General features: G+C 40.0%; 4 protein-coding genes and 1 pseudogene across 4 annotated transcripts in view; 2 read left to right on the top strand and 3 right to left on the bottom strand.

The window, feature by feature from the left end:
- Positions 1-33,394: 33,394 nt before the first annotated feature.
- On the bottom strand, positions 33,395-34,738 carry LOC110287096 (transcriptional adapter 2-beta pseudogene; annotated as a pseudogene).
- Positions 34,739-38,696: 3,958 nt separating this feature from the next.
- Positions 38,697-88,972, bottom strand: Znf182 (zinc finger protein 182). The gene is made up of 4 exons (XM_029473454.2): positions 88,354-88,972; positions 62,463-62,607; positions 62,172-62,306; positions 38,697-44,039 (listed from the first exon to the last, which is right to left on the bottom strand). Exons 1-4 carry the CDS (start codon positions 88,468-88,470, stop codon positions 42,466-42,468), a joined length of 1,971 nt encoding a protein of 656 aa, XP_029329314.2. The 5' UTR covers positions 88,471-88,972; the 3' UTR covers positions 38,697-42,465.
- Positions 88,973-96,154: 7,182 nt separating this feature from the next.
- Spaca5 (sperm acrosome associated 5) lies at positions 96,155-100,422 on the top strand. Its single transcript, XM_021153910.3, has 4 exons — positions 96,155-96,431; positions 98,857-99,015; positions 99,933-100,011; positions 100,115-100,422. Exons 1-4 carry the CDS (start codon positions 96,221-96,223, stop codon positions 100,212-100,214), a joined length of 549 nt encoding a protein of 182 aa, XP_021009569.2. The 5' UTR covers positions 96,155-96,220; the 3' UTR covers positions 100,215-100,422.
- Positions 100,423-103,595: 3,173 nt separating this feature from the next.
- Positions 103,596-111,976, bottom strand: LOC110287252 (uncharacterized). The gene is made up of 5 exons (XM_029473458.2): positions 111,450-111,976; positions 110,925-110,983; positions 106,555-106,681; positions 106,247-106,339; positions 103,596-105,631 (listed from the first exon to the last, which is right to left on the bottom strand). The coding sequence occupies exons 2-5, from the start codon at positions 110,937-110,939 to the stop codon at positions 103,926-103,928; spliced, it is 1,941 nt and encodes a 646-aa protein (XP_029329318.1). The 5' UTR covers positions 110,940-110,983; positions 111,450-111,976; the 3' UTR covers positions 103,596-103,925.
- A 12,209-nt stretch (positions 111,977-124,185) lies between these two features.
- LOC110286153 (protein SSXA1) overlaps positions 124,186-125,643 on the top strand; it is a 4,636-nt gene continuing 3,178 nt past the window's right edge. The window contains exons 1-3 of the mRNA XM_021152628.1: positions 124,186-124,251; positions 124,701-124,815; positions 125,117-125,215. Coding sequence (XP_021008287.1) covers positions 124,186-124,251; positions 124,701-124,815; positions 125,117-125,215 — 280 coding nt within the window. The remainder of the gene's footprint in view (positions 124,252-124,700; positions 124,816-125,116; positions 125,216-125,643) is intronic.

The raw sequence follows: 125,643 nt of genomic DNA, 5'->3' as shown, positions 1-125,643 counted from the left end.
GTTGACTACTGTTGGAAAATCTGGCATTCAGCAGCAACAAACGTCATTCTCTATAGCTGGTTCCATTCCCTGTTAGCAGCTTTCCTCGGCAGATATCCTATGGCTCTGACATCTCTAATATCTTGGGGTATCCAAGGCAACTTCAATGTTACAGCATCTTATTCCAATGTCTGGGATCCACACATAATCTTCTGGATTCCTCCAAAGGGTTTGCATCACTTCTTCAGCTCTGCCCTCTGTAGCACTCTAGCTTCTGGTTGACTCCACTCCACTGCTGTTGCTGTTCTTGTTGATCATCCCAAGGTACTGGCATCTCTAATTTGCTTCAATCTTCCAGCAAATTAGGCTTTACCAATAGCATCTCATAGGCTTCTTTCATGGTGCCAAGCCTCAGCTCCTTTGCATGACCCCTGCAGTCCTGGGCTGTCAACTGCAACTGAGGCTGCACCATCACCAATGGCCTTCCTTTGCCTCTCACAGTGTCAAACCTCAGCTGCTCTTCATGACCCCTTAATTCCTTCAAAACCAGTACCAGCTGGGTGATTCTTACACATTACCAAGTTCAACTGCAGCATGAGATACAACCTTGGCTTATCTTTGTAACACAACCAGTCTCTTAATCACAGGTAATGTCTTAGCTCCAGCTAACCAGCATTAATTGTCCTAGTAGTCCCTTCTATTCTATTCAGACTCTAAAGCCAGAGTCACATGGGTGAAGCTTCTAAGTTTTGCTGCTTGCTGGAGCTGGAACACGGCCTCCTTGTTCTACTATATTATCAATAGCTTTCTTGTTTTCCAACTCCTTTACTGATTGGCTGTCCTGGAACTTGCTCTTTAGATTGACCTTGAAATCAGACATCTTCATGGCTATGTCTCTGGAATGTTGGGATTAAAGATGTGTACCACCATGCCTGGACCTAAGTTTTTTTCTGCGTGGAACTTGTTCTATACCAGGCTGGCCTTGATCTACATGTATAAAGTTGTCTCAAAATTGAGCTCACATAGGAAAAGTAGAGAGAACAAATTGGAAATGGTACCAGTCTTTAGAAAACCTCAAAGCGCACTTCCAGTGATATACTTCTTCCAGCAAGGCCACACCACCCAACTCTACCCAAATAGGGCCACCAAATAGGGACCAAGTCTTCAAATACTCAAGAATATGGAGAACATCTCATTGAACCCATCACAGGCCATTAATATCAACTTAAGGCAAGTAGCCTTTCCCTTGAGTTTAGCAATTGAGTGTCTTCTACAGCCTGTGGTATGGGTGTAACAGAAAGTATTGGCTGTGGGTAAATACTTTCCTTTAGAGTTATTCTCTGATTTGCATGCCACTGTTAAAGATGTTTCAGACCTCTGCAAGAATCAAGAAGAATGAAATAACTAATTCCAGCTACTCCGTGGGGCAGTGAAACAATACAGTCACTGAGACTTGAGTTGAAAAAGTAAACAAAAACAAGGAAGGTCTAAATAATAGAGAATTGTAAGTATCTTCGGTTTCTATTGCTGTGCAGAGACACCGTGACAATGGAAACTCTTATAAAGGAACATATTTAATTGGGGTTGGATTACAGTTTCAGAGGTTTAGTTCATTACAATCATGGGAGGCAACATGGTGGTATATAGGCAGACTTGGTGCTGAAGAAGGATCTGATTGGCAGATAGATAGAAGGAAGACTGTGGCATTGGGTGTGTCTAGAGCATACATGAGACCTCAGAGCCTGCCTCCAGTGATACACCACCAAGGTCACACCTACTACAAGGCCATATCTCCTAATAATGACAGTCCCTGTGGGCAAGCATTCAAACACATGAGTCTATAGAGGTCCCAGTCAAATCACCACAGTAAGCATGAAAAATGCTAACAAAATGTCAAAATTTCCTCCATGGAAAGTAACAGGAAAGCTTAACATGTATGGAAACAGTAAATACAGTAGAAATGGTAGAATGTTTCCCAGATCAACTTCAGTTTTTGTGTGTGCATATATTTGATGTGCATTTGTGTATATGCTCATGCATGTGAGCACAGGTATATGTACCATGGTGCATGTGTGGAGATCAGGGGACAACTTAGAGTGCTGGTCCTTGATTTAGAAACAGTCTCTTTATTATTCATTACTATGTACCCCAGGCTAACTGGACTACAAGCTCCTGGAGATTTCCCTGTCTCTGTCTCCCATCTTACCATAGGAACACTAGGATTACGATGCCCATTCAGCTTTTATATGGGGTTTGGGGATTTAAACTCAAGTCCTAAAACTTGCTTAATTAAACACTTAGCCCACTAAGCCATCTCCTTAGCCCCACTGAACATATTTTATAAATAATTTAATCAGTGTAGAATCTCTTTTATGATTAAGTACAAGCAAAAGATGATTAGAGCATACTGTTGTAAAGCTTAAAATGATTTATTTTTAAGTGTTTTTAAGTGTGTGTGTGTGTGTGTGTGTGTGTGTGTGTGTGTGTATACAAGAAAAGGTCAGATTCCCTGGAATTGGAGTTACAGGTCGTTGTGAGTCACCCAATGTGGTTGCTGTGCTCTTAACTGCTAAGCCATATCTCTATCCACCTAATTTTATTTCAGCTTTTCCAATAGAGAATATTACAATAGAGATATGATAGAGTAAGGTTTTGATTTATCCTTTTATAGGGAGACATTTATAAGTTAGAAGTGGAAACATTTACAGGAGAGATTCTTTTTGTAAATTAGTGGAAATCTCATTCCATCAGATAATCAGAGTCTGTCTACTTTTGTGTCTGTGTAGTTTTAGGCGGACAAAAGTTTGGTTAATCATTCATGAGACAAAGAACACGGACTTGAAGGTCTGGTAGGTGTTGTCTGCACATATAGACAAAGCAGGGGAAGATAGGAGTCTTAGTTATATGGGGAGACTTGTGTGTAGTTCTTGGTATTTGAGCAAGGAGAGTAATTTCCAATGGTCCTGTATCCATGCCTGTATTAGTTAGGGTTTTATTGCTGTGAACAGACACTATGACCAAGGCAAGTCTTATAAAAAAATAACATTTAATTGGGGCTGGCTTACAGGTTCAGAGGTTCAGTCCATTATCATCAAGGTGGGAGCATGGCAGTATCCAGGCAGGCATGGTGCAGGAGGAGCTGAGAGTTCTATGTCTTCATCCAAAGGCTGCTAGTGGAAGACTGACTTCCAGGCAACTAGGGTGAGGATCTTATACCCACACCCACAGTGACACACCCATTCCAACCAGGTCACACCTATTCCAACAAGGCCACACCTTCAGATGGTGCCACTCCCTGGTCCAAGGATATACAAACCATCACATTCCACTCCCTGGTCCCCATAGACTTGTTCAAAAACATGAGTCTATTGGGGCCATACTTAAACATAGCGTAATGCAAAATGCATTTAGTGCAACTTTCAAAGTCCTCATGGTCTATAGCAGTTGCAACAATGTTAAAAGCCAAAGTTCAAGGTCTCTTCTGAGATTCATTCAACTTAATTAACTGTAATCCCCAAAGCAAGGCAGAAAACCAGCTGGGCAAACTCCAAACTCTGCATCTCCATGGCTGATGTATGTCAAAGTGGTCTTCAGATCTCCACTCCTTTTTCATCTTTTTTGACTGCAACAAACTGCTTCCTCCTGGGCTGGTTCCACTCCCTGTTAGCAGCTTTCCTCAGCATGTATCCCATGGCTCTGGCATCTTTAACATCTTTGAGTCTCCAAGGCAATTTCAATGTTACAGCTTCTTCTTTCAGTGTCTGGGATTCCACTTGATCTTTTGGACTCCTCCTAAGGGCTAGCATCACTTCTCCATCTCTGTCCTCTGTAGCACTCTATGCTCAGGTTGATCCACTCCATTATGGCTGCTGTTCTTGGTGATCATCCCATGGTACTGACATCTCCAATACACTGGGGTGTTCCACTCCAACTAGGCTTCACCAATAGCCTCTCATAGGCTCTCTTCAGGGTGCCAAGCCTCAAATCCGTTGCATGACCCCTTCAATCCTGGGCCATCAACTACAGCTGAGGCTTCACCTTCTCCAATGGGCTTCCCTGGCCTCTCACAGTGCTAAGCCTCAGCTTCTCTCCATGATCCCTTCATTCCTTCACAAGCAGTACCACCTGAGTGACTCTTACACATTACCAAGTACAGCCGCAGCATGAGGTACAACCTTGGGTATCTCTGGAACACAGCTTCTTTGTGCTCCCAGAAAACAATTTCCAGAAGATTTCACCTCAACGATGCTGGTCTCTTCTTAATTACCGCTAATTCCTTAGCTCCAGCTAACCAGCATCAATTTTCCCAGTAGTTCCTTCCATTCTTAACTCTAGAGCCAGAGGCACATGGCTGAAGCTGCCGAGTTCTGCTGCTTACAGGAACTAGAACATGATCCCCTTGTATTATTACATTATCACTAGCTTTATGTTTTCTAAATCCTTCAGTGCCTAAGCTTGGCTATCCTGGTTCTTGCTCTGTAGATTGACCTTGAATGCAGAGATCAGTATGCTTTTCTCATGGGATTAAAGGTGTGTACCACCATGCCTGGATCTAATTTAGCTGAGTAGGATCTTGCCCCAAGGTCCCACTCCCTTAATCTTTATCTCCTAGAACACAAGATTTTGCTCCATTTCACTTCCTGGTACCCCTTTAATCCTCGAACAATATATTTTATATTTTTCCTTTCTAAGCTTGCTATGCTTGTTCAAACTTCTCTTCATAAGACTTAACCAGAGAACAAAGTCTCTGCTTGGCTGTTTTGAAACTTCTTTTGTCAATGCAATTAATCCAAGTCTCTTCACCTTAGCCTCAGGCAAACTTTTCAGACAAGGGCAAAAAGTAGCCACATTCTTCACCAAAATACCACAAAACCAGTCTTATGCCACATTCTGAAATTCTTCTCCTTTGAAATCTCTTGGGCCAGGTCAACACAGTTCAAATTACTCCCAGCAACAAAGTCTTCCATATTCCTACTAGGATGACCCATTAAGCCCCATTTAAAGCATTCCACTGCTTTCCAAATCCAAAGTCCCAAAATCCACATTCTTTCAAATAAAAGCATGGTCAGGCCTATCACAGCAATACCCCACTCCTGGTACCAACTTCTGTATTAGTTAGGGTTTTACTGCTGTGAACAGACACTATGACCAAGGCAAGTCTTATAAAAAAATAACATTTAATTGGGGCTGGCTTACAGGTTCAGAGGTTCAGTCCATTATCATCAAGGTGGGAGCATGGCAGTATCCAGGCAGGCATGGTGCAGGAGGAGCTGAGAGTTCTATGTCTTCATCCAAAGGCTGCTAGTGGAAGACTGACTTCCAGGCAACTAGGGTGAGGATCTTATACCCACACCCACAGTGACACACCCATTCCAACCAGGTCACACCTATTCCAACAAGGCCACACCTTCAGATGGTGCCACTCCCTGGTCCAAGGATATACAAACCATCACAATGCCACTAGCCACATAATATTCTGTCCCATAGAATGACTAATTTATGACTGAAAGAGGAGGGGGTGTGGTACAGGCCAATTTTATTCTTGACTGGGAGGTCTTCCATCTTTTCTCTTGCCAGATTTTTTTATATACTTTTTATTAGGTATTTTCCTCATTTACATTTCCAATGCTATCCCAAAAGTCCCCCATACCCTCCCACCCACTCCCCTACCCACCCACTCCCACTTTTTGGCCCTGGCGTTCCCCTGTACTGGGGCATATAAAGTTTTCTTGTCAGATCTTTTGAAGTGATAATTTTGTATGGAGCAATGACATCACCCTCTCTTCTGCCTCAGCTGGGCTGCCACCTAGAGGATTACTTAGTTGGTTTTTTTTTTTATTTTTTTATTTCCAGTTTTCTTTGTTGGATATTTTCTTCATTTACATTTCAAATGATATCCCCTTTCCTGGTTTCCCCTCTGAAAATCCTCTATCCTCTCCTCCCTCCCACTGCTCCCCAACCCACCCACTCCTGCTTCCTGGCCCTGGCATTCCCCTATACTGGGTCATAGAACCTTCACAGGACTAAAGGCCTCTCCTCCCATTGATGACTGACTAGGCCATCCTCTGCTGCATATGTAGCTGGAGCCACGAGTCCCACCATGTGTTTTCTTTGATTGGTGGCTTAGTTCCAGAGAGGTCTCGGGGGTACTGGTTAGTTCAAATTATTGTTCATCCTATGGGGCTGCAATCCCCTTCAGCTCCTTGGGTACTTTCTCTAGCTCCTTCATTGGGGACCCTGTGCTCCATCTAGTAGATGACAATGAGCTTCTACTTCTGTATTTGTCAGGCAGTGGCAGGGCCTCTCAAGAGACAGCTATATCAGGCTCCTGTCAGCAAGCTCTTGTTGACATCTGTAAGAGTGTCTGGGTTTGGTGGTGGTTTATGGGATGGATCTCCAGGTGGGGCAGTTTCTGGATGGTCATTCCTTTAGTCTCTGCTCCGAACATTGTTTGTTTGTTTGGTTTTGGTTTGTCGAGACAGGGTTTCTCTGTATAGCACTGGCTGTACTGGAACTCACTTTGTAGACCAGGTTGGCCTCGAACTCAGAAATCCACCTGCCTCTGCCTCCCAAGTGCTGGGATTAAAGGCGTGCGCCACCATGCCTGGCTCGAACATTGTTTTTGTAACTCCTTCAATGGGTATTTTGTTCCTTCTTCTAAGAAGGATTGAAGTATCCACACTTTGGTCTGTCTTCCTTCTTCTTGAGTTTCATGCGTTTTGCAAATTATATCTTGGGTATTCTGAGCTTCTGGGCTAAAATCCACTTATCAGTGAGTGCCTATCATGTGTGTTCTTTTGTGAATGGGTTACCTCACTTAGGATGATATCCTCCAGATCCATCTATTTTTCTAAGAATTTCATAAATTCATTGCTTTTAATAGCAGAGTAGTATTCCATTGTGTAAATGTACCACATTTTCTGTATCCATTCCTCTGTTGAGGGACATCTGGGTTCTTTCCACCTTCTGGCTATTATAAATAAGGCTGCTATGAACATAGTGGAGCACGTGTCCTTATTATATGTTGGAACATCTTCTAGGTATATGTCCAAGAGTGGTATTGCTGGATCTTCCAGTAGTACCATATCCACTTTTCGGAGGAGCCACCAAACTGATTTCCAGAGGGGTTGTACCAGCTTGAGTTCCCAGCAGCAATGGAGGAGTGTTCCTTATTCTTCACATCCTTGCCAGCATCTGTTGTCACCTGAGTTTTTGATTTTAGCCATTCTGACTGGTGCGAGGTGGAGTGTCAGGGTTGTTTTGATTTACATTTCCCTGATGACTAAGGATGTTGAATATTTCTTCAGGTTCATCTTGGACATTTGATATTCCTCAGTTGAAAATTCTTTGTTTAGTTCTTTACCCCATTTTAAAAATAGGGTTATTTGGTTCTCTGGAGTCTAACTTCTAGGGTTCTTTGTATATATTGGATATTAGCCCTCTATCGGATGTAGGATTGGTAAAGATCTTTTCCAAATCTGTTGGTTGCCGTTTTGTCTTATTATTAATGTCCTTTGCCTTACAGAAGCTTTGCAATTTTATGAGGTTTCATTTGTCAATGCTTGATCTTACAGTACAAGCCATTGGTGTTCTTTTCAGGAATTCTTCCCCTGTGTCCATATCTTAGAGGCTTTCCCCCTCTTTCTCCTCTTTAAGTTTCAGTGTATCTGGTTTTATGTGGAGGTCCTTGATCCACTTGAACTTGAGCTTTGTTAAAGGAGATAAGAATGGGTCAATTTTCATTCTTCTACATGCTGAGTGCCAGTTGAACCAGCACCATTTGTTAAAAATGCTGTCTTCTTTCCACTGAATGGTTTTAGTTCCTTTGTCTAAGATCAAGTGACCATATGTGTGTGGGTTCATTTGTATTCCATTGTTCTACCTGCCTGTCACTATACCAATACCATGCAGTTTTTATCACTACTGCTCTGTAGTACAGCTTGAGGTCAGGGATGGTGATTCCTCCAGAAGTTCTTTTATTGTTGAGAATAGTTTTTGATATCCTGTTTTTTTTTTAATTCCAAATGAATTTGCAAATTGTTTTTTTCTAACTCTATGAAGAATTGAGTTGGCAGCCACGGCTATACAGAGAAACTCTGTCTCAAAAAACCAAAATAAAATAAAATAAAATAAAGTGCTGAAAAGAGATGAATTCAAGAAATAGCTGTTACAACTGACAAGCAGAATCAAAAGGAATACTAAAAAGACTTAAATATTTGAGAAATAACTGTTTTACATAGGTAATCACCCAGTCATAAAAATATCCTCAAGGTATAAACTGTCCTGTGGTAAAGGTCAGTCATGGATGTGTCTGTATAAGTCTTTTTTTTTTTTTTTTTTTTTTTTTGGTTTTTCGAGACAGGGTTTCTCTGTAGCCCTGGCTGTCCTGTCACTTTGTAGACCAGGCCACTTTGTAGACCAGGCTGGCCTTGAACTCAGAGATCTACCTGCCTCTGCCTCCCAAGTGCTGGGATTAAAGGCGTGTGCCACCACACCCGGCTGTATAAATCTTTATTACAATGTATAGAGTATTTCATTGGTGCTAAATTAGTGAGCACTTCTATGTAATATCCCATGGTACTTTGAGAAACTGCTCTAAATAAAGAGAAGCTTATCATAAAGATTCACTGAGGTGGCATTTGGGACATGAGCTAGCTCAAACCAGATCCATAGAAAACTAAAGGGAGTTTTAACTTTTACCTTTAAAGTTACTTCAAGATTGCTTTTAAAAGTGACTGAAATAGTTAAAAATTCAAAGTGGTCTGGACTGCCTTACCTAAACTAACATCTACAAGAAGGATATGAGCTGAGAAATTTACTAATCTAGTTGTAAACATGGATACTTTCTTATGGTAAATGAAGAAGGTTTTAGATGGAAGACCCAAGTATAATTTATAACATTCCAACACCCATGTCTCCTCACAACTGCCTGTAACTCCAGTTCCAAGGGGATGGCCTTTGGCACTCATGGTACCCGTAGTTGTGTTCATATATAACTATGAAGACACTCATACTCATTAAAATATTAAATAATTAATATACAGTTGTCTAACTACAGGTTATGTTCTCCAAACTCTTTAGTGGAGCAGGGAAGATGACAGAACTCTGAATTTCACACAATAATGGTAATGAACTGAAGCTGAGTTTTTGGTGCTTGGCCAGAAAGTATATTTGTGTGTAGGAAACTTTGAAAGAGTAAAAATCTCTATATGACAGAAAGAATGAAAGTCAGCTTAGGATAAGAGAAAAAAAGCCTTGCAGTTAACTGGACAGACAAAATTTCAATACATAAAAGGTAAGAAACCTTACTTCTAGTCTTGCAGTAGTGATAAAATGCCATAAAGCATAATTACATCCCTTCCCTTTTCTGTTACTACAGCTTTATCAATGATGTCAACCAAATGTCTTCCATTTATTTTTAGGAATTTCTCATTACTGAGCTTATTTGACATTCTATAGGTAGGGTTGCATCTGTGTAGTTGCCCTACAACCCTTGAGGCTTAGCTCCTGCCTTACATTCTACTTGTGAGTTTGAGTTCTGTGTCCTTGTTGATAGCCACTGAGGTCTGCTTCTTCGAATGGCATGTGTGTACTGGCTAGTTTTGTGTCAACTTGACACAGGCTGGAGTTATCACAGAGAAAGGAGCTTCAGTTGGGGAAATGCCTCGACAAGATCCAGCTGCAAGGCATTTTCTCAATTAGTGATCAAGCGGGGAGGTCCCCTTGTGGGTGGTGCCATCTCTGGGTTGGTAGTCTTGGTTCTATAAGAGAGCAGGCTGAGCAAGCCAGGGGAAACAAGCCAGTAAGTAACATCCCTCCATGGCCTCTGCATCAGCTCCTGCTTCCTGACCTGCTTGAGTTCCAGTCCTGACTTCCTTTGTGATGAACAGCAATGTGGAAATGTAAGCTGAATAAACCCTTTTCTCCCCAACTTGCTTCTTGGTCATGATATTTTGTCCAGGAATAGAAACCCTGACTAAGACAAATTGGTACCAGCATAGTGGGGTATTCCTGTGACAACCTGACACAAAACTAGCTGCTGATTAGGTGATAGTAGCTTAGAAGACTGTGACAGGCAGGGCTCTCTAGAAGGTGGTATATTGCTTTGAATCAGTTTCTCCTATAACAAGGATCCACAGGTTCAGGAATCAAGGGGTGGAAAAGCAAATAGTTCCAATCACTGTCACCCCTAGTGACTCACTAGGAAAATTTTTGCTTTCTGTTCCTACAACTTTGTGTTTTGCTGGTCTAGAAATTTTGGCTCCAGATGAGGAAGCATTCCTGCGAGGAACCACAACAAACATTAAATTAAACTGGAAGCTCAGATTTGCCCTGGCTACTTTGGGCTTCTACTGCCCTTAAACCAACAGGTTAAGAAAGGAATAATGATATTAGGAGGGGTGGTTGACCTCAACTACCACAGGGAAATTGGATTGTTTCTCCACAATGGAGGTAAGATGAATTATATTTGGAGTGCAGGAGATCCTTTAGAGTGTCTCTTGGTGCTACCATGTCTTGTGATTAAAATCAGTGGGAAACTACAACAGTCTAATCCAATCAGGATGGCAAAGGGCACAAACCCATGAGGAATGAAGGGATGGGTCACTCCTCCAGGAAAAGAGCTGTTGAGGTGCTTACACAGGGTAGAGGAAATACAAAATGGGTAGTGGAGGAAGGTAGTTATAAATACCAGCTAAGGTCAGAAATGAGGATTATAGTTGACATGAATGTTTCTGTTATGTATTAAGAGTGTATTTGTAAAGATATTTGTGTTTTCTTTCCTCAGTTTCTTTATCATGTGATGTAACATGAATTAAGAGAATGTCAAGAACTATAATATTTATTTTGAGATACTAAAAAGACTATTCCTTGACTAAGCCAGCTCAGTCAGTCAACAGGGTATCAAGGGAGGGAGTGAGGATTGAAAAGAAAAAGACAATTAGACAACATTATAACATGACTACAGCCAGTGCTGAGGCTGAAGCAGGTTTATTTTTTCCAGTCTGCTATTATACCATTCTAAGTACATGCAAAGAATATAGTCAGTCCTAAGGCATAAACAGAGAGTTAAGGAATAAGCATAAACAAAGGTTTCATGATTACTGTATTCAGAGTCTTAACAAAACCCATCAAGATACAAAGAACATATTCTTCAGCTCTATTCATGAGCCTACTTCCTAGTCCTAGACCAATGTCAAATTCTTGGCTGAGCTTACTTCTGTATCCTAGACCAATGTCAAATTCCTAGAAGTGGCCCCCAAAACTCTCCACAATTCCCCAAGGGACATTTCCATCCATTCTACATTTATAGTGCATTTGCCTCATACAAATGTATGATGGATAGAAGGTTAGGGCAGTGTATTCCAGTCAGGATGACAAAGAGCACAGTCCCATGAGGAATGAAGGCATAACATTGGGTGTAGTTATGGCCTGGTTAAATATATAATGCAATTACAATTGTATGTGGGATAGTTAAGTTTAGGCATATTTATGAACTGGTTACTGTTTTCATTTGGAAATTAAACATGACATAAAGAGACACGATTGTGTGTCATGGTGTCCATGCATGAAGGCTCAGGCAGAGTGTCTTTCTACCAAGTTGTGAAGGTGAGCCTGGATTGTATTAGAGACTTCAATATATTGGAGATTACAGAGTCATGGGAAAGCTACCAACAGGGTATAGACTCAGCTTGGGAGGGAGAGGGGGGAGAGGGAGAGGAAAAGGGATAGGGGAGAGAGAGAGAGAGAGAGAGAGAGAGAGAGAGAGAGAGAGAGAGAGAGAGAGAGAGAGAGAGAGAGAGAGGGAGGGAGGGAAAGAAGGAGGGGGAGAGAGAGAGGTGTGATGCAATCAACAAAGCTGGAAGGAGTTGGAAATCTGAAAAGTATGTTGATATAAGGCAGAGAGATACAGCAGGAGTTTGTCTTGCTGATTTTTAGACTTTCTTGGTCCAGTGTTTCCTTATTATGCTCCCCCATTCCCCCTTTTGGAATGGTAATGTATAGTCTGTGCCTTTGTATGTTAGAAGTATGTGATATCTTTTTTATTTTGATTTTACAGGGAGTTGCAATTAAGCGATTACCATAAGACTCAGAAGAGACTTTGAACTTTTAAACAGTATTGAGAATGTGATAGACTATGGGGACTTTTGAAGTTGGACTAAACACATTTTTGCATATGGTTTGGCTATAAGTCTATGGGGGGCCATGCAGTAGAATATGGTGGTATAAATAAGAATGCCCCCCCCCAATAGGCTTTCTTAGTCACCAGGGAATGGCACTATTTGAAAAGATTAGAAAGACTAGGAGGTATGGCCTTGTTAGAGTAAGTGTGTTACTAGGGTGGGCTTTGAGGTTACAAAAGCCCATGCCATTCCTAGATATTTTCTCTCTGGCTCTGTCCCCCTCCCCCTCAGTTTTTCTCTCTCTCTGACTATGGATCAGGCTGTAGAACTCTCAGCTACCTCTCCACTATTATGTTTGCCTGGATACTGTCATGCTCCCAACCATGATGATAATGGATCAAATCTCTGAACCACTAAACCAACCCAAATTAAATGTTTTCCTTTATAAGAGCTGACATATTCATGGTTTCTCTTCACAGTGTTCAACTGAACACTCACTAAAACAGCCATCATTAAGAATAGAGAAGCTTGTGGTGAAAGAAATAGCAGTTAACATTTGGCCACTTAGATGTGCTATTATGTTTATTTTATTAACCCATTTCTTTAACTCAACAAGCAAGGTAGCAGGTAAATAAGGTATAAGGTAGGAGGTAAATACTGTCACCCTCATTTCCTCAGGCCCAGCAGAAGAGGGTGATGCAAAAAAAAAAAAAAAAAAAAAAAAAAAAAAAAAAAAAAAAACAAAAAACCAAAAACCAAAAAACAACAACAAAAAAACCAAAAACAAGAAAAAAACCCCAAAACAAAACCAAAACCCTTTGAGGTGCTGGGCCTTTCTGTGAACTCTTCCTTCTTGTAGTCTCACCCCTTGCTTGTAGTTGTCTGCCCACCAGTACACCTCCTCTACTGTGGACTTATCTTTCTGTTTTAGCAGTTTCTGCTGTGACTATGGACAGGGTGTGCTAGATTTGAAGGTTGCTCTTACTCATATTTATGTCAGTTTATAATTTTCTTGACTTAAGAATTTAGGCAAAAGCCTAGGACTATATTAATAAGTTTCTTCTTCATCCCAATCCCCATGCTTAAAGACTATTCTGGGTCCCCCATATTAGCTCTGTAATTTTATAGAAGAGTACTGTGTAATAAGCATTTTTATCAGTTATGTCAGTTGATTATATCTTTAGCCCAAATCTTAGAAGGAATAGCTCTGATTTTGACCTGCTACAGTTTCTTCTGATACTCTTCCAGGTAAATCCTAAAACATTTCCAACAAATCTGTTCTGAGGTGACCAAATACATCTGCTCCATGGCAATGGGAAAGAATGATTTAAGTGTGGGCAGAGACATTTCTGCTGGGAAATGTTCAGAAGAAACAGAATGAAAGGACTGCACTGGAGAGAAGTGGGGAGAGATGGTGACTCTTGCAGCAGTGACACCTCTGAAGGAATGGTAGCCAACCTGGGCAACCTGGTGGCAAGGAAGCCTGGGCTGCTTCTGCAAGTTAGGAAGACAGTAGTCAGGGGGCGAGTGTGAGGGACATGATTCCAGATGTACTGTGTAAAGAATCACATTTCAGGGAAGAATAGGGTGAGTCTGCCTTGCTTCTCTCCTGTGAATCAGAGGAGGGAGTGGACCATGGAAGTCACCTGAGATGTGTAGGCTATAAAGAATGAATGAAGTGAGGAATGTTCTGGTACTGGATGAGGAGGAAATAGAAGGAATGATGTTAAGGGTACATGGAAGAAGATAGGAGTGCAAACATGGGTAGAGTGGAGGCACCTATGAGTCTATTATGAGAGAAAGGTGAAAAGGAGGTAGAACATTATTGACAAGAAAGACAGAAATATTGCATACCTGGGAATAAAGGTAAAAAGAAGTAAATAGGACTCCTATAGAGATGATAATGCACAATGGTAGTATAGGCAGGAATCATACATTTCAAAAGCCTTAAGAAGCTGAGCGGTGGTGGCGCATGCCTTTAATCCCAGCACTTGGGAGGCAGAGGCAGGTGGATTTCTGAGTTCGAGGCTAGCTTGGTCTACAAAGTGAGTTCCAGGACAGCCAGGACTACACAGAGAAACCCTGTCTCAAAAAAAAATATATATATATATCAAAAGCCTTAAGAAAAGATTTTGAACAAATTTTACCCTAAAGAAATTATAAATGTGGTCTGTGGATATTGTTCAGTTGGTAGGGTGATTGACTAGCAAGCCTTGGATTCCATTCCTAGCAACCCATAAACTAGGTGTTTCTGACATGCAGGATGTACAGGCAAAAAGGTCAGGAATTCTAGGGCATCATCCAGGAGTTCAAGGGCACTCTGAGCTATTGAGATCCTTTCTTAAAAAAGGGGTATGGGGAGAGGGAAGAAAAAAGAATAAGTGTTTTAAGAAATAGGTATGTGGTATGTTTCACCAGATTTAAGTGTACTGTATACATGTACCAAACATTACATGGTGACTTATAAATATTCATAATGTTATGTTTTATTTATCAGATAGCAATAAATTTTATGATAAATGTAATACTTAAAATGCTATAGAGGAAAGGACAAGTTGAATGTGCAGTTTTTAATACGTACCTAACTTATGCTGTGTGTTCAGCTATCACCAAATGTGGTGGGGCATACTTTAATAAAACTCTTTGAGTTTGATGCCAGGCTAGCTAATGTAGCAAGTTCAATGACAGCCAAGTCTATATAGTGAGACCCTGTCCCAAAACAAATATGTCTTCACCAACTATTTAAGACACAGAGGCCCAGTAAACAAAAATTTATCAAATGCACTAAATGATTTTCTGGTTTTCCAAAGGAATAAAAAACTAAAGGATGGAGCCTTTGTGTGGAAGAAACCCAAACCCAGAGTCATGTTTACCTGGAAAATGATAATGACTCAAGATACTTTCTTTAATTCCCTCCTCAATCCACTTTGACAAAAGCAATAAGCTCTGACTCCAGCCCCAATTCTTTCTGGTGGGAGGTGGGGTCCAAAGTTTCTAAGACCTTGGTGTCATTGGCCTTCTTGGCAAGTCTCTTATATAGCCTTTAACACTGGGGTCTCTCTCAATTCTCAAAATATCTCCCTCTCCCTCTCCTTTTATCTCTTTCTACTATGTCTGTTGGGGTCCAGGAGTCACTCTAAAAACCACAAATAATCGATCTCAGCCAGACAGAGATGGTTTATTGAATGCACACTCTAAAACTGATCAATCAGGGCCATAGCTCAGAATTTGGGTGCTGTGCTTTTCTTGTTTTCAGACAAACACTGTAACAACAAAATAATCCACTTGATATTGATTTTAGAAACACTGGATTGTTTAAACTGTTAAAATTGTCTTTGCCTTCTAAAAGTTATGCTACATTGTTAGAACTTGATTTTGTCTTCCAAAAATTATGGTTATCATCTATGATTTCACTTTTTAAAAAGATTATTTATTTTGATACTGCAAAAGTATCAAAAAATAGTATTAAAAAATAGATATATAAAGCCATGACAATTTATCCTAATCTTCTGGCACATCTTATTCTCTAGTTTCAACTGCTTCTGCTGACCTACACTGAATGAACTCACAAATAAACTCAACTCAGCTGCACTGTACTCGTTGCACTTACTCCCAATTGTCCCCAACTCACTTAACTGAACTTAAGTTCACAATGCTAAACTGAAATGATTGTATTGCCTGAACTAAACTCAACTGCCCTGCACTCCTCTTAAATAGCTTTTCTCCTGAGAATTTGGCACATCCTATCTCTGACTCATTATGTCAAATCTTTCTCTGATTCATCACTTTGTCTGGCCCTCACTTAGATGTAATTGTTTATGATTAACTAAAGGATTCCAGCCAGAGTGATTAAAGGGGTGTGATGGTTTGTATATTCTTGGACCAGGGAGTGGCACCTTTTGGAGGTGTGGCCTTGTTGGAATAGGTGTGACCTGGTTGGAGTAGGTGTGTCACTGTGGGCTTAAGACTCTCACCCCAGTTGCCTGGAAGTCAGTCTTCTACTAGCAACCTTTGGATGAAGATGTAGAACTCTCAGCTCTGCCTGTGCCACGCCTGCCTGGATGCTGCCATGCTTCTGCCTTGATGATAATGGACTGAACCTCTGAACCTGAAGCCAGACCCAACTAAATGTTGTTTTTTTTATAATATTTCCCTTGGTCATGGTGTCTGTTCACAGCAGTAAAACCCGAACTAAGACAAGCAGTATGGCGTTTCTGCATTCCAGCTGGATCATACAGACCTTGAAGATCTTTGGATATGATCAGAACAGCTATTTTGCTGTATTAAAATCTCTCTATATCTGATATTATTGTCACAGCCTTTTGTTCCCTCAACTCAGAGGATCCTTTGATGTTATTACCTGAGGTCTCATCTAGTCTTCCAGCCCTTCCACCATGGCCCCAATCCTTCCTGCAAAAGTGACTGCAGCCAGACCCAGGCATACCTTGACCTTTTCTGTTTGCTCTACCACCATTTCCATTCACCTGTAGTGACATTCATTTCCCAAAACTATGGTGTGATTCCCACTCCAGGGTCATTGCCTTGCACCCCCACTCCCTTTTTAGTTGCCTTAGGACCCAACCCTGAGTGGTATCTAAGCCAAAGACACATATTGCTTTGGGGAATGGATTATGCATTTGTGGAATCACTCATCTGACACATGCTGGATCTTGAGTTGGGCACCAGCTGAGGCCTTACACTGGGAGAGTATTCTAGATGGCACAGCTCCCTGGGATATGAGGACCCAGTTCTAGCCAGCTCTGGGTCAGGTGGGTCTCTTCACTCCTCTTGGCCATCTAGAACATAGATGGGCTACAGTTTAGTTTAATTTTCCCCATTATCCTCCATCCAGTCGACCATTTATTCTAGCTCTTACAGAAATGAGAAGGGACCTCAACCTCTTCTGTGGTAAATTCCATTATGGCATTTTGCTTCTCTTGTTTTTCTACATTTATCAGATCTGAGGCCTGTGTCCTCATCTCCCACAGCCCTGACCAATGGTTTGCCTATTGTTCTTAAACAATAATAAAGACAGCCAATGGTTCCTATTGGACAATTAGAAAATGCCTCCTCTCCTGGGCATATACCCAGAAGATGCTCCAACTTGTAATAAGGACACACGCTCCACTATGTTCATAGCAGCCTTATTTATAATAGCCAGAAGCTGGAAAGAACCCAGATGTTCCTCAACAGAGGAATGGATACAGACAATGTGGTACATTTACACAATGGATCAGCAATTAAAAACAATGAATTCATGAAATTCTTAGGCAAATGGATGCATCTGGAGGATGTCATCCTGAGTGAGGTAACCCAATCAGAAAAGAACACACATGGTATGCACTCACTGATAAGCGGTTATTAGCCCAGAAACTTAGAATACCCAAGATACAATTTGCAAAACACATGAAACTCAAGAAGGAGGAAGACCAAAGTGTGGATACTTTGCTCCTTCTTAGAATGGGGAACAAAATACCCATGGAAGGAGTTACAGAGACAAAGTTCAGAGCTGAGCCTGAAGGAAGGACCATCCATAGACTGTCCCACCTGGGGATCCATCCCATAAACAACCACCAAACTCAGACACTATTGCATATACCAACAACATTTTGCTGACAGGACCCTGATATATCTGTCTCTTGTGAGACTATGCCAGCGTCTGGCAAATACAGAAGTGGATGCTCACAGTCATATTGGATGGAACACAGGGTCCCCAATGAAGGAGCTAGAGAAAGTATCCAAGGAGCTGAAGGTGTCTGCAGCCCCATAGGAGGAACAATATGAACTAACCAATAACCCCCAGAGCTCGTGTCTCTAGCTGCATATGTAGCAGAGGATGGCCTAGTCGGCCATCAATGGGAAGAGAGGCCCCTTGGTCTTGCAAACTTTATATGCCCCAGTACAGGGGAACACCAGGGCCAAGAAGTGGGAGTGGGTGGGTAGGGGAGCAGGGTGGGGGAGGGTATAGGGGACTTTCGGGATAGCATTTGAAATGTAAATGAAGAAAATATCTAATAAAAAATAGAAAAAAAAAAAGAAAAGAAAATGCCTTAAAGCCAGGCAGTGGTGGCACATGCCTTTAATCCCATCAATTGGGGCACTTGGGAGGCAGTGGCAGGAGGATTTCTGCATTCAAGGCCAGCCTTATCTACAGGGTGAGTTCTAGGACAGCCAGGGCTACCCGGAAAAACCCTGTCTCGGAAAAAAAAAAAAAAAAGAGGAAGGAGGGGGAGGGGGAGGGGGAGAAGAAGAAGAAGAAGAAGAAGAAGAAGAAGAAGAAGAAGAAGAAGAAGAGGAGGAGGAGGAGGAGGAGGAGGAGGAGGAGGGGGAGGGGGAGGAGGAGGAGGAATAGAAAAGATAGTGGGGAAGGGCCTTGAGCACATGGGCACAGGGGAAAATTTCCTGAAGAGAACAACAATAGCTTATGCTGTAAGATCAAGAATTGACAAATGGGACCTCATAAAATTGCAAAGCTTTGTAAGGCAAAGGACACTGTCAATAGGACAAAACAGCAACCAACAGATTGGGAAAAGATCTTTACCAATCCTATATCCGATAGAGGGCTAATATCCAATATATACAAGAAACTCAAGATGTTAGACTCCAGAGAATCAAATAACTTTATATAAAAATGGAGAACAGAGCTAAACAGAGAATTCTCAACTGAGGAATACTGAATGTCTGAGAAGCACCTAAATAAATGTTCAGCATCCTTAGTCATCAGGGAAATGCAAATCAATACAGCCCTGAGATTCTACCTCACACCAGTCAGAATGGTTAAGATCAAAAACTCAGGTGACAGCAGATGCTGGTGAGGATGTGCAGAAAGAGGAACACTTCTCCATTCCTGGTGAGATCCCAAGCTTGTGCATGCACTCTGGAAATCAGTTTGTCGGTTCCTCAGAAAATACCTGAGGACCTAGCAATACCATTCCTGGGCATATATCCAGAAGATGCTCGAATATGTAATAAGGGCACATGCTCCACTATATTCATAGCACCTTTATTTATAATAGCCATAAGCTAGAAAGAACCCAGTTGTCCCTCAAGAGAGGAATGGATACAGAAAACGTGGTACATTTACAGAATGGAGTACTACTCAGCTATTAAAAACAACGAATTCATAAAATTCTTAGGCAAATGGATGGATCTGGTGGATATCATCCTGAGTGAGGTAACCCAGTCACAAAAGAACACAGTTGATATGCACTTACTGATAATTGGATATTAGCCCAGAAGCTTGGAATACCCGAGATACAATTCACAAGCTACATGAAACTCAAGAAGCAGAAGGAAGACCAAAGTGTGGATACTTCCATCCTTCTTAGAAGGGGGCTCCAAATACCCATGGGACCAGGTACAGAGACAAAGTGTGGAGCAGAGACTGAAGGAATGATCATCCAGAGACTGCCCCACCTGGGGATCCATCACATATACAATTACCAAACCCAGAACCTCTTGTGGATACTAACAAGTGCTTGCTGATATGACCCTGATATAGCTTTCTCCTGAGATGTTCTGCCAGTGCCTGACAAATACAGAAGTGGATGTTCACAGTCATCCATTGGACAGAGCACAGGGTCCCCAATGGAGGAGCTAGAGAATGTACCCAAGGTGCTGAAGGACCTTGCAGCCCCATAGGAGGAACAACAATATGAACCAACCAGTACCCTCAGAGCTCCCAACGACTAAACCACCAACCAAAGAGTACACATGGTGGGATTCATGGCTCCAGCTGCATATGTAGCAAAGGATGGCCTAGTTGCTCATCAATGGGATGAGAGGCCCTTAGTCCTGTGAAGGCCCTATGCCCCATTGTAGGGGAAGGCCAGGGCCAGGAACTGGGAGTGAGTGGGTTGGTGAGCAGCGGAGGGGAGATGGGATAAGAGGTTTTCAGAGTGGAAACGAGGAAAAGTGATACATTTAAATGTAAATAAAGAAAATATCTAATAAAAAAGATAAATTTACTGCAAGAGTAAAAAAATTATTCATTATAATATATATAATATATATGAATAAATCGATATATACTATTTTAAATCAATATATAATATTATATATGACTATATATAATAACAAACAAGCATAACAAAACAAAAAAAATAGCAAACTCTAACCAAAGAAAAGTACACACACAAACATACACACATACTCACAGAAACTGTGGAGTCCATTATTTATTGATCAACTATACCTGAACATGAGTTCTGCCCTGGAGCGGCTGATATATTCCCAGGATCATTCAATTGGAGAAAACTGATTTTGTTTCTCCCTTGAGGTATAAATTACAGTTCCATTGATAATCTTTACCCTAATTGCTAGATATCCAGTCATTCGTTCATTTTAAGACTATTAAGATATAAAATAGAATAAGATAAACTATCACATCAAAGTCAGAAAAGACAGATCAACAGAAGGAAAAGACACCAAGAGGGGGCACAAGAGTCACAGACCCACTCATTCACATACTCAGGAATCCCATAAGAACATTAAACTGGAAGTTGTAAGTGTAAGTTGTAAGATCTTTGCAGGCCCTCTGCTTGTGGCTTCAGTCTCTTGTGACTTTATATGACCTTTACTCGTGTTGTCTTTAGAGGTCCTGTTTTCTTGGTGTCCTCCATCTTTTTTGACTTTTTTCCCATGCATTACATGAGCTCTGAGTGGAGGGAATTGATGGAGACATCCCACTTAGGGCTAAGTGTTCCAATGTCTCTCACTCTCTGTGTAATGTATGGCTTAGGGTCCTTGTATTTGTTCCTTTTCTGATAGTGGTTGAACAAGACATTAATGTTTGAGATCTGTGAGTATAGCAGATTATCATTAGGAGCCACTTTATCATTATATACATACATAAGTTTTTTAGACCAGTGTTATTTGGGTTTGTCCTAGGTCCCTGGGCTATCTAGTTACAGGAGCTTAGTCACACAAGCGGTGCTAGGTATAAGTTGCATCTCGTGGAGTAGATTTTAAGTCAGAGCAGTTATTGGTTGGTTATTCTCACAAGCTTTGTGACATCATTGCCTTTGCATCTCTCTTTTGTTTTTGTTTTTTTTTTTTTCAAGACAGCAAGCCATGGCTGTCCTGGAACTCACAGAAATCTACCTGCCTCTGCCTCCCAAGTCCTGGGATTGAAGGCTTGCACCACCACCACCTGCCCAGTCCTAGCATATCTTGCATGTAGTGCACCTTTATGATAAAGGTTTTGTGACTGGCTTGGTGTTAAAGTTTCTTTTTCGGTAGTGTGCAGAGTATCTTTATGTAACAAAGACACTGGATACAGAAGTAAAGGGTTTATGTGGCACCACCTTGCCTTCTTAATGTTCAATGAGTTGTATAGGTGTTATTGTCAGCAATGGGGCCTTGTGGTAAGATTGTGGAGGACATCCTATAGTCTTGGCAACATTCTGGGTTGTTTGGGAATTCCCATTTCTTTGGATTCAATTAGATGTAACTCAAACTTGGTGACAGGAAATGGCCAAGTCTCTGTCACCACCATTATTTGGTGATTTCATTCAGATCACTTTCATATATGTATGTTTTAGGGGGTTTCTACTCTATGAGGTTTCCATACTACCCCTCAAATGGCACTTGATTTTTAGCTGTCTCTCCTCATATTCCCTTCTGTTACCCCTTCTCCCCTTCCCATTCCCATTTGATACTTCCTTTCCACATCCCCTCACCCATCCACAAATATCCATTCTATTTCCATTTTTAATGAGTCTACCTGTTCACTCTAGTTCCTTACTTTATACCTATCCTCTGTAGTTCTATGGATTGTAGCTTCGTTATTATTGAATTAACAGCTATCACCAACATATAAGTAAATCCACACAATATTTGTCTTTCACAGTCTGAGTTAACTTACTCAGGATGATTGTTTTCTATTTCCATTTGCCTGCAAAGTTCATGATGTCATTTTTTTTAACAATGACTGAATAATACTCCATTGTATAAATGTATCAATTTCTTTATCCATTCTTCTGTTAAAGGACATCTAGGATTTTTCCATGGTTCTGGTTATTGTGAATAGAGCAGTAATAAACATGTATGAACAAGTGTCCTTATGGTAGTATGAAGCATTCTTTGGGTATATGCTCAAGAGTGGAATAGCTGGATCTTGAGGTGGATTGATTCCCAACTTTCTGAGGAACTGCTATATTGGTTTCCATAGTGGCTGTACAAATTTGCACTCTCACTAGCAATGAGTAAGTGCTCTCCTTACTCCACATTCTTTTTTTTTCTTCAAAGATTTATTAGTATAAGTTCACTGTAGCTGTCTTCAAACGCACCAGAAGAGGGTATCAGATCTCATTATGGGTGGTTGTGAGCCACCATGTGATTGCTGGGATTTGAACTCAGTACCTTTGGAAGAGCAGTCATTGCTCTTACCCACTGAACCATCTCACCAGCCCCTTACTCCACATTCTTGAAAGCACGAGCATCCACTTGTTTTGTTCATCTTAGCCATTCTGACAAGTATAAGATAGAATCTCAAACAGTTTTGATTTGTATTTCACTAATGGCTAAGGATGTTTAACATTTTCTCAGCCATTTGAATTTTCTTTATTGCGAATTATCTGTTTCCATCTGTACCCCCTTTAATTGGGTTATTTGCTTTCTTTATGTTTAGTTTCTTCAGTTCTTATATATTTTAGATATCAACCCTCTATTGGAATTATAGTTGGTAAAATATTTTTCAATTCCATAGGCTTTCACTTTGTTGTACAGAAACTTCTCAGTTTCATGAGGTCTCATTTATTAATTGTTGATCTTATTGTTCTGTTGAACAGAATGCCTAATGATGTTCTATTCAGGAAATTGTCTCAAGGCACTAATAATTTCAAGGCTATTTCTCAATTTCTCTTATATCTGGTCCAGTGTAACTGGTTTTACGTTAAGGTTTTTGATCTCTTTGGAGTTTGAGATAAGTATGAATATGTTTAGATTCTTCTACATTTAGCCATTCACTTTCACTAGCACCATTTGTTGAAGATGCTATATTTTTCTCTAGTGTGTATTTCCAGGCACTTTATTTTAAAAATCAGGTGTCCATAGGTATGCAGACTTATGTCTGGGTTTTAAATTCTATTTCATTGATCAACATGTCTGTTTTTGTGCTAGTACCTTGCTGTTTTTAAAATCGGGAATAATGATACCTCCAGTAGTTCTTTTATTATTTAGTAGTGTTTTTGTTTTTAGCTATTCTGGGCTTTCTGTGTTTACATATGAAGTTGAAAAGTGTCCTTTCAAGATCTATGAAGAATTGAGTTGCAATTTTGGTAGGGATTGCATTGAATATGTAGATTCTTTTTGGAAGAATGGTCATTTTTTACTATGTTAGTCATAATGATCCATGAGCATAAGAGATTTCTCAATCTTATGATCTCTTTAGTTTCTTTCTTTAAAGACTTGAAATTTTTATCATACAAGTTGTTCATTTGCATGGTAAGAGATACTCCATCCAAGGTAGTTCATATTATTTGAGGCTATTGTGAATGGTATTATTTCCATGATTTCTTTCTCAGACCATTTATCATTTGCATATAGGAGGGCTGCTGATTTTTGTTAGTTCGTTTTGAATCCAGCTACTTTGCTGAAAGTGTTTATAGCAGGTGTAGGAGTTCTCCAGTGGAATTTTAGGGCCACTTATGTATACTATCATATCATCTGCAAATAAAGATACTTTGATTTCTTCCTTTTCAATTTGTAGCCCTTTAATCTCCTTCAGTTGTGTTACTGATCTAGCTAAAACTTAAAGTAATACATTGAATAGGTATGGAGAGAATAGAAAACCTTGTCTTGTTACTGATTTTAGTGGAATTGCTTTGAGTTTCTCTCCATTAATTTGATATTGGCTATGGCTTAGCTATGTGTTGCATGATATTTGATCACACTCTGAACCCTGAGGTTGTGATATTTACTGAAAAAAAATCTGCTTCTAGTTGTGGTGTGGCTCAGCCTTAGCACGCACTTTTAATCCCTTTGGTTGGAATTCAGATACACACCTTTAATTCCAAACATTGAAGGTAAAGTTTAGTTTGTAGAAGGAAGCACCCATGTTTGAAAGTGATGTCTAATTGAGTGGCAAAGTAATGAATCAGAGAAAGTTTTGTCAGAATAGGATATGTCCAACTCTCATGAGAGGATTGAGGAAAGTGCAGAGAGAGAAGGAGGCAGTTTAATCAGGAGCATTTTAGAGCCAGGTTAAAGTTAGAGAACAAGCAAGACACAGGTGAAGAAGACATAATGGGCCAGGGAATGGGAAAGCCAGAAGATTAGAACAGATTGCCAAATGCAATCTGGAAAGTCAGAGGCTGAGAGAGAAGCCAGATTGAATCAGTTGGAGAGGAGTTTTGAGCCAGAACAGCTAAGTTGACTAGAGCTCAGATTCAGAGCTCAGAAAGAATAGGAAGGGGTGAGATTATTCAGTAGCAAGTCTCAGAGGCTAAAAACATTCTAGGTCTAGATTAGATTATATAGAGACTATATGTTTCCAGGACTAGGCCTAGGTTAACAGAAAGAGACAGTAAGCATCGGAGATGACATTTACTTCAGGCAAATAAAAGATACTTTTACAGCTGTGAATTGCCTTTATTATGTTTAGACTTGTCCTTTGAACCCCCAATCTCTCCAGGACTTTTTTATCATGCAGGGGTGTTGCATTTTGTCATAGACCTTTTTTATATCTAATGGGATGATCATGTGTTTTTTCCTTTTAGTTTGTTTATATGGTAGATTATATTTATCAATTTATGTATATTGAACCCTGCCTCTGTCTTTGGTTAGTGGGCTTTTAATGATTTACTTCTATTACACTAAGGGTTATAGGTCTTTAAAATTGCTTATCTGATCTTGATTTAACTTCAAAAATTTGTACTTATCGAGAAAATTATCCTTTTCTTTTACATCTCCTTATTTGGTGGAGTATAGGTTTTCAAAGTATGTTCTTGTGATTCCTTGGATTTCCTCAGTGTCTATTTTTGTTCACAATTTCACTTATGATTTTGTTAATTTGGATAATCTGTATCCACCTTTTAGTTATTTTAGATAAGGTTTTTATTTTTATCTCATTGATTTTCCTAAGTAACCAACTCTTTGTTTCATTAATTCTTTACATTGTTTTCTTTGTTTTTATTTTATTGATTTATGTGGTTCTTAGGACTGTAGAGGCTATAGGAAAAATCTTCTGGTGTCTTTATGGGGATTGGAGGTTCCAGGGAAAGTGTGCTTTTGGGTATTAAAACATGAAACTTCGGGATTGGGATGTGGTGGTGGTACTTTGCAATAGGGAGGAAAGATGGGTGTTACATGGTGATGTGCTTAGTTAGTTCCATGAGAATAGGGTCAGGTAGCAAGAAGAAAGCAGAGCAGGTCTGCTAGAAAGCTGGGGATGATATTGCAGTATTGCACGTGGAAGAGCAGAAGGCAACATGAGAAGCTGCAGTTAGCCTACCTGCTTCCTTGGCAGGAGTAGCCTCTGGATTCCCAGGAGTTGGTGGCTTGGAAAAGGCAAGTAGTGGAGGAAGGAGACTAACAGAGGAAGGTCTGTGAAATCAGCTAGAGGTGGGTGCAGGAAAGTGGGGGTGCTGCAGCAGATACTCTGTTGCAGAGCTCGGGATGAAACTGGGGGATTTGATTTGGAGAAGCAGGAGAAGTGAAGGTATGCAATTGGTCTACTGCTTCCCTGGCCAGAGTGGACTGTTTTTCTTTTTTCTTTTTTTTCAGGGAGTGCCTGCTAGAGTTGGAGGTGGGTGGAGTAAAGGAAAGATTTGAGAGAAGTAGATTAGGAAGTGAAAATCTGTGGCATTCACTAGAGATGAGGTATGGAGCAGCCGTGGGTGCTCTGCCTATCTATTTCTTGACAATTAAAAAAAATTTATTAGATAATTTCTTCATTTACATTTCAAATGCTATCCCTAAAGTCCCCTATACCCTCCCCCCACCTTGCTCCCCTACCCACTCACTCCCACTTCTTGGCCCTGGCGCTCCCCTGTATTGGGGCATATAAAGTTTGTTAGACCAAGGGGCCTCTCTTTCCAATGATGGCCGACTAGGCAATCTTCTGCAAGATATGCAGCTAGAGACAGGAGTTCTGGGGGTACTGATTAGTTCATATTGTTGTTCCACCTATAGGATTGCAGACCCCTTCAGCTCCTTGGGTACTTTCTCTAGCTCCTCCATTGGGGGCACTGTGATCCATCCTATAGATGACTGTGAGCATCCACTTCTGTATTTGCCAGGCACTGGCAAAGTCTCACAGGAGGACAGCTACATCAGGGTCCTTTCAGCAAAATCTTGCTGGCGTATGCAATAGTGTCTGTGTATGGTGGCTGATTATGGGATGGACCCCCGGGTAGGGCAGGCTCTGTCTGGATGATCCATCCTTTCGTCTTAGCTCCAAACTTTGTCTCTGCAACTCCTTCCATGGATAATTTATTCCCTATCCTGGGGAGGAATGAAGTATCCACACATTGGTCTTCCTTCAGGATTTTCTTGTGTTTTGGAAGTTGTATCTTGGGTATTCTAGGTTTCTGGGCTAATATCGACTTATCAGTGAGTGCATATCAAGTGACTTCTTTTGTGATTGGGTTACCTCACTCAGGATGATACCCTCCAGATCCATCCATTTGCTCAAGAATTTCATAAATTCTTTGTTTTTAATAGCTGAGTAGTACTCCATTGTGTAAATGTACCAAATTTTCTGTATCCATTCCTCTGTTGAGTGAGCTGGGTTCTTTCCAGCCTCTGGCTATTATAAATTGGGCTGCTATGAACATAGTGGAACATGTGTCCTTATTACGAGTTGGAAAATCTTCTGGGTATATGCCCAGGAGAGGTATTGCTGGATCTGCCAGTAGTACAATGTCCAGCTTTCTGAGAAACCACCAGACTGATATCCAGAGTGGTTGTATAAGCTTGCAATCCCACCAGCAATGGAGGAGTGTCCCTCTTTCTCCACATTCTCGCCAGGATCTGCTGTCACCTGAATTTTTGATCCTAGCTATTCTGTCTGGTGTGAGGTGGAATCTCAGGGTTGTTTTGATTTGCATTTCCCTGATGATTAAGGATGTTGAACATTTTTTCAGGTGCTTCTCAGCCCTTCAGTATTCCTCAGTTGAGAATTCTTTGTTTAGCTCTGCAACCCATTTTTTAATGGGGTTATTTGAATTTCTAGAGTTCAGCTTCTTGAGCTCTTTGTATATATTGGATATTATTCCCCTATCAGATTTAGGATTGGTAAAAATTCTTTCTCAATGTGTTGGTGGCTGTTTGGTCTTATTGACAATATCTTTTGCCCTACAGCTTTGCAATTTTATGAGGTCCCATTTGTCGATTCTTGATCTTACAGCACAGGCCATTGATGTTCTGTTTAGGAATTTTCCCCCTGTGCCCATATCTTTGAGGCGTTTCTCCACTTTCTCCTCTATAAATTTCAGTGTCTCTGGTTTTATGTGGAGGTCTTTGATACACTTGACTTGAGCTTAGTACAAGAAGATAAGAATGATCAGTTCACATTCTTCTACATGATAACCATCAGCACCATTTGTTGAAAATGTTGTCTTTTTTCCAATGGATGGTTTTAGCTCCCTCGTCAAAGATCAAGTAACCATAGGTGTGTGGGTTCATTTCTGGGTCTTCAATTATATTCCATTGATTTACCTGTCTGTCACTATACCAGTACCATGCAGTTTTTACCACAATTGTTCTGTAGTACAGCTTAATGTCAGGCATGGTGATTCCCCCAGAGGTTCTTTTATTGTTGAGAATAGTTTTTGCTATCCTAGGTTTCTTGTTATTCCAGATGAATTTGCAAATTGCCCTTTCTAATTCAGTGAAGAATTGAGTTGGAATTTTGATGGGGATTGCATTGAATCTGTAGATTGCTTTCGGCAGGATAGCCATTTTTACTATATTAATCCTGTCAATCCATGAGCATGGGAGATCTTTCCATTTCTGAGATCTTCTTCAATTTCTTTCTTCAGAGACTTGAAGTTCTTGTCATACAGATCTTTCACTTCCTTAGAGTCACACCAAGGTATTTTATATTTTTTGTGACTATTGTGAAGGGCGTTGTTTCCCTAATTTCTTTCTCATCCTGTTCATCCTTTGTGCAGAGGAAGGGCACTGATTTGTTTGAGTTAATTTTATATCCAGCTATTGAGCTAATCCTGTTTATCAGGATTAGGAGTTTTCTGGTGGAATTTTTAGGATCACTTATATATACTATCATATCATCTGCAAATAGTGATATTTTGACTTCTTCCTTTCCAATTTGTATCCCCTTGATCTCCTTTTGTTGTCAATTGCTCTGGCTAGGACTTCAAGTACTATATTGAATAGATAGGAAGAGAGAGGGCAGCCTTGTCTAGTCCCTGATTTTAGTGGGATTGCTTCCAGCTTCTCTCCATGTACTTTGATGTTGGCTACTGGTTTGCTGTATATTGCTTTGATTATGTTTAGGTATGGGCCTTGACTTCCTGATCTTTCCATGACTTTTATCATGAAGGGCTGTTGGATTTGGTCAAATGCTTTCTCAGCATCTATGGAGATGATCATGTGATTTTTGTCTTTGAGTTTGTTTATATAGTGGATTATGTTGATGGATTTCCATATATTAAACCATCCCTGCATTCCTGGAATGAATCGTACTTTGTCATGATGGATGATCATTTTGATTTGTTCTTGGATTTGGTTTGTGAGGATTTTATTGAGTATTTGTGCATCGATATTCATAAGGGAAATTGGTCTGAAGTTCTCTTTCTTTGTTGGATTTTTGTGTGGTTTACGTATTAGAGTAATTGTGGCTTCATTGAATGAATTGGGTAGAGTACCTTCTGTTTCTATTTTGGGGAACAGTTTGAGAAGAGTTGGAATTAGGTCTTCTTTGAAGGTCTCAGAACTCTGCACTAAATCCATCTGGTCCTGGGCTTTTTTTGGTTGGGAGACTATTAATAACCACTTCTATTTCTTTAGGGGAAATGGGACTGTTAAAATTGTTAATTTGATCCTGATTTAACTTTGGTACCTGGTATCTGTCTAGGAAGTTGTCCATTTCTTCCAGGTTTTCCAGTTTTGTTGAGTATAGCCTTTTGTAGTAGGATCTGATGATGTTTTGGATTTCCTCAGGATCTGTTGTTATGTCTTCATTTTCATTCCTGATTTTGTTAATTAGGATACTGTCCCTGTGACCTCTAGTTAGTCTGGCTAAGGGTTTATCTATCTTGTTGATTTTCTCAAAGAACCAGCTCCTGGTTTGGTTGATTCTTTGGATAGTTCTTTTTGTTTCCACTTGGTTGATTTCAACCCTAAATTTGATTATTTCCTGCTGTCTACTCTTCTTGGGTGAATTTGCTTCCTTTTGTTCTAGAGCTTCTAGGTGTGCTCTCTGACTGCTAGTGTGTGCTCTCTCTAGTTTCTTTTTGGAGGCACTCCCAGAGCTATGAGTTTTCCTCTTAGGACTGCTTTCACTGTGTTCCATAAGTTTGGGTATGTTGTGGCTTCATTTTCATTAAACTTGAAAAAGTCTTTAATTTCTTTATTTCTTCCTTGACCAAGGAATCTTTGAATAGAGTGTTGTTCAGTTTCCACATGAATGTTGGCTTTCTATTATTTATGCTGTTATTGAAGATCAGCCTTAGTCCGTGGTGATCTGATAGGATACATTGGATAATTTCAATATTTTTGTATCTGTTGAGGCCTGTTTTGTGACCAATTATATGGTCAATTTTGGAGGAGGTACCATGAGGTGCTGAGAAGAAGGTATATCCTTTTGTTTTAGGATAAAATATTCTGTAGATATCTGTTAAGTCCATTAGTTTCATAACTTCTGTTAGTGCCCACGTGTCTCTGTTTAGTTTCTGTTTCCAGGATCTGTCCATTGGCAAGAGTGGGGTGTGGAAGTCTCCCACTATTATTGTGTGAGGTGCAATGTGTGCTTTGAGCTTTACTAAAGTTTAATGAATGTGGTTGCCCTTGCATTTGGAGCATAGATATTTAAATTAAGAGTTCATGTTGGTAGATTTTACCTTTGATGAGTATGAAGTGTCCCTCCTTGTCTTTTTTGATAACTTTGGGTCGGAAGTCAATTTTATTGTATATTAGAATGGCTACTCCAGCTTGTTTCTTCGGACCATTTGCTTGGAAAATTGTTTTCCAGCCATTTACTCTGAGGTAGTGTCTGTCTTTATCCCTGAGTTGGGTTTCCTGTAAGCAGCAAAATGTTGGGTCCTGTTTGTGTAGCCAGACTGTTAATCTATGTCTTTTTATTGGGGGAATTGTGTCCATTGATATTAAGAGAAATCAAAGAAAAGTAATTGTTGCTTCCTGTCATGTTTGTTGTTAAAGTTGGGAATCTGTTCTTGTGGTTGTCTTCTTTTAGTTTTGTTAAAGGATTACTTTCTTGCTTTTTCTAGGGTGTAGTATCCATCTTTGTGTTGGTGATTTCTCTTTATTATCCTTTTAAGGACTGGATTCATGGAAAGATATTGTGTGAATTTTGTTTTGTCATGGAATACTTTTGTTTCTCCATCTATGGTACTTGAGAGTTTGGCTGGGTATAGTAGCCTGGGCTGGCATTTGTGTTCTCTTACACTCTGTATAACATCTGTCCAGGATCTTCTGCCTTTCATAGTCTCTGGTGAGATGTCTGGTGTAATTTTAATAGGCCTGCCTTTATATGTTACTTGACTTTTTCCCTTACTGCTTTTAATATTCTGTCTTTATTTAGTGCATTTGTTGTTCTGATTATCATGTGTCCGGAGGAATTTCTTTTTTGGTCCAGTCTATTTGTAGTTCTGTAGGCTACTTGTATGTTCATGGGCATCTCTTTCTTTAGGTATGGAGGTTTTCTTCTATAATTTTGTTGAAGATATTTGCTAGCCCTTTAAGTTGAAAATTTTCGTTCTTGTCTACTCCTATTATCTGTAGGTTAGGTCTTGTCATTGTGTCCTGGATTTCCTGGATGTTTTGAGTTAGGATCTTTTTGCATTTTGCATTTTCTTTGATTTTTGTGTCCATGTTTTCTATGGAATCTTCTGCACCTGAAATTCTCTCTTCCATCTCTTGTATTCTTTTTTTTTCTGTTCTCAACAATTTAATGCAAAAGAAGAATAAAAATGGTAGGGTTTCAGTTCTTAATACATTCTTGGAATGTTGGCCTCCCAGAGAGCATTATTTCAAACAGTTGAAGAGTTATCTAACTTTTCTGACTCAAAGACAGTTTGTTGAAATTTGAAAAGACTTGGTTCCATGGGGTTGTAGTAGCTAATTTATCAAGAGAATTAAATACAAACATGTCAATGTCTCAGCTAACAAAAAATTACATGCCAGAAGCAGCTGGGGCAGACAGGAGAGCAAACAATCCTAATATTACTTTTCCCTTGTAACAATATTAATACTTGAACATAAATTAATTATACATTCATTATGGTGTTTTAAAACAGTCACGCCCAAATAAATTTATATCATCGAAAGATGTACACACACTATATGCCTGCTTAAGCACAGCTTTTTGTCCAACAGCCCTTGGCCACATGTTGACAGAATCCTCTGCTTCTCAAGCTAATGTAGATCTGGCTGTCATTTTGTAGAAGACACACTGAAACTTCAAACCTCACCAAGCTGGGATTCTGGTGCTGGAAACACCAGGACAAAACCAGTGGTTCTCAAACTTGAGCTTGCATCCCAGCCACCGGGATGGTTTGAAAAACACCCTGCTAGTCCCTGTTAATGAAGCCCCCAAATCTCTGCTTCGAGATTTAGCCTGGGGTATGACTATTTCTGACAGTGCCTGGGGAACCCTACTTTGAGAACCACTGGCTCACCTAGGCACTGAGCACCAGCTACCCCATTGCTGTTCAGTCACACCAGCTACTGTCCACTATTCAACTGCAGGGGGCAGTGTGGAGCTGGTCCTTTGACACCATTGCTCAGCATCTTCTGGTGTCAAGAGAAATCTGGGCCTGCTGGCCCACAATGCACTTTACAACTAAAGCCATTTACAGTATATTTGAAATGTTTTATTTAATGCTGAAAAACTTACCCTAGGGGACAGAGGATGTAAAATGAAAAGGCACGTCGTCATGTCGTCCTTGGAAATGAGTTTTCTTCAAAATAACTTCACTTTTACTTCTGAGCCCAAACACTCTATGAGGTAAACAGGCTCTTGTACCTCTCAGGGACAGGGGGCAGGGGCTGTGGTCACTCCAGGACTCTAAAGCAGGGTCTGGGCGTGAGAGCCCTGAGCAGCCGGAAGACAAATGCCTTCCTCAAGTTTAGAAGGAAGGTGCCATATGAATCCGTGAAGGAGGCCCCAGAAACAAGCTTTTCAGTAGGGCTGGGAAGGAGCCATTTCTGAGTTTGTTGCAAGATCACATACAAAAGCAGTGCGCAGGCTCCAAGGCACAGGCAGGATGCTCTGTACTTCCTAGGCCCCCTGCCATATGCTAATCAGCTCACTGAGCCAGGCTAGCTAGCATGTCTTATATTTAGTGAAAGGGGATCTGCAATGGTAGTGGAAGTCCTTAGCACCTACTGCTCCATTTCAACATTGCACACTCTGCCTTGAACTCAAAAGGGTCTTCCAAGTCAGGTGTACTGTATGTATTCACAACAGCGAAAGGCAGCCCTCATCTGACCCTGTGGCCCTTCCGTTAACTGCTTTCCCATTCAAAGGGGACAGGAATGTGCCAGGAGAGCCTGTCCAGGCAGCCCAGGCTGGGCCAGGCTAAGATGAAGCAAGCACTATTGAGGGCCTGAAATGGCTGTTGTCAGGTAAGTGGAAGCTCATGTGGTCACTGTGTGCAAATGAGGGGCTCATCTTAAGTGGCTCAGTGGGGAGCGGGCCTGGTGGTGGTCTCTGGCCTCCACAGCAGAGGGTTCTGTGCACAGCCTGCCTCCCGGTAAAGTGCGGTGTGCCGGGGCTGTGCTTGGGGTGTCAGCTGGGGGTGGGGTGGGGCAGCAGTGGGCTCAGCAAAGGGGTGCCAACAACAGCCCTCCTGAGTAAAGCTTGTGTCACCAGAGAAAAGCTGATGGCAGGAACACACGGCTCCTGGCTCCCACAGCATAACAGCTTCTTAACCCAAATGGGGAAAGGCTCATGAAATAAAGGGGACGCGTCCAAGGTTGGGGACAGTCTTCATAGGAACACAAAGGCAAGCTGTCTTCTGAAAGGATTACCTTAGGACTAAGTTAAAAAGACACACGCTTATCTCCCCCATGAGTCAAATTTAAGATTGCTACTATTGCTTCTTCCAGAAGGTCATGAAAAAAAAAAATTTAAGCCTTGAAAAAAAGAATTCAATTTGTTTAAAAGAGCAACAATGTTGGGGGAGACCCCAGATCATTTGGCTCACAAGCTGCTTTAGCATCCTCTGGCCTCAGGGAGCATCCCTGGATATCCACCCACTTTCTGTGAGGAAATTTAAAATCCTTTTCTTTAGGACCTTGTCCAGATAACTGGGAAGGCGACTTTTAGAGGGGATCCCTTGCCGCTTCTGGAGGTGATCTTTAATTATAATAGTCTTCACAGTCACATAGCGTGCAGGACTCAAGTTCAATGAACTACAGAGAACCTTCTCCCTATCTGACAGCAGCTCAAACCCAGGAAGGTTCTCAATGGCTGCAAACTCACTGTCTTTGCCATCCTCCTTCCCCCTTTTGGAGCTGGCCAGGTTTTTGTTCTCCTTCCTCCTCTCCCGTTTGTGTCTGGCGGCCTCATATTCGGCCGACTCCTCCATCTTTGTAATGCCATTGCGTCGGTAGCGCTGCAGCTCTCGAATCTTGGCACGAAGCATCTTTTCTTTGTGCATGTTTTCAAATAAATCATCAAATTCTTTGCAGAACATGAACTGGTAGAGTGACCGTAGTTTCAGCCGCAGCTCTTTCTCCTCCTTGGTGATCTTTCTCTTCAATGTCTTCTTCTCCTTCTTGTCCTTGCCCAGGAAGGCTGGTACCAGGTTATAGTCTCTGGCAATGTTCTTCCGGCGCTGCCTCTCCTTCAACTTCCGCACATACATGTCTACATGGGCACGCTTGAGCTCTATCTCCACATCATCATCATCATAGTTCACAGACAGCCCACTGATGAGCGTCTCAGCATCCTGGTCATACTCTATCTCATAATCATCTCGCAGTGGCATGTAGCCCAGCTGCTGCTGCTCAGCCACAGAGATGTCCAATGGGGGTAAAGGTGTGGTAAGGCTAGGCGAGAGAGGGCCTCCACTGGGGCAGGTATGATCTGTCACCCGGTTGGGGATGGTGTCAGGGATGCAGGCTTTGCCCAAGTTCCCATGGATATACATGCTAACGTAGTGCTCCATCACTTCCTGGGGAGTCCGTGAAGCACCAACATGTGCAGCCATGTCTTCCCAGTTGCCAAAGCCGAACTGCTCGATGGCGTCCAGCAGCAGCTGCTCCTCGCGGCTGGTCCAGCCGCCCTCCGCCTCAGGACCCCAGAGTGTGAATCTTCCGCCGTCCACCAGCTGGTAGCCGTGGTAGCGGCGGTGGTGGCCGATCTCTGCTCAGGCCGAGAAGCACTCGGGGCACAGCTCGATGTCCTGGCACTCTGTGCAGCGGAAGCGCAGCGGGCTCACCTCGGCCAAGCAGTACACGCAGTACTACTTACCCAGCTCCGCCATCTTCCCCCACGCACTGCCCGCCGCTGCCATGGCCGCCCCCGCCCAGGTGCCGCCGGAGCCGGCCAGGCGGGCCGCCCCATCTCTTGTATTCTTTTGCTGATGCTTGCATCTATGGTTCCTGATTTCTTTCCCAGGGTTTCTATCTCCAGAGTTTTCTCCCTTTAGGTTTTCTTCAGTTTCTACTTCCATTTTTAGATCTTGGATGGTTTTCTTCGATTCCATCCCGTTTGGTTGTGTTTTCCTGTAATTCTTTAAGGGATTTTTGTGTTTCTTCTACCTGTTTAGCAGTGTTTGTTTGTAGTTCTTTAAGTACTTCTACCTGCTTAGCAGTGTTCTCCTGTAATTCCTTGAGGGATTTTTGTGTTTCCTCTTTAAGGGCTTCTACCTGTTTAGCAGTGTTCTCCTGTATTTTTTAAAGTGAGTTATTATTGCCCTTCTGAAAATCTTCTACCACCATCATGAGATATGACTTTAAGTCCGCATCTTGCTTTTCAGGTGTGTTGGGGTATCCAGGACTAGTTGTGGTGGGCATAATGGGTTCTGATGATGCCCAATGTTCTTGGTTTCTGTTAGTAAGATTCTTATGTTTGCCTTTCGCCATCTGGAAATCTCTGGTGTTAATGTTCAAGCTGTCTCTGTCTGGAGCTTGATCCTCCTGTGATTCTGTTAGCCTCTGTCAGCACTCCTGGGAGTCCATCTTTCACCTGAGTTCCAGTGGTCAGAGCACTTTCTGCAGGCAAGCTCTCCTCTTGCAGGGCAGGTGTCCAGCAGTCTGGAGTTCTGATCCACCTCCTGAGTCCTGGGGTCAAAGCCCTCCCTGTAGGCTGACTCTCCTCTGGCAAGGAAGGTGCCCAGGGGTCTGGGTCTCAGCTCTGCCTCCTGGTTGAGGATGAAAGCGAGATGGGACCCTGACCAAGAATCTCTGTTGCTTCTATCGCCCATGTGCTCTCAGGTGATTACGAGGTCCTGGGTGTGCTATGGGTTCTGTAGAGAGTCCTCTGGTGCCTTAGATGCCCTCTGCTGGGTTCATACAGAAGATGGCGGGGCTGGCCCTGACCTGAATGGATCCCAACCTCTGGTCAGGCTGGGTTCCTCTGTCCCTGTTCCTCCTGGCACAAGACCCTCCGAGATTCTTTGGAGCTGATGTTGCGTTACACTCACCTGTGATCCCGAGGTGATCCCAAGCTCCTGCGGTGTGGAGAGCACTCTGGAGCTCTTAGTGGCCTCTGCTGGGCTCAGAAGGGTGGCTCTGACCGGAAAGCATTTCTTGACAATTTGATATGCAATTGTATTTATTAGGGATTTTGTTCATAATCAATTGTGCATGGGTGCATGCATGCTAGGGTGCACCCGTGTGGAGGTTAAAGGGCACTTGCAGGAGTCTGTTCTCTCCTTCCACCATTTGAGTTCCAGGGATTAATTTAGATTTTTAGGCTTGCTAGCAAGAGCTTTTACCCAGTGAACTGTTTTGCTGGCCCCTACTGAAACATTTTACTTACATGCCATTAATTATACATGATAACAGAGTTCATTAAATATTTATATTCATGAACATAGAATTCACTCATCAAATTCACATTCTTTTCAAACTCATCCTTATTCTATTTAACTTATTTTCAAACTTAAGGTTTTTAATTTGATTGTACCAGTCACGAGCATTCTGGCTATAATGATTGCTTCCATGTGCTATAACTAAGTGTGATTTAAATGGGCCTCAATTGGTGTGGTCCATTGCCTTATGTGATGACACTGATGGTATTTCCCACCATGGACAGTAACCAAGACCAGCACTAATCCAGAGCTCCCTGAAACAGAACTTGGTGGACTCTGAACTAAGTCATCATGGTGCATGCCACCAGAGTATGTCATTTTGTATGCTTACTCTGACATCCTACAAGTGGCTGAACTCTTTGGTCAGCTAATGTTTTCTGTTGAAATTACACAGGAACTTATGAGGCCTTATAACCACTTACTCATGTCATAGAAATCCTCACTAAGTAGGCAGAGTGGACTATGGTCCAAATCTTCATGCAGGTTTTCTTTTACCCTTCTATAGATTGGCCAGAATGCTATAGTATGGATGCTATTGTCCTCATCCATGTTGTGGCAGCTATGTCTGGTCTTTGAAGGTGGCTGGGCACCAAACTCCTCTCTGAGTGGCCTTCTGGTAAGAAGCAGTCCTAAGGCTCAGTATGAATTTAATAGGATACCCATCTCCCTGGAGTCCTTGAGTGGGCTTGAATCTAGTCTAATTCATTAGCTGTAGAATCCAAATGTGTGATCTTGATATCCTACAGGGAGGGCCTCAAAACATGACATCTGCAAGAAATAACTGTGCTGCAATAACTGTGGCAAGGTATGTAGGGGTCAGGCCTTAGCCTAACAACCCTGCCTTACTGGTTCAGCTATCTTTCATTATGGTTCTTAGGGATAGATATTCTTTCTTCTCCCAGTCCTCCATATCTGTAACCCCACACATGGTGCTCTTCCCATTATAGTCTGTTTTATAGTCAGGGTAGCTCATCGTCCAGGATGGCATGTTGTTCCTCTTATGTTCATCCCACATATTTCACAAAGTCTAGAACTAATATAATTGAAACTGAGTGGCTAACCTTTCTCAGGTAGTTGGATACCTCATACATCTAGCTGTCAATCTTCATTGAGTGTGGGATGGTAAAACCATGCCAGGAAGCTCGGTGGGTAGAGCAGGAGACTTGGTGGGCACATCCCTGAGACTTAGGAAACTCCCTGCTCCCTGCTAGATACCTGGCTGTAACATGTGCCATGCTCCCCATGTTGGTCATGTAGCCCTAAACAGAGTTCTCCATACTAATAAGGTACCTAGAGGTCCTGAGGGCTTAGCTAATAAGCTTCCTGTTCCAGACATTCCTCCCTGCAAAAGGTATTTAATCTCATTTTATGCCATGAACAGTTAATAAACAGTTTAGAACCATGGACTGTCTCTTTCAACTACTATTGCCATGGGGAACATGTAGGCCTTTGCCTACAAAGCCACAGCTTAAATCTCCCATAGGTCTAGATGCCAGTCTTCAGCCTGTGGCCCTGACTCCGTTCTCAGCTTTTCTCTGACTCCCAGTAGCGCCTGGATGTCCAAGAGTTGGAGAACCCAACAGCCCTGGCCTTATTGCAGGCCCAGGTACCCCGAATCAGCCCTGCTTTGCCCCTCACTTCAGACTGTATTTCCCACCTCCAGAGCAGTATCCTGGTGCTCCCCTGAAGCCCAGCATTGGGAGACACAGTCAAACACTTCTCAAATTCTGACTCCCCAAGAGGCAGTGCCTAGTAGCCAGGCATATGCAGACCTACAACTGAGTGCTTTCACCCATATTCTGGTGCTACTGCTTGACCATTCTAGTGATACACAGAGGGAGTCCATAAAAAATGAAGTGTAGCATGGTACAGAAAAATGCCATGCCAGACAGACTGCTACAGTAGTATTCTTGATTCACTTACCCTTTGAGGCTGTTTATGATCAACTTGCCAATTATTTAATAAACTGTGTAGACCCTGCACCACCAAAAATGTGGTCTTACACTGGAGAATAATCCAGGGGCTACACTCTTAAAAGAAAATAGACTTTCACCCTTTTGGTAGCTAAAATGGTGGTACTTTATGCTCACTTCCTCTATCCTTATTGGAATTTAGTCTTAAAAATTACTATAAGTTCATATGTGCAACTGCCCTGCTGTGCCCAGAAGACACTCTTTTCTTGTTATCCATGGCTCATGCTGCAGTGGAAACCCACACACCCAAGACTATATGAGTAAATATTGTACAAAATTCTCATAGAACTAGTGAAAAATTCAAAAGAAAACATCTGTACTGCAGTGTCTAGTGAGTTTGAGGATTTCTAGCTGGTCAACCAAGAGATATGATCTTGAGATATCAGTATTACACAGGAAGTGTTTATTCCAGTTTCAATCAGATGCCACTGATTTGTATATCATCCATTTCTAATATGTTCATAATTTAATTAAAATATTTTAACACACGAGTGATTTAGGATAACAGGAATTACCTGAATTTATTGCATTGAGCCTAGAAAAACATGCCCCTGTGATTGGCTGAGCCTTTTTAAATTTTGAGACAGGTATTGCTATATAGCCGTTCTGGAATTCACCAGGCTGGCCCCGAATTCACAGAGATCCATCTGCTTCTCCCTCCTGAGTGCTGTAATTAAAGACATGTGATATCACATGTGGCCGGCTGCTGAGCTTATATTTATGATCTTCTACTTACTAAGTGACTAACTGGTAGAAGCCAGTAACATGGAAATGCCTGATACCGAGACGGTTTATAGGATGGTATAAAGTCTGGTGCAACTCAGAATGGCACTCAATTTAAAAGTGTTTCTGGAATTTTCCATTTAATGTTTTCAGAACAGAGTTGACAACTGAAAGAAAACTTAGGTTCGTAAAAGGAACCTACTGTATCCTGGTATAGCACAGGCACACTTACTTTCTTGGATTCTTCTTTGAATGTTTATCTGTTCTCATAGTTAAGACATCTACTTATCTTGGACACTGAGAACAAGGCTTAAACTAATAAAAACATTAGTAGAGGAGCCGATACATTGGCCTGAGCTACTTTTTTTTTTTTTTTTAAATATATGATATCTTGAGGCATGCTAAGTATAACCCACAAAGACATGGAGAACAGAGCTGACCTTAATTGAACACTGAGTCCAGAGTCCAGGTTGTTTCCATCTCATATACTTATGTTCATGGTGGGGTTCTCTACTTGGCTTTTACCAAGGTCCTGTGATTGTAACTCTTGATACCATAGCTCCTTGTTACCTATGAATATTCATCATTCTTTCACTCTAGCACTCTAGCAGTCTGCCTACTTTGTTGTCCCATCCCTTTTCCTCTTTTCATTCACCTGCATGGTTCTCTAATCAACTTCATCGAGCAGGAACATTGGCTATACCTCACCATCCCTCACTTCCAATACAATTTTCTTTGCCCATTCACCCTCAAATCCACATGTTTGCTTATGTTAATCTAGTCTCAAGTACTGTACTCCACTGGAGATTTCATATTTCTCTTCCTTTCCCCTATTCGCTCCCCAACTCTGCCTTTTACTACTCCATTGACCCACACTTGGTGCTTCATTAGCCTTCTTTCTTTCCCTCTAACTTTAGCACATTTGCATCCTACAGTTCATCCTTATCCCATCCTTTTCAGTCTATGTCTCTGTCACTTCAGTTTGCCACATGCAGCTGGAACAAATTGCCATCTGGTGCACAGGAAGGTGTTCCAAGATTCACAGCATAAGGCACAACCTGAGCTCTCACCTGACTGCAGATTAACCTTAAATGGAGATGATTTTCTATTCGTAAAAAGATCACATAGCTATTTCTGGTTCCCTTGAGTATCTTTAATGTAGACTGCACCAGGAACAAACTAGTGGGCCCTACATTTTTTTTCTCCCTGGAAATGGATATATATATCTTATGGAGTTCAAAAATAAAGGGAAGACGCAGCAGAATGTGGGAGCACTTCACATCTGCAAAGCCCCTTGTTTGATCTACAGCATTAAAACATTGCCCCCTCAAACCTGAGCCTATTGCTTACTTGTTCACCCAAAATTAAACCATAAAAAAAGAGGCTTGAAAGATGGCTCAGCCATTAAGGAAGCTTTTTACAGAGGACCCAACTTCAGTAAGTATTTATACATTAAATATTGTTTGACTGGGGCTATGGCATTTGAGAGAGAATTATTGAGAGCAGATATATTAAACTTTCTAAGTACAATTTAGAAATCTATATAAAAGCAATTTAGCATCTAGGCTTTGACCCTGGAGAACAAATATGAACATACACAGACAAAAAAAGTTGGATCGTGACTCTCTGGTCCTCAACATACATGTATACATGCATGAGTGCATGAATGCAAACACAACTCACACACTTAAAAATAGGTAGTCTAGAAAGGCACAAACAGACTCAAGTCTAATTCATCTGTTTTGGTAAGTACAAACCCAGCTGACCACCAGGTTTTACATAGCTTGTGTTGCTTATTAATGCTAGATAAGTATCAATGAATAGCCACATTAATAAGAGGGCTTACAAATACGGTAATCTACAAACAAGACCTCTTGTTCTCCAGAAAATGTTATATTGTTCTCATGGGTCTCAATTTCATCTCTGACCTTAGAAAATACATGCCACCAGCACTAGTATGATATTTGGAGGATGTTACTCTACCTCCTGTTGAATTGGTATTTTATGTTTTTTTGTAAAAAATGGAGTAATTTAAAATCACTTTAAGATTTAAAAAGATATAAATGGATTTTAATAAAGTAACTTCCCACATGTGTCACTATGCACCTAAATTGGAAATGTGTTCCAGCTTTTGTTATTTTAGGCTTATGTAATATGGTCCCCAGGTGACCACACATACAGATTCATTTGAGGTTTGGGGAAAATGTCTACATATCTTAGGAATTGAATGAATATTTTCGTTTCTCTGTTTGCCTGGTTATCCAATTTGCTCACTGAAAATAAATTAAACTCTATCGAGCTTATATACATTATGAATTCTGTATGTAGAGTGACCATTAAAGGAATACAACATGGTTTTAAAGATAGTTTTTTTTTTCAAACAGGTAGTATATTCACACTGTACAACTTTCCAAAGCTATGAAAGAATACAAAATGTGTCTCCAAGTTTCATTTCCCTAGTAATCTACTGACCTTTTTCCTTTTGTAAGGTAGTAATTGTAATTACATTTTTATATTCCTTTCCAGGAACAGTTTATATATACAATTCATTCTGTACTTACAATTTCCTCCCTTTTATATACAAAGAGTAGCACAGAATACTCACTTTATTGTGTGTTGCTTTTTGTAGCTAATGATGTAACTTGGAGATTATCTCAAATCACTAGAGAAATGATATCCACGTTCTTTCTGTTCATTTTTGTCTCTGAGGAGTCTACTGTAAGAATATATCAGTTCCAGGAAGCAGAATCCACATAATACAATTTCAACAGCTTCTAATCTTTTGTTTTCAAACAATGCATCAACAAATACCTCTGCATTTGATTATTTTTAAAAATAATCAATGAGTATATGTATTCCCAGAAGTCAAAATTTATTTGTGGTTTTAATTACCCTTAAATGCTTTTCTTTGAATGAGAAAAGTCATTCCTGGACTTGCTATTTGCCAAAAGTTTTTGTGGCGAACACGCCGGGATCTCAGTTTTTTAAACAACTGAGACACATATTAGTTCCTTCAGACTTTACTTTGTCCAAATCATTAAACAGGACCAACTATATCCCTTTATTCATCCCATCTTACCCACCTCTAGCTGTTCCTCAAATCTGTCATATTCTGTAAATGCAAGGTTTTTCTGCTTGTTTCTCCCCAGACCTCATATGGTCTTTGTCACAGCTATCTGTGGTCATGCACCTTAGTGTGCTACCAAACCCTCTCCAGAGTCCTTAGCTATGCTGCCTCACTTCGGGAAGCCCTTAAATCTCCTGCACTGGTGCCTGATCTGGTCTCTTCAGAGAAATTACACATACACTACTTTTTCAACTTGCATTAGGGTGAAAAAGATGAAAGGAAATGCTGTTTATCCCAATGATTAGGCTAGAATCCAGGTCATACTTTTAAAATATTAAATGAATAGATATTTCCTTTGGAATATATAAAAGACACTATAGCGTAGTAGGCTTTGACTTGTGAGTGTGGTCTTTTCAATGGGCTTTCTTTACTGTGTGCGTCCTCTGATGTACAATAAGGTTGGATTTCTGGGTAAAGGCTTTCCCACATTCTGTACACTTATAGGGCTTCTCTCCAGTGTGAGTTCTTTGATGTACAGTGAACGTCGATTTTTCCCTGAATGCTTTGCCACATTCTGTGCATTCATAGGGCTTTTCTCCTGTGTGTGTTCTCTGATGGATAATGAGCTGTGACTTCTGGCTGAAAGCTTTCCAGCACACAAGGCATTCATAGGGTTTCTCTCCTGTGTGGATCCTCTGATGGATAATGAGCTTTGACTTTTCTCGAAAGGCCTTTCCACACTCATTACATTTGTAGGGTTTTTCTTCTGTATGAGTTCTTTGATGTATAATGAGATAGGACTTCTGGGAAAATGCCTTCTCACATTCACTGCATTCATAGGGCTTCTCGCCAGTGTGGCCTCGTTGATGTAGCATGAGGTAGGATTTCTGAGAGAAGGCTTTCTCACATTCATTACACTCAAATGGTTTCTCTCCTGAATGAGTTCTTTGATGCACACCCAGATTTGATTTTTGGGTGAAAGTTTTCCCACAGACATCACATTCATAGGGCTTCTCACCAGTGTGAATTCTTTGGTGCACAATGAGGGTTGACTTTTCATTGAAAGATTTCCCACATTCAGTACACTTATGAGGTTTCTCTCCAGTGTGAGTTCTCTGATGTATAACGAGGGTTGACTTATCACTGAATGTTTTCTTACACTCATTACATTCATGAGGCTTCTTTCCTGTATGAGTACTATGGTGTATAATTAGGTCAAGTTTCTGTATGAAGGATTCCCCACACTTGGTACACTCATAGGTTTTTTCTCCCGTGTGGGTTTTTTGATGAACAATGAGGTTTGATTTCTGAGTAAAGGCTTTCCCACATTCATTACATTCATAAGGCTTCTCTCCTGTATGAGTTCTATAATGTATGATGACAGTTGACTTTTCTCTGAAGGCTTTGCCACATTCTGGACATGCAAAGGGTCTTTCTCCTGTATGAGTTCTGAGGTGTATAATGAGCTGAGACTTTTGGCTAAAGGCTTTCCCACACTCAGAACATTCAAATGGTTTCTCTCCTGTGTGAGTTCTCCAATGGACAATGAGATGTGACTTTTTGCTGAAGGTTTTCTGACATGCAGTACATTCAAAAGGCCTCTCTCCATTTTTAATTCTCTGATGAAGGCTAAGACCTTTCTTTTGCCTGAGGGTTTTCTCATATTCTTTATATCCACAGGGTTTCACTATGAAATTAGGGTTTTCATATTCTGTATGGAAGAAAAATTTTGCACACCCAGTGTCATGTTTATTTTCTGTAGAGCTTCCAGTAAGCAAGTTTAAATTGTCTACCATAGTATTTCCAAATGATTCAAATTTATGGGATCTCTGCATTGGAACAAGATGAAATGCATTTCTAAAATCAGTATAGTTCTGGCCACTCTTGGTAATTATGTTGTCATTAGGGAGTCTAACTTGCATCAACAGATACTTATCTTGTTTATCTTGATGTTGCCTCTCAAATTGTTCATTAATTTGGCAGACTTCTAAAAAAAAAAGCACAATAAGTTATGTTTATACTTTTTCAGTATGGGGAATAGGCCTTTTTCTAGAACTGCTATGACCTCAACTATTACTGCCATACTGCTATTAAACACCTGAGATGCAGATTTAGCAGATCCTAGGTTGTGCTTGGCTCACTCAAAGAGCATCTTATAAGAGCTTATCCTGGAAATCAGTTTGGCTGTTGCTCAGAAAATCGGACATAGGACACTGAGGACCCAGCTCTACAACACCTGGGCATATACCCAGAAGATGCTCCAACATGTAATAAGGACATATGCTCTACTATGTTCATAGCAGCCTTATTTATAATAGCCAGAAGCTGGAAAGAAATCAGATGCCCCTCAACAGAGGAATGGACATAGAAAATGTGGTACATTTACACAATGGAGTACTACTCAGCTATTAAAAACAATGAATTCATGAAATTCATAAACAAATGGATAAAACTAGAAAGTATCATCCTGCCCTTCCGGTCCACTCGAGCACTGGGGTGCCTTGCCAGCGGAGTCTCCGGACACCCGCAAGGACCCACACAGGATTCCCCACAGGATCCTAAGACTTCTGGTTAGTGGAACACAACTTCTGCAAGGAGGCAGGTTCGAACACCAGATATCTGAGCACCTTCCCTGCAAGAATAGAGCTTGCCTGGAGAGAATACTCTGACCACTGAAACTAAGGAGAGATCTAGCCTCCCAGGTCTGCTGATAGAGGCTAACAGAGTCACCTGAGGAACAAGCTCTAACCAGAGACAACTATAACAGCTAGCTTCAGAGATTACCAGATGGTGACAGGCAAACATAAGAATCCTACTAACAGAAATCAAGACCACTCACCATCATCAGAATGCAGCACTCCCACCCCACCTAGTCCTGGGCACCCCAACACAACCGAAAATCTAGACCCAGATTTAAAAGCATATCTCATGATGATGGTAGAGGACATCAAGAAGGACTTTCATAACTCACTTAAAGAAATACAGGAGAGTACTGCTAAAGAGTTACAGATCCTTAAAGAAAAACAGGAAAACACAACCAAACAAGTAGAAGTCCTTAAAGAAAAACAGGAAAACACAACCAAACAGGTGATGGAAAAGAACAAAACCATACTAGACCTAAAAAGGGAAGTAGACACAATAAAGAAAACCCAAAGTGAGGCAACGCTGGAGAAAAGAAAAAGAAATCTGGAAACATAGATTCGAGGATCAGCAAAAGAATACAAGAGATGGAAGAGAGAATCTTCAGGTGCAGAAGATTCCATAGAGAACATCGGCACAACAATCAAAGAAAATACAAAATGCAAAAGGATCCTAACTCAAAACATCCAGGAAATACAGGACACAATGAGAAGACCAAACCTACGGAAAATAGGAGTTGATGAGAATGAAGATTTTCAACTTAAAGGGCCAGCAAATATTTTCAACAAAATAATAGAAGAAAACTTCCCAATCCTAAAGAAAGAGATGCCCATGATCATATAAGAAGCCTACAGAACTCCAAATAGACTGGACCAGAAAAGAAATTCCTCCGGACACATAATAATCAGAACAACAAATGCACTAGATAAAGATAGAATATTAAAAGCAGTAAGGGAGAAAGGTCAAGTAACATATAAAGGCAGGCCTATCAGAATTACACCAGACTTTTCACCAGAGACTATGAAAGCCAGAAGAGCCTGGACAGATGTTATACAGACACTAAGAGAACACAAATGCCAGCCCAGGTTACTATACCCAGCCAAACTCTCAATTACCATAGATGAAGAAACCAAAGTATTCCATGACAAAACCAAATTCACACATTATCTTTCCACGAATCCAGCCCTTCAATGGATAATAACAGAAAAAAAACAATACAAGGACGGAAATCACGCCCTAGAAAAAGCAAGAAAGTAATCCCTCAACGAACCTAAAAGAAGACTGCCACAAGAACAGAATGCCAACTCTAACAACAAAAATAAAAGGAAGCAACAATTACTTTTCCTTAATATCTCTTAATATCAATGGACTCAATTCCCCAATAAAATGACATAGACTAACAGACTGGCTACCCAAACAGGACCCAACATTCTGCTGCTTACTGGAAACCCATCTCAGGGAAAAAGACAGACACTACCTCAGAGTGAAAGGCTGAAAAACAATTTTCCAAGCAAATGGTCTGAAGAAACAAGCTGGAGTAGCCATTCTGATATCGATTAAAATCGACTTCCAACCCAAAGTTAACAAAAAAGACAAGGAGGGAAACTTCATACTCATCAAAGGTAAAATCCTCCAAGAGGAACTCTCAATTCTGAATATCTATGCCCCAAATGCAAGGGCAGCCACATTCATTAAAGTCACGTTAGTAAAGCTCAAAGCACACATTGCACCTCACACAATAATAGTGGGAGACTTCAACACACCACTTTCATCAATGGACAGATCCTGGAAACAGAAACTAAACAGGGACACAGTGAAACTAACAGAAGTTATGAAACAAATGGACTTAACAGATATCTACAGAACATTTTATCCTAAAACAAAAGCATATACCTTCTTCTCAGCACCTCACGGGACCTTCTCCAAAATTGACCATATAATTGGTCACAAAACAGGCCTCAACAGATACAAAACTTGAAATTGTCCCATGCATCCTATCAGACCACCATGGACTAAGGCTGATCTTCAATAACAACATAAATAATGGAAAGCCAACATTCACGTGGAAACTGAATAACACTCTTCTCAATGATACCTTGGTCAAGGATGGAATAAAGAAAGAAATTAAAGACTTTTTAAAGTTTAATGAAAATGAAGCCACAGCATACCCAAACCTATGGGACACAATGAAAGCATTTCTAAGAGGGAAACTCATAGCTCTGAGTGCCTCCAAAAAGAAACTAGAGAGAGCACACACTAGCATCTTGACAACACATCTAAAACTCTAGAAAAAAAGGAAGAAAATTCACCCAAGAGGAGTAGACGGCAGGAAATAATCAAACTTAGGGGTGAAATCAACCAAGTGGAAACAAGAAGAACTATTCAAAGAATTAACCAAATGAGGAGTTGGTTCTTTGAGAAAATCAACAAGATAGATAAACCCTTAGCTAGACTCACTAGAGGGCATAGGGACAACATCCTAATTAATAAAATCAGAAATGATAAGGGAGATATAACAACAGATCCTGAAGAAATCCAAAACACCATCAGATCCTTCTACAAAAGGCTATACTCAACAAAACTTGTAAATCTGGACGAAATGGACAAATTTCTGGACAGATACCAGGTACCAAAGTTAAATCAGGATCAAGTTAACCAGCTAAACAGTCCCATATCCCCTAAAGAAATAGAAGCAGTCATTAATAGTCTCCCAACCAAAAAAAGCCTAGGACCAGATGGGTTTAGTGCAGAGTTCTACCAGACCTTCAAAGAAGATCTAATTCCAGTTCTGCACAAAGTATTTCACAAAATAGAAGTAGAAGGAACTCTACCCAACTCATTCTATGAAGTCACAATTACTCTGATACCTAAACCACAGAAAGATCCAACAAAGATAGAGAACTTCAGACCAATTTCCCTTATGAATATTGATGCAAAAATACTCAATAAAATTCTCGCTAACCGAATCCAAAAACACATTAAAGCAATCATCCATCCTGACCAAGTAGGTTTTAATCCAGGGATGCAAGGATGGTTTAATATACGGAAATCCATCAACGTAATCCAGTATATAAACAAACTCAAAGACAAAAACCACATGATCATCTCGTTAGATGCAGAAAAAGCATTCGACAATATCCAACACCCATTCATGATAAAAGTCTTGGAAAGATCAGGAACTCAAGGCCCATACCTAAACATTATAAAAGAAATCTACAGCAAACCAGTAGCCAACATCAAAATAAATGGTGAGAAGCTTGAAGCAATCCCACTAAAATCAGGGACTAAACAAGGCTGTCCACTCTCCCCATACCTATTCAACATTGTACTTGAAGTCCTAGCCAGAGCAATTCGACAACAAAAGGAGATCAAGGGGATGCAATTTGGAAAAGATGAATTCAAATATCACTTTTTGCAGATGATATGATAGTATATATAAGTGACCCTAAAAATTCCACCAGAGAACTCCTAAACCTGATAAACAGCTTCCGTGAAGTAGCTAGATATAAAATTAACTCAAACAAGTCAATGGCCTTCTCTACACAAAGAATAAACAGGCTGAGAAAGAAATTAGGGAAACAACACCCTTCTCAATAGTCACAAATAATATAAAATATCTTGGCGAGACTCTAACTAAGGAAGTGAAAGATCTGTATAATAAAAAACTTCAAGTCTCTGAAGAAAGAAATTAAAGAAGATCTCAGAAGATGGAAAGATCTCCCATGCTCATGGATTGGCAGGATCAACATTGTAAAAATGGCTATCTTGCCAAAAGCAATCTACAGATTTAATGCAATCCCCATCAAAATTCCAACTCAATTCTTCAACGAATTAGAAAGAGCAATTTGCAAATTCATCTGGAATAACATAAAACCTAGCATAGCAAAAACTCTTCTCAAGGATAAAAGAACCTCTGGTGGAATCACCATGCCCGACCTAAAGCTGTACTACAGAGCAATTGTGATAAAAACTGCATGGTACTGGTATAGCGACAGACAAGTAGACCAATGGAATAGAATTGAAGACCCAGAAATGAACCCACACACCTACGGTCACTTGATCTTCGACAAGGGAGCTAAAACCATCCAGTGGAAGAAAGACAGTATTTTCAACAAGTGGTGCTGTCACAACTGGTTGTTATCATGTAGAAGAATGCGAATCGATCCATTCCTATCTCCTTGTACTAAGGTCAAATCTAAGTGGATCAAGAAACTTCACATAAAACCAGAGACATTGAAACTTACAGAGGAGAAAGTGGGGAAAAGCCTTGAAGATATGGGCACAGGGGAAAGATTCCTGAATAGAACAGCAATGGCTTGTGCTGTAAGATCGAGAATTGACAAATGGAACCTCATGAAACTGCAAAGGTTCTGCAAGGTAAAAGACACTGTCAATAAGACAAAAAGACCACCAACAGATTGGGAAAAGGATCTTTACCTATCCTAAATCAGATAGGGGACTAATATCCAATATATATAAAGAACTCAAGAAGGTGGACTCCAGAATATCAAATAACCCCATTAAAAAATGGGGCTCAGAACTGAACAAAGAATTCTCACCTGAGGAATACCGAATGGCAGAGAAGCACCTGAAAAAAATGTTCAACATCCTTAATCATCAGGGAAATGCAAATCAAAACAACCCTGAGATTCCACCTCACACCAGTCAGAATGGCTAAGATCAAAAATTCAGGTGACAGCAGATGCTGGCGAGGATGTGGAGAAAGAGGAACACACCTTCATTGTTGGTGGGATTGCAAGCTGGTACAACCACTCTGGAAATCAGTTTGGCGGTTCCTCAGAAAATTGGACATAATACTACCAGAGGATCCAGCAATACCTCTCCTGGGCATATATCCAGAAGATGTTCCAACCGGTAAGAAGGACACATGCTCCACTATGTTCATAGCAGCCTTATTTATAATAGCCAGAAGCTGGAAAGAACCCAGATGCCCCTCAACAGAGGAATGGATACAGAAAATGTGGTACATTTACACAATGGAGTACTACTCAGCTATTAAAAGGAATGAATTTATGAAATTCCTAGGCAAATGGATGGATCTGGAGGGCATCATTCTGAGTGAGGTAACATATTCACAAAGGAACTCACACAATATGTACTCACTGATAAGTGGATATTAGCCCAAAAACTTAGGATACCCAAGATATAAGATACAATTTGTTAAACGCATGAAACTCAAGAAGAACGAAGACCAAAGTGTGGACACTGTGCCCTTTCTTGGAATTGGGAACAAAACACCCATGGAAAGAGTTACAGAGATAAAGTTTGGAGCTGTGAAGAAAGGATGGACCATCTAAAGACTGCCATATCCAGGGATCCATCCCATGATCAGCTTCCAAACGCTGACACCATTGCATACACTAGCAAGATTTTGCTGAAAGGACCCAGATATAGCTGTCTCTTGTGAGACAATGCCGGGGCCTAGCAAACACAGAAGTGGATGCTCACAGTCAGCTATTGGATGGATCACAGGGCCCCCAATGGAGGAGCTAGAGAAAGTACCCAAGGAGCTAAAGGGAACTGCAACCCCATAGGTGGATCATTATTATGAACTAACCAGTACCCCAGAGCTCTTGACTCTAGCTGCATTTGTATCAAAAGATGGCCTAGTCGGCCATCACTGGAAAGAGAGGCCCACTGGGCTTGCCAACTTTATATGCCCCAGTACAGGGGAATGCCAGGGCCAAGGGTTGGGGGTGGGTGGGTGGGGGACTGGGGGGGGGGTGAGTGTATTGGGGACTTTTTGGATAGCATTGGAAATGTAATTGAGGAAAATACCTAATTAAAAAAAAAAGAGGAACACTCCTCCATTGTTGGTGGGATTGCACACTTGTACAACCACTCTGGAAATCAGTCTGGCGGTTCCTTAGAAAATTGGACATAGTACTACTGGAGGATCCAGCAATACCTCTCCTGGGCATATATCCAGAGGATGTCCCAACCGGTAAGAAGGACACATGCTCCACTATGTTCATAGCAGCCTTATTTATAATAGCCAGAAGCTGGAAAGAACCCAGATGCCCCTTAACAGAGGAATGGATATAGAAAATGTGGTACATTTACACAATTGAGTACTACTCAGCTATTAAAAAGAATGAATTTATGAAATTCCTAGCCAAATGGATGGACCTGGAGGGCATCATCCTGAGTGAGGTAACCCAATCACAAAGGAACTCACACAATATGTACTCACTGATAAGTGGATATTAGCCCAAAATTTAGGATACCCAAGATATAAGATATAGTTTGCTAAACACATGAATCTCAAGAAGAATGAAGACCAAAATGTGGACACTATGCCCCTCCTTAGAATTGTGAACAAAACACCCATGGAAGGAGTTATAGAGACAAAGTTTGGAGCTGTGACGAAAGGATGGACCATCTAGAGACTGCCATATCCAGGGATCCACCCCATAATCAGCTTCCAAATGCTGACACTATTGCATACACTAGCAAGATTTTGCTGAAAGGACCCAGACATAGCTGTCTGTTGTGAGACTATGCCGGGGCCTGGCAAACACAGAAGTGGATGCTCACAGTCAGCTAGTGAATGGATCACAGGGCCCGCAATGGAGGAGCTGGAGAAAGTACCCAAGGAGCTGAAGGGATCTGCAACCCTATGGGTGGAACAACATTATGAACTAACCAGTACCCCGGAGCTCTTTTCTCTAGCTGCATATGTATCAAAAGATGGCCTAGTCGGCCATCACTGGAAAGAGAGGCCCATTGGACATGCAAACTTTATATGCCCCAGTACAGGGGAACGCCTGGGCCAAAAAAATGGGAATGGGTGTGTAGAGAAGTGGGGGGGGGAGGGTATGGGGGACTTTTGGGATAGCATTGGAAATGCAATTGAGGAAAAGATGTAATAAAATATATATATATATATATATATATATATATATATATATATATATATATATAAAGTATCATCCTGAGTGAGGTAACCCAATCACAAAAGAACTCACATGATATGCACTCACTGATAGTGGATATTAGCCCAGAAGCTCAGAATATCCAAGATACAATTCACAGACCAAATGAAGCTCAAGAAGATGGAAGACCAAAGTGTGGATACTTCGATCCTTCTTAGAAGGGGGAATAAAATAGCCATGGGAGGAGATATAGAGACAAAGTGTGGAGCAGAGACTGAGGGAAAGACCATCCAGAGACTGCCCCACCTGGGGATCTATCCCATATATAGCTACCAAACCCAGACACTATTGTAGATGCTAACAAGTGCTTGCTGAGAGGAGCCTGATATAGCTGTCTCTTAAGCGGCTCTGCTAGAGCCTGACAAATGCAGAGTGGATACTCTTAGCCAACCATTGGACTGAGCACAGGGTCCCTAATGGAGGAGCTAGAGAAAGGACCCAAGGAGCTGAAAGGGTTTGCAGCCGCATAGGAGGAACAACAATATGAACTAACCAGTACCCCCAGAGCTCCCAGGGACTAAACCACCAACCAAAGAGTACACATGGAAGGACCCATGGCTCCAGCTGCATATGTAGCCTTGTTGGTCATCAATGGGAGTTGAGGCCGTTGGGCCTGTGAAGGCTTGAAGCCCCAGTGTAGGGGAATGCCAGGACAGAGAATCGGGAGTGGGTGGGTGGGTGAGCAGGGGGAGGGAGGATGGGATAGGGGGTTTTTACAGGGGAAATGAGTAACAGGGATAACATTTGAAATGTAAATAAAGAAAATATCTAATTAAAAAAAAGAGCTGATTCTGTGAGTCAGATTAGGCTGTCACATCATTTTTATCAGAGTGTCCTGGGAGAGAGAGGATCTTTTAGTATATAGACTGGGCTAACTGATAGAGATCCATCTGCCTTAGCCTCCTGAGTGCATGTGCAGGAGTGCTGACTCCTGGCTTACTTATATCAACTTCTGACTACACATGACTTATATATTATAGTCATCTAGGAGAAAATTTAGTACTGTGCTTCCTAAACCCAATATTAATAATCCTGGATCCACCTGACAGGAAGTCTATAATAATGAGCTCAACAAAATCAAAATTTACTTAATCACCATTCACAAGTCATTTAACATATATACAGTTCTTCAAAACCATTGTTTCTGCTGTCTACTTTATTTCACTTACAAACTGTGCATATTTAACTGTGACTTTTAAGATGTTTCATTATCTATATTACCTTTCCTTCTTTTATATTTTGCTATATTTAAAATCTGTAGAGCTTTTTATTTTTTTTATTTTTTTTTTATTTTTTTTTTTTTTGGTTTTTCGAGACAGGGTTTCTCTGTGTAGCCCTGGCTGTCCTGGCACTCACTTTGTAGACCAGGCTGGCCTCGAACTCAGAAATCCGCCTGCCTCTGCCTCCCGAGTGCTGGGATTAAAGGTGTGCGCCACCACGCCCGGCTGTAGAGCTTTTAAGAGGCAGTTGTATCACTTTACAAAAAGCTTAATCTGACCTTCCTATATACTTTTATCATTTGTAAAATATTTCACATTTTAACACCTCTAAATCCAAATGTAGCTTAAAATCAATGCTATCATCTCGCCATAAATTAATTAGTAGCAATATTTGGTGGCACATCTTAAAATCAATGGTGTCTTGAATCTAACCCCCATATATATATCACATAAATATGAATTATGTTTTTTAGTTTACTTAAATATTTTTGATTTAATAATTATATGTATATAAGATATAAGTGTTTTGCTTGCATGTATGTGCCTGGTGCCAACAGAGGTCAGAACAGTAGGTCAGACCCTTGGAACTGGGATGGTTGTGAAGTAGCATTTCAGTGTTGGGAACCGAACCTAGGACTTTTACAAGAGCAATACAAGCACGCTTAACCACTGAGCTACCTCTTTGGTCTCTGTAATTTCTAAGACTGTATTATGAGACAAGTTGAAACAAGTGGAGTACAACTACTACTCAAGTTTCTAGCTGGATTTCATAGTAGTAGGATTTAATTTTTTTTTTTTTCGAGATAGGGTTTCTCTGTGTAGCTCTGGCTGTCCTGGGACTCACTTTGTAGACCAGGCTGGCCTCGAATTCAGAAATCCACCTGCCTCTGCCTCCCGAGTGCTGGGATTAAAGGCATGCACCACCACGCCCGGCTTAATAAATTTTAAAATAGGTCTCATGGTTGTGATTTCCCTTCCTATGACCTCCTTTCTCTAGATAGAAAAGCACAAGTTTTTAGTGAGCGATGAACACTGAATCACAGGAAGAGGCCTCATAAGTTGCATTTAGGAGTCAGACCGCATGTAGGATCTGCTAAACCTGAACCTTGTTAGGCGGTCAGAAGTAGTATAACCTCTGTGTTCTAGGTCATATGGATTATCTGGAGTAATTATGGTCATATAGAGTAAATCCTGACTCAGATTTTTACTTGATCTAATCTACTTGTATAATTTTCCCACCTATAAGACACTGCTCACCAAAAGGGATATTCAGGGGATTCAAATACTTACAACAGAACTTACATGGTATCAACGAAATACTTAAAATATTTACTAAACCAAATGTTACTGTCATTGTGAGTTATGTAAAGCCATACAATATATTACTATAAAAGAAATAATGAGTTTATGTACACACACACACACACACACACACACACACACACACATATATATATATAATTTGTTCTCAGATACTAAGTGAAAAGAGACACCCCCCCAAAAAACAAACAAACAAAAAAACCAAAAAACAAAACAACAACAAAAAAAACCCCAAACCCTGTGCATAGGAGCCAGGTATGGTGGTTCATATCTTTAATCTCAGCATTTGGGAGGCATATGCAGATATCTGTGACTTAGAGGCTGGCTTTGTCCATATAGTGAGTCCCAGGCTAGTCAGGGTTAAACAATGGGACTCTGTCTCAAAAACCAAACCAAATAATTGTACATAGCAGTGTATAATTTTAATGAAACAGATCAATGTTTGATTGTTTGTTTGGTTTTTTTTTTTTTGGTTTTTCGAGACAGGTTTTTTCTGTGTAGCCCTGGCTGACCTGGCACTCACTTTGTAGACCAGGCTGGCCTCGAACTCAGGAATCCGCCTGCCTCTGCCTCCCGAGTGCTGGGATTAAAGGTGTGCGCCACCACGCCCGGCGTTCAGATCAATGTTTGAATGTTAATATAGGGTTATGATGTAAGAAACCAATGAGAAGACAAACCCTTAAATTCTACTAATGGTTACCTCTGAGGAAAAGACGAGAGCAGACATGGAAAGGGAATGATGCTAGACTGCTCTTTTTACATTTGACATTTATTCATTTATTTTGTATGTTAGGTGAGCACACATACCATAGCACATATGTGGTGACCAGAGAACAACTTGTAGGAGTCAGTTCTCACCCTCTACCCTGTGGGTTTCAGGAACTGAATTCAGACTTGGGAACAAACATTTTACCCATGGAGCTGTCTTCTCAGGCTTGAGCTGTTTTTAGTAACCTGATTTTCTAGATTTCATTTCAGAAGCATGTAAATATTTTTGTAACATTTTATAAAATTATCAGCAAAACTGAATAAAAATTTTTCTCTAATATTAGTAGATACCTTGCCATTTCTATTTCCCAGTGAGAAGTTTCGATTCTCAGATTAACCAACATCATTACTTCATTTGACTCCATATACTCTATTTGCATAACAGACTCAGAACAATACTCAAATGAAAAATGAATCAAAAAAATTTAGGGGTAGTGAGATGGCTCAGCAGGCAAAGATATTTGTGACCTTAGTTTAATTCTAGAGATTCACAAGGTGAAATGAGGGGACCCACTCTTGTAAAATTTCTTCTGTCAAACAAATGCCATGGCACACATGCACATGCATCTAAGAATGCACGTGTGTATACTGCATGTACATATACACACATATACACTAAAATCTAATAAAAATAAAAAACACTAGAATTTGATGTAGACATATCAATTTGAAGACATAAGGATTTTTCTTTAAAGAATTTTATACATAGTCTCTAACTCCTATAAATGAAAATATCTAAAAGTGAATTAATAAGAATCAATTTGTGGCACCTTTTACAATGGCCTGAAATAATATAAAAATTCTTAGGATAACTAACCAAGCAGATAAAAGCCTTGTATGATAAAAACTTTGAGAAATTATAGAAGATATCACAAGACAGGCATATCTTTGATGTTTGTGGACCATTAGGATTAACATAGCAAAAATGGCCATCCTACCAAAAGCAATCTATGTATTTAATGCAATCCCCATCAGAATTCCAACATAATTCTTCACATATCTTGAAAAGACAATCTTCAGCTTCACATGTAAACACAACAAACTCAGGATAGCTAAAACAGACCTGAATAATAAAAGAACTGCTAGAGGTCTTACCATTTTCAATTTTAAATTGTACTACAGAGCTATAGAAATATAAACAGCATGGTATTGGCACAAAAAAACAGATACATTAACCAATGAAATTTAATTGAAGACCCAGGGATAAATCCACACATCTATGGACACCTGATTTTTGATACAGAAGTCAGAAATGCCCACTGGAAAAAAGACAGTATCTTTGACAAATGGTGCTGGTGAAACTGGATGTCAGCATATAAAAGAAACCAAATATATTCATACTTATCATGCTGCACAAAACTTAAGTTGAAATGGATCAAAGATCTGAACATAAAAATAGATACTGAGCCGGGCATGGTGGCGCACGCCTTTAATCCTAGCACTGGGAGGCAGAGGCAGGCGGATTTCTGAGTTCGAGGCCAGCCTGGTCTACAGAGTGAGTACCAGGATAGCCAGAGCTACACAGAGAAACCCTGTCTCGAAAAAACAAACAAACAAACAAACAAACAAACCAAAAACCAAAAAATAGATACTGAGAGGAGCAAGTAAATGGTGAAGAAATGAAAGAGAAAGAGAAATAAGGATGTAGGCAGAATGAAGAGAGGCAAAACTGGAAGCTCAAGGGTAGTGAGAAGCAGCCTGATGGGAGTAGATGGCACCTGGGACCATGATGGGGTCCTGGCCTGTGTTGACATCTGAGCTATGGCTCAGGGACACTTTAATGTCTGTGGGCTGTGAAAAATGGGTAATGGCCCCACCCATTACCTGAGAGATGGCCCTAGAGGTATGAAAGCAGGAGAGCTGACCCCCATCCTTAGGCAGCTGCAGTACTCAGAACAGTGGCCTACACACTGTGGGAGTTGCAGGTGAGCCAGCCTGAGGATGGGAGTGTGGAAGAGCTGGACCTACCCCTTGTCTCCCTATAGTAGTATAGACAAGGGAGAGATAAACCCTCTTGCCTTCACCATCTATGGCAGGCAGGAAACCTGGACCTGGGGTCATGAGAACAGGGGAGCTGGCCATACCATTCATCAGCTGCAGGACTTGGAAACAACACAGTAGAGCTGATCATTGATGTGTGATGAGCCATCCCAGAGGGTGTAAGTATGGGAGAGCTAGCCCTGCCTCTTGTCTGCTAAGTGATGGCTTTGGTAAGGGATAGATCCCCTCCCTTCCCTTTTGCCCTTGCCACTGGAGGCAGATGGAAGAATTGGTCTGATGGGGTCATGAGAGCAGGAAAGTTAGTCTTTCCCCTCACGTGCTGCAGAAATTGGGAGAGCAGGTGCTGTATCTCACCTGGGTAGCACAGTAGAACTGACCAAGATGATAGGGGTGCAGGTGAACTGGCCCCAAGGGTGTGAGTGCAGGAGAGCTAGCCCTGCCTCTTGGTGGTGATATTGATGAGGGAAAAATACCCTTATCCCCTCCTTCATCCCTGATCATCTATGGCAGTTCTACGGAGAATGGGACCTGAGATTATGAGAGTAGGAAAACTTGCTTTGTCCCTTACTGGCCACAGTACTTGGGAGAGCAGGCCCTGGACCCTACCTGGGCAGCAGTATAAAGCTGGCTGTGGTTGTGGGGGTTGTAGGTGAGCAGTCTTCCAGGGGGTGAGAGTTTGAGAGCCTGTGGCCTGATCATCTCTGGGCTTTGGATTGGCCCACCCCAACATTTACCCCATTGATAGACTTCTGGAATATATGAAGGGGCATGCTCTCCAGGATCTCCATGACATAGGATAAAAACAGGATATCTAAGAGGAGTCCCAGTTTGTTTCCAATACTGATAGAGTAGTAGAAGACAGAGGCCTATACCAGACCTACTAGTCATTGCAATGAACATTTGCAAGCAAAAAGGTATGGACAAAGGGAATACTGTGGGACACACTGTGACATACAACAGCTTCCACAACAATATTTTTTCTCTGTGTGGGGGGAGGGGTTTACAAGGGTAGAGGGTGGATCTGAGGGTAGGGAGAGATGAGTGGGATTGGGGTGCATGATGTAAAATTCACAAAGAATCAATAAAAAGTTAAAAAAACAGGTATACTGAACCTTATAGATGAAAAACTGGGGAGCATACTTGAACTCATTAACACAGGAAAGATTTTCTGAATAGAACTCTGATTGTACAGATCCAAGATTAACAATTAATAAATGGCACCACATGGAACTGAGAAGTTTCGGTACAACAATGGATTTGGACAACAACTGTCATTTGGACAAAGAGGCAGCCTACAGAATAGGAAAAGATTTTTACCAACCACACATCTGTCAGAGTGCTAATTCCAAAATATATAAAGCATTCATGAAAGAGATATCAAGAAAACAAATAACCCAATTAAAATGGGGTACAAATCTAAACAGAGAATTCTCAATAGAGAAAACTTAAACGCTTGAGAAAACTTTTAAGAAACATTCAGTATCCTTAGCTACCAGGGAAATAGAAGTCAAAACTATTTTGAGATTTCATCTTACACCTGTCAGAATGGCTCAGGTCCAAAAAAACAAACCAACCAACCAAACAAACAAAAAACACAAATAAAAAACCCAAAACCATAAGTGACAGCTCATGCTGGCAAGGATGTAAAGCAAGTGGAACATTCCTCCATTGTTGGTGGGAATGCAAACTTGTACTACTCTATAGAAATCAGCGTGTCAGTTCCATGGGAAGATGGGAATTGATCTATGTCAAAATCTAGCTGTATCACTCTTGGGCATATACCCAAAGGATGCTTCATCCTACCACAGTGACACTAGCTCAACCATATTCATTTCTGTCTTATTAATAATAGTCAGAAACTAGAAACAACCAAGATGTCCCTCAATGGAAGAATAGATAAAAGAGACGTTCAATGTGTGCTTAGTAAAGTTTCTTTTATGAATGTGGGTGCCCTTGCATTTGGGGTATCAATGTTCAGATTGAGACTTTCTCTTGGTGGATTTTCCCTTTGATAAATATGAACTGTCCTTCCTCATAACATTTGATAACTTTTGGTTGAAAGTCCTTAGTGATCAGAGAAACACGAATCAAAATGACCCCGAGAGCCCATCTTACACCAGTCAGAATAGCTAAGATCAAAACCTCAGGTGACAGCACATGTTGTCGAGGATGTGGAGAAAGAGGAACACTCCTCCATTGCTAGTGGGATTGCATACTGGTACAACCACTCTGGAGGTTCCTCAGAAAATTGGAAATAGATCTACCTGAAGACCCAGCAATACCACTCTTGGGCATATACCCAAAAGGTGCCCCACCATACCACAGGGGCACGTGTCCCACTATGTTCATAGAGGCCATGTTTGTGATAGCCAGAAGTTGGAAACAACCCAGGTGTCCCACGACAGAAAAATGGATATAGAAAATGTGGGCCATTTGCACAATGGAATACTACTCAGCTATTAAGAACGAGGACGTCCTGAGTCTTGCAGTCAAATTGATGGAACTAGAATATATTATCCAGAGTGAGGTAACTCAGACCCAAAGGGACATGCATGGTATGTACTCACTAATAAGTGGATATTAGCCAAAAAAGGGTACAGAATACTCAAGGTACAGAACTCAAAATGGTCAACAAGCTGAAGGGCCCAAGTGAGGATGCCTCAGTCCCACTTGGGAGGGAGAAGAAGGCAATCATGAGTGGGAAGGGAGGCAGGGACCTGGGATGGAAAGGGGATGGTGTGGGGACGAGGAGAACCTGATCTGGTATTGGGTGAGGGAAAAGGACTAAAGCCCTGAGGGCTAGCAGGAAGAATGGAAAGAGGTAACCTCAGGAGTTGGTGGGGGGGACCCTCCAGAATGTACTAGAGACCTGGTAGGTGAGAGACTCTCAGGACTCAAAGGGAGGCATCTTAAATGAAATGCCCTACAGTAGAGAGAGGGAACGTGTAGAGCCCACCTCCAGCAGGAAGACAGGGCATCAAGTGAGGGATGGGGTTGCCATCCCACAGTCACATCTCTGACCCAAAACTCTTGTTCTTGTCTAAAAGAATTGCAGGGATAAAAATGGAGGAAAAGAAGGTCCAGTGACAGGCCCAAAGTGGGATCCAGCTCAAAGGGAGGTCCCAAGGCCTGACACTATTACTGAGGCTATGGAGCATCACAAAAAGGGATCTATCATGACTGCCCTCTGAAAGACCCAACAAGTAATGGAAAGAGTCAGATGCAGATATTTGCACCCAACCAATGGACAGAAGCTTCTGACTCCAGTGGTTGAATTAGGGAAAAGCTGGAAGAAGCTGAGGAGGAGGGCGACCCTGTAGGAGGACCAGCTGTCTCAATTAACCTGAAACCCTGAGACCTCTCAAACACTGGACCACCAACCAGGCAGCATACACCATCTGATATGAGGCCCCCAACACATATACAGCAGAGCACACTGCTGGGTCTGTGTTCATTCAGAGATGATGCAATTTGGGCTGGCTTAGTCTTGTGCATGTAACAACTGCTTTGAGTTACTCACATTCATGAACATATGGACAGCACCAACTGGACTTGGTTGTAGGAAAAAGAAAAGTCATGAAATTGGAAGAAAGATATGTTGAGGGGATGATGGGAGAAATAGGAGGTAGGAAATGGTTAGGTAAGTATGATCATATTTCATTGTATGAAATTCTCAAGAATAAAACATTTAAAATTTTTGGTTGTGAACCTAGCCTTTGATGGCTCAGTCAAGTACAGGATAAGCATGTCATAATCCATAGAAGCTAAGTAACAAGGAGGGCCCAAGGGAGGATCCTTGAATCTCACTCAGAAGGGGATATAAAATTGACATTGGAGGTGGATGGTGGGAGGAAACTGAGTGGGAGAAGGGGTAGAGAGGTAATAGAGATGGGGAACAGGTGTAGGGAAGAGTAGGGGTTGGTGTGTGTGTAAGGGGACAGAGAGAATGGAAATCAGAAGGGGAAACATCTCTGGGACAAGCTGGAGACCAGAGATGGGGGAGGCTCCTGAGAGACTATGGGAGTGACCCTAGCTGAGATTCCTAGCAGGGTAGATATGGAGCCTGAAGTGGCCACTTCCTGTAGTCAGGCAGGACTCCCAGTAGAGGGATAAGGACAGCAACCCACACACAAACATGTCCTGCCTACAAAATGTACAGGGGCAAGATGGAGCAGAAACTGAGGGAATGACCAACCAACGGCTGCCCCAACTTGAAATCCATACCGTGGGAGAGAATCAACCTGACACTATTAATGATACTTTGCCTGCATTCAGGGGCCTAGCATAACAGTCTTCTGAGAGGGTTCATCCAACAGCTGATGGAAACAGATGCAGAGACCCACAGCCAAACATTAGGTGGAGCTCAGGGAGTCTTATGGAAGAGTGGAGAAAAGGACGGAGGGAGCCAGAGGGGTGAAGGACACCACAAGAAGATCTGAGGAGTCAAATAACCTGGGCCCATGGAGGCTCACAGAGACTGAACCACCAACCAGAGAGCATGCAAGGAATGGACCTAGAAGCCCTACACATTTGTAGCAGATGTAAAGCTCGGTCTTCCTGTGGGTTCCTGAACAGTTGTAGTGGGGGCTGTGTCTGATTCTGTTATCTGTCTTTGGATCTCCTTCCCCTAACTAGCCTGTCTTGTCTGGCCTCAGTTGAAAAGGATACAATTAGTCCTGCTGTGACTCTATGAGCCAGGGTGGGTTGGTACCCATGAGGAGAAGAGGAGAGGAAATTGGGGGGGGGGTTGTGAGGGTGGGACTGGAAGGAAAGGAGGGAGGGGGATGCAATGTAAAATGACTAAGTGAATAAATTAATTAATGAAAAAGTCGCCGGGTGGTGGTGGGGCACGCCTTTAATCCCAGCACTTGGGAGGCAGAGGCAGGCGAATTTCTGAGTTCAAGGCCAGCCTGGTCTACCAAGTGAGTTCCAGGACAGCCAGGGCTATACAGAGAAACCCTGTCTCGAAAACAAACAAACAAACAAACAAACAACCAAAAAAAAAAAGAAAAATGAAAAAGTCTCAATTTTGCATTTATTAGTGAATTAGCCTAAGCAACAATTACCAGTAACTAATAGCATAAAACAGACAATTGTGCCTGACAAACCTGATGGGAATAATTAGGCAGTTTGGAAAAAAAAAAGAAAAAGAAAGCCCTGAATTTAATCTAGCTTAAAAGAAAACAAAGACAGAGGGCTACAGTAAGATACTACCTGGAAAGCTCCAAACTGGAATTTCCCCATCTTCTGGGTCTGGTTCTTCTACCTCCAGCTTGATAATGAGATCTGGCTTAGTAACCTGCTGTTCTAAGGATGATAAAGGAGAGATACCTCCTTGGTCTTCAGAGCCTGAAACAGCACAAGTTGCAGTTTGGGGTCAGCAGAAGGGACCTGTCACTTAACAGAAACCATTTAACCAAAATTTTGAGTTTCCTTTAAGAAAAGAAAAATGTGAAGGGAAGCAAGCAAAGCTCCCCTACTGAAAAAATAACCACCAAAAGTTACCTATGGAAGCCACCTCACACACAGAAACGAGGTTGCTGTAGGTCTCAAGCATCACATCTCGGTACAGGGTCCTCTGTGGAGAGTTCAGGTATTGCCACTCCTCCTGAGTGAAATCCACAGCTACATCCTCAAATGTCACTGGTTCCTGTAATGGCAAACTTCTTTTACTCTAAAATGCTGACCACTGAATGATAAGTATATAATGTGAGAAAACTACTAATTGAGCTCCCAGTTCAGTCCCTGGTCTACAGGCATATCTGTCAAGCATTTTCTTAATTGCTAATTGATAGAGGAAGCCCAGCTCACTGTGGCAGTACCATCCCTTTGTAGGTGGGTCTGGGTCTTTGGGAAAAGTAGCTGAGGAAGGCAGAAATAGCAAGCCCATAAGTAGCATTCCTCCATAGTCTCTGCCTCAGTTCCTGTCTAGTTTCTTGAAAATTTGTATTCCAACAAGTGATTCTGCAGCAGAAAAAATACCCCTTAAAATGCATCAGCGACCTAAATGTAGTATCTAAACCCATAGTATTTGTAGGGGAAAAATATTGGATAAAGTCCCTTAAATCTTGATGAGCCAATTATTTTTCTGTAACCAAAAAATTCCAAAGATATTTACTCTTTTTTTATTTTGTTTTTGATATTCACTCTTAAAGATAATGAAAAGGTAAGTCACAGAACAGAAGTAAATATTACAGCTTACATATCTGATAATATAAAAAGTACTATTAAACTATTGGAGAGTATGAAAACTGTGCCCTCTGGTTAGTCTGGCTAAGGGTTTATCTATCTTGTTGATTTTTCTCAAAGAACCAGCTCCTGGTTTTGTTGATTCTTTGTATAGTTCTTTTTGTTTCTACTTGGTTGATTTCAGCCCTGAGTTTGATTATGTTTTGCCATCTACTCCTCTTGGGTGTATTTCCTTCATTTTGCTCTACAGCTTTCAGGCTTACTATCAAGCTGCTAGTGTAAGTTCTCTCCAGTTTCTTTTTGGAGGCACTTAGAGCTATGAGTTTTCCTCTTACCACTGCTTTCATTGTGTCCCATAAGTTTTGGTATAATATGCCTTCATTTTCATTAAATTCTAAAAAGCCTTTAATTTCATTCTTTATTTCTTCCTTGACCAACTTATCATTGAGTAGAGAGTTGTTCAGCTTCCATGCGTATGTGTACTTTCCATTGATTTTGTTGGTATTTAAGACCAGGCTTAGTTTGTGGTCTTTTTAAAAAAAGATTTATTTATTTATTTCATGTATGTGGGTACACTGGCACTATCTTTATAGACATACCAGAAGAAGGCATCAGAGCCCCATTACAGATGGTTGTAAGTTACCATGTGGTTGCTGGGAATTGAACTCAGGACCTCTCGAAGAGCAGCCAGTGCTCTTAACTGCTGAACCATCTCTCCAGCCCTTCAGGAAATTTCTGACTTAAGTCAACACTGAGCTACTGAGAGGACAGCATACTCAACAGCTATGGAAGGAAGCTTTTCACCTCTATGTGCTTTGTTCTGTATCTCTACCATGTGGTTGTTCCTGAGTTGTACCCTTCTTCTAGTTTGGTTCTTTTGTTTGTTGCTGTGATATTCACTATGACAAAAAAACAGCTTAGGGAGGAAAGGGTCTATTTGCCTTCCACATACTGATCACAGTCCATCATTGAGGAAGGGCAGGGCAGGAAACCAACCAGGAGCAGAACTCATAGCCTAGGAGTAGCATATCCACATGAGCAGGGTCTTCTCACATTAATCAATAATCAAGAAAACTGTCCCATAGATATGCCCACAACCATTACCTTCCTAAGTTCTCTGAGTAATTCAAGTATATTATTGAACTTGGGGGGGGGGTTCTCTTTACAGCCCCATGTTAATTACTTTGGCTTGTCTACTTGAAATGCCGAGTTCATTAGTGAAGCACACTTGGATATGTCCATGAAAGCATTCCAGATTTGATTAACTAAGGAGGAACAGCATCACTCTAAATGTAGACAGCACCATCCAAGGGCTGGGATGTCAGAATGGATAGAAAGGGAACAAAGGAGAAAGCCTAGGTGAAGTGAGCACCAGTGAACCCTTTTCTGTTTTCTGATCTGCAGGGAAGCAGTCGTCATGCTCTATGATTTTCTCTGTAGGATGGACTATACCATAAAACCATTGAGTTTCTCTGTTTATTAAGTATTTGGTTACAAAAATGAGAAAACTCCATAGTATACTCTCAAATTTGCAAGTGGGTAAGCAGAGGTATAAGTAACTCAGGAACTCCCATTTTTGGCTGGTATCTGAAGTCAAGAAACTTTGTGGGACTACTGTGTGGTCTCCACTAACAATTGGTACAAAAAGTTCCTAACTCAAAACATCCACAAAATTTGGGACACAATGAAAAGACCACACCTAAGAATAACGGGCATAGAAGAAAGCAGAGATTCCCAACTCAAAGAGCCAGAAAATATCTTCAACAAAATCGTAGAAGAAAACTTCCCTAACCTAAAGAAATAGATGCCCATAAATGTACAAGAAGCCTACATAACATCAAATAGATTGGGCCAGAAAAGAAAATCCTTCCATTACATAATAATGCATAAAACACTGAATGCACAGAACAAAGAAAGAATATTAAAAGCAGTAAGGAAAAAAGGCCAAGTAACATATAAAGGCTGACCTATCAAAATTACACCAGACTTCTCAACAGACTCTAAAAGCCAGAAGATCCTGGATAGATTTCATCCAGACCCTAAGAGAACATAAATGCCTGCCCAGACTACTATACCCAGCAAAATTCTTAATCATCATAGATGAAAAATACAAGATATTCCATGACAAACCCAAATTTAAACAATATCTTTCCACCAATCCCATAGATATGCCCACAACCATTACCTTCCTGAGTTCTCTGAGTAATTCAAGTATATTATTGAACCTGGGGGAACTACAGAGGATTATAGGGGGAAAACTCCAACACAAGGAGGGTAACTATACCCAAGAAGACAAAAGAAATTAGTGATTTCACAACAAACCCCCCAAAAGAGAAACATACACACACACACACACACACACACACACACACACACACACACACACACCTCCAACAACAAAAATAACAGGAACTAACAATAATGGGTCTTTAAAAATCTCTCAGCATCAATGGATTCAATTCCCCAATAGACACAGGCTAGCAGACTAGATATGTAAACAGGATCCATCATTCTGCTACATATAAAAACAGCTGGGCAACAAATACAGATACTACCTCAGAGTAAAGGTCTAGAAAAAAGCTTTCCAAGCAAAGGGTCTGAAGAAACAAGCTGGAGTAGCCACTCTAATATCCAATAAAATAGATCTTTAACCAAAAGTAATCAAAAGAGATAGGGAAGACACTTCACACTTACCAAAGGGAAAATATCTACTAAGAAGTCTAAATTCTGAATATCTATACTCCAAAGGCAAGAGCACCCACATTCATGAAAGAAATTCCCCAATAAAAAGACATAGGCTAACAGAGTGGATGTGTAAACAGTATCCATCATTCTGCTACATACAAGAAACCGACCTTGGCAACAATGATAGACATTACCTCAGAGTAAAGGCCTGGAAAAAGGTTTTCCAAGCAAATAGACCCAAGAAAAAATTTGGAGTAGCCATTCTAATATCTAATAAAACAGACTTTCAACCAAAACTAATCAAAAAAGATGGAAAAAGATACTTCATACTCATCAAAGTAAAAATCCACCAAAATATCATCTCAATTATGAACAACTACAACTCCAAATGCAAGGGCACCCACATTTGTAAAAGAAACATTACTAAAGCTTACATCACACATCAAACCCCACACACTAATAGTGGGAAACCTCAACACCCCACTTTCACTAATAGACATGTCATCCAGACAAAAACTAATCAGATATGAGAATAACTGACATTACAAATAAAATGGACTGAACAGGCATCTACAGAATATTTCATTCAAACACAAAAGAATATACCCTTTTCTCAGCACCTCATGGAATGAACCTTACCCAAAATTGGTAACATATCCAAGATTCAAAAAACTCCTTGTAATCTATCAGCCTACCATGGATTAAAGCTGGACTTCAGCAATAACAGAAACAACAGAAAGCCTATAAACTCATGGAAACTGAACAACTCTCTACTCAATGATTAATGGGTCAGGGAAGAAATAAAGAAATTAAAGACTTTCTAGAATTCAATGAAAATGAAGGCACAACATACTTATGGAACACAGTGAAAGCGGTGCTAAGAGGAAAGTTCAGAGCACTAAGTGCTTCCATAAAGAAATTAAATAGTTCCCATACCAGGAATTTAAGAGTACAACTGAAAGCTCTAGAAAAAAAAAAAAAGCAAACACACTCAAGGGATTCATGGCACATACTTAAACACAATAAAAGCAACATACAGCAAGACAATAGCCAACATTAAATTAAATGGAGGTAAACTTGAAGTAATGCCACTAAAATCAGGGAAAAGATATGACTGCCCACTCTTTTGCTATCTATTCAATGTAGTGCTTGAAGTTCTAGTTAGAGCAATAAGACAAAAAAGGATATCAAAGGAATATAAATCAGAAAGGAAGAAGTCAAGGTATCACTATTCATGAATGATATGATAGTATACAGGAGTGATCCCCAAAATTCTACTAGAGAACTTCTACAGCTGATAAAAATCTTTAGTAAAATGTGTTGTTTGTTACAAAATTAACTCAATTTTAATTAATCAGTATCCCTCCTTTATATAAATGATACATGGCCTGAGAAAGAAGTTATGGAGACAACACCCTTCTCACTACCCATAAATAAAATATACTGATGTAACTCTAACCTAGCAAGTAAAAGACATGAATGACAAGAACTTTTAAGTCTCTGAAGAAAGAAATTGACAAGGCTTTATATTCAAATAACACCAGGAGAGAACTAACCTCCCCAAGAGTGCAGACAGTCTTGTGAGCACAGATAAGACCACCACTGCTATGTGGAGGAACCCACCTGGAACCCTCAGGACACAGGAACCAAGGGGCAGCCTGGGACAGGAGTCTTCCGTTTTCCATTTGTGCCTGGAGCCGATCCTCTGCCACAGAGCTACACACACAAATACCACCAGGAGAGAGCTGGTCTCCCAGGAGTGGCTACACTCCTGCAAGCACAGGTAAGACCACCACTTCTCTCCAAATTCCTGCCCAAGAGGGACCCTCCCATAGCCATCAGGACACAGGAACCAAGGATCGGCTGGGGACAGGATCCTTCTGGTTTCTGTCTGCACCCCAGAGCTGACCCTGTGCCACAGCTCTCCATACCTAAATTCCTCCGAGAGAACTGGTCTCCCAGGAGTACTGACACACAGGCTTGCAGGATGGGCAAGTCACAGTCAGAAATAGCAAGACCAGCTAATACCAGAGATAACCAGAGGGAGAAAGGTAAGCACAAGAACATAAGCAACAGAAAAAAAGGCTACTTGGCATCATCAGAACTTAGTTCTCCCACCACAGCGAACCCTGGTTACCCCAATATACCAGAAAAGCAAAACTCTGATTTAAAATCACATCTCATGATGATGAAACAGGACTTTAAGAAGAACATAAGTAACTCCCTTAAAGAAATAAAAGAGAACACAGGTAAACAGGTAGTAGACCAAAAATCCCTTAAAGAATTACAGGAAAACATAACCAAACAGGTGAAGGAACTTAACAAAACCATCCAGGATCTAAAAATGGAAATACACACAATAAAGAAAACACAAAGGTAGACAACCCTGGAGTTAGAAATCCTAGGAAAGAGATCAGGAATCATAGGTGCAAGTATCACCAACAGAATACAAAAGATAGAAGAGAGAATCTCAGATGCAGAAGATACCATAGAAAACATTGACACAACAGTCAAAGAAAATGCAAAATGCAAAAAGCTCATAACCCAAAACATCCAGGAATTCCAGGACACAATGAGAAGACCAAACCTAAGGATAATAGGTATAGACGAAAGAAAAGATTCCCAATTTAAAGGGCCAGTAAATATCTTCAACAAAACTATAGAAGAAAAGTTACCTAACCTAAAGAAAGAGATGCCCATGAACATACAAGATACCAAACACCAAAGTTAAATCAGGATCAGATAAACAATCTAATAGTCCCATAATCCTTAAAGAAATAGAAGCAGTCATTAAAAGTCTCCAAAAAAAAAAAAAAAAAAAAAAAAAGCCCAGGACCAGATGGTTTTGGTGTAGAATTCTTTCAGACCTTCATAGAAGACCTAATACCAATACTATTTAAAGTATTGCACAAAATTGAAACAGAAGGAACACTACTCAATTCATTCTATGAAGCCACAATTATGCTGACCAAAACCACACAAAGACCCAACAAAGAAGAGAACTTCAGACCAATATCCCTTATGAACATCTATGCAAAAATACTCAATTAAATTCTCCCAAACTGAATCTAAGAACACATGAAAACCATCATCCATCATGATCAAGTAGGCTTCATCCCAGGGATGCAGGGGTGGTTCAATATATGGAAATCCACCAATGTAATCCACTGTATAATAAAACTCAAAGAAAAAAAAAACACACTATCATTTCATTATATACTGAAAGTGCATTTGACAAAATTCAACATCTCTTCCTGTTAAAAGTCTTGGAAAGATCAGGAATTCAAGGCCCATACCTAAACATAGTAAAAACAATATACAGCAAACCAGTAGCCAACATCACACTAAATGAAGAAAAACTTGAAGCAATCCCACTAAAATCAGGAACTAGACAAGCTGCCTACTCTCTCTCTCTCTCTATTCAATGTAGTACTTGAAGTTCTAGCTAGAGCAATTAGACAACAGAAAGAGATCAAAGGGACACAAATTGGAAAGGAAGAAGTCAAACTACCACTATTTGCAGATGATATGATAGTATACTTAAGTGACCACAAAAACTCCACCAGAGAACTCCTATAGCAAAGTGGCCAGATATAAAATTAACTCAAACAAATCAGTAGCCTCCCTCTACTCAAAGGATAAACAGGCTGAGAAAGAAATTAGAGAAATGACACCCTTCACAATAGTCACAAGCAATATAAAGTATCTAGGTGTGACTCTAACCAAACAAGTGAAAATTCTATAGGACAAGAACTTCAAGTCTCTGAAGAAAGAAATCGAAGACCTCAGAATATGGAAAGATCTCCCATGCTTGTGGATTGACAGGATTACCATAGTAAAAATGGCCATCTACAGATTCAGTGCAATCCCCATCAAAATTACAACATAATTTTTCACATAGATAAAAAGAGTAATTCTCAAATTCATTTGTAACAACAACAACAACAACAACAACAACAACAACAAAAACCCAGGATAGCGAAAAATATTCTCAACAATAAGAGAACTTCTGGGGAATCACCATTTCTGACCTCAAGCTCTACTCCAAAGCAGTAGTGATAAAAACCTCATGGTATTGGTACAGAGACAGGCATGTAGATCAAAGGAATAGAATTGAGGACCCAGAAATGAACCCACATACCTACGGTCACTTGATCTTTGATAAAGGAGCTAAAACCATCCAGTGGAAAAAAAGAGCATTTTCATCCAATGGTGCTGGCTCAACTGGCGGTTAGCATGCAGAAGAATGCAAATTGATCCATTCTTATTGCCTTGTACAAAGTTCATGTCCAAGTGGATCAAGCACCTCCACATAAGACCAGATACACTGAAACTAATAGAAAAGAAAATGGGGAAGAGCCTCAAGCACATGGGCACAGGGGAAAATTTCCTGAAGAAAACACCAATAGCCTATGCTCTAAGAACAAGAATTGACCAATGGGACCTCATAAAATTATAAAGCTTCTGTAAGGCAAAGGACACTGTCAATAGGATTCAATGGCAACCAACAAATTGGGAAAAGATCTTTAATAACCCTATATCCAATAGAGGGCTATTGTCCAATGTATACAAAGAACTCAAGAAGTTAGACTCCAGAGAATCAAATAACACTATTAAAAAATGGGGTACAGAGCTAAACAAAAAATTCTCCACTGAGGAATACTGAATGGCTGAGAAGCACCTAAAAAAAATGTTCAACATTCTCAGTCATCAGGGAAATGCAAATCAAAACAACACTGAGATTCCACCTCATACCAGTTAAAATGGCTAACTCAGATGACAGCCGATGTTGGCGAGGATGTGGAGAAAGAGGAACACTCTTCCACCTCTGGCAGAATTGCAAGCTTGTACGACTACTCTGGAAATCAGTTTGGCAGATGCTCAGAAAACTGGACATCGTACTACCTGAGGATCCAGATCTACCACTCCTAGGCATATACCCAGAAGATGCTCCAACAAGTAATAAGGACACATGTTCCAGTACGTTCATACCAGCTTAATTTATAATAGCCAGATGCTGGAAAGAACCCAGATGTCCCTTAACAGAGGATTGGATACAGAAAATGTGTACATTTACACAATGGAGTACTATTCAGCTGTTAAAAACAATGAATTCATGAAATTCTTAGGCAAATGGATGAGACTAGAAAATATCATCCTGCATGAGGTAACCCAATAACAAAAGAACACACATGGTATACACTCACTGATAAGTAGATATTAGCCCAGAAGCTTGGAATACCGAAGATACAATTCACAGACCAAATGAAGCTCAAGAAGATGGAAGACCAAAGTGTGGATACTTCAATCCTTCTTAGAAGGGGGAACAAAATACCCATGGGAGGAGATACAGAGACAAAGTGTGGAGCAGAGACTGAAGGAAAGACCATCCAGAGACTGCCCCACCTGGGGATCTATCCCATATACAGTCACCAAACCCTGACACTATTGTGGATGACAAAAAGTGCTTGCTGAGAGGAGCCTGATATAGCTGTCTCCTAAGAGGCTCTGCCAGTGCCTGACAAATACAGAGGTAGATGTTTGCAGCCAACCATTGGACTGAGCACATGGTCCCTAATGGAGGAGCTAGAGAAAGGACCCAAGGAGCTGAGGAGGTTTGCAGCCACATAGGAGGAACAACAATATGAACTAATTAGTACCTCCTGAGCTCCCAGGGACTAAACCACCAACCAAAGAGTACACATCTGCATATGTAGAAGAGGATGGCCTAATAAGGGACTTTAATGGGAGGAGAGGCCCTTGGTCCTGAGAAGGCTCAATGCCCCAGTGTAGGGGAATGCCAGGACAGGGAAGTGGGAGTGGGTGTGTTGGTGAGCAGGGAGTTGGGGAAGGAGATATGGGTTTTTCAGAGGGGAAATCAGGAAATGGGATAACATTTGAAATGTACATAAAGAAAATATCTAATAAAATTAAATAAATACAAAAAAGAAAGAAATTAAAGAAGATACCAGAAGGAAAGCTCTTCCATGCTCATTGATCAGTATGATTAACACAGTGAAAATGGCCATTTTACCAAAAGCAACATATAGATGTAAGGCAATTCCCATCAAATTTCCAACACAATTCTTTCGACTTTGAAAGGGCAGTTATCAACTTCATATGGAAAACTCCAAATCCCAGTAATCCCAGTATAGCTAAAATAATCCTTAAAAAAACCCACCAAAACCCAACCAAACAAAACTCCCTTTGGAGGTATTACCATCCCTGACTTCAATCAAGCTGTATTACAGAGCAATAGTAATAAAAGTTGTATAGTATTTGTATAGAAACAGACAGGTTGATCAATGGAATCAAATCTAACACACAGAAATAAACCCACACATCTATGGATGGACACTTGATTTTTTTAAAAAAGAAGCTAAAATGGAAATTGGAGAGCATCTTCAAAAAATGGTGCTGGTCTAACTGGAAGTTTGCATGTAGAGGAATGGAAATAGATCCATATTCATTATCTTTCACAAAACTCAAGTGTACGTGGATCAAAAACTTCGATGTAAAACCAGATACACTAAATCTAATAGAACATCACTTGGGAATACCCTTCAATACACGGTTACAGGAGACAATATCCTGAACAGAACACCAATGGCTCCGGCTCTTAAGATCAACAATTGATAAATAGGACCTCATAAAACTGAAAAGCCTCTGTATGTCAAAGGACACTATCAATAGGACATACTAGCAGCCTACAGATTGGGAAAAGGTCTTTCTTTACAAGCCCTACATCCAACAGAGGGCTAATATCCAAAACATAAAACGAATTCGGGAATTTAGACTCCAACAACCTAAATAACCCAATTACAAAAATGGGGTACAGAGCTTAACAGACAAATCTCAACAGAGGAATCTCTAGTGGCTGATAAACATTTAAAGAAACATTCACCATCCTTAGTCATCGTGAAATGTAAATCAAAATAACTCAGAGATTCCTCTTTATATCAATCAGAATGGCTAAGATCAAAAACTCAAGTGACAGCACATGCTGGCAAGGATGTGGAAGCAAAGGGAACAGTCTTTTTTCTTTTTTAATTTATCTTCTACACTCCATATTCCATTCACCACTCTCCTATCCACACCTTTAACTGCTCCACATCCCACACCTCCTCCCTACCCCCCTGTCTCTATATGGATGCCCACAGCCCCCACCCCACCTAAACTCTAAACTCCCTGGGGCCTCCATTTTTTTGAGGGAAGTCCTCTATTCTCTGTGTGTTGGGGGCCTCATATCAGCTGGTGTATGCTGCCTGGTTGGTGGTCCAGTATTTGAGAAAACTTGGGCATCCAGATTCATTGAGACTGCTGGTCCTCCTACAGGGTCACCCTCCTCCTCAGCTTCATTCAGCCTTCCCTAATTCAACAACCAGGGTCAGCTGCTTCTGTCCATTGGTTGGGTACGAATATCTGCATCTGACTCTTTCCACTACTTGTTGGGTCTTTCAGAAGGCAGTCATGATAGGTCCCTTTTTGTGAGTGCTCCATAGCCTCAGTAATAGTGTCAGGCCTTGGGACCTCCCCTTGAGCTGGATGGCACTCTGGGCCTGTAGTTGGACCTTCTTTTCCTCAGGCTCCTTTCTATTTCCATCCCTGTAATTCTTTCAGACAAGAACAATCATGGGTCAGAGATGTGACTGTGGGATGGTAACCCCATCCCTCACTTGATGCCGTCTTCCTGCTGGAGGTCGGCTCTATAATTTCCCTCTCCCTACTGTAGGGCATTTCATCTAATGTCCCTCCCTTTGATTCCTGAGAGTCTCTTACCTCCCAGGTCTCTGATGTATTCTGGAGGGTTCCGAAAGCAGAACACTCTTACACTACTGGTGGAAGTGCCAAATTTATATAACCAGCCTGGAAATCAGTATAGCTGTTTTTCCAGAAATTGGGAATAGTTCTACCCAAAGACCCAGCTATATCACTTCTGGGTATATACCCAAATATGCTTCATCATACCACAAGGACACTGGCTCAACTATGTTCATACCAGCTTTATTCATAATACCTAGAAACTGGAAACAACCCAGATGCCCCTCAAGTGAAGAATGGATGAAGAAAATGTGGTTTATTTATACAATGGAATACTACTCAGCTATTAACAATAAGAACAATTCTAATTTCACTGGCAAATGGATGGAACTGGAAAATATCATCTTGAGTGAAGTAACGCAGACCCAAAAGGACTATGCATGGTATGTACTCACCTATAAGTGGATATTAGCCATAACTTACAGACCCAAAGAAACCAAATAAGGAAGGCCCAAGGGAGGATGCTTAAATGTTACTCAGAAGTGGAAATAAAATAGATATTGGAGGTGAATGAATGGAGGGAACTGGGTGAGAGTGGGGATGGGGAGGGTAAAAGGGCAGGGTGGGGATCAGGTGTAGGGAGAGCTGGGAAGAGAGAATGGAAATAGGTGGTTGTCAGGGGGAACATCTCTAGGACGTGCCAGAGACCTGTGATGGGGAAGGCCCCAGGGAGTCTAGCTAAGACTCCTAGCAATGGTGGATATGGTTTGTGAAGTGGCCACCTCCCATAGTCAGGCAAGACTCCCAGTGGAGTGATACAGAAACCAACTCACCCACAACACCTTCTACCCAAAATGTGTCCTGCATACAAGATGCACAGGGACGAAGATGGAGCAGAGAAGGAGGGAATGGCCAACCAATGACTGTTCTAACTTGAGACCCATCCCATAGGTAAGAACCAATCCATGCTACAATTATTGATACTCTGTTATGCTTGCAGACAGAAGCCTAGCATGGCTGTCCTCTGAGAGTTCCACACAGCAACTGTCAGAAATCAATGCAGAGACTCACAGCCAAACATTAGATAAGAGCTTGGGGAATCTTGTGGAAGAGTTGGGGGAAGGATTGAGGGACCTGAAGGAGATAGGGACATCACAAGAAGACCAACAGAATCAACTAATGTGGACTGTTGGGGCCCCCCAGAGACTGAACCAGTAACCAAGAGCAAGCCTGGGCTGGAACTAAACCCCCTGCACATATGTAGCAGATGTGTAGCTTGGTCTTCATACAAGTCCTCAACAACTAGAGCAGGGGCTATCCCTGATTCTGTTGCTTGCCCGTGGATCCCTCTCCCCTAACTGAGCTAGCTATCTTGTCTGGCCTCCGTGGGAGAGGATTCACCTAGTCCTGCAGTGACTTCATGTGACAGGGTAGAGTAATACCTAGGGGGCCTCCCTCTTCTCATAGGAGAAGGAGAGGAGGGAATTCAGGAGCGCCTGTGTGAGGGGGGAACTAGAGAAGGGGAGAGCTGTGATCAGGTTGTAAAATCAATAAATAAATTAATGGGAAACAAGAAGTAAAAATGTTTAAAAAAAAGAAAGTTGAAAAAATTTGAAAGCAGCTAGACAAAGAGTGCATTATATATAAGGGGGCAGGATTTAAATGATAGAGTTCTCATATAAGGAGGTCAGAAAGAAGTAGCCCTAACACTTTTCCAATGCTAAAAGAAACACAATGTTTCAACCACAAACTGTTATTCGTCAGGAAAGAAAATTAAAATATTCTCAGATGGAAAAGAAAAAAAAAAAAACTAAAAATTGCTACAAGAAGACCTACGGATAAAAAACATGCCAAAGGTAGGCCTGAGAGAACATACTGTGATTTCAGTAACTTGGAAGGCTAACACAGAAGGATAACTTAGGACAAGAGTTTAAAGGCCAGCCCAGGAAACATGGTGAGACCTCTATCTAAAACCAAAACAAACCCCCCAATCTAACAAGATTGTTTGTAGAACACCAGGAAGAACAACAGTAGACAGATCAGAAAGATGACTGAGTAGATACAAACACAGAGGAGGACAATGGGAGGAAGCAGAGGTGGTTGGAGAGCCATGAATAAGGTTATATATAAAGAACAGACTTCCCTGGAGATATTAACCAAACCACTAAAGAGAAGTCTTCTCTACAGGGTGATTTTTAAAAATCAATTATTTTTAAAAATATCAAGCTTTTGATATTCACATCACTTTTGCATTCCTTACTCAGGAATTTAGATATTTTTTTGGTAGGGTTCTTCCATTGCATTTGTCATAACAGAGATTTCTATCTTTTTAAAAGAGAAAATGCCTAGGATCACTCACAACTGAAAGTAGAATGAAACAGACAATATCAATATATTCCCACTGCTTCCAACATGTGCCTAGCAGTTTAGCAACACAACAGCTGAGAGCAGTGATCTATGTATGCACTTGGAATATACAGGCATGTTCCCATGTTACACTACACAGCATAGTGCAGTGTAACTCTGGGATCCATGCTTCCAAGTAAGATGGAGTGAGCATATTCCCCCTGTGTTTCCCTCTTAGTACAGACATGAAACCTGGACTGAAGGCAAGAAAGAGCAGTTAGAAGAATCTAAAAAGGAAAAGAGTACCAGGAAGATTAAGGGAAAGGCCAGAATTCAACAAATTATGAGTTTCTACTTTTCACTGGTATTCACTGGCCCAGAGTAAAGCTAAGAATAAACACCGCTAAGAAGATGGTATGGACACAGACAAAGATCTCTAAAAGTGACTTTACTGTTTGTCTTTAAAAGAAAGAATATTTAATGTTCATTCACCTATTTTTTCCATCCTTTTTCTCATACCCCAAGCAACCGAAGCTTCACTTGCAAAACCAGAACACAGAGCAGCAATGGAACCTAGGATAGTCACCCAAAACCTACATAGCGGAAGAAGAGAACTGACTTCTATAAGTTGTCTTCTGGCCTCCACATGCACAAATGTATGCACACACAAAACCATAAGTAAATGTAAGAAATGATAACTACACTGAAAAATCTATGTTATGGAAATTCCCTTCAGGAATAAAAGTGGAATAAAGATACTCACAATAAAGGAAAACTATGCTGCCAACAGACTTAATCTGAGAATAATTACTAAAAGCAGTTTACAGACAGACAACTGATTGCAGAATCTGAATTATCAACAATGAAGGAAGAACACAGACATGTTTTTTAAAAGATAAATATAATAATGTTATTTCTCTTCAATTCTCTAAAATATGAAGATGCTGAAAGCAATAACTACAACAATGTAAAGACAGGTGTAGTAGTACATGGCTGTGCTACCTATTCAGGAGGCTGAGGCAGGAGGATCAAATGAACCTAGGAATTTGGGACCTGAAAACAAATATAGTGAAACTCCACATAAAAGGAACAACACCGGGGGCTGGTGAGATGGCTCAGTGGGTAAGAGCACACGACTGCTCTTCCGAAGGTCCAGAGTTCAAATCCCAGCAACCACATGGTGGCTCACAACCATCCGTAACAAGATCTGGCGCCCTCTTCTGGAGTGTCTGAAGACAGCTACAGTGTACTTACATATAATAAATAAATAAATCTTAAAAAAAAAAGGAACAACACCCTAAACCAAACAGAGACAAAGACTCTGTAAGAGTGTCCAATGCAACTTTCTTTTTTTTTCTTTTTTAAGATTTATTATATGTAAGTACATTGTAGCTGTCCTCAGACACTCCAGAAGAGGGCATCAGATTTCGTTATGGATGGTTGTAAGCCACCATGTGGTTGCTGGGATTTGAACTCGGGACCTTCAGAAGAGCAGTCGGCGCTCTTAACCACTGAGCCATCTCACCAGCCCCCAATGCAACTTTCAATGCATGTAGATATATAACAACCAAGACAGAAATAGGACCAGGTAAGGTCCTATTTATATAAGTTCATTCATGCAGCTAAAGAGGTAAAAGTATTAACATTAATCGTATTTTATAAAGTTAAGTACACATGATAATCTCTAGAGTAAACAAACACAAAAGAAACTCTAAATAGGTATAGTCTAATATATAACCAAGGGCAAAGCATGGTGATACTTTTACCTGTAATCTCAACGCTTAGGAAGCAGAGGAGCCAGGAGGATCACAAGTTCGAGGCCAACCTGGGCTGAATGTATATCAATCAAATTCTAAAACAGTCTGAAACTAAAAGAACCAGTAGATAGAAAAGCAACATGTGACTTTAATCCCAGCACACAGGAAGCAGAGCAGGCAGAGCTCTGTTAGTTCAAGGTCATTCAAGAACTACATGGTGAGACTGTGTCAAAACCAATACAAGCCAACCAAACAAACTAATATTACCAACTAACCATTTGCTGATATATATAGAATACCCCACTAAAAAGCACAACATATATTGTTTTCAAGTATGTATGAGTTGGAGAACAAGTTTTGACAAACTTAATATAACTGAACTCACTGGGCTACATAGCAAGACAAGATAAACACAAGATACGAAGTGGTGGAGTATTTTATCATACCAGGGTTCTGGGTTCAATTCTCACCACATACAGAGAAATAAATAAATATGTAATACAAAACACAAAACAAATGTTTAATTTTTAAAGGCAGCAAGAGGAAACACCTCCAAATAAAATGGGTAAAAGAGCAGTGAATGAATTATAAAATGGGATGCCTAAATCTAAGGGTATCAATAATTCCATTTAAATTGAGAAGACTAAAATGTACCAATTAAATGAAAATTTCCAAATGGATTACAACTATTACCCAGTATTAGGGACTGAACGTTATAATCTCCAGTTCATATATTAGAGCCCAATTCATATACTATATTTGGAGGTAGAACATTTATAGAGAGAATTAAGAATTAAAAGAAGGGCTGGGGCTACAGATCAGTGGTAGTAGCAAGCACAATGCTAGTCCCCAGTTCAATCCCCAGCACTGCCTTAAAAGGAAAAGGAAAAATTAAAGAAAGATATGAAAGTAGAGCTAATAAAGAATGGTATAAGTAGAAAGACAATAGCAAGGTCACAGCATGTAGGCCACCTGCAAATAGAAAGCAGGCCCTAACCAAACAATAAGTCAGAGAAGAGAAGACTTTGATCTTGGAATTCTAGACCTATGAAAAGAGAAACCTTTATTGTTTAAGGAATCTAGTCTGTGGTACTTTGTGATGATAGCTCCAACAGACTAATGAACCCAACTATATGTTAGCTACAAGAACATGCTTCAAACATAATTAATACTAGTTGTAGAAAAAGTAAGGATGAGCTAAGTGATGTGGTGCATACCTGCAATTTCAGCATTTGGTAGTTGGAGACAGGAGGATCTTGAGTTTCAGGTCAGCCTGGGCTAAACAGTGAGCTTGAAGCTAGTCAGGACTGCACACGGAGAGACTCTATGTTGACAAAAAAGGAATGAGTCTGGAGAGATGGCCCAGCAGTTAAGAGGGAAGCTTGCTCTTCAAGAGGACCTGGTTTCAATTCAACCATTTGTAACTCCACATCTAAGGAATCTGATACCTTATTCTGGCCTCCATGGGCAAAAGGCATGTACATGGTACATAGACATAGATGCAGATAAAACACCTGTACACATAAAATATGTAAAGGAAAAAAATAAAAGGGATGGAAAAGACATATTATTGAAACAGTAGTCAAAGAAAAACTGGAGCAACTATATTCCTAACAGCCAAAGTAGAACTTTGAGTGAGAAACTAGACACTGAGAATAGAATCACTTAGGAGAATGGCTGACAATATATAAAAATAAGAAGGTCAATTTATAAAACAAAACAAAAAAATCAAAAAGCCTATCAGTCCTAAGACAACACTGGTTGTACATTCCTGTAATCTCAGTGCTAGGAAAGCCAAGGTAGAAGGACTATCAGTTCAAGGCCTACTGGAAGCACACAGGGGATTGAGGCCAATCTAAGTTACATAGTAAATCCCGTCCAAAAAACCACTACTTCTGAAAGTGTATGTATCTAACAACAGACCTTTACAATATGTGAAGCAGGGCTGGGGGGATGTCTGTCACTGAAGGGCATAAGAAAAATACCTGATGCTGATTTCTGGCTCTACATGCATTTGCATACACAGATACACCCACATGTGAATATATATGTATAAAATACACACACACACACACACACACACACACACACACACACACACACACACACACATTATTTGGAAACTGAAACTGACAGGAGAAATAGGCAAACCTGACACCTCAATGTTTGTTTCGTAGGAACTGACAGAGCCAATAAACAGAAAATGTAACAAAGATATAAAATAAGTAACACCATTAACTTATGTAAATGACATATAGAATAATCCACTAAAACCAGAAACAGACTTTTTAAAGTATATGTGGCTTATTAACAAAAAGAATCTACCACAAACAAGCTTTGACTAACTTAAAATAACTGAAATTATACTAAGTATGCTACCAGATCAGAAAGAAATTTTAAAAAACAACAGTAGTAGAAAGATAAAAGGAAAATTTCTAGACACTTGGGAATTAACTACTATTCTTCTAAAAAAATATTCTGAGTGTCATTGCAAGACCCTGACTCAAAAACAATTACCACTCTAGAAAGTATATGTACATAACAAAAGACAGTTAAAAATACATGAAGTAAAAAACATAAGGAATATTAGAGAATATTTTGAACTGAACAAAAATGAAAACATAAAAATATATGAGACACTACTAATGTGCTTAAAAGAAATCTTACAGCACTAAATGAAAAAATGATTTTTTTGAGACAGAATCTCACACATTCTAGGCTGGCCTTCAACTTCTGACCCTCTTGCTTCTACTTTCCTAGTACTGAGGTTAGAAGCATGTGACACCATATCTTGTTCTATGTGGTGCTAGGGCTCAAATCCAGACTTCATAGATACTAGGTAAGTAAAGACTTTACTAACTCAAATATCCTTGAAAAAATTATTCTTAAAAAGGTATTATTGAGTTGGTACTCTCCTTCCATTATGAAAAATCTCAGGAATTGAACAAGTGTCAGGCTTGGCAGCAGATGCCTTTACCCACTAAGTCATTTCAGCAGCCAACCCTTGGAAAAAAATGTTTAAATCAATAATATAAACTTACTTCTTAGGAAAGTTAAAAAAAGAAAATTAAACCAAAAGAAACTGAAGTAATAAAACACAGAAACAAATGAAATTTAAAATACAAAAACAACATAGACCAATCAATAAAGAAATGATGATTATTTTAAAAGTATCATAATAGGCTGGAGAGATGGCTCAGTGGTTATAAGCATTTGCTGTTCTTATAGGGGACCCTCATTTCCAGTCCCATATGAGAGCTTACAACCATCTGTGACTCCAGTTCTGGGAATCTAATGCCTTCTTCTGACTTCTGAAAAATCCAGGCAGGCATGTGGTATGTATACATACATGCAGACAAAGACACCTGATTCATACACATAAAACTTAACAAAATAAATCTAAAAGGATAAACACTTTACAAAGCCTTAGCAAGACTGTCAAAGTGTGGGGTCATAAATTGCTAACACTAGAAATAAAATTATAGATATTGAGAGGCTACAAGAAATCTGAAAAATAAATTATATATATATAAATATATATATAAATTTATAAATGGAGCAATTCTTCAGACACCAAAGGTTATCCAAGATAAAAAAAGTTAATATTGAATATATTTGGAATTAGTAAAGAGGTTGAATATTTATTTACTTATTTTGTGGTACAGGGATATAACCTAGGACATTACACCATTAGTTATCTATTACAGCTAGGTATCACTGTGCCACATCTTCAGTCCCTGGAACTGAATATTTTTAGTTAGCCTGCAATAAAAAAATGCAAACACAGAGTTCAAACACTTTCTAGGAAATATTTAAAATAGAATCTACTGTAGTTCAAAGTAGTTCCCAGAAAATAGAAGTGAAAGAAATAGTTTCAATCTCATGAAACATTACAATAATGGTAAAACTAAATAGGAAAACAGTGTAAGAAACCAAACTAGCTGGTCATAGTGGCACACACCTTTAGTTCTGGGAAGCAAAGGCAGGTGGATCTCTGAGTTCAAGGTCAATCTGAGCTATACAGGGTTTCAGGACAGCCAGGGCTACACAGAGAAACCCTATCCCAAATCCAAACAAACAAAAAACAAAGTCACATCTCTCATAAGAACTATGACTGTTAAAATATTAGCAGTTTGGATCTACAAATATCCAAAATTAAAAAATATACCACAACAAGTAGGATTAAAGTACCCAAAGATGGTTCTATATTTAAAATTTAATCAGTAGAACTGTACTTCTTTTGTAAAAAAGAAGCACTTCAGATCAAAACTGAGAGCCAAATGAATCTATGGGGATAAATATAACTACTTAGGAGTCAAATTGGCAGGTGAATCACATCCATTTAGCAAAACTGCTATAGTTTACCTATGACTTCCCCAGGCAAAGGCTTTTGAATGGGCTAATACTACCACATAATGTGTTTTCAAATTCAGATGTGTGTGTGTGTGATAGTTTGTATATGCCTGGCACTATTAGAAGGTATAGGTGTGTCACTGTGGGTGTGGGCTATAAGAACCTCATCCTAGCTGCCTGGAAGCCAGTATTCTGCTAGCAGCCTATAGATGAAGATGTAGAACTCTCAGTTCCTCCTGCATTATGCCTACCTAGATGGTGCCCTGCTTCCGCCTTGATGATAATGGACTGAACTGAATCTGTAAGCCAGCCCCAATTAAATGTTGTCTTTATAAGACTTGTCTTAGTCATGATGTCTGTTCACAGCTCAAAGACAGTATGTGTGTGTGTACGCATGTGTATTTCATTTTTAAAGTGACTAATTTTTGTTTTTGTTTTTAAATGTTTATTTTCCAATAGTTACTATCAGTGTGTAAACGTCTGTAGAACTGTGACTAATTTTTCTCTGTTGACTTCTATTCTGTGATTTGGTTGAACACAATTAATAGCCTTAGGAGTCTTAATCATGTTTTTCTTGACATGGAGATGCTTGTTTTTCTTTCCAGTAATACCTTTTATTTCTGTTTGCCTGCACATTTGGACAGGCTCGCTTTCCCAGCCTACTGTTTAGTAGCAATGGGGAAAACAAGCACACTGGCCTTGTTTGAATCTGGACTTTTATCATTCCATTTTATTTTATTTTTTTATTTTATTTTATTTTTTAATAGAAGGGTTTTTCTTTTTTTTTCTTTTTTTTTTTGTTTTTTGTTTTTTGTTTTTCGAGACAGGGTTTCTCTGTATAGCCCTGGCTGTCCTGGAACTCACTTTGTAGACCAGGCTGGCCTCGAACTCAGAAATCCGCCTGCCTCTGCCTCCCAAGTGCTGGGATTAAAGGCGTGTGCCACCACGCCCAGCTAAATAGAAGTTCTAAAGTGTTTTCTTTTTAATTGGATTCAGAAGATTTCTTCCTTTTCTAATTTTCTGAGGATTTCTACCATAAACCACTCTTGAATTTTTCAAAGACTTTTCTGTACCTGCTGACATAATCTTGTGGTTATTCACTGAGAATATTTTAATAGTTTTCTAGGGGTAGGGACTAATGAGACATTATTTTCTAGGAATCTATAGGCAGGTAATGGTTGCTAGGGGGAAGGAGAGGAGGCTTTTTGTTCAGTGGACTAGTCACTGGTAAGGTGTTCTTAATGTTGCAGTAAATGATCTCTCAACTCTGTTCCTGTAAACAATCCTAATGAAAGTCATTGGGTCACCCCGCCCCCCAAAAGACATGAAAGTAGGGATACTATCTGAGAATCTGAGAAGAGTAAAAACATTGTCAGAAGTGGAAGTGTGAAGGAAAGTGAAAATGATCAAAATATATCCAATCCATGACAATGTATACTATGTGCTAATAAATCTATTAAAAGATACATCAGTATGGACTGAAACTGTATCCTTCAAAATGTACATTTAAATCTTAATCCCCAATGTGGTTTGGCTTGGGGTGCAAATTAGGGAGATAGTAAGGTTAAATGGGGTCAGAAGGGTTGGGCCTTCACTTGATTGGAGTCCATAAGAGGAAGGACAACAAATTAAGTTCTCTGCCCTCCTCTTCCCACATGATGTACACACAGGAAAGGTCATATAAGAGCACATAAAATGGTAGCCACCAACAAGTCAAGAAGCCAGCCCTGTTGGCACCCAATCTTATACTTACAGTCTCCAGAGCTATAAGAAGTTAAGTTTATATAGTTTAAGCCACCCAAAATGAGGCTTGCCTTTTTTAAAATCAATTTTTGTGGTATTGATATTTGAACTATATCTTTATCAACTGTGATATCTTCTCATGGTAACCTAAGCAGAATAAAATATATGCATAGGAAATGTATGCTGAAAACAATATAACATCAATGAGATGATCAAAGATCTAAATAAATGGAGAGGTATACTGTATTCAATGTTATTTAATTTGATCACAGTCCTCGCAAAATATTTTTAAACATATAAGCAAGATCATTCTAAAATTTATGCAAAAAGTCAAAAGGAAAGAAACACATATAGGTTAACAATTTTGGCAAGGCAGAATAAAGTTAAGAGACTTCACACTATCTAATTTTAAGATGTACTATAAAGCTCCATTAGTGAAGGAACTGTAGTACTGGTGGAAGACACATACACAAATCAACAGAACAAAATAGACAACTCCTAGATGAAAACACAGGACCTGGCCATGGTGGTGCATGGATATCAGCATAGCAGTCATATGCCGAGAGAGGCAGGAAGATCAACAGTTTCTGGTCAAAAAAGAGTTTACAGTTAGTTTCTGGCCAACCTGGGTTACATATCAAGACCTTAAAAGTTAAGAAAAAAAATTAAAATTCCACGAGTAAAACACAGTCTGGCAATAGTTGGTTTTGGGATGTGATCCCTAAGGCTCAACAACAGAAATAATAATAGGTAAGTAGGATTAAATGAAAAAAAAAAAAACCTTCTACATAGGGAAAAAATAGCTAAGAAAGTGAAGAAGCAAACATGTGGATTGGGAGAAAATGAGTTATATTTAAACAATTTTAAATCATTTTTAATAAAAACAATTATTTCTGATAAGGTATTAATAGCCAAAAAGTACAAGGAACTGAACTCAATAGCAAGTAAACAGCTCCACTTGAAAACAAGCAAGGAACCTCAACAGATTCTTTTAAGAAAAAAGACACAGGCAAGCAAACACCTATAAACCTAGCACCTGGGAGGTAAGCATAAGCTACATAGCAAGTTCATTGCTAGCCTGGGACACTGTCTCACTTACATGTAGAACCTAAATCAAACTCAATAGTAGTAGAGAGCCAAATGCTAGATACCAAAGTATAGAATTAGTTAGGCAGGATTAAGTGATAAGTATTTGAGGTGACAGATGTGTTGGGTGTGATCTAAACATTCCTCAATATATAAATGGCATCATTTTGTGTGGCTTCCTATCACCTTGCTTTTTATATAACCCAGGACCATCTGCCTAGGAGTGGCACCATCCCTAGGGGGCTAGGATTTCTCACATCAATCATTAATCAAAAAAATGATTCATAAGGCCAATCAGCCAGAGGCATTTCCTTCTTTCCATTGAGCTTCCTTCTTCCCAGGTGACTCTAGTTAACAAACACACTAGCCCCCACAGTATCCAGTAAATATATACAACTGTGCTGAATATTCCTTTTTTAAGTCAGAACAGAGATAGATACCACCAATAATTTTTTAATGTTGGGAATTGAGCCCAGGGTCTTGCGTAGCCTGAGAATCTGTTACTTAGATGATTTCATTTATATCATATGAAATAACCAAACTCCTGAAATAAGAGAACAGATAGGTGTTTCTAGAATTCTAGGTCTGAGGTGGAAATCGGGGGGGTGGAGGTGGGGGAAGCGTTAGGGAGCAGTGAATGTAGCCTTGAGGAAGCCTTAAAGTGATGCAAAATTTTGATCATGTTAATGTCAATATCCTGTCTGTGATGCTGTACTATAGTTCTGAAAGATATAGTGGGTATACAGGCCCCATTGTATTATTCTTCGAACTATATGTACATATTCTTCAAACAGTATGTAAATCGATAATCTTGAAAGCAAATATATAATTTCAAACTAAGGTTATAAATATGTGACCCCATCTTATATGACATCCTTGAGACAACAAAACTGTAATAACACAGAATGGATCTATAGTTGCCTGAGTTTACAGGATGGGATACTATGAGAGAACAGCATGAAACAGCTTTTAGGGAAGATGAAACTATTCTCCATCTCCCTGGTCAGTTAGTTACATCAATCTACTTGTGCTAACATTTATCAACTTGTACAACAGCAAGATTTCACTGTAATTAAAAAAAACTGAACAAAAAAGATGGTAAGGTGTACAAATCTTGAGGAATTTGTTTTTTAGATGCAAGAGAATTGAAAATCCAATTGAGCAGGAGAAAAATTCCTGAATAGAACAGCAAAGGCTTGCGCTGTAAGATCGAGAATCGATAAATGGGACCTCATAAAGTTGCAAAGCTTCTGCAAGGCAAAAGACACCGTCAATAAGACAAAAAGACCACCAACAGATTGGGAAAGGATCTTTACCTATCCTAAATCAGATAGGGGACTAATATCCAATATATATAAGGAACTCAAGAAGGTGGACTCCAGAAAATCAAATAACCCCGTTAAAAAATGGGGCTCAGAACTGAACAAAGAATTCTCACCTGAGGAATACCGAATGGCAGAGAAGCACCTGAAAAAATGTTCAACATCCTTAATCATCAGGGAAATGCAAATCAAAACAACCCTGAGATTCCACCTCACACCAGTCAGAATGGCTAAGATCAAAAATTCAGGTGACAGCAGATGCTGGCGAGGATGTGGAGAAAGAGGAACACTCCTTCATTGTTGGTGGGATTGCAAGCTGGAAATCAGTTTGGCGGTTCCTCAGAAAATTGGACATAATACTACCAGAGTATCCAGCAATACCTCTCCTGGGCATATATCCAGAAGATGTTCCCACCGGTAAGAAGGACACATGCTCCACTATGTTCATAGCAGCCTTATTTATAATAGCCAGAAGCTGGAAAGAACCCAGATGTTCCTCAACAGAGGAATGGATACAGAAAATGTGGTACATTTACACAATGGAGTACTACTCAGCTATTAAAAGGAATGAATTTATGAAATTCCTAGGCAAATGGATGGATCTGGAGGGCATCATTCTGAGTGAGGTAACATATTCACAAAGGAACTCACACAATATGTACTCACTGATAAGTGGATATTAGCCCAAAAACTTAGGATACCCAAGATATAAGATACAATTTGTTAAACGCATGAAACTCAAGAAGAACGAAGACCAAAGTGTGGACACTGTGCCCTTTCTTGGAATTGGGAACAAAACACCCATGGAAAGAGTTACAGAGATAAAGTTTGGAGCTATGAAGAAAGGATGGACCATCTAAAGACTGCCATATCCAGGGATCCATCCCATAATCAGCTTCCAAACGCTGACACTATTGCATACACTAGCAAGATTTTGCTGAAAGGACCCTGATACAGCTGTCTCTTCTGAGGTTATGCCGGGGCCTAGCAAACACAGAAGTGGATGTTCACAGTCAGCTATTGGATGGATCACAGGGCCCCCAATGGAGGAGCTAGAGAAAGTAACCAAGGAGCTAAAGGGAACTGCAACCCCATAGGTGGATCATTATTATGAACTAACCAGTACCCCAGAGCTCTTGACTCTAGCTGCATTTGTATCAAAAGATGGCCTGGTAGGCCATCACTGGAAAGAGAGGCCCATTTGACTTGCCAACTTTATATGCCCCAGTACAGGGGAATGTCAGGGCCAAGGGGTGGGGGTGGGTGGGTGGGTGGGGGACTTGGGGGGGAGTGTATTGGGGACTTTTTGGATAGCATTGGAAATGTAATTGAGGAAATTACCTAATTTAAAAAAAAAAAAGAAAATCCAATTGAGGAAATGATTGCAGGAAAATCATTTGAAAGAGAAGAGATTTCATTCCCAATGTCTCCATTCTCTCTAGGGAATTTTGTGAGAAAAAAAACTGCAGGAAAGCAAGGATACATTTTATCAGTCTATTACTGAAGACAATTCTACATAAAGACACAGAAAAAAAAGGCCCCAAAATACAATTCCAGAAAACCGTGGTTTTCCCTGAAGCCTTGGTATGCTCTATCCTAATGAAATAAGGCAAGTCAAAGTACTGGTCACACTACCATATGGCTGCCAGACTATTCAACAACAAACTGGAAACTCCAGTTTAGTTAAGATAATCTTAACTAAAGAATTAACATTTTTTTTATTTTTTACTTTACAGTGGTGCAAAAATGATGTGAACTAAATAGAAACCATACTTCAAAGTTTGATTTTTCCTGGAATAAATATAATTGATACTCTATTCTCTCATGATATAAGGCAGCAGCACTGAGAAATAGCTCCCTGTAAGAAATGTCATTATGGCCTATACACACCACATGATGTTTAGTGGGATAAGGGTATTAAATGAAATTTCAACTATGAATTGATATAACTTCAGAATACAGCATCATCATAAGTTAAGAAACATCTGTTACCCTTACTTAGTCAATGCATCAACTATCTAACTTGACCTTAATTGACTATTTTTCATTTTCACTGATCTCAGTAATTTATAGTTTCCTATTTTGCAGTGCTGATGCCTATATATCGCATCACATCTATGATAAAATATAGAAACAGATAGACCACATACTTACCTGGGGTTTGGCCATTTCCTGCTTCTCTTGAGAAAACAAATGTATGAAAGCTGAGCTAGAATGAGTAGAGTAGAATATAACAGTAGAAACCATTAGATTTGCAGTACTCAGAATCATCTGCCCAGAAATCTCTTCACATGAGAGGCCACTTTCTGGAAGAATATGGACAACTCTAAGTTTTTCGTTTTGTTTCGTTTTTGTTTTTTGTTTTTTTGTTTTTGCTTTTTTGTTTTTTGGTTTGGTTTGGTTTGAGACAGATCTCTCTGTGTAGCCCTGGCTGGCTTTTAACTCCCAAGTACTAGAATTATAGGACTGTGCCACCACATTAGCAGCAACATTTCCTTGTAGTACTGAGAGAATCGATTCCTAGGGCTCTGTGCATGCTAAGCCAGTAATACACCACTGAGATACATAGAACAGATTTTAATAATGCCAAACTAAAGCAATCATAGAAAATGTGTAATATGATAATAAATAGAAATTCAGGATGAAATGCTGTATAGTTGTTAAAATAATGTACGGAACTGCACACTTATTATCTACATGTTTTGTAACTCAAAGTTTAGAAAACTGTTTCAGAAAAATATCTTAAGCCAAATTAAATTTCTAAATAAAGATATATAAAAGGATATATAAAATGCAGGTATACATTTTAAATATCTAAATTAAATGTTAACTATTAAGTGATATATAGCTCTTGAATGTCTAAGAATGGACATTTAAATAAGGGAAAATTAGCTCCTATTTTCTTCTCTATTTTCAAGTTAATTCTTTTTATTTTTATTTATTTACTTATTTAGTTAGTTAGTTTTTTCGAGACAGGGTTTCTCTGTATGGCCCTAGCTGTCCTGGAACTCAGAAATCCGCCTGCCTCTGCCTCCCAAGCGCTGGGATTAAAGGCGTGCGCCACCATGGCCCTGCCTCAAGTTAATTCTTAACTCAAATATTATTTATTACACTCTAAAAAAATAAGTCTCTACCTATTATTCAAATGGTACCTGTCTATCCCTCCTCAGACCTCCAAATGTCCAAAGGCCGCTAAGGCTCTACAGATGACTTTTTTTTGTTTGTTTCCCTTTTTCTCTCACCTCCCTCACTGGGGCTGTTTAGCTCAGGTGCTGGAAAGAAGTCTTTAAATGCTGATTCAATCCAGCACTCTTCCCCATGATTCCTGCGCTGTACACTGGAAGACGGAAACAAGGGGACGCATCTAAAGAGGGGATCACTGTGCTAGAAAATGTGTAAAAGCTAAAGTTTAGTAAGACTCACTTAATCCTAACTAGCCTCATAACTTTGTCCACTATTAAGTCCGCAGACGCCCGTTTACTCCTCTCTCAAGCCCCCATCATCCCATCTCCCACTCTCGCATCAATGACATACCCGAACCTCCCTCCACTTAGAACTACCCACCACTCAGCTCGCGACCCCAGTCTAACACAGACCCTCATCCTTACTCAACCAGATTTTTTTGCAGGGTGCTGAGTAGACCTTTCCGTAAAGGGCCTGGAAAAGCACTTCCGCATCGGACCAACTAGCTGTCTCTGTCGCCTAAACTTAGGACAGCGGTTTGTTCTACGCATGCTCAGGTTTGCCTTTGAGACAGCATCCGCCAATAGTCAACATGGCGCGCAAAGGCGACCAGGCTCAACGCAGGCGCAGAGGGTAGTGGTCCCGTCGGTGATGTCACCGATTAGGAAAAAAAAAATCGACATCCACTGTTTCTTTTATGCTCCCGAGTCTCTTGGCAAAGCTGGTGTTTGTTTTGTAGAGATTAGCATTTCTAAGGACGTCAGGCGCCATTTTTTTTTTTTTTGATAAAGCAGAAAAAGGGAGGGTCCAATTAAGAAAATTATTAAAACAAGGACGAATTCCTGTGGTGAATTCAGAGAGTAGCCACAGGGTACAGGTGTAATTAACAAGACAATGCAGGCCTGCGACCTCTTTAAGTAATTTGAATACCAGTTTAGGGAAAAGCCTTGGCTCCATCCTTTTGTCTAGTACTGGGAGTTTGCATTTTAGCATCTAAAGGACCATAAGACAATTCAAACAACAAACTTAAGAATTAACTGCCATAGGGGGCCACACAGAAAGTAGGGTATTAAGTGGTGGCTGACAATACCTTCTCCTTTCCAGAGAAAGCGGTCATTGTGCTGGGAACGAGAAGGTGTGGTTATTGACTACATGGTAGAGGACTTTCTAAACCAGGGACAGGGCATCATATTTTATTTATTAAAACAGATGAAGCAACCTAACATTGTATACCGAGCTTAAAATTACATATAAACCTACAAGCAGTTGGTTACCGCCCACTTCACTGCACCCCTGCAGTGTATTCAATAATAAACTATTCTTTTAAAATGGTGCAGGATAGCCCAAATAAAACCCTCACCTCTTCGTGCTACCCAACAGCTGGCTGGGGGCCTTTTTCCAGACAGGATTAGTGAGCAGGGTAAAAGATTTTCAGTCACTGGTCTTTGGCAATTTTTTTTTCTCCCTGTTTGGTGGCAAGTGATGGCTGCAGCAGGTGGCAGCACAACCTCGAGATGGCTTAGTTGGGAGGTTTTTTTTTTAAACCACAGCTTTGTTTTGTTTTGTTTTTGTTTGTTTTTCGAGACAGAGTTTCTCTGTATAGCCCTGGCTGTCCTGGAACTCACTTTGTAGACCAGGCTGGCCTCGAACTCAGAAATCTGCCTGCCTCTGCCTCCCAAGTGCTGGGATTAAAGGCGTGTGCCACCACTGCCCGGCGTTTGTACCACAGCTTTTGCTACCACAAAACTTGGAGAACTCAAGAACATCCTGCAACTTGAAGTGGAATATTTTCCCCCAGCTGGCCCAGCCCAGGGACTGCTGTGACTGGTCCTAAAGAGGCAAGGGTCTCAAAAGCTATGGTTGATACTAAAAGGCAAGGCTAGGGTTGTCTAAAGCATTCGGCTGTGATTAGTGCCGATACTTGTAGAGCTAAGGGCTCACATACCAGAAGCCTACACAAAGACTATGCCACTTAAGGGGCTACCTGCTGCTGCTGCCACCTGCTTATTCCTGTCAAATGTGAGGTAAACCACACCTTCTAAAGAACAGTACTTGAAGAGTTTCTCCTCACCTGATTTCCCTCTCTGATTTTTTTTTGTACATTATTGGCTTTCACTTTTACTAGTATGCCTAAGTATAGCAGTACACTATGAGCTATTATACAATAGCTCTAATAAATGTGTTTTCATTGTACCCACATGCATATAATATTCTATATGTATATAAAATGTCCTTAGGTACTCATCCAGGACAGGGACATTCACTTCACTCGGTGACCAACCTGACATATCTTCTTTCACTAACATTGTTTTAATTAGCACTGGTTCTGATGGTCTTTTCACTTTATTCAAGATTTTGATCTTGGTAGGACCAAAGCACTCCAGATGGCTGTGTGACGTAGGTTACACCCTTAATTTCACTGTCCTGTTTCCTCATAACAATTTTTGCATGATTAAGGTGGTGGTGACAAATGAGTTGAAAATTGTAGAGGAACAACATCTACTACATAGAGGTGCTATGTGATTTCAATAATCATTTAAATAAAATCATACACACACACACACACACACACTTATTTTTCCTTTTTTTCTTCCAGAAAAGGCTGTTTTAAGTTGGTATGAAGGCAGACAAGCAGTCACATGGTGAGAAGAGAGACTTTAGAATAAAGAATAGGAAGCCCAGAAAGTTGGGGTGTGGGGAAATCTCGAAGTGTTATAGAAATGGTAGAAGAAAAAAGTTACAGTTTTTTGAATAATTCAAAAAAAGTGAATGGATTTACAATCCCTGCATGGCTATAGCCTGTGAACTACCGCTTCTATATAACTTTGTAGTAAAAAGGGAAACTGGCAAGTAAGAAATATATTGGAGGCTAGTTTGGTGAAGAACATAATTTAAAAGAACTAGAAGGTCAGTGTAGAGGTTCTGGCAACAGGCACAGGAAGTGAAATAAATGTGTCCTGTGTGCCATACACTTTGTGAAGTACATATTGAACTGCCTCAAGTCAATACAACAGTCTCCTTGCTCCCATCTGTTAGATAAGGGAACTGTTCCAAAGATCAGTACTTGCCTAAGGTTACAAGTTCTCAAAGTGGGATCCATAACTTCCACTCAATAATACCCTTTATATCTTTATTATTCTAGAGAATTTCTGGGAGGTATCTGATTATATAAGCATTTCATCTGAGAGAACTTGAATGGGGACAAAGAGGACACCTGGGACTGACAAAAGTATTGAAGAACAGTGATTATGGGCAAAATTTGGAGTGAAGGAGCACAGAGAGAAACAAAAAGTGATGGAATGAAGATGAGTGAGCAGCAGAGTGATGGGATTGAAAGAGGATATGTGACAGAGGAGAGGAATGACTGGTTTAGATATTTAAAGTCCCCACAAAGCTTGTTGAAAAGCTTGGTCTTAAATGTAGCAGTTTTCAGAGGTGTGCTTTGGGAGTGGACTAGTTTGTGAGGACTCTGACATTATGAAGTGATTCACATTCATATTTGCTCTCTGTACCCTTCTCACATATACATACATAAATAAATAATAAATGTTTTTAGAAATTTATGTGCCAGAAACTTAATCCTTAGTGCCTTGGATGATGAGCCATTTGGACAGGTATTTGGGTGACAAGAGCTCCACTTTCATAATAAATTAATATGACTAATGTGTTGGATAGTTTTATGTCAACTTGACACAAGCCAAAGTCATCTGAGAGAAGGAAATCTCAATTAAGAAGATAGTCCCATAAGATTAGGCTGTACTCAACTATGTAGGGCATTTTCTTAATTAGTGATTGACAGGGAGGAACCAGCCCATTGTGTGCCATCCCTGTGCTGGTAGTCCGGGATGCTATAAGAAAGCAGGCTGAGCAAGCCATGATGAGCAACCCAGTAAGTAGCACCTGTCCATGCCCTCTGCATAAGCTCCTTTCTCCTGTTTCCTGCCTTGTATGAGTTCCTGCTCTCACTTCTTTTGATGAACTGTTAAATGGGACTGTGAACAAAATAAAACCTTTTCCCCCAAGTTGTTTTGGTCATGATGTTTCATCACAGCAATAGTATCCCTAAGACTGTAAGGGTCTGATAATCACTGAAGGAAGACCCCAGACGTAGATAGTATGCAAAGACAAAGAGTGTTTATTCTGCAGAAACATCCAGCATGCAGGGCGGTGTGTGTGGGGCAGGGTTGTCAACCATTCTTTGAAATGGTGACTTCATACAAAGGTGCACTGGTCTTCTTATAGGGAACCAGGAGAACTCTCTAGAAGGATTAGGTAATCTCTAATAATGTGATCAGCAGGGGCCATTTTGTTGGTTGATGCTGGGGAGGTATAGGGATCAACTTCTGATTGGCTTGTGCCAGGTAGTCAGTGGTCTGCATTCCAACGTCATGAACATTTAACTACAGAATAAGATGGGGCTTCCCAGCACAGATGGCCCATCCCGGGATAAGATATTTTCCTGTTCTTGTGGTTATCCCCAGGCTGTTTTTTGGGAGGGAGTTTTATGACCTTGTACTGGATTTTATGGTCTGTTGCAGGAGCTGGTGTCTTATAGCCTTCTTTTCAGACTTAGTCCTGGTCTTTAAATGGAAACAAATGGGGTTTAGGTTGTCCTTTCAAGACAACTACCAAAAGAGCTTGCAGAAGTTAGTTCACTCCCATCCCCTGCCTTCCACCATGTGAGAATAAGGTAAGAAAGCACTCATCAGATGCCATAATTGTAATCTTGGACTTACCAGCCTCTAAAGCTATAAGGAACTATATTTCTATTCTTAATGAATTACATAGTCTCAGGTATTCTGCTATAGCAGTACCAACAGATGAAGACCATGAGTAAATAAAGGTAATGAGAGGTATCAAGAGAACATGATGGTCATATTCCGCATAGCATAAGGAATTACAGGTCACAGTAAACACAGTGTAGAAGACAGAACTGATCCACTCAGCAGAGTGGGTAATAGAGTCAATAAGCATCTGTGTGAATAGAAAAGGAGGTAGCCAAGTGGCAAAGAATGATTAGCCAGGATAGAACAAGGTAGGACAATATTAAAGAATGTAGAGGAATGTGGGACTACTGTAAGGGTAAGTATTCAAGTTCCATACATCTTTTGTGTATATCCAATCTTTCTTTCTTTTTTTTTTTTTTTTGAATGGTTACTACTTTATTTGTTGTGGTTGTTTGTATTTTTTAATTAGATATTTTCTTCATTTACATTTCAAATGCCATCCCCTTTCCTAGTTTCCTCTCTGAAAATCCCCTATACCCATCCCCTCCCCCTGCTCCCCAACACACCCACTCCCACTTCCTGGCCCTGGCATTCCCCTATACTGGAGCATAGAATATTCCCAAGATGAAGGGCCTATCCTCCCATTAACGGCCGACTAGGCCATCCTCTGCTACATATGCAGCTAGAGAGAGGAGTTCTGGGGGTACTGGTTAGTTCATATTGTTGTTCCTCCTATAGGGTTGCAGAACCCTTCAGCTCCTTGGGTACTTTATCCAGTTCCTTCATTGGGGACCCTGTGTTCCAGCCAATAGATGAATGTGAGCATCCACTTCTGTATTTGCCAGGCACTGGCATAGCCTCACAAGAGACAGCTATATCAGGGTCCTGTCAGCAAAAACTTGTTGGTATATGCAATAATGTCTGGGTTTGGTGGTTGTTTATGGAATGGATTCCTGAGTGGAGCAGTCTCTGGATGGCCCTTCTTTCTGTCTCAGCTCTGAACTTTGTCTCTGTAACTCCTTCCATGGGTATTTTGTTCCCCTTCTAAGAAGGATAGAGGTATCCACACTTTGGTCTTACTTATTCTTGACTTTCATGTGTGTTGCAAATTGTATACTGGATATTTTAGTTTCAGGGCTAATATCCACTTATCAGTGAATACATATCATTTGAGTTCCTTTGTGATTGGGTTACCTCACTAAGGATGATATCCTCCAGATACATCCATTTGTCTAAGAATTTCATAAATTCGGTGTTTTTAATTGCTGAGTAGTACTCCATTGTGTAAATGTACCACAATTTCTGAATCCATCCCTCTGTCCAGGGACATCTGGGTGCTTTTCAGCTTCTGCCTATTATAAATAAAGGCTGCTATAAACATAGTGGAGCATGTGTCCTAATTACCAGTTGGAACATCTTCTGGGTAAATGCCCAGGAGAGATATTGCTGGATCTTCCAGAAGTACTATGCCCAATTTTCTGAGGAACCACCAGACTGACTTCCAGAGTGGTTGTAAAAGCTTGCAATCCCACCAGCAATGGAGGAGTTTTCCTCTTTCTCCACATCCTCGCCAGCGTCTGCTGTCACCTGAATTTTTGATCTTAGCCATTCTGACTGTTCTGAGGTGCAATCTCAAGGTTGTTTTGATTTGCATTTCCCTGATGATTAAGGATGTTGAACATTTTTCAGGTGCTTCTCAGCCATTCAGTATTCCTCAGTTGAGAATTGTTTAGCTCTGTACCCCATATTTTAATAGGGTTATTTGGTTTTCTGGAGTTCAACTTCTTGAGTTCTTTATATATATATTGGATATTAGTTCCCTATCGGATTTAAGATTGCTAAAGATCTTTTCCCAATTTGTTGGTGGCCTTTTTGTCTTATTGACAGTGTCTTTATCCAATCTTTCTCCCTGCATCTTTCTCATATTTCTGAGGTTCTTCCTGTATTTATCTCCCTTCATTATGTGTGTATGCATTAGTGTTTTTCTTTCTCTGTTTCTTTTGGTCTCTAATAGTTGGCATTAAGGAAAGTGGTACAGTCCACAGCCATGCAGCCCATGTATTCCAGAATCTATAGTTCATACTGTTGCTCATAAAGCCTAGCATTCTAGAATGTCCCTGTTCCTGATCATCAGTGGATCTGAGGCAAGGGACCATATAGAAGGGCTTTTGGCTGTCATGCAGGTCTCCAGCATTGTGGTAGTGATCTTGGCCGTATTGTTGATTGCCACAGTGGATGCCAAGATTTATGAACGCTGTGAGCTGGCAAAGAAGCTGGAGGAGGCTGGCCTCAATGGCTTCAAAGGCTATACTGTTGGAGACTGTAAGATTCCCGTTGCCCCAAGTCTTTTTTTTATTAGATATTTTCTTTATTTACATTTCAAATGATATCCTGAAACTTCCCTATACCCTCACCTTGCCCTACTTGCCTACCTACCCACTCCCACTTCTTGGCCCTGGCATTCCCCTGTAGTGGGGCAAATAAAGTTTGCAATACCAAGGGGCCTCTCTTCTGAATGATGGCTGACTAGGCCATCTTCTGCTACATATTCAGCTAGAGACACGAGCTCTGGGGGTACTGGTTAGTTAATATTGTTGTAATTTTGATTTCCATTTCCCTGATGACTAAGGATGTTGATCATTTTTTCAGGTGCTTCTCAGCCATTCGGTATTCCTCAGTTGAGGATTCTTTGTTTAGCTCTGTACTCCATTTTTTAATCGGGTTATTTGATTTTCTGGAGTCCATCTTCTCGAGTTCTTTATATATATTGGATATTAGTCCCCTATCTGATTTAGGATTGGTCAAGATCCTTTCCCAATCTGTTGGTGGCCTTTTTGTCTTATTGACAGTGTCTTTGGCCTTACAGAAGCTCTGCAATTTTATGAGGTCCCATTTGTCAATCTCGATCTTACAGCACAAGCCATTGCTGTTCTGTTTAGGAATTTTTTTCCTTGTGCCCATATCTTTGATTCTTATCCCCACTTTCTCCTCTATTAATTTCAGTGTCTCTGGTTTTATGTGAAGGTCTTTGATACACTTAGACGTGAGTTTTGTACAAGGAGAAAAGTATGGATCAATTTGCATTCCTTTACATGATAACCGCCAGTTGTGCCAGCACCATTTGTTGAAAATGCTGTCGTTTTTCCACTGGATGGTTTTAGCTCCCTTGTCAAAGATCAAGTTACCACAGGTGTGTGGATTCATTTCTGGGTCTTTAATTATATTCCATTGATTTACCTGTCTGTCGCTGTACCAGTACCATGCAGTTTTTATCACAATTGTTCTGTAGTACAGCTTAATGTCAGGCATGGTGATTCCACCAGAGGTTCTTTTATTGTTGAGAATAGTTCTTGCTATCCTAGGTTTTTTATTATTCCAGATGAATTTGCAAATTGCTCTTTCTAACTCAGTGAAGAATTGAGTTGTAATTTTGATGGGGATTGCATTGAATCTGTAGATTGCTTTCAGCAGGATTAGCCATTTTTACTATATTAGTCCTGCCAATCCATGATCATGGGAGATCTTTCCATCCTTTGAAATCTTTTTCAATTTCTTTCTTCAGAGACTTGAAGTTCTTGTCCTATAGATCTTTCACTTCCTTAGAGTCACACCAAGGTATTTTATATTGTTTGTGACTATTGTGAAGGGTGTTGTTTCCCTAATTTCTTTATCAGTCCCCTTATCCTTTTTGTAGTGAAAGGCCATTGATTTGTTTGAGTTAATTTTATATCCAGCTACTGCACTGAAGCTGTTTATCAGGTTTAGGAGTTCTCTGGTGGAATTTTTGGGGTCACTTATATATACTATCATATCATCTGCAAATAGTGATATTTTGACTTTTTCCTTTCCATTTTGTATCTCCTTGATCTCCTTTTGTTGTCTAATTGCTCTGGCTAGCACTTCGAGTAATATATTGATTAGGTAGGGAGAAAGTGGGCAGCCTTGTCTAGCCCCTGAAATTAGTGAGATTGCTTCAAGTTTCTCTCCATTTAGTTTGATGTTGGCTACTGGTTTGCTGTATATTGCTTTTATTATGTTTAGGTATGGGCCTTGTATTCCCGATCTTTCCAAGACTTTTATCATGAAGGGGTGTTGGATTTTGTCAAATGCTTTCTCAGCATCTAACGAGATGATCCTGTGGTTTTTGTCTTTGAGTTTTGTTTATATAGTGGATTATGTTGATGGATTTCCCTAATTAAACCATCCCTGCATCCCTGGGATGAAGTCTACTTGGTCATGATGGATGATCATTTTGATGTGTTCCGTTTGGGAGGATTTTATTGAGTATTTTTGCATCGATATTCATAAGGGAAATTGGTCTGAAGTCCTCTTTCTTTGTTGTATCTATGTGTGGTTTAGGTATCAGAGTAATTGTCCATTGCTCCAAGTCTTGTCCACCCTAATTTACTCACTTCACTCAGACCCAGTCAACTTTTATTTTTTTCATCTTTCCTTTTGGGTCAGGACATGATCTTTTCAGTCACCATTTGATTATGATGATTAGTTTAATTCAACTGTAAAGTCATGGTCATCACTGTCTTCACAGTTGTTAGTTCTATCACTAATACCACCATTACCATAAATATTGTCATATTTACCATAACTCATCACCAGCATCAGCAACAGGTCACTGGAATCAACACCCTACAGCCTATCCAAGATCACCATGTTCACAATTAAGATGAGAGTCATATCCATCATCTCCCCTTATTATTATGCCCTTCTAACTACCCCCTCTCTGTCCTAGGGCTGTGTGTGGCACACTATGAGAGTGGCTTTGACACCTCTTTTGTGGACCACAATCCTGATGGCAGCAGTGAATATGGCATTTTCCAGCTGAACTCTGCCTGGTGGTGTAACAATGGCATCACACCCACCCAGAACCTCTGCCACATCGATTGTAATGGTAAGGCATCCCTGGGGACACACAGAATGACTGCCACTTGCCTCTGGTGTCATACACAGAAAGCAATGTCTTTTGTTGTTGCTGTTTTGAGATATGGTCTCTCGCCAGGCTGACCTTAAACTCAAGAGATCCTCCTGCCTCTGCCATCTGAATGCTAGGATTAAAGGCATGTACTACTATACCTGGCAGCAATGTCTTTTAAATCTTAAAATTTTGCTGAAGCAAAAAAATATTGAGAAAGGAAGAAACTCTCTGAGTTGATAGAGAAAGCATCTTGAATCCTTAATAAATCTACACCAGAAGTTATTTAGGTCAGAAATAGTGCAAATGCCCATGAGCACCAAAACCTCTTTTAAAAGTCAAGCTGCAGTTTTATTAAAATTTTGGAAACAGGAAACTTTGCTCCATGTGAAGTAGAGAATAATGTGCTATCTAGGCCCTGAGGAAAGAGGCATAAGTATAGAAGTAAAAACAAAAACAAACTACCTCAGGAATGAAATGATAGAACTTTCCAGGCAAAAATGCTGTACTGTTGAGGGGTAAATACACACACACACACACACACACACACACACACACACACACACACACAGCAATTGAAATTTCTCTTAAGGTTAGCCACAGTGATGGCTAAGGTTATCTACAACAGGCAAAAATCTGAAGCTAGGCTGAGGTCATCTAAGTCTTGAGAACATTACAGAAGAGATCATCCAAGATTGGCAAGACTGAAGGTTGAGGTTGTCTAGAACCTCAGATGAACTTAGACAGGGCAAATGAATAATGAGTTTTTACATGAGTAGGTAAAATGAAGATTAAAGTTGTTCACTTTGAGATACCATGACCAGTAAGGTCATTTAGAATTGGGTACCTACTTTCTTTCCATATCAGTCAGTCCATTCTTCTTTTTCAATCCCCAGACCTGCTCAACCGCCATATTCTGGATGATATCATATGTGCCAAGAGGGTTGCATCCTCACATAAGAGTATGAAGGCCTGGTAAGTTTTCGGGCATGGTCTGGACCTTGAGCAGCACAAAAAGTGATGCTGCCATTCCATTAACTTGTCCACTTCATTTTCCTTTCCTCCTTTCATTTCCCAGGGATTCCTGGACCCAGCACTGTGCCGGTCATGATTTATCGGAATGGCTAAAGGGGTGTTCTGTGCATCTGAAAACTGACTCAAACTATAATAACTGGTGACAAAGATTTTATAAGGATAGAGATTCCATTTTTTCTTTTGTGGGTTTAATAAAAGGTGGCATACATAAATATGCTTTGATTTTCTTCATGTTACCCAGTGCCTGAAAGTACTCCCAGTCAGTCTTTTCCTCCACAGGTTCATAGATCTAATCTGGAGATACAAGATCACTTGGGTGTTGGGGAGGATGGTATGTATAGAAATCAAGAACACAGATTCCCTTTGATTTACATATGCTATTTACAACCTACTGGTTGTGCTTCCTTTAAATAGCCACTGATTTTTTTCTCTATTTCCAAATCTGAAAAATGAGGAAGATAATGAGAGCAATAACTCATGAGGTTTATTTGGAGGATTTAATGGACTGATATTTGGAAAATACAGTGCTTGGCACAAAATTCTTTTAAAGATATGCATATGATCCTTGACAAGGGAGCTAAAACTATCCAGTGGAAAAAAGCAGCATTCTCAACAAATGGTGCTGGCACAACTGGCAGTTATCATGTAGAAGAACGTGAATTGACCCATTCTCTTATCCTTGTACAAAGCTCAAGTCTAAGTGGATCAAAGACATCCACAAAAAACCAGAGACACTGAAACTTATAGAGGAGAAAGTGGGGGAAAGCCTCCAAGATTTGGGCACAGGGGAAAAAAATTCCTGAACAGAACAGCAATGGCTTGTGCTGTAAGATTGAGATTGACAAATGGGACCTCATAAAATTGCAAAGCAATTTGTAAGGCAAAAGACACTGTCAATAAGACAAAAAGACCACCAACAGATTGGGAAAGGATCTTGACCAATCCTAAATCAGATAGGGGACTAATATCCAATATATATAAAGAACTCGAGAAGATGGACTCCAGAAAATCAAATAACCCGATTAAAAAATGGGGTACAGAGCTAAACAAAGAATTCTCAACTGAGGAATACCGAATGGCTGAGAAGCACCTGAAAAAATGATCAACATCCTTAGTCATCAGGGAAATGGAAATCAAAACAACCCTGATATTCCACTTCACACCAGTCAGAATGGCTAAGATCAAAAATTCAGGTGACAGCAGATGCTGGTGAGGATGTGAAGAAAGAGGGACACTCTTCCATTGTTGGTGGGATTGCAAGCTGGTACAACCACTCTGGAAATCAGTCTGGCAGTTCCTCAAAAAATTGTACATAGTTCTACTGGAGGATCCAGCAATACCTCTCCTGGGCATATACCCAGAAGATATTCTAACTGGTAATAAGGACACATGCTCCACTATGTTCATAGCAGCCTTATTTATAATAGCCAGAAGTTGGAAAGAACCCAGATGTCCTTGGACAGAGGAATGGATACAGAAAAGGTGGTACATCTACACAATGGGGTACTACTCAGCAATTAAAAAGAATGAATTCATGAAATTCCTAGGCAAATGGATGGATCTGTAGGATATCATCCTTAGTGAGGTAACCCAATCACAAATGAACACACATGAAATGCTCTCACTGATAAGTGGATATTAGTCCAGAAACTTAGAATATCCAAGATACAATTTGCCAAACACATGAAACTCAAGAAGAAGGAAGACCAAAGTGTGGATACTTTGCTTCTTCTTAGAATGGGGAACAAAATACCCATGGAAGGAGTTACAGAGACAACGTTCAGAACTAAGATGGAAGGAAAGACCATCCAGAGACTGCCCTACCCGGGAATCCATCCCATACACAACCACCAAATCCAGACACTATTGCATATGCCAGCATGATTTTGTTGAAAGGACCCTGATATAGCTGTCTCTTGTGAGGCTATGCCAGTGCCTGGTAAATACCGAAGTGGATGCTAATAGTCATTTATTGCATTGAACACAGGGCCCCCAATCAAGGAGGTAAAGGACCTAAGGAGCTGAAGGAGTCTGCAACCCTATAGGTGGAACAACAATATGAAGTAACCAGTACCCCCAGAGCTTGTGTCTCTAGCAGCATATGTAGCAGAAGATGGCCTAGTCAGCCATCAATGGGAATAGGGGCCCCTTGGTCTTGCAAACTTTATATGCCCCAGTACAGGGGAATGCCAGGGCCAAGAATTGGGAGTGGGTGGGTAGGGGAGCAGGGCGGGGGAGGGTATAGGGGACTTTCAGGATAGCATTTGAAATGTAAATGAAGAAAATATCTAATAAAAATGGAAAAAAGATATGTTTATGCTGGTACATGCTTGTCATACCAGCACTGAGGTGGCAATGGCATAAAATTACAACCCTAAAGCAGCCTAGCCTACATAGTAAGACCCTGCATCTAAAAAAATAAAAAATTCAATTACAGATTTAGAGATAGAGGGGTTGGGTATAAGGATATGAAAGATGTCCTATCTTTAAAAGAATCATTTTCAGATTAGGTCACTACAGGGTCTTTATTTAAGACATTTGTGGCCTCTTCGGGGAGACTTAAATTAAATAGAGAAAATACAGTGTGCACTGAGAGTTTAAAATAGTCACATTCTACCACATACTCTAACATACTTCCATTCTAAGCCCCAACCTCCTATTATGTCTTTCATGATCTAAGTCTAAAGTTTAAAATGACAGACTTGTAATTTAGACAAAGAATTCAAAGGACACACAAAGTGATAATTTCTTATTACAGAATGCCTGGTTTTCAGGCTGTGTCTTGAACACAGCTATTAACTACTTGCCATTTGCTCTCATTTCATTGGGCAATCCCATTGGAAGTAGCTATTCTCATGAAGTAGTTGCTCATGTTGTTTTGTAGTCCATAGTCAGGGCTCAGTTACCCAAAGCCTTGCTTTCAGCGTTCATCAAAAATAAACACAGATGATCATTAAAACAGCTAGCTGTCCCTGCATGGCAAGGAGAGTTCAAGACCTCCTCCTTAAGGTCAACTGGAATTTTCCATTATTTCACCCCAACCAGGATAGATAACCAAATTTTACATCTCTCTGGGAGTCCATAAAAGATGCTACCATGCTGGCTATTGACAAAATTCTGAATGTGGTAGGCATTAATTAAAAGCAGCAGAAATGAACTCTGGTGAATTTGTGTCAAAAACATGTCTTCTAAAGCCTATTAGGCATCTTATAGTCCTTCTTGGAAGCTTATAGTCTTCCCAGATCATTCTGGGAAGGAAACATTGACATTATCAACTGTTATTACTGCCTAACCCTGGATTTGATACTCTAGTAGTATCTTCTTACATTGTTCTGATTATTACAATAATTTGGAATTTTGTAATATATTCTTTGTTGTTCCTTTAATGGTTATATTTAAATATTTAACTTAAAATTGTTTGGTAAACCACTTTTTCTAATAAGTTATTTTTATGTTTTCTATGAGTTTTTGAAATTTGGAAACTTACAGATTTCCTTTACTTTACTTCTGAGAAATTAATTAATTGAATTCTTTTTATATGTATGCCCACATTTATGATGAGGTTTGTTTTTCAACTGACAGCTTTTATACATTGAAGACTTGAAAAGATTTCAGCATTGACAACCTCTTTGATACGAAATGATAATTCAATATATCCATGATGAAAAAAGTACAGAGGCCAAGTTCTTTTCTTTAAGAAATAAGATCTTCCTATTTCTTTTACTCAGAATGTTCTTCTCCCAATATGGCTGGTGCTGATCTTTAGGGACAAGTGTGTCATTTGATTAGAAAAGCACCCTAGCTACAGCACAATTTCCCTGTTGCTTTTTGCATTTCCATTTTCTTTAACTTTACTACGACAGATTTTCCATTTTCAGTTCTTTGTTTTCTTTCATCTCTGAGTTCTCTAATCCATGAGGAACTTTGATCTCTGCAAAGTTTCTTTCCAATTCAGGGCAGTCATAGGGTTTCTCTCCTATGTGACTTCTCTGATGTACAGTGAGTTTGGACTTCTCTCTGAAGGCTCTGCTACACTTATCACATTGATACGGTTTCTCTCCTGTATGGATTCTTTGATGAATAATGAGATATGATTTTTGGGAGAAAGATTTCTCACATATATTACATTCATAGGGTTTCTCTCCTGCGTGAACCTTCTGGTGAATAATGAGATATGATTTCTGTAAGAATGCTTTATCACATTCATTGCATTCATATGATTTTTCAAGTTTTTTTCTTGTATGAGCTCTCTGATGTAACATGAGGTATGACTTCCGGGAGAAGACTTTTCCACATACAGTACATCCATCTGTTTTTTCCCCTGTATGAATTCTCTGGTGAGCACTGAGGCTTAGCTTAAGGGTAAAGGCTCTTCCACATTCTGAACACACATAAGGTTTTTCTCCTGTGTGAATTCTTTGATGTCTGCGCAGTGTTGACTTTTCTCTGAAAGCTTTGCCACATTCATTGCATTCAAAAGGTTTCTCTCCTGTGTGTGTTCTCTGATGTACACTGAGGTGTGCCTTTTGGTTAAACGCTCTCCCACATTCTGAACATTCATAGGGTTTCTCTCCTGTGTGAGTTCTCTGATGTATAATGAGTTTCGTCTTTTCTCTGAAGGCTTTGCCACACTCATTGCATACATATGGTTTCTCTCCTGTATGAGTTCTTTGATGTATATTCAGAGTTGATTTCTCTCTGAAGTACTTGCCACAATTGGTACATTCAAAAGGTTTTTCTCCTGTGTGTGTTCTCTGATGTACATTCAGATGTGCTTTTTGGTTGAAGGTTTTCTCACAATCTGTACATTTATAGGGCTTCTCTCCTTTGTGAGTTCTCCGATGTATAATAAGATTTGTCTTTTCTTGAAAAGCATTGCCACACTCAGTACATATATATGGTTTTTCACCTGTATGTGTTCTTTGATGTATATGCAGTGTTGACTCCTCTCTGAAGGACTTGTCACATTCATTACATTCAAAAAGCTTGTCTCCTGTGTGCATTGTTTGATGTAGACTGAGGTGTGCTGTGTTGTTGAATGCTTCTCTACATCTTTCCCATTCATAAGGCTTTTCTCCTATGTGAGTGATCTGATGAACAACAAGGAATGAACTTGGGCTGAGGGTTATTCTACACTCAGGACATTCATAGGTTTTGTCTCCAAGTTGAGTCAAGTCATGCTGAACAAAGTTATAAATATGCTCTTTTCCAAACATATTATGCTCCTGGGATTTCATTCTGTCACTTATCTCATGTCTGCCAGGAATTAATAATTTCCTACATCTATTACATTCATAACATTCCTGAGCTGCAAAGCTCATACTACTAGGATTGAGTAAACCTAAATTATTTTTAATACTTTCCCCAAATGAGTTATTCATATAGGGTGTGGGTCCTGAAGAAACTACCCATGTGCTCTGAGAAAGTGGGCTTACAAATCCATCACATTCATAACTTCTTTCTTCAGTCACATTTTTCTCAATAATGGATATAGCTTGCTCCAGGTATATATTTTGATTTTTCTGATGCCATGCCAAGTTGTATTCAGCTTGACCATCTTCTGAAAAGAAAAATAATAAACCAGACTCTGTAAATGAAGCCAGTCAGAAGCAGGCGATGGTGTTCACTTTTATTTTCTTCTGACTCTACATATTTCCCAGAAAGAGGTTCCAAGCATGCATCTCTCTTACACTAAGAGCTTGAGGGAAAAAACTCTAAGGTGATCCAATGAACATTGGAACAAGAAATAACAATAAATATAAGTAATATGACTGAAAATTAGGTTAAAAGTGGGGAAACTAAAAACAGGTTCAGAGAACTATGAATAGAAAAAGGGATCCTGGAAAGACAGTAAATTTAGGATTGTGGGCAGGGACACCGAGAATGCTTTCAGAAAGGCTGGAGATGATTGAATGAATGGAAAAAGAAGCTGAAGGAATAAGCCAAAGTAGGGTACAGTTTCTTTCTTAACATCTCATTTAAAGGTTACTGTGAGATAAGCTTACTAAACTAACAATTTGGAATGAGTACACACACACACACACACACACACACACACACAATTTAGGAAGATATTTTTGAGATCTTTTGAGATCCTTCTATCTTTTGAGATAGAAAACCTTCACCAGAGCATTTAGGGTCTTGCTTTCACCATCCTCTAATTCTCTCTTCTTACCTGTGCAACTTGAACTTGGGATTTCTCTCTTTATTATCCCAAGGACTCCTTGCTCTAAAGAGGTGATCACTTCTGGTTTGGTAATAGGATACCCTGTAATGGGAAATTATAGAAGTCTTGGGTACTCTGTGTGACATTCAGTCAAAATTAGTAAGGTAGGTTTTAATAAGGGTACATTTCACATAGGCAATTAACATCTTTAAGAGGAAATAAAAACTTTGATCCCCAGAATCCAAGGTATTGAAACTTTAGAAACATAAAGTTACACTATTAGGGAAACTATAAATTACTCAACAAGCCATCCTCACCCAGAGAGACAAGATGGCTATAATTCTCTAGCATCACATCTCTGTATAGGCTCCTCTGAATAGGGTCCAGTTGATTCCATTCTTCCTGAGTGAAGTCCACAGACACATCCTCAAATGACACTGATTCCTGTAATTGCATACTTTTATTCAATTAGTTTGGTAAAAATTAAAGTCATCTCCAAATGTTAGTAAATCTTTTTTTTAATACTTTAAAATTGCTACGTTTTATTTGCACATATTTATAGAGTATATATGATGTGTGTGTGTGTGTTTATAAGAGGGGGAAGAGCAAGAGAGAGATAGAGATAGATAGATAGAGAGAGAGAGAGAGAGAGAGAGAGAGAGAGATCGATCAGACCAGGCTAACTGAAGAGATAATGTTCTTTATGATAAAGAAATATACTTCAAATAAAAGGTATTGTTTTACCATTAAAAATTCCTTCTTAGGGACTAGGGGTGTAGCTCAGTGGTAGAATACTTAACCAGCATGTATAGGCCCTGAACTGTATTCTCAGCACTGCAAGATCTAATTAAAGCAAAGGACCTTCATACTATAGAAACTATTAAGATCTAATGAGATAAATATTGATAATCCAATATTAAAAATAAAAATATTCAATAGATGTTTCACAAAAGAGGATATCCAAATAGTGGATAAACACACAAAAAGATGCTTGTTGTTACATTAGTCATCAGAGAAACACAAACATAAGCCTCACTGAGATAGTAGTATTTTCTAACAGAACAGTTAAAATTAGGTCAAACAATCTAAATGTTATCAGTGATGTGGAGCAACACAAATTTTCATACCCTGCCTGGAGTAAAATGGTACAGACACTGTGGAAAATGTCTTGGTAGAATGGTTAAAGCTGAAAATACTTCTATGAAGTTTCAACATTACTCTTTGATTTGTATCTAAAGGAAATATGCACACAGGTTCACAAATACATAAACAAGAATGTTCACAGAAATGTTATTTATAATAGCAAAAATGCATACATCTATCAGCAGTGGATTTGAAGAGTAATTGTGAAACTCTTATGCAAAATAACAAAATAGCAGAAATAGAACAAACAACTGATACCTAAAGTAACATGTGTATTTAAAACATGATGGGTGAGAGATAAAGCTTAGTGGAAGAGTGCTTACATAACATTTGTAAGGCTCTGGGTTCTAGTCCCAGCATCACAAAAAAATTCATGACACGTAAAAGAAGTCAGGTCCAAAAGTATAATATGTATATTTCCATTTATGTGAAATTCAAGAAGACAAAAATAATTTATGATGATAGAAATGAGAAAGCTGTTAATATAAATCAAGAGCTAATAATTGGAAATGGCATGGAAGCTTCTGGGAACCATGTTATTTCCTCCTCTTATTTGATCCAAGTACTGTTTATTTAAGTGTTTTTTAATCTTTAGAAGTTCATGAAAACTGTGTACTTTATGTGCTTTTGTATTTGCTATATTTCAACAAATGTACATCATAAGATTTTTGTCTAAGTTATATTTCCACAAAATATTCAAAAAATAGGAAGACAATGATTTGAAACCCACTTTAAAAAAAGGAGTATTTGGGGAAAAAACAAGTCACAAAAGAAATATAAAAAGAGAAAAACAAAATTGTTCAACCATGTTGATAAACACAAACCTAAATATATTTCCAATTATCATATTGCAAATCTTTAAACTATGACAAGAGGATTGACAAAGGTCTTTTCATTGACTATCAGAGAAACTGTCAACTTGAATTAACATTTCAAAATGCAGGTTGGCAATATCTATGCACATTCACAGCACACCCACCTCTTCAAATAGACATTTTAGAAATGCTTATCTCTGAAAACAAAGATGACAAGCCATCACTATGCCACTATCAGAAATTACACAAAGTTCCTTCAACATGAAGTACATCAATAAATCATGATGAATGAATACAAGAGAAAAACACAGCTGTTCAAACTATTCCTATGTGAGCTAACTTTGGTAACATATGTCTATAATCTCAGCACTCAGGAGGCTGAGGCAGGAGAATACCTAGTTCAGGACTAGCCTGGGTTATATGTGTGAAACCCTACAGCAAAACTAAAATAATCAAATTAAGGAAAACAAAATAAAACATCTATGAGCAAGGTGTGTCACTTAGTAATAGAATGCTCATTAGCATATAGGGGGTCCTGGATTTCATCCTCTGCATTGATTTAAAAGCACAAAGAACAAAACCCCTCTGTGTCCTGATATTGAAACATCTGTAAACAAGTATTCATTTAGTAGGGGTTATTCCAGCTGTGTAAATCGTATTTACTCTGTCCCTCCCCTAGAATACATGGTTGATCATGGTGTCTATTTAATAGTGTTATTATGAAGATTAAAGTTGCCACTGCATATAAAGTGTTTCTTCAGTAGAGTGCTATGCATAGTATGAGGTCACTTGCTGCCAGTCCTATTACCATTAGCACCACCATCATTACTACTACAGATTGTGCAGTCTTTATCCAAAATTCATGAGACAAAGAAGTATTTTAGAGTTGTGATTTTTTTGAATATTCACATAATAATATATTTTTAGTGATGAGATCCAAATGTACACATGAAATATATATATATATATATATATATATATATATATATATATATATGTGTGTGTGTGTGTGTGTGTGTGTATGTGTGTGTGTGTATGCTGTTTAAGGACATTTTATAAAATACTTTCAGAATGCCTGCATTTTGGCTATGATCCACCATCACATAAGATCATTTGTGGAATTTTTATGTTTCATATTTGAAACTTTGGGAAATTTAGATGTTCAGATTATGGATGCGCACTTTATATTGCTGTGACCAACATTACATTGTAAAGAGAAGACAGAGTTGCAAAAGTTTTATTTAATGAGTAAATTTTAACAAAAGGAATGCATGTTAACTATTATGTTTAGAAACATATGTACATACAGAAAGATCAAGGCAGAGTAGCAAAAGATAAACAAATTCAAATGATCTGCAATGATTGATGATATAATGAGATATTTTGCCTTCCATTTTTATTTTATTTATTATTATTGCTTTCCTGGAAGAAGAACAAAGGGTATCTTGAGCATTCTAGCCAAATGAACTACATATAAGTGCTTTTCTAACTGTAAATTCCTCGAGAGTTTGTTTTCTGCATTTAGGATTGAATCCAAGGCCCACTATATGCTAGAAAAACTGCCACTGTGCTACACCCTCAGTGTGCTCTATCAATCTCCACGGCCTCCTCATCTGTCCCTCCCTCCCTCTCTTTCTCGGGGGGGGGGTGTTGAATTAACCCTTGATTTTTTTGGATACACAGTCTGCTACATAGGCTAGGCTGGAAGTTGCTAGGTAACCAAGGCTACCCTCGAATTCTGGACCTCCTGAAAATTGGGATAATAAGCATGTGTGACTACACTTATTAAAGAAGTTTGAATTTTTGGTCCTATGCTGCTTTTGTATGAAGAAAAAAGAAGATGAAATAGTAGACTTGTTAAAGAAGGACAGAAAAGAAAAAATGTAAAATATTCAGAGATGTTATGAATTTTGAGGCTAAAAGTAAATGGACAACCCTCTGAGTTTCTCAAGGTTTCCTTCTAGATCATAAAAATGAAAAACAATCTGGAAAAGAATATGAAGGACATAAGGCTTATATAGTCTTCTTGGTCATCAAGTTTTTGTTCACATGTAGTCCAGGACATATTTATTGTAGGCTTGGCTTGGCTTTCCTGAACAGTCACATCCTTTTTAGTTTTGTTTTAGCAAGACACGTTTGGTTGACAGGAAAATAATTTAAGTTACAACAGAGCAATATTAGCCTTTTGTTTTCTAATAAGGACTTGAAGGACCCATCAGAGGACTGTCTGATCAACACTAGGAAGTTTGTGCATCCGTGGAAGTGGCTTACTGTTTCTTTAATAATGAGACAGAAGTGAATATGTTTCATTCCTTTTATGTTATGGCTTTCAGAATGCTTAGAAAATTAACTGTATTTTAACATAAAATATAAAATCCTATGACACACACTCTTGTGCTGGTCTTGTTCTATATCCTTACAGTTTGTGTTTATATGCATCGGCTTTATAGAATAAATAATAATGCAATAATTCATATACTCACATATAAAGTTTATTATATATGTATCAAAGCATTGCTCTAAACATATATTAATTCAATTGACCTTCACAATCACCATACAGGGTAGATATTATCTTAACCATTCCCATTTTACAGTTAAGAAAATTAAGGCACAGAGAGCTTTGGTAAGCTCATAACGCTGTTAAGAGCAATTTAGCTGCAGATTCTATAGTCTTAACCACTAGACCATAACTAGTGGATAACTGGGAGAAGCAAATAAGAACTTACCTGGGACTCAGTCATGACTGACTGTTGTGGAGAGAAGCCAAAGGCCTAAAAAGGCAGAACTGTTGAGAGGGAGAAGGAAAAAAGAGTTTCAGATGGCAAGGATACCCACCAAATCACCATGCCAGAAATTCACAAATGCCAGCAGGTAAAATGGCCACGGTATATAGCTAAGAAAAATGGGAAAGGGAATTTGTTTTCCCTCGCAGATCCTCATTATCCAACAACACAGCTCTATCAGGGACCTCATAGGCAACTGCACATTTTGTCATGCCGACTTAAAACCCCAACGCCTACTTAAAACCCCCAAGTATATACTCTACAGAGCTCAACATCACTTACACTATTGACACTTATCACTCTACTGCACGCTCATTACAAGTCCCAAATATTCCCATCATTCACTTCACTACCCGCCTCCATCAAAGCCTCCACAGATCACTCATTTAAGGGATCTCCATCACTCAGCCTGCAGCCTCCTGCCCACATTTTCAATTCTCATATTTGAGCCCCTCCCCAAGTACTCACCGAGTAAATTCGTGGGTTTGCAGTGTGTTTGCACTTGTCTGTCTCACTCCGCCTGCAGAGTGCCAGCCTGCTCACTTCCGCTCTGAATGAACTCTGCACTCCTTCACTCTCTTCTCCGATCTTAAAATCTGAATTCTTATGCCGGCAAAGTCTCTTTTATATTTCCCGTATCAGTCATAACTTCCTGAGATAACCACTTTTTAGTCCTTTTCCCCGCCTTAGTTACAGCGAGCACTAAACTTGCGCATGCGCAGTAGCCCTTCCTGAAGCTGTCAGCGCTAGCGGACCTAAAATATTTTGATTACTACAAGGATTGAATTTGCAGGCAGGAAAAATGGATGCGCCAATAAGCCGAGTTTTTAAGGGAGCAGACATCTTTATAACTTTTGCCATTTCGTACAGCGGAGAAAAATCTGCCTCTTAATGTTTAAAGGAGATGAGATTTTGTGAGGAATTTGAACTCTTTGACAGAGGCACTCTAAGACGGGCGACTTTTAGAGCTAAGGGCTACAATCCCAGCTCCGCATCCCCACCCCGACCCCTGGGCAGGGAGATACCAAGAGGAGACGGGGTTGGGTGAGGGAAGATCTGGAACGCTGCTACCCTTCCTGGGAGCTATATGGGGTAAAAGAGAATCAGAGCAGAGAACAATGCGTTCCTCTAAAGAACAGCAGCATTATGGACACGGGGAGAAATCATGGAGTTGGTAGTTCTTTCAAGGAAATACCACTAGAGAGGTAGGCATATTTTATTTAGGCTAGCTGTGAAGAAGACTCAGATTGGTATGATCCTCTGTATGGGAAATACCAGGATGCTGACGTATGCAAGTCTAAGGGCAGTAAGAGTCTGTGCTCAGAGACAGGGATACTGAAGAAAGTGACGCTGGTAAACTCAGGTGCAGGGAAAATTGGAGACAAAAACGCAGGCAACGTTGTTGTGGCTTAGAGATGAGGAGGAGAGTCCACAAAGTCCTGACTGTGACACCTCACCCCACCCCCCCACCCCGCATACCCACATTCCTGGAAACATGTGGCAGAGAGATTTGGGAAAGTGCCTATGCCAGGCTCTGGGTCCTATGGAACCTATCTCAGGGTCTTTCTTCTACAGTCATGGAGGAACCAACAGGAGACAGCTTTAGACTGCAGACACTGCATTATCATTTTACCACGTAAAAGCCAACGTAACATGTAAGGGTCAACTAAGTGATTCTTTTTCATGGCTATTGCAATAGAGACATTTTTATTAATGAAAAATATACTAAAGACAAGGAAGAAGGGTTAGGGTTTTTATAAAGACACATCAATAGAGCAGTCATCCTTGAGTCATGAGCATGGATGACTTATTTCAGAATATGGAAAAGGCACGGGGAGTGCTATGGATTTGTGTATCCTCCCCAAACCAATGCAATATTATTTGGAATGGAGTCTTTGGAAAGTAATTAGAATTAGATAATGTTGTTAGGGTGAACCCTGCTCCAATGGAATTGGTAGACTAATAAAAGACACATAAGAGTTTACTTATTTTTTGTTCACACACCAATTAAGTCACATGACAATGCAGTAATACACAGCTATTTGTAAACAAGAAAGACAACTTTTACCCCAAACCAAATCAGCTGACTTTGCCTTTCCCAGCTCCCTGAACTATGAGAAAGCAACTTCCTAGTGTTTATGCTGGTATGTTGTTGTGGCAGCCAGAGCCAGAAAAGACAGGGACCTGTAGAGTTAGCCTTTTACTGGACCACAAAAGGAAAAAGATAGGGAGCTTCGTCCCTGCTTTCCAGGAGCACAAGACTTAAGCTGAGTGATACTTTCAACTGCATTTCAGCTTGCTATGCTCTCAGGATTCTCACTTCTTCCCACTCTGCCAATCACACTAATTCATACCCACTTCAGTTGCACTGTTACTAACTGCTCATTCTGCTTCATGACCTGTGTTCACATTTACTACCTCATATGAAAACTGTGCAAGGGGAGAGGATCTGGGTCCATAATTCAGTGGCAGCTCACATTTGTACCATGTAGAGAGGTTTGCTTTTGATTCCCCACACAAAACCCAAAGAAACCCTTAAAGACAAGTAAGCCTTTATTTCCATGTTTCTCACATAAGGTCAGATGAGTTGCTTATTTTTTGATGATTAGAGACCAAGTCCTGTATCCTTATCTAACTCCTCCAGCAACAGCAGAAGTGGTGTTAGTGGCAGTAGCTACAGGAAAATGACCCACAAAGGCAGAAGGCCTAGATCTTTTCAGTAAGTGGGAAGGTATACTCAGTGTCCCCAGTCAGGACCCACTTGTGCCCATCCATGATAAAATGTGGCACTGAAGCAACAGTCCCATAACCACTGTGCAGACAAACAGTAGCAACATTTATGGGTGCCTTGTAAGAAACGAGAATGAAAAAATAAGTTAGGGATATAAAGCACTTTGTATATAAAGAGCACTGCCTCCTTAGTGAACACAAAACCCACATTACCCTGAATATAAGGAAACCGTTTCTCCAGAGTTGGCTTTCTCTTCCAAATACCTTGTGTAACATGGTGTTCTTGTCTATTAGTAGCACAATCTTCCTTCCAAATTTGCTTGGAGTCTACATTGTTTATTCCCACAATGAAGCATTTAGGATAAACATCCAAAAACCTGGATGGTTTTAAGAAAGAAGTTGGATTTCTAGCTCTCCCTGACTTCCTTGAGCACCATGGTGGAGAGCCAGGGATTATTTATTATGCAGGGTTTAAAGATAATGCCACTCTAATGAGGATGCCTGGGGAAAAGGCAAACTTTTTTATTGAAAAAAAAACCGCATATAACATGAAACTTACTATGTTATCCATTTTAACACATGGTATTCATTGCCATTTACTGCATCTACAATGCTGCACAAGCATTTCTGCTATCTAGTTCCAGACCGTCTTCAGTACCTAAGACAAAATCCCACGGTCATCAAACAACCATTTCCCACCCTTCCCTGATCTTAGTTACCACATACTTTTTTTTTTTTTTTTTGCTGTCACTATGGGTTTGCTTATTGTGAACATTTTATAAAAGTAGAATCATACATTCTCTTTTGTGTTTTGCTTCTTTCACTGAATATAGAATTTTTGTGTTAGTACATTTCTGTGGTAATAACATAATAACACATGCTGGATAATTTTAAATGATAGATGTTTATTTGGCGCATGTTTTGGAGGCTGAAAAATCCAAGATTATAACATTGCAAAAGAATATTATGCACATTTTAGAGGAAGAAAGGGAAATCAGGAAACGTAATGGTTTTTAATCTTTGAGGTAACTAAGCTACTCCTTCATTAAAGGCAGAATGACTGAGGGAATAGCAAAATATTTGGAAATAATGCTGATCTGGACAGGAGACCATCTAATCAGTCACCCAAATTGAGAAATTCTGGATGACTTCAAGTATTGAAACTCAGAATCAAAAATTCCACAGTAACTGTTTGTCATGGTAGTGATTTGTGCTATTGTTATAGTTTTATTATATGTGGCCTCACTCTATGGAACCAAGCAGGAATAAGAGTACTTAAATGAATCCACCTTGGTAGAATTAAATACCGAGGACCAGATGTAGCGTGCGTGCGCGCGCGCGCGCGCGCACACACACACACACACACACACACACACACACACTTCCCCTCACCCTAGAAAGGGAATCCACAATATGTCAAAATAATGATTGCTTTTGTGAGTCATCATCAATGTTGGGATGGGTTTTTTTCTATTTTATATTTTTATTAATCATTCCATTTGTTTATATCTCAAATAATAGCCCACTTCCTGGTTACCCCTCCACAAATCCCCCATCACACATATGCCCTCTCTCCCTCCCCTCTGCCTCTATGAAGGTGCTCCCCCACCCATGCTCTCCCACCCCACCACTCCAGCATCCCCCTAAGCTGGGGCATCAAACCCTCACAGGACCAAGGTTCTCTGTATAGGTTAGGGTTGTATTGCTGTGAATGGACACCATGACCAAGGCAAGTCTTATAAAAAACAACATTAAAACCCTAGGACAGGGGTCCAGGTCAGTTGGGACTGCAGGTCGTCCTATGGCATCACTCTCCCCCCTCAGCTTCTTTCAGCTTTTCCCTAATTCAACCAAAGAGGACGCCAGCTTCTGTCCATTGGGTGGGTGTAAATATATGCATCTGACTTTTTCAGCTGCTTGTTGCGCCTTTTGGAGCTGCTTGTTTGGCAGTCATGATAGGCTCCTGTTTATAAGCACAGCATAGTATCAGTAATAGTGTCAAGCCTTGGGGCCTCCCCTTGAGCTGGACCCCAATTTGGGCCAATCACTGGACTTCTTTTCTCTGAGTCTCTTCTCCATTTTTGTTCCTGCAGTTCTTTTAGACAGGGCATGTCATCTAAGGTCCCTCCCTTTGAATCATGAGAGTCTTTCATCTCCAAGGTTTACAGTACATTCTAGAGGCTCCCTCCACCTCATACCTCCCAAAGTTGCCTGTTTCAATTCTCTCTGCTGGCCTTCAGGACTTCACTCCTGTTCCACGCCCCCCATACCTGACCATGTTCTCCTTTCCCCCTCCCTGTCCCTTCTGCCTGTCCCATACCTGACCATGTTCTCCTTTTCTCCTCCCTGTCCCTTCTGCCACCCAGGTCCCTTCATCCCTTTGCCCTCTGTGATTCCTTTCTTCTCCATTCCAAGTGGGATTGAGGCATTCTCACTTGGGCCATTTGGCTTTTAACCTTCTTGAGTTCTGTGGATTGTATCCTGGGTATTTTGTGCCTTGGGGGCTAACATCCACTTACCATGCATGTACTTTTGAGCCCGAGTTACCTCACTCAGGATGATATTTTCTAGTTCCATCCATTTGCCTGCAAAACTTGGGATGTCCTCATTCTCAATAGCTGAGTAGTATTTCATTGTGTAAATGAACCATATTTTCTGTATCCCTTCTTCTGTTGAGGACATCGGGGTTGTTTCCAGCTTCTGGCTATCACAAGTAAGGCCACTATGAAAATAATGAAACACATACTCCTGTGGCATGGTGGGGCATCTTTTGGATATATGCCCAGTAGTGGCATAGATGGATCTTCATTTTCAGAGGAATCACCAGATTGATTTCCAGAGTGGTTGAACAAGTTTGCAATCCCACCAACAATGGAGGAGTGTTCCTTTTTCTCCACATCCTTGCCAACATGTGCTGTCACCTGAATTTTTGTTCTTAGCCATTCTGACTGCTGTAAGGTTGAATCTCAGAGTTGTTTTGATTTGCATTATTCTGATCACTAGGGACTTTGAACATTTCTTTAAGTGCTTCTCAGCCATTCGAGATTCCTCTGCTGTGAATTCTGTTTGGTTCTATACCCCATTGTTTGATTGGATCGTTTGGCTTTTTGGAGGCTAACTTCATGATTTCTTTAGGTCTTCTGGAAATTATCCCTCTATCAGATGTGGGGCCAGTGAAGATTTTTTTCCCAATTTCTAGGTTGTCAATTTGTCCTATTGACTATGTCCTTTGCCTCACAGAAGCTTTCCAGTTTCATGAGGTCCCATTTATCAATTTTTTATCTTAGAGTGTGAGCCATTGGAGTTCTGTTTAGGAAATTTTCCCCTGTGCCAAAGAGTTCAAGGCACTTTCTCACTTTCTCTTCTATTAGATTCAGTGTGTTTTGTTTTATGTTGTGGTCTTTGATCCACTTGGACTTGAGCTTTGTGCAAGGTGACATATAGAGATCTATTTTCACTTTTCTACATACAGACTGCCATTTAGACCAGCACCATTTATTGAAGATGCTTTCTTTTTCATATATATATATATATATATATATATATACATATATATATTCTTATATTGATTTCCAGAATTCTTTCCATTTCTGGGAAGAATATATAAGCAATATATATATATATACATACATATACATATACATATATATAGCTTTTTTGTGAAAGAGCAAGTATCTGTAAGTATGTGGCTACATATCTGGGTCTCCAATTCTACTCCATGGATCAACCTGTCAGTTTCTGTACCAATACCATGCAGTTTTTAATCATTATTGCTCTGTAGTACAGCTTGAGATCAGGGATCGTGATTCCTCCAGAAGCTCTTTTATTGTTAATTGTTTTTGCTATACTGGGCCTTTTGTTTTTCCAAAAGAATTTGAGAATTGATCTTTCCATGTCTTTGAAGAATTGTGTTGGAATTTTGATGGGGATTGCATTAAATCTGTAGTTTACTTTTAGTAGGATAGACATTTTTACTATGTTAATTTTACCTACCCATGAGCATGAGAAATCTCTTCATTTTCTGAGGTCTTCTTTGATTTCTTTCTTAAAAGACTTGTAGTTCTTGTCATAAAGATCTTTCACTTGTTTCGTTAAAGTTACAACAAGATATTTTATATTATCTGTAACTATTGTGGGGGTGTCATTTCTCTACTTTCTTTCTCTGCCCATTTATCATTTGTATAAAGGAAGGCTACTGATTTATTTGAGTTAATTTTCTTTCTTTTTTTTTTTGTTTGTTTTGTTTTCTTTTCTTTTTCTTAAACTCACTTCCTGGGCACTACAGATTTAGTATATCTGTATGTTTTAAAAAAATAAGAACATAACTTTGAGGATGTTGAGACAAATTTTGAACACTTCCTAGTTGACCTGCCACATGCAATGTGGAACAAAGGCCAGAAAACTATACCACATTTCTGGGAAGAATGTGCTAAGTATCACTGGGAAGGATTCAGTAGTGTGGAGCTAGTCTTGATTCCACAAAATCCAGCACTCTAACTAGAGGACTGCCTGAGTGGAGAAGAGATTCTTTAAAAATAAAGCAATTGGAGTACAGAAAATGACTATTAATATTTTGACATGTTCATGGATTAAAAAACATAACCAAAGCTAATATGTGTTGACCATTTCTTACATGTACTTGCCTTGTACTGGTTTTACAAAGGGAAGTTATAAAAGACCTACTAGAAATGTGCATTTATTATCTTATTCCATAGAGGAAGAAATGGAAATTCTGAAAACCTAGAAGTGTTGCTTATTTGTGGAGTGTGAAGTTGTAGGGCCCAGGAAGTGAGTTTAAGACTGTATAGTGCTACATCCCATATCCCAGGTGTCTAGTTGCATGAACTCCCACATCTGTGGCCTCAAGGAGCCCTAAAGATTCTGAACACAGTATCTCACTTAGGGTTTTATTGCTGTGAAGGGTCACTATGACCATGGCAGCTCCTTTATTTTTTAATTAATTTTACTACATCCATATACATCCATAAGGAATTTCCTACTCCCCTGCGGTCCAGCAGCCCATATCCAACTCTATTCCAGGGATACATGCTGCATCCCAGCACAGTCTGGCCTGTCCCCTGGTACCTACTCTGCATCTTGATGAACTGCAAGTCTGAGCCGTTCTGCAGTCCTGCCAGGTCCCCGGACATGCTGTCATTCCTGGAACACTTCTGCCATTCTTCCTCTAACTGGAGCTTCAGTTTTCTAATCTGGAATGGAAGTAAAAGTCATCAGAGGGGAAAAAAAAAGGAATTTCCTTGTAATCAGAATTTATCATTCTAATTATATACACATTCAATTTGTTTCTAATATGCTGGATGAAACAGTGCTTAGGAATACAACAGAATTGTTCCTCATGTGTCCCTTTCAGGTAATTAAATCTATTCATGCTTTCTATTTAATTTAATGTTTTTATTTATACACTTTACATCCTACTCACTGCCCCACTCTGAGTTACCCCTCCCACAATCCTTCCCCCATTGCCCCCTGCCCCTTCTCCTCTGGGCCAGTTGGGTGCCCCCTCAGTATCCCTCCTCAACCCTGACACTTCAAGTCTCTGTGAGGCTAGGTGCTTCTTCCCCACTGAGGCCTTTTGCTATACTTATGTTTCTTACTGTTAAAGTCCTCTCTCCAAAATCTAGAGCTGGAATAACAAAGCTAGTGTTAACAAGAATAAATTTATGAAAGTTCCCAGGAAACAAGTTACACAGAAAATTGAGTCTTTCCTAAGATCTTATTACTTAAATAAACATTTAGATCATTAATGAGGGTTATTTGTAAGCATGAGATAGAGGGTTTGAGAAGAATTATTAAAGAAGAAAACCTTAGGGAAATTTTAGAGGCTGACAAGCTACAATTGAATTGTTAGATTTTAAATGTTCAGCTTTAGAAACAAGGAACTTGTATAAATAGGAAGGGATTTTGATCATGCTAGTTAATGACAAGCCTTGGTACTTTCCTGAAGGCAAAAGTAAACAGTTTAAGGAATCCGGGTGCTCTTCTATTCTTTACAGAATTGTAATAAAGATAGGAATCATATTGAAACAAGGGTTCAAGACAGAGACACAGACGAGGGCATCTCGGTTTGGTGAACTGCCTGCTTTCCTGAACAGACTTGTCAGACCAGAACTTTACTGGCAGACCACCCTTGAGTAAGCAAAGGGGCTGCACAATATCTTAAGAATCAAAGAAGGGATGGTGGTCTTATGCCAAGTATAAAAGAAATATAGAGGAGGAAAGGAAGAATTAAATAAAGGTTAGAGATTGAACTTCTGTAGAAAGCCAAGTTTGATATAACAGGTAGTAGGAACTAACTTTTGATCTATTAAACTGATGCCAAACTGAAACAGAATCAAATTCATATAGAGTCATCCTGTCAGGCATTTCTGTAACTGCAAGGCTTTACAACACCAATCTTAAGGAAGGAAATATTGTGTTTAAAGAAAATTGATTTTACCATAATGCTAATGTTTAGTTCTCATTGAATTGCTGCTTGCTCTCTTTGTTCCTCTTTCAATAATCTTATGTAATCAAGGAAGACTTTAGAAGACAATGTATTTTGAAAAGCTGTGTAATCGATGAATAAAATTTCTGAGGAAACAATTTTACATATAAATAAAGCCTGAAAGAGACAAAAGGTGTCAGAGTACAAAAAGCCATCTGAGATGTGCTTCCTCTCTCTCTCCTGAAATGAATGACGTCCAGTGTCTGACCCTTCCTTCCTTTCATCTTGTATTGAGCCTTCTGAAGCCCCTGCCCTCAGCTGAGGCTGATCACTGGCACTCTGTACCACTGTTGGTATAAATATTATTACGTATAAAATATGCTTCTGCTCCTGGGGCTTTGAGGGAAAATCACATCCAGAAAACTTTGAAATCTTGACAACTGCCATTTGTTTGTTTGTTTGTTTGGAGGGAAAAGCTGTAGCCTTGCAGTGGAACTCACAGGACAGCAAACATTTGGGAGGTCATCTCCATTTACTCTATTGGCCCTGGAGATTAAGCTGAGATTGTTAGGTGTGGTGACAAGTACCTTCACTAAACAAGCCATCTCAACAGCCCCCAAATTGCTTTCTACAAACTTGCAGGAAGTTTTATGTTCTGCTAGAGAGCCTATGGCTCTCTTCCATCTTATAGGGTGAGAAGGATTTGAGATTCTGGTCTGCATAATATATACTCTTTTATACAGGTCTACATCCACTTACCAGAGGATAGGAAGATGAAGTCAGGATAAAAAGGGAAAAACTGAACCCCAGTGTGGTGGTGCATGCCTGTCCTTAATCCCAGCTCACCAAAGGGCAAAGCAGTTGACAAATCCTGAGTTCAATGCCCCTAACCAACTCTCTCCTACACAAACAATAAACACTGAAGCTGCACATGAACTGGCAGCCCAGCTGATCTCAGAATAGTTTACCACTAGAGGAAAAAAAATGCTGCTTCACTCAGACTTACCCAAAAAGACCACAGTCGTTTTAGCCCATTGGTCTTGAAAACTTTATATGCCTCAGTACAGGGCCAGGGCCAAGAAGTGGGAATGGGTGGGTAGGGGAGTGGGGGGGAGGGTATGGGGGACTTTTGGGATAGCATTGGAAATGTAAATGAAGAAAATAAAAATAAAATAAATTAACTAAGAAAGAAAGAAAGAAAGAAAGAAAGAAAGAAAGAAAGAAAGAAAGAAAGAAAGAAAGAAAGAAAGAAAGAAAGAAAGAAAGAAAGAAAGAAAAACTTGTTTCTGGTAAGACAGGATGTCACACTACATTCTTTCTTCCATCACTGGCCACACCCAGGTTCCTGACCCTGATTGGCTAGTTCATATTCACGTATTGCCCTGATTGGTTGATCGCCAGTCTCTATTTAAATTACCATGCTTCTTTGTGGAATGTTTGGTAGATGCCTGACGACTAAGGTAGGTTTTCTCAGAGGGATGCTTTAGACAAGTTAAACCAGGGCAGAATAGAAAAACGGGAAGATGTTGGTGATGTAGTTCAGTGGTAGAGCATTTGTCTAGCGTATGTAAGGCCCTAAATTCCAGTCCAAGCACCAGAAGAAAGAAAAGAAAAGCAGGTGGCCTTCATAGGATAAGCCATTCTAGTGCCTTCTGAGTACCTGGATATCTTTAGTTATGAGAGTTGGCATGATATTGTGTCTCCCCAAAAGCCTAGACAAAATTGCCATTTAGTACTGTGAGAGTATGTCGAGTATAATGTTAATATTTATGAGGGAAACAATACTACCCCCAGCACAAGAAATCCCTAAAACAGCCAGATGCTCCAAGGTTTCCTCAGTGGTAGAGGAGGAAATGGCCTCTGTCCAAGACAGTGCTTTACTACATCAGGCAGATAAAGTGCCAAGTGTCTTGATCTCCAAGGCCAGCCTTGGGTGCTCTACTATCAAAGGAACTACATTTCCTCATTGTGAATCATGTTGTAATATCCAAAATAAATTCAAGACTACCCCGTACCTTCCCCTTTCAAAAAGACTTTCCAAACTGTACTAGCAGGCCAAGTACAGAGCCAGATAAAAGCTGGCTGACTAAACAAATATAGAAACATAGTTTTAAGAGTCAAAAACAAGATTAACAATTCCCCTGCCCCACCTCACACTAAAAACCTCAAGGACAGACAAAATGAGAGCCAGCCTATACAAACCAACCAATGTCTAAAAAGGTTATTAGCTATACCAATTAAAATAAGCCAGACTACTCTGGTGCCTATATCCGGCCCTTACAAAGTTATAAAAAGTGTGTTCTTTCTTTGTTCTGGGTCTCTCCTCCGGCCTGATTGCTGAGAGGGGGTTCCCCAACATGTTAGATAAGTAAAATCCTCATGTGTTTTGCAACGATGACGGTTTCTGCGGTCTTTGTGTGAGTGAGGGTCTTTTGACAAGCTACAGCAATGTCTGGTCCTGTTGTCTCACAGATTCTATTTGGCTTCATTCATATAATTTCCAGATGAACCCAGTAATAGTCACTAAATTCTTATGCATTCATTTCCTTATCAACCAAAATCCATCCTTTAGAGAGGTTGTATCACCACTGTATACTTGAACACCACATTCAAAACTGCACACCATGGAATGCACCATAGCATAAGCCTATAAATCTAATCCAGTCAGCAGACTGAGACAGGAAGATACCTTGAACCGGAGTTGGGGCCAGTCTCAAAGGCAAAAACAAAGACCTACACGTGTACTGACATACTAACATATAATGAAATATCACACTGTGTACAGATATAAATTCAATGTGCATTTGTGGGGGGTGTGTGTGAGTGTGTATATTAAATTTTTGAGTGGCCCGGGAAAAGAGCTCAGTTGATAAACAGTAGCCTTGTAAACATGAGGCCCAAGTTCAATCTCCAGCACTCTGGTTGATGTCCAAAGCTAAGAAAGAAGGCAGGCTCTTGACCTCCCCACTCTAAGAGCAGTGGAGACAGCTAGTTCCCTGAAGCTCCCTTCCTAGCAAGTTTTTTGTACCAAGGTAAAGTACTGTCTTAAAAATGAGGTGAATGTCTCGTGAGGCATGACACCTGAGACTGAACACTGGGCTCCATGTACAAGTGCATGAAAATGAACACCCCCACACCTCCACACACATTTACCTTATTTCTATTTTAAAAGAAATAAAATGCTAAAATTCCTGGGAAGAAAAATTCCACTTTCATGAAATGAAACTATATTTTTAGTATAAAAACTCATTCTGATTCTTTGTCCTTTTTTTGGCTCTAGAAAAATAAGTTTTAACCTCTAAAAATATGATGCACATTTATTCTACTACCTCATGAAAAACACTTTTGTTCAACACCAAGCCTGACTTCCTAAGAACTACTTTTTCTGATTTTTGTCTTTTGTTTCCTGAACATATAACGGCCCTGCAGGTTTATGGAATATGGTGGGAAAATAAAGATATGTATACGGTAGATTGTCATCAAATTGGGGCGATTAATGCTGCCTGTCCTTAAACATTTACCTGGTCTCTCTACTTGTAGACTTATGACTCCTCTCTTTAATAGTAACTGATTGGTTGTAAACCATGGTCATCTTGCCTACTCATTACTCCTCTCCAACTGTTCTTTGGTAATCATTATCCTATCTCCCTCGACAGTACTCCCTCTTCCCCCACTTATAAAATCAACATTCTTACATTCTGGTGAGAATGTAGGGGACTGTTCTTTTCTACCTGACACATCCAACAAGATCTTTCTGTGTGTCCTTCAATTCAGGACACATCCAGGAGGACTAGTAACATCAGTAGCCAACATGCTTTGGAGACTCAAACACATCTCAGTTATGTCATAGAAACCCTGTCATTGCTAATCCAGATATGTCTATGTCCAGGCTTTCCTCCATGTAACTTTTCAAGGGACAAACAAGCCATAAGGAAAATAGAATTTAATTTTAGGTGATTGGCTGGTGCTGTCCTCCCTCCTCAGGCTTAAAGTGTTCAAGCATACACTGAAGATTGCATCCCTAGTACCATGAACAGAAGGTCTCATTCAGTGAACCTTGGAAAAACTAAGCACAAGCCAGAGGAGACATGCAAGGTGAGGTGACCTTCATGGGGCAGAGGTGTGGCCAGGGAATGCTATGGGGATTTAGATTTCTCAGTAGATGAATGCAGAAGCACTGTGGAGAAGCATCAGGGACAAAGTAGGCCACACAATGTCAGAGGATCTTTCTCCAGCATCTCTGAACATGTTTGGTCTGCGACCTTGTGCTACAATAATTTGGTGTCTTCCAAATTACTCCAGAATATCCTGTTTCTAAAGGTGCCTAAAGTTGGGAATCAAACAATGAAACTCTTATCACATGCTAAGGAGGAGACTGGACAGTGTCCATAGCTTCTCTCTTTGCTCTCACATCCACCCATCAGGAGCTTTCTCCAGTTCCCACAAGTTGCGTGGAGGTATAGGAGCAGAGGACATGCTCTAGGCTGAAGGGCACACATTCACAGCAGATTGGCTGTCAGATTGAAATGTTCTTGCTTTTCTAGGCCTTCGAGGATATCTCTAAATACTTCTCTAAGGAAGAGTGGGAAAAGCTGAGCCGTTCAGAGAAGATCACATATGTGTATATGAAAAGAAACTACACCACCATGACTAATCTAGGTAAGAGTGAGCTCTGGGTTCAGACAAGCCAGGCCCTCCAGGCCCTCTCTATACTATGGCTTCTCTGCCTCTTCTTCAAGAGAAATGTCAATTCAACTGCTGAATATCCTGCTCATTTTTATCCTATGCAGGGCTGAGGGCAGGCAACAGCCACTATAGCATGCATCCCTGTAGCCTGCATTTGCTCCCCAGCAGGCCTTTGTTCAGGTGTACAGTGTTGTCTTATATCCTCCCAGAGCCAGCCCCTTGCATTCCTCTTCTCAGTTGTGTGATAAGGAAAAAACATTTTGCTTCTTTCTAGGCCTCAGAGCCCATCTCCCAGATTTCATGGAATCTAAGGAACGGGTCACAAAATCTGTGCTCAGTGATTCTGATGAAGTTTCCAGCCATGAGAGTCAAGGTGAGTAGACATGGAGGGGCTGTGCATATGAAAACTTTTCCATCAAGTACCAGTGAGGGTTGCAGACAAATCTCCCATTCCTCAGGTCGGTGCTGAGGGAAGAGTGATGTCAAAAAGTTAAGTATATGGATACCACAAAAAAAGTTAAATGTGCAAAAGGAGAATGTATATTTTCTTTGACAGTAGGTAAATGTTAAATATTTAGATGCTTGGGTGGAACTGGAAGGACGGTGAGATTGGTAAGAGAAGAATAGCCAGCTTCAGTTGTGGCTGATTTGTTTAAAGACATCAGAGAGATATGAAACACTTTGAGTGCTAATGTTGAGTTCCACGTGCACCCAGTGCAAGTTTCCATGAGTGTCCATGCTTGAAATACTTCTTTTTTATAAAGCTATGTATTTCCTGAAAAAGACTATTCATGAATCACA

Source organism: Mus caroli, unplaced genomic scaffold (assembly GCF_978045245.1).
Source record: "Mus caroli unplaced genomic scaffold, Mus_caroli_1 scaffold_5, whole genome shotgun sequence".
NCBI classification, from domain to species: Eukaryota; Metazoa; Chordata; class Mammalia; order Rodentia; family Muridae; genus Mus; species Mus caroli.
This window is presented reverse-complemented; position numbering and strand designations above follow the sequence as displayed.

Excerpts from the sequence above, each read along its gene's own strand:
- Znf182 (XM_029473454.2), bottom strand. The coding sequence starts at position 88,470 with ATGATTCTGAGTACTGCAAATCTAATGGTTTCTACTGTTATATTCTAC. Across the intron at positions 62,608-88,353 it reads AGGAAATGGCCAAACCCCAG|GAACCAGTGACATTTGAGGA; the intron begins GTAAGTATGTGG and ends TTGCCATTACAG. Across the intron at positions 62,307-62,462 it reads GTGTGAGGTGGCTTCCATAG|GCTCTGAAGACCAAGGAGGT; the intron begins GTAACTTTTGGT and ends GTGCTGTTTCAG.
- Spaca5 (XM_021153910.3), top strand. The coding sequence starts at position 96,221 with ATGTCCCTGTTCCTGATCATCAGTGGATCTGAGGCAAGGGACCATATA. Across the intron at positions 96,432-98,856 it reads AGGCTATACTGTTGGAGACT|GGCTGTGTGTGGCACACTAT; the intron begins GTAAGATTCCCG and ends TCTCTGTCCTAG. Across the intron at positions 100,012-100,114 it reads CATAAGAGTATGAAGGCCTG|GGATTCCTGGACCCAGCACT; the intron begins GTAAGTTTTCGG and ends TTCATTTCCCAG.
- LOC110287252 (XM_029473458.2), bottom strand. Across the intron at positions 106,340-106,554 it reads TAGCCATCTTGTCTCTCTGG|GGTATCCTATTACCAAACCA; the intron begins GTGAGGATGGCT and ends TTCCCATTACAG. Across the intron at positions 105,632-106,246 it reads CCCAAGTTCAAGTTGCACAG|AAGATGGTCAAGCTGAATAC; the intron begins GTAAGAAGAGAG and ends TTTTCTTTTCAG.